The 144,179-nt window shown below is 43.3% G+C and overlaps 1 protein-coding gene across 1 annotated transcript; it reads left to right on the top strand.

The window, feature by feature from the left end:
* Positions 1-37,221: 37,221 nt before the first annotated feature.
* On the top strand, positions 37,222-112,493 carry C1QL4 (complement C1q like 4). The gene is made up of 2 exons (XM_040341156.1): positions 37,222-38,477; positions 111,013-112,493. The coding sequence occupies exons 1-2, from the start codon at positions 37,917-37,919 to the stop codon at positions 111,190-111,192; spliced, it is 741 nt and encodes a 246-aa protein (XP_040197090.1). The 5' UTR covers positions 37,222-37,916; the 3' UTR covers positions 111,193-112,493.
* Positions 112,494-144,179: the final 31,686 nt, after the last annotated feature.

Below are 144,179 nucleotides of genomic sequence, written 5' to 3' on the forward strand. Positions count from 1 at the left end.
CAAAAAGAAAGAGAAAGAAATTGTAATAATGTAAATTATAAAGGTTAGCAACCCTAAAAAATGATCTAGCAATTTCCCAGAACAGTCTAGAACCACTGAGACAGCACGAGTTCTAAATAATAGACACTAAAGCCCTGATTTTTTTATTTATATATATTTATATATAATACCAATTGGGCATAGGAAAAATTAAACACATAAGCAGGCGCTTCCAGTATGTTCCCTGTGGCAAATGTTTTTTTCACATTTTATTTGTATAGGTATTGGTTAATTAGCATGCATGTCTGTAAGAATATTGTGTATTATAATGTGAGTTCATTATCCTGTTTATTAGTGTTGTCCTGCTGAGATGGTAAACCCTGAGAAGCAAGGGTTAACACTGCTGGTGAGGGTTTTCCTATGCTTTTCCGGAGAGTACTGCCCCCTGCAGATCAAAACATATAAAAATGGGTCACTAAGCTCCTAGGTGGACAGCTCCTTGCTGTCAAGGATATAGCTGTCTCTCTGCTGCTTTACCACCCTTGTGGGAACCCAGTCGGGGTTTCAAGAGGTGTGGACTTATGCTGCCAATCATGGACGTTTGCCTTGTCAAAGGATCCTGATGGACTTTAAGGGCATTCAGACCTAACAAGGTAAGATAGGCGTAAATATAAGCGGGCGTAGCGTATCGTAGTTACCAATCGGGTCACTATAGCCCCGCGAGCCCAGATCCCTTACTTTTCCAACTAACAAAGGGAGTAGCAGTAAAGAAGATAGCAAAAGTTAGAGAGCGGTTAAGCCCTAGCAGATATAAGGAGAGGTGTAGATAGAAACGATAGGCAAAGCGAAAAGGAGAGGAAAAAATAAGAAAAAGAAAGAGGGGGGCGGGAGAGGGGTTTGGCTGGGGGGCGAGTCCACGAACACAGACTTTCGTGGATAAGGAGGTCACCAGTTGTAATGACCTATCACCATTGCCCAGTGTGGGTGTTTCCTGTAGACAAAATCTAGAAGTTCAGGTCGAAGTGTTTCCACCTCTAAGAACCTGACCTTCATCGGAGTAGGAAAAAATATTCCACAGTTGCCAGGTTTCGGCAAACGTCTCTTGCCTATCATGGCTTGTTAGAATGAGGTCTTCCATTTTATTGATTTCATCTATTTTCTGTAACCACATGGCAATGGTCGGCGGGTGTGGAGACTTCCAGCGAAGTGGGATGCAGGCTTTCGCTGCATCTAATAGATGGCGAATGACCGATTTCCTGTAAATGCGTATAGGAGTGTCAGTTGCGTGGAGGAGGAAGTATGCTGGTTCATCAGGGACCTCTCGTTCTGTAAATTTCTGCGTTATCCGCCTGGCCTCGCTCCAGAAATTCCGGAGGCGAGGGCAGGACCAGAAAATGTGCAGCAGTGTGCCTCTTTCCATCTGGCAACGCCAACACCAGTCTGACGTTGCTGGGAAGAGTTTGTTAAGCAGAATTGGGGTCCTGTACCACCCAGTGAGGATCTTGTAGTTGGTTTCTTGTATTTTGGTGCATATGGATGATTTGTGTGTGAATGTTAGAATCAGTTTTTTTTCTTGGTGGTAAATGTGCAATTCAATACCCGTTCCCAACTAGAAAAACTTGGGAGTCGATAGTCTTCCCTTGGAGCAATCAACAGATCGTGCACGAGGGACAGTGCATGTGGCAACACACCCGTTCCAGAGCACGACTTCTCCAAAGCCATGAGAGATTGGTTTGTAACCGGGGGGGGGGGGGGGTACCAAGGAAATGACAGAGCTGCTCAGCCCTTAGAAAGTTCAGGCAGTAACTGCCCCCCGGGGCCATGAGTTCCGCTCGCGTCCTCCACCGTCCTGCCGAAATGGGATGCCTGATAGAGGCCCGATTCTCTCATAGCACGGAACCTCCCATCCCGCATACCCGGTTCAAAGAGTGGGTTGCCCAGCATGGGGCGTAGTGGCGAGGTGCGAGAGCACAAAGCCGCCTGTGTCAGTAGTCTTGCGCATATTTTGATGGTGTTTTCTATTAGCGGGTGTCATTTGATATCCTGTTTTAAAGCAGCGTGACACCAGGGAGCTCGCTGTAGTGGGGTATCACTCTGAGCCTGCTCCAATCTCGGCCAAAGTTTGGTGTCCCTATGGCGGCACCAGTCGATCAGCCGGCCTAAGTGTCGCATGGTAGTAGGTACGGAAATCCGGCAACGCAATGCCACCGTATCATTTAGGTAAAGAGATAACTGTCTTGTGTATCCTAGGATGTTTCCCTGCTCAGAGGAATGATTTGAATGTTGAGTAGACCTGCTTAAAATATTCCACTGGGATGTGTATCGGGAGGGCCTGCAAGAGGTACAAAAATTTGGTCAAAATCGTCATTTTGAGTATGTTGCACCGCCCGAACCACAAGTGTAGACCTTTAGACAATTGAGTCAACAGTGTTTGGACGGATTTGAGAAGGGATGGAAAATTAAGTTTGTAGAGTTGCTAGAATTTTGGTGGGATACGCATTACCAGATACATCAGTGCTGCGTCAGTCCAGTTCAGGTGGAAACTGGTGGGAGAGTTGCTGGGTATTCCTATGCCCATCGCCACCGATTTACTAAAGTTGATTTTTAGGTTTGCCTGGTACAATCTGACGTCGGTGTACCGATAGTAGATTGCCCGCAAGTACTTGGCTATGACACACCTAATTCTACACCTTCAGTCCTATCAGTGCAGGCATCAGAGAGGACTGAGGGTATAGTGGGGTTGGTGATCCCAGCTGATGAGGAGCAAGGAGAGGTCCGCTTTGTTCTTTGGTGTGGATCTTTGAGGTACGCTTGCCAACTAACTGCATGGCAGGTCGACATATGTCTGGTCAAGCATGTGGTGCCCAAGCGGGTGATGTTTTGGCCACGCGAGATACGCTTGAGACATATGTTGCAAATAGCAGCGGTGCGATCTGATGCACTCATCTCAAAAAAGGCCCACACCAAAGAACTTTTGGAATAACGCTGAGAGACAGCAGCGCCCTGCACATGCAGAGCTCTGCGTTGTGATGCAGTCGGTGTGTTGCCCTTATGCTGGCCCCTGGAGGGCATCCTGCCTCGTTGGAGATGTGCCTCCTCCTCTTCCTCCTCCTCCTCTCTCCTATCAGGTACCCTGGTCGCTGTAGAAAACCTGGCAGTATGATGCAGCTGGGGGAACATGACTGCCAGATTGCTGTCCTTCTTGGGCACCCCCTCTCTCTGGGCTCACGTTACTGCCTTCCTCTAGCTGTGTACCATCATCGGAGCCTTCAAAACGCTGCACATCCTCCTGCAGCATGTACCCAACACTGTGGTCAAACAGTTCGGGGGACTCCTCAGGAGGACATGGTGGGGCTAGGGAAGGAGTGACTGATGCCATTCAGCAGAGGGAAGATGCCACGTTGGCAACTGCTTTGCAACTGCTTTGCCAGACAAAGTACCCTGAGACTGGGTGAGAGCGGATGAGGAGGAGGGGGACAGCTTGGTCATCCACTCTACCAAGTCTTTGGCATGTTGCGGCTCAACACGTCCAGCTGCAGAAAAACTGGACAAGCGTGTCCCACGGCCACGTGCTGATGAGGATGCACCGTGTCCACGACCAGCACTGTTGCCTCTTTTATTGGCTCGTGACTCTCTGCCTCTCCTTGTTGTCCTTCCAGACATACTAATGGCATGCAGGGAGATGTAGCTGCACAAATACTGACAACACCTGCTGATACCTGCCTGTGGTATTAATATGAGCAGATCCCTGCCTCTAGGAATAAATATGAAAAACACCAGCTTTACGTAGCTTTAGGTGCACACTGTGCAGAGGACACAGACAGTACACACACCACGTAGATTTAGATGCACACTGCAGAGGACACAGACAGTACACCACGTAAAAGTACTTGCCTGTGGTATTAATATGAGCAGATCCCTGCCTCTAGGAATAAATATGAGAAACACCAGCTTTATGTATCTTTAGGTGCACAATGTGCAGAGGACACAGACAGTACACTCACACCACATAGCTTTAGGTGCACACTGCAGAGGACACAGACAGTACACCATGTGAGAATACTGCAGCTAGCACAATCACCTGCCTGCCTAGCTAAACTCAATACAGTGTACAAATATATATATACAACACCTGGGGTGAATATATCCTCTACACACTGTAACTCTAACTGACTAGCCTGCCTGCCTGCTCTGTCTAACTGCAAAAAATTACACTCTCTCTCTCTCTCTGTCTCTCTCTGTCCACTCTTAACCACTGCAACACACTACACAAGGCCGTGACACACCACTCGAATTTGGCGCGAACGGACAGTAACGTTCGTATTTCGACGAACGGTCGAACGTGAGTTTGACTCGAACACGAAGCTCATCCCTATTCTTCACATGGTGGGCATTTTCCATAAGGGCAGATTAATTCATGTTCGTCATTTTCCATAAGGGCAGATGAAACTGGGTCTTTCCATAAGGGCAGAGCTCTGGGTCTTTCTCCTGTGACAGGAACTTCCCAGGATGCATCTTTGAGGCTTTGTTAACATCATCAAATAGGAAATGGAAAAAAGTTGTAAGTAAAATAAACAAATGTTTTTTAACTAAAGCATGTAAGATAATTTCATATCAGCATGCAGGGGGGCAGGGGGGCAAAAGGTCAATTTTAGGGACAGGCAGAACCATTGATTAACTTTTAAAGGTCAGCAATCATTCTCCTCTTGTTGAGTATGTTTCTTCACCAGTGTTTTCCTTAAGTAGTTGGACAGTTCAAGGTTTAAACTATCTATTTAACTATAGATAGACAGACACTTTAAGGAAGAGCTCCGGTCTTTTTTTTTTTTTTTAACAAAATTTAAGTCAGCAGCTACAACTACTGTAGCTGCTGAAATGTAATCATTTAATACACAGAGAATTACCATCTTAGTTATACAGCCCTGCCATAACCTAGACAGGTTCTTCACCATTCTTCGGGTCCCCGGTGCCACCATTCTGCTTGTGGGAAGCCAGCTGTAATTTGCTGGTGTTTCACAGCTGACTTCCCACTACGCATCTATTAGATGTGCTGTGCTTTTTCAATTGTCCTGAAGTCTCCTGGGACATGTAACGTGTCCCAGAAGGTGTTCGCCAGGAGGATGTGATCGAAATAGGCACCTGCTCCCAGAAAAAAGAAGTTCACAAAGATGAGAGTGGTGGGGGGAAATATGAGTATGTGCATAAGTTCTATTATCAGGTGAAGGTCCACTTTAAATATTCCTAACATGCTTGTCACAGCTTGCTTAGTGTGCTTGAATAGTGCCCTTCTGCTCTGGCACCTACATCCTGTTGCCAGCCAACTAAGCACCTGCCAGTCTGCTATCAGCAAGCTCTGGTCTTGCAGCCTCTGTATGCTATCAGCTGCCTCTGTCTTCTGGCTTATTCCCAGTGGAGCTTTGGCTACCTACCTATGCAAAACCACTGAACGTACTCAGGCACTAATACCTCACCGTGCTCTCACTACCACTGTCTCATTTACAGTGGTTCCTAAGCCGGAGCAAGAGAGGCCTTTCTATTCAAGTCAGGCTCTATAACCAGGTATGTGACAGTCACATTCACTGACCGCAGCTTCTTAACTGATTTTCGCCTGTTGAAAAGATTCTTTCTGTTTGACAGGATTTTCTACTTCTGGCTGCACCTGTCAAATTTTTGTCAAATCTAAGGGCTATGAATTTGGGTGCCTCTTGTACTAAAATCCTTATGTCTCTATGGAGGTCTAAACAGGATATTCCCTAAAAGTGGCATTTCAAGGGAGCCCATATTATATATCAGTAACATAGACACACTTTCCTTATTTTATATAATCTGGAGCTGTTTTTCACTCTGTTGCAGGCTTAGTGTTCCAATTATTTTAGTAACTATAAACTGCCAAATACCTTTTCTCATCAGCAGTATATAGCAGTCTTGTGATTTCTATCAGTGTCTGACTGAGCACTGATTAAAGTGGTTGTAAACCCTAAAAAAAAAAAACTGCAAGACAAAGGCATAATGAGCTAGTATACATAGCATACTAGCTCATTATGGGTATTACATACCTCAGATTGAAGACCACGCAGCGGTCCTCGACCCCCCCTCTGGCCGCGGATATCTCTCCCGGAGCTTACTTCCGGGTATTGCGGTTCCAGGGTATCCAGGGATGCTACAGTTAAAGTGGTTGTAAACCCTTACCTACAAGTAAGCCTAGATTAAGGCTTACCTGTAGGTGCTTGAAATATCTCCCAGACCTGCACGGTCTTGGAGATATTTGCAAATCGCTGTACGGAGATTTGTTCTGCGCATTCACCAGAGTAAGAAATGGCACGCTGTGCCGCTTCTAACTCGGGTCATGCCGTGAGTGGAGGCTCCCGCGCGCATGCGATGTCACGCGACTCCGGCCACTCACAGAGCCAGAGTTCGCGGCCCCGGAAGGAAGAGAAATGGCCGCTTGCTACTCGCGAGGAAGACGGGGACATCGCGGGCTTCTCCTGCAGGTAAGTGTCACATAATGGGACTCCCACGCGCATGCGCAGGAGTTGCGTCACGCGACTCCGGCCACTCACAGAGCTGGAGTTCGCGGCCCCGAAAGGAAGAGGGGTGAAGAATGGCCGCTCACTACTGGCAAGGAAGACGGGGACATGGTGGGCTTCTCCTGCAGGTGTGTCACATAATGGGCTACTATGCGATGCATAGTAGCCCATTATGCTTTACCTTTGCAGGGAAACAAAGAGGAAGTTACACCCATCTCTTTAAGCCTTAATAAAGGCTTAACTGTAGAATAAAGTGTGTTGTAAGGGCTTACAACCACTTTAAAGCTTGTAGGAGGAGTTTTCATTCTCCTCTGACTGTGCTATGAGGCTGCATGAACCCTGACCCTCTTTCTGGACAGCACTGATTGGCCCTGTGTCGATCACATGCACACTCCCCCAAAAAAATGTAAAAAATCTCTCTAGCAATACACACCAAACTGAGCATGTTCAGAGTGCCCCCAAGTCTCTGTACTATCAGTAGATGGATTGGGAACAGTAAAAGAAGGGGGGGTCAGAGAAGACAGGATCAAACAGCCTTTTTACACAATGCAGAGGATAAACCCCATAGGTTCCACAGTGAGTATAACAGGCATGGTTTACTGCATATACAGGCTGATCCTATTATTGTGGGTTTAGAAAAACCTTAGGGCTTGTGTATATTCTAATTTGTTAATGAAAATATCTATAGGCATACAAAACATGATGTAACGTGAAAGGTCTGTTGCGGGACAGAGGAAGGTCATTAGCACCACCGAAAAAACTCTGTATATAAAAAACATCAACAGATCTCAAATGTAATCCTACATTTGTCCTTCTACGCATGCCCTTGATACCTCGAAACCATCCAGTTATTGATAAACTACCTTGACGATTTCTGGATGACAGGACATGCAAGAACTTGTAGTTTGTAGCAAGTGGAGAGTGGTAGGTTACCCATGACCTCCTTTTAGGTAGATACATTTGGCCAGTAAGATGTGACTATATGAAAATAAGACAGTTTTATCAATGAAATTATCCCTGCAGTCCTGAGCTTTGCACTACACTGCACTCGTTCTTCTCATTGTAAAAGACAATCCTGCTATCATTCAGCTAAAATTAGGGCTGATTTCCCACTGAGACTTCAAATTTCTGCTGAGAATTATTGCCAGCACCTTGCACACTCTCCCCATATTTCCAGTCTTATTACAAGGCCAGCTTCTTCTAGCTTTACCTAAGATGGAAAATGTCCTGTCATGTCAATAAACCTTGATTTGATCTGACTTGATTTTAATAGAGAGACATACATGTAAAGAGAACAAGAACAAGTGATATAGATGCAGAAGGAGAGACAAGAGCAAACAGAGGGGGTGATTAATCAAGTTGTGTTAGGGATAACGAGGCCGTTCTGGCTGTAACTCCAATTCAAGTTAATGGTATATACAGTACTGCCAAACGGCTTGTGTTATTCTTAACTGAGCTTGATAAATGTGTCCTACTGTGAGAGAACACTAGGCTGGAGAACAGGAGCGTCCGTACAGATGGGACACTATTGAAGACATATTAGGGTTATTTATTAAATGTACAGTGAGCACATTAATTCCTCCAGGTGGTAAGGTTGTAACAACTGACAGCCATATTTTCCTAGCGCCTAGATTTTTTATTATCACCAAATTGCATCTTTAAGATCGGACAAATTGTTTAACTTAAAATATAAATGTTTTTATTTTAATGTTGCTTAAATACCCATTTAATATATATATACATATATATATATATATATATATATATATATATATATATATATATATATTTTTTTTTTTTCCACACATACTGGATAGAAAAATATGCAGATATAGCCATGCATGCATACACTAGTACAGACATAATAGGAATGTGAACACTGGTTGGTTTCCACGAGTTTGCTTGTCATGAAGAAAATTGTTGTTACAGTAATTAAAATATATTATTCCTATTCAGAAACCTATTATCCACAAAGTGGTAAATACAGAAATGCAGAAAAATAAGTTCATTGCAATGAAAGCAGAAATAAACCCAAAACCACAAACATAGCTTACCAGTAATTAATTTCAGCCTACCAATAATTAGATGTGGTGGCCAGTGTTCATTTTGGCATAAAATTTTGATTACATTTTAAACATAGTCTTTTCACTAAAATTCAATTTTAGTCCTAGTCATATGAATTGTTATTGTTTTAGTCGTATTTAGTTGAAATAAAATCTACAGTACATTTCCGTCGACTAAAATCTCCAGTACATTTTAGCCGACTAAAATCTAATGCATTTAGTTAAAGCGGAGGTCCACTAAATTTATTTTTTTAAAAGTCAGGAGCTACAAGTACTGCAGCTGCTGACTTTTAAAAAATAGACACTTAGCTGTCCAGTGCGCCCGTCTCTCAGGTGCCCCCGCAGCCATCCTCAGTGAGGGAATCAGGAAGTGAAGCCTTGCGACTTTACTGCCCAGTTCCGACTGAGCATGCGCAACCGGCGCGGCCCGTCCTCACTGGTCCCGCTGTCTCCTGGGTCCAGTGTGTTTCCCAGAAGACAGCGGGGGACGGGGACGGGAGTGGGCATGACTCCAGCAGGAGTCTATTCCCGGAAGTGGGTGCAAATACCTGTATTATACAGGTATCTGCACCCCCTCCCCCCTGAAAGGTGCCAAAATTTGACACCGGAGGGGGGAGGGTTCTGAAAAGCGGAGGTTCACTTTTTGTGTCGACCTCCACTTTAAATTGTAATGCATTATTTAAACATTTCGATACAATTTCCAAACTCATTATATACTGCTGAAGTGAAAAAAAACAAACAAATAATATGTTATTATTTATGGTTTTAAAGTTTTTGTAAATCTAGTTACACCACTTGTACCTACAGGTAAGCCTATAATAAAAAGGGAAGAGGTCACTTTGATCTGCGCCCTCATAATCCATTGAAAACTACAAGTCTGTCTGCCACAGTACACACAGGACTTGTAGTTTATTCGTTCACAGACCACTCCAATTATAAAAGTGACAATGAGGGAGGGGAACCCTCACCCGCTGTCACAGAGGAGTATCAGCTAGTGAGGGTTGGGGTGCTTAGCAACATGTTACAGGTTACATCATAAATACGACTGTAACATGTAACATGTTGCTAAAAGATGGAGATAGCCTTTAATTAAAAAACACATAATCACAGGTTAGCTTCTCAAATATATCATTCCTGCCCCCTAGTCTCCCTATTGGTCAGTGAGGCCACTCGTAGTATTAAAGGACCAACAGCGTGGACTGGTACGTGGAAACGTAGCTGTCTATATCTATGCATCTTTTGCTAATTTTCACATTTTGGGTTCCACTGAACGGGGGCAGCCTCAGCTGACGTATGTTTTCACCATATGCTATGCTAAGTGTTGCTCAGGTTTGTGAAATATCTACATTTCACAATGGTGGAAGTATACTTCTGCCCATGAACTTTCAGTCAAATATTGTAATTAGGAGTATTTACAAAGTAAAATCATTTTAGTGTCTACACACAAGTTTATAACTCTAGCAGACTTGGCAATTTGTAAGACAATCTGCTTGTACAGCGTAAAAAAAACAATTTTCAAGACTGATATCAATCTGATCAACAATGGTCTCACAGCAAACAGAACAGTAGATAGAGTCATGCAGTGAACACATCTGTTACACATTGTATGAGATCGCCTAGCTACTACTTTTATTGTCCACTACATCATCCAGGCATTTTGTTCCTGGATTTATCTTCTGAATCTTTCAATCTGACTATAAGGGTGAGGGGTAAAATCTGTTATAGGTCATGCCTCCATGTGGGCAAATTAAGCAGCCAGATCTGCAAGTTTTCCTTACAGCAATCTCTGGTAGCAATCTCTGGTAAGCCCTTAGCATTGCATTGTACATAGTTGCATAGGTAGCTAGGTTAAAAAGACACAGGTCAATTGAGCTCAACCAATAGAAAAATCAATTAATAAATAAATCAAAACTTGTCTACACAGAACATTACACCCACCCATATTATTGAGATGGCCAGAACTCGCTCCCGAGGAAGTCTAGTCAACATTTTTCACAGCTTTTCCTTATGCACAGGTTGAGCCTCTTTTCTTCTAGGCACAAATAGTACTCCCTTATCATTTGCTGGGACTTCAGTACCAACCTATAATACCCCTTCCTTACCAGGTCTTTTTTTTTTCTTCAGTGCTGTGATACTTTGACTGACAATTACTCCGTCATGCAACACTGTACCCAAATCAAGCCTTGTACACACGCTCGGTTTTCTCAGCACGAACCAGCAAGAAAACTGCTGCCAGAGCTTTCTTGCCGAGTAAACCGTTCGTGTGTATGAGGCTTTCAGGTTTCTCGTCTGGAAATCTGGCCAGAATCTCGACGAGAAAAATAGAGATCCTGCTCTCTATTTTCTTGTCGAGATTCTTGTCGGCCTGTTTCCCGACGAGAAACCCGAGAGTGTGCATACTTACCTGTCACCGTGGAAACCCGCGCATGCTCGAAATGACTTTGACACATGCGCGGTAGCTTCCCCGGCATAGGTAGGGTGAAGCAAGATGGCGGCGACGGCATCGATGACGTCACCGCATTCTTGCCTTTCAAGAGAACCGTGGTTCTTTTGCAAGGTCTGTGTGTACACTCGGGCGGCAAGAGATTCTTGCCCGTGTGTACGAGGCCTGAATATTATATTTTTTTGTGACAACGCTTTCTTTTAGGTTTTTAATTTTTAGTCATTTTATTTTATGTTTTACGTGTATATAAAGGAGGAAAAAAGGCCAACAATTTTGGAAAAATACAGCCGGGACACTATGAACATCTCCCTAGACTTACCCATTTTTGGAAACCAGACATCCTAAAATGAACTCATTTTTTTGCCACACATTTTTTGTAAATTAAGAAAAATGCTGCTGTTGAGGGGGGTAAAATATGGATCTAGGTAATGAAGCACTAGATATAGCGCATACAGGTCATACACAGAGGGAGGAGATGCACAGGTTACATACAGTGAGAGTATGGAGATGAAGGGGTTAAGATGTACAGAATAAGACAGGTGAAGGGTTAATATACAGATCACACCAAGACAGGCTAAGCGATCAGTAGTGTAGAATAGAAGGGGAGGTGAAAGGGTTAAACTTTGTTTGTAGTTGCTTCTGTGATGTGTACAGCTCTTGGGTAGTGTTTCTTCCCATTCCTCTGTTGTAAGAGGAAGGGGCAGGCTCACACATTTAAACAAAACACTACATTGTTTACATATGTAATCAATGTTATTGGTTTCTCTATGACCAATTACAGCAATCCCATGGTACAGAGCTGCTTGGATTGACTCTGTACACAATAGAGGTTATTTACTAAAGGCAAATCCACTTTTCACTACAAGTGCAAAGTGCACTTGAAATTGCACTGAAAGTGCACTTGGAAGTGCTGTAGATCTGAGGGGGACATGCAAGGAAAATAAAAAAACAGTATTTTAGCTTGCACATGATTGGATAAAAAAAATCCCCTCATTTCAGATCTGCCCAGTGCACTTTCAGTGCAATTTCAATTGCACTGTGCACTTGAAGTTTGCACTTGTAGTGCAAAGTGGATTTGCCTTTCTTAAATAACCCCCAATGTCTGTGAACCAAGTTGTCTTTGGACAGCTTTGTTTCCAAGCATTAACAGATGGAAGGCTGCCTGATAGGGCTTTATTCACTGCCATTTCTAAATAGCACTGGATAAATAACCATCGTTCAGTGTGCTGCTTTTTTAACTTAGGGCATAATAAAGTAGTAAACGTAAATAACTTTGAACCAAGTTTACTATTATTAATATTATTATACAGGATTTATATAGCGCCAACAGTTTGTGGTGTGCTTTCAAATATAAAGAGAGACAATACAATTCAATACAAGAGGGTTAGGCAAACTTACAATCTAATGGGGGGGGGGGGGGGGGGTTGGTGGAACAAAAGGTAATAACTGCGAGGGATGAATTAAAGGGAGACATAGAAGATTCAGTTATTATCTGAAGGCAGGATAGGCCTCCCTGAAGAGATGTGTTTTTAAGGATTGCCTAATAGGAGATAGCCAGACAGATTGGGGTAGGGAGTTCCAGATGATGGGAGAGGTTTTGGAGGAGTCCTCAAGGGAGAATAGATTCAGTTTGGTTAATATATCCTCAAAGCTGATTTCCTCCATGCTTCCTATTAGTTTAGTTGCCCTTCTCTGCACTCTCTCCAGTTTTCCAATATCTGTTTTGTGAACTGGTGCCTAAGATTGAACTGCATAGTTTAGATGAGGTATTTCTAATGATTTGTACAGGGGTAAAATTATGTCTCTCTTTCTGGAGTCTACAGCGTGTTATGCCTCCAGGTGCATAATGTTACATTTATCAAGATTACATCCAATTTGCCACATAGTTGCCAAATCAAACAGTGCATTCAGTTCTGTTTGTAGCTCCTATAGGGACCTCTTATAAGGACTTTATTCCACTACATTCATTTCAGGTGTCTTCTCAAGCACACGCTTTAGAACTTTGTTATGGGGGTTTGCTTTTAATTTTCTAAATAGGTTCCGTTAAGCTTTTCCTTCGATTTCCCTTCTAAATGTTTTTTTTTCTTTGTTTTCTTTGCCTGAATTTCTCACTTCCTGTTCCTCCTCAGTAAGTTGTTCTGGCTGACTAACCCCCGTGGATGATGGTGGCAAGCTTACTGAGGAGAAACAGGAAGTGAGAAATTCAGACAAAGAAAAAAAACATTTAGAAGGGGAATCGAAGGAAAAGGTAAGTGAACCAACAATGTACTAGCTTAACAACTTAAGGACTGCCTCCTGCACATTTACGGCAGAATGGCACGGCTGGGCACATGCACGTACAGGTACGTCCTGTGCTAGCACCCAGCCGTGGGTCGTGGGCACGCGCCCGCGACCCGGTCCGAAGCTCTGTGACCGGGACCGCCGGACCCGCGGACCCGATCGCCGCTGGAGTCCCGCGATCGGTCCCCGGAGCTGAAGAACGGGGAGAGCTGTGTGTAAACACAGCTTCCCCGTTCTTCACTGTGGTGGCTGCGTCGATCATGTGATCCCTTTTATAGGGATACACAATCGATGATGTCACACCTACAGCCACACCCCCCTACAGTTGTAAACACACATAGGTCACACATAACCCCATCAGCGCCCCCTGTGGTTAACTCCCAAACTGCAACTGTCATTTTCACAATAAACAATGCATTTTAAATGCATTTTTTGCTGTGAAAATGACAATGGTCCCAAAAATGTGTCAAAATTGTCCGAAGTGTCCGCCATAATGTCGCAGTCACGAAAAAAATCGCTGATCGCCCCCAATAGTAGTTAAAAAAATAAAAAAAATAAAAATGCAATAAAACTATCCCCTATTTTGTAAACAATATAAATTTTGCGCAAACCAACCGATAAATGCTTATTGCGATTTTTTTTAACCAAAAAATAGGTAGAAGAATACGTATCGGCCTAAACTGAGGAAAAAAAAAGTTTTTTTATATATTTTTGGGGGATATTTATTTTAGCAAAAAGTAAAAAATATTGAATTTTTTTCAAAATTGTCGCTCTATTTTTGTTTATAGCGCAAAAAATAAAAACCGCAGAGGTGATCAAATACCACCAAAAGAAAGCTCTATTTGTGGGAAAAAAAGGACGCCAATTTTGTTTGGGAGCCATGTCGCACGACCACGCAATTGTCTGTTAAAGCGACGCAGTGCCGAATCGCAAAACCTGGCCTGGTCCTTTAGCTGCACTTTGGTGCGGGTCTTAAGTGGTTAAAGGAACCTAGTTAGAAAATAAAAAAAAAACCTTTACAACCCCTCTAAGTTGAATTGTAGCTATCATATAGGTTTAAATACTTTGGTAATAGTGAAAAATCATAGAAGTTACTTTGTTAAAACTAGAAAAAAAGGCACAGAGCAGTAAAAATGTGTTTTGCGTTTCTCACACACAATTAAAGTACCATGGCCGCGTCTAGAAGGTAATAGTTCTAAAACAGAATGTCTGATAAATTGTGCTATTTTTTACGGCTTTTGTTTGGATTGCGTATTCGAATTACAGTATGCATATCAATGTCTCATTTGTTTCATAACAATACACCACTACAAGGCAAGGTTCTAATTTCCAAACCAATCACGTTTCCCAGTCACTTTGTATAATTGCTTTGACAAAAGTGCATAATCCTAGTCATTACTTAAAATAATACCTCAGCTTCTGCGAAATTAATTTAGCGGCCACGGCTGTCACACGCTGTATTAATAACTACTTGACTCTATACATTGGTATAAATATTTGCTCTTTATATGGAGATTTTTATTCCTGGAAATTAGATAGTAAGCTCTTGTATTCTAAGGTTAATTTGCGCAGGATTTCGCCTGCTTTCTTGGACAATGGTGACTACTTGTCTGCAGCAACGTGCAGACTGTCAGCTCAGGGATTCCTATCGCCCCGCAGGCAGCTGTCCAAATGCTGAAGTGTTAAGAGAGCATATCATAGTAGTGAGAAGATAATAAAAAAAAAATCGGAGGTACTTGGACTTGTGCATGGGAAATGCATGTCCACTGATTAAAAAATATCATTCTCTTTAGAATCAATAAAACCTATAACATTTTGGTGTAGCTTGAAAAGTGCAACTTGAGTTTTTTTTCCCATAAGGGAAAGGTATCACATTATCACACACATTTTTATGACTTGTCAGATGTTTTTAAGTGTGGCATATGCAGCATACAACACATGGAATGTGTGGGAACTTTTAATTACAAAACAATTCTCCCTGGAATATGCAATACAGTACTATCAGATAAAGTATATGCTATGCTATGAGATAAGGTGTTATCTTAATTGCCAAAATGTTTACTTGTTGATGCTCTAGAATTTTTTCACATACATTATATCACAAAAGTGAGTACACCCCTCACATTTTTGTAAATATTTTATTATATATTTTCATGTGACAACACTGAAGAAATGACACTTTGCTACAATGTAGTGAGTGTATGGCTTGTATAACAGTGTAAATGTGCTGTCCCCTCCAAAAAACTCAACACACAGTCATTAATGTCTAAACCGCTGGCAACAAAAGTAAGTACACCACTAAGTCAAAATGTCCGAATTGGGCCAGTAATTAATGTCCTTAGTATGCTTGTCTTCAGCAAACTGGCTTTCTTGTGCATCATCTTTTGAAGAGGCTTCCTTTTGGAACGACAGCCATGCAGACTAATTTGATGCAGTGTGCGACGCATGGTCTGAGCACGGACAGGCTGACCCCCACAGTCCTTTAACCTGTGCAGAAATGCTGGCAGCACTCATATGTCTATTTCCAAAGAGAACCTCTGGATATGACACTGAGCATTTGCACTCAACTTCTTTGGTCGACCATGGCGAGGCCTGTTCTGAGTGGAACCTGTCCTGTTAAACCGCTGTATGGTCTTGGCCCTCGTGCTGCAGCTCAATTTCAGGGTCTTAGCAATCTTCTTATAGCCTAGGCCAGGGATATGCAATTAGCGGACCTCCAGCTGTTGCAGAACTACAATTCCCATGAGGCATTGCAAGACTCTGACAGCCACAAGCATGACACCCAAAGGGAGAGGCATGATGGGAATTGTAGTTTTGCAACATCTGGAGGTCCGCTAATTGCATATCCCTGGCCTAGACCATCTTTATGTAGAGCAACAATTCTTTTTTTTTTCAGATTCTCAGAGAGTTCTTTGCCATGGGGTGCCATGTTGAACTTCCAGTGACCAGTATGAGAGAGTCAGAGCGATAACACCAAATTTAACACACCTGCGCACCCATTCACACCTGAGACCTTGTAACACTAACAAGTCACATGACACCGGGGAGGGAAAATGGCTAATTTGGCCGAATTTGGACATTTTCACTTAGGGGTGTACTCACTTTTGATGCCAGCAGTTTAGACATTAATGGCTGTGTGTTGACTTATTTTGAGGGGACAGCAAATTTACAAGCTCACTACTTTACATGTGTCGTTTCTTCAGTGTTGTCACATAAAAAGATATAATAAAATATTTTCAAAAATGTGAGGGGTGTACTCACTGTTGTGAGATACAGTACTGTATGTGCAGCCGCACTTTCCAGCCTGGGGTCCGGTGCATTTCTGTTTACTGGTTAAGGTGCGATTCAGGTTCAGATTTTTGCCTGAAATTTGACCTGAACAGCACACAAAAATGCACAGGGCCCTTTTGGCTGGGTTCACATATGAGCGGCCGCAGTTTACAGCCTGGGGTCCGTTGCATTTCTGTTTAATGGTTAAGGTGCAATTCAGGTCCAGATTTTTGCCTGAATTCGCACCTGAACTGAACCCAAAAACGCAGAGGACCCTTTTGGAATTTGCACCACTGGTGCCCCGGACATATGTGAACTGGTGCCATTGAGAGACGATCACACTTGCATTTCATATATTAACCCAGCATTTGGAATTTGCACCTCGGCCGCCCAGGACATGTGTGAACTGGCTCCATTGAGAGATGGTCACACTCGCATGTCATGCAAATTGGATGTGGAGAAAACCGCATTCCAATTTACACATATGTGATCCCTGTCTTAGATACGGGTTTAAAACCCAACTGAAGTCACAGTCATAGGTAGGCAGTCAGATACACATTGCACAGGCAACCTCCATTCTCTAAATCTTACCTCCATTTTACTATTACAGTAGTTATTGTGGGTGTCTAAATATGACCCTGCAGTCTAATGCCGCGTACACACCATCACTTTATGTGATGAAAAAAAATGACGTTTTTAAAAACGTCACTTTAATTGACTGTGTGTGGGGGAAAACGTTGTTTTATGTCTTGTAAAAAACGACCAAAAAAAATTGAAGCATGCTTCAATTTTATGTGTCGTTTTTCAAAAGTGCACTTTTTACTTCACAGAAATTGACCGTGTGTAGCAAAAAACGTTGTTTTCTAAGACGTTTTTTCACCCGCGCATGCCCAGAAGCTACATATGAAGCAAGCTTCAATGGTAAAACGTGGTGGAACGTAACCTCACTTTGCAAGATCATTGTGAGAAAACGATGGTGTGTAGGCAACTTCGTCTTTGAAAATTGAAGTTTCAAAAACGTCATTTTTTACTTCACAGAAAGTGTCATTTTTTTTCATCACATAAAGTGATGGTGTGTACGCGGCATTAGAGGCATCACTGTTCTCAATAATTCTCAAAGAGTGTGTTTCCTTTCCTTCACCCATTCTCTGCAATACATGTCTATATGAGGACATTTGTGATGATGGGTGTGACTGTTACTCAGCTACTCAATACTGATTATTGCAATGTGGGGAATTGAATTTGAATTTTCAATGGGAAATAAAGGTGTTTAAAAAATATATATATATAACATGTGGGGGTATAGGGCTATAAAGATTTACATTTAAATACCCACTTTGGAGCACTCGATATCCTATTCTGCACAACAATGAAGTCAAACAATTACAGAGGATTCATTAAAATAGATATAATGCATTACGCCTATGAAATCTGCCAGTTTTGGAATTGATAGAAATTCAGAATAAGAGAAATTCAGTGAACCTTTAGACTTTAGCTCAATTTCTGTTTCCTGACTAGCAGTTCATATACAGTATTCTCTCATAAAATTACAACTCCAGCACTTAAGAAGGCCATACACGGTCGAATTTCGAACAAATTTTCTTTTCAAAATTCAGAAGAAAAAATAAATTTGTGATCCGATGATGCCACCATTGATTTTCGAAATTCGGCCAACTAAACCTTCATGTTGCCGGGAATATTCTTTTCTCTCCGGGAATATTCTATTCTCTCCGGGAATATTATTTTCTTGTGCTCATGCGCATTTTTTTTTTCAATTACATTTCTCACGCGATTCTCCCATCATTGATCAGAAAATCTTTAGTTTTTCCAAAAATTTCCAACATGTCGGATTCCTCAAATTTGATTGCCACATGAAAATCGTCTGTTGCTGCAGCCCACTAACGGTGCGAAATTCGTACGAAAATTCTTTGATACGATTTTCAAAAGAAAATTATGTTCTAAATTTGAACCGTGTATGGCCGCCTTTAGTTGCTGATTTAGGGCTACTTCACACCAACCATTGTGCTGGAACTGCACTGGAATAGCTGTCCAATGCAGTCCCACCTCACCTGGTGTGAAGAGACCAATAGTCTTCCCTTTTCTCAGAAACTATGTGGCATAGTAATCCAACCTGCAATATTCATCCTTGCCTGCCATTCATGATCCCTTTTCCTAGTATAAACACTGCATTGTTTCTAAATATTCATAGCAGGGGCAGCAGGGGCCTCACAATTCCCTACTATCAACTGTTGATTAGTGTCAGGTTTAGCATATATAGAAACAAGTTATGGAAAGAATCGTGTTGTCTCTAATCAGCAACACCTTTGAATAGGTTTAATCCCATCCTTTCGGCCTCTTAACTAATAGTATATGTCTGTAAAACATCATTACCATTCCTACATTCAACTTGTATAGGCAGTGTAAAATCAAAATAAGTACCCACCCCATGCTGCAGGATTTATTGTATGCAGGGGTGACCCTTTCCCCCCCAATTTTCATTATGACATTAGACCTCTTTGTAAGCATAGTTTAAGCACATGTTGACATCAAGGTAATCCAGATAGGAAACACCCATCAAAAAAGTAATTGTCTATGAAGATGACCTACACTTTTTTATTGGTAAGACACCTCCTTCCCAAACTCAACTTTATAACTCACAATCTTTGAGAACTGTCTTAACTTTCTCAATAACTGTTAGAAATCAGAAGTTATGAATCAAATTTTTCCACAGTTTATGGTTGGCAGGCTCAAATCTATGTAGGAATGGAGATAAAGGTTTACCCTATTAAAGTAAAACTTTATGGCATCAATTAAAAATGGGCAAACAAGCAGGACAGGACATGCTCTTCTGCATGAAAGTTACTTACCTGCCTGTCCGCACTGTACAGTGAGCGGCGCACACGCCGCTATCTGTACAAACTCAGCAATGCTGAGCTGACTGAACTCCTGCACGTGTGCGGGAGTGATATTATCTCCAGGACACCACATTGCTGGACTGAAGGTGAGTATATTTTCGCTTTAAATCATTTTACAGCCCATATTAGCTCATGGCACTTCTCATTCTTTGCTGAATGTTTGTTTCCACATCATTATCCACAAGCCCCTTCTATCTAAGTTACTCACGGTTCACAAATTTCACATGTTATGTGTAAAATGATAGTTCTGTGATGCTCTCTTATGTTGCTTTCTAAAAAAAGAAAGCATCATCAAAAAGGAACACTAGCCACATGGTTAGACCTGCTAATATATGTGTGTGTGTATGTGTGTGTACATATATATATATATATATATATATATATATATATATATATATATATATATATAGTGCCTATGTATCTTACAGTACTGGTGCTAGTGAAATTTAAGGGCAGATCAGAGTATAGTTAAACTCTGATCCAGATTGTTAGTAGAAAATTGTGGTCTCTGTCTCAGCTTGGCTGTGCTGTGAGCCCATTCTGCTGTGCTGGGGTGTTCTTCCAACCCCGGTGCTGCAGGTGGCAGCAGTGGAGTCGAGGTTTGGGTGCTTCCCAGCAGCCAATCACAAGGGTTTGTCCTCTCTGTGCATGCTGGAGAGGGGTATTTATGGGACGCCATTGGTTCTGGGTCTTCTTCGTCCAGTGTGGCACCCACCTTTAGGGTGGCCACATCACGCCCCCCCCGGCGTTATGGCCTACCTGGCCAGGGCGTGCGTGCCACGCGGTGTTCCTGGTTCCGGAGCCATGCTGACCCGGAGCATCTGAACAGTGGCGGGGAGCCAGTGAGTGACTGGGTTCCCAATCTGAAGATCCCAAGCTGTACTGCTGTTCGGTGGGGAATCAGTCTGAGGAGTGCCATTGAGAGGCTGGCGGTCCAAAAGGGCCTGGACAAACCACCGGGGATTGAGGTAGCTAGACACTGAGGGATTGATCACCTGTCGGTCGGTACCTGGGCGGCAAGTTGAAAGAGATCCAGACGTAACTCAAGTAAGGAGGCATATCTCCATTAATCCAACCCAGAGGGGCCCTGTGGCAGAGGTATCTTCTGAGGCTCATTGAGAGGGGTCTGTGGCAGAGACTTTCTCCCAAGTTCAAGTTCACCAAGGGTCTGTGGCAGAGACTTATTCCTAAAATTGTTCGAGTGATACTCCGGCTGCCAGGTCAGTGAGAGAGGCCTGTCCGGGTACACTAAACCCACTCCCCAGCGGGAGTGGTGAAGAGAAGTGTTACGTTTGGGAGCAAGACTGTTTCCTATCATTATGCCTGAATCTGCTATTCTCCTATCTTCTTCAGCTTTACTTCCCTCACCACAAGTGTACTGTTTTTACCTGGCTGGGTAATAAAGAGCACAGCAAAGAGCACCTGTCTGGACATTCCTTTACTTCTACTACATGCAATACGCATCATTCACCCCTAGGAATTTCGGAGGAGCCACGAGGTAACACGCCGCCCAAAAAATCCAGCAGCTCTCTTAGGACTCCGGGCCAATTGGGTCTCAGGACCCACTTCCTATTCGGTCGGAAGGAGAAGCAAAGCTTGTAATGGAAGGGGCTGTGAGTACCTACCGAGGCCGGCCTGTGCACCTGGGGTGGGGTGGGTGGTGGCCATATGTGCAAGTGAGGGGGGCAGGTTTGTTTGCCGACCCCCCAAATAAAATTGAGCACCAGCTGCCACTGTACTCCAGTATCCTTGCACACTTTAAAGACATGGATGGTAGATTGGCCCTAGTATGTATGAAAGTGAGTTAGAGACCTTAGATTCAGGGCCGCTGTTAGAAATCACAGGGCCCTGTACAGCATACCGGTCAGCTCCCCCTGCAAAAAGTTCAAACCAAAAATGCCCCCTCCTAGCACAAAGCTCCCTCACCCCAAAAAGCATCGCCTAGCACATATCATCTTTCTTCTCAAGCTTTCTATCCTAGCACAAATCTTCTCTCCCAAATCCCCCCTACCAGCACAAGTCCCCCCTAATCCTTCCTATTAGCCCAAATTCCCCCTCCTGACAAAAAAATCCCATATCTCCCCTCCCAGAAGAAATCTTATTTCATCAATCTCCATACTAGGACAAAGTTCCACAAATCCCTCCTCCTAGCACAAGCGCCTCGAAATTACCATTCCCAGCGCAAATTCTTCCTCCCTACCCAAATCGCCCCCAGCACTTATCCCCCCCCCTCCTAGCACAGAAATCCCCTCTCCTGGCACAGATACCCCTCTCCTGGTTCAACCACCCTGTAACTCCCCCCCCCCACCCTCCTCATAGCACATACCCCACTCCCCAAATTCCCATTACAGATAGCTGCCCATCCCCCTCTCCCAATGTACATGGGAAAGCCACTAACCACCAAGAGGAGGTGCTCTATGTTCTGCTCTCCCCTTCTGTCAGAGGAGCGCTGGTCTTTTCAGTACATGAGACCGGATCACTCTTACTGTAGATTGCATGGCACTGTACACACACAGCGCCCCCATCTTCTCCATGGTCTACTTACCTCTCGGCAGCAGCAAATGTGGGTGTACTGTGCCATGCGATCTACAGTAAGAGCGATCTGGTCTCATGTACTGAAAAGACCAGTGCTCTTCTGACAGGAGGGGAGAGCAGAACACAGCGCGCCTCCTACTGGCTCTTCGTCTCTCATTACCCAGCCTCCAGGCTGCCGTCTCCTCATCCTTGCTGTAAGTGCGGGTGGGGGAAGGAGCTCAGCGGCGGACAGCCATGAGGGCAGAACAGAAATCAACCCACCTCAGCACCCCCTAAATCTGGCCCCCTTTGTCTCCCACCCAGCCTGAAAGCCGACAGGAGAGAGAGGGGGAGAAACTGGCTTTAAGTTGCTGGGTGAGAGGCGCTGTAATCGTTTGTTCTCTGGTCCACTGATCCTCCTGCTGTCTGGGCTCCCTTGTGTGCCCGGGGCCCCTACAGGAGGACCAGTGATCCCCCACTATCAGTGGCCCTGCTTAGATTGGAAGCTCATTGAGGGAAGGGACTGATGTGAATGTACAATACTAATGTAAAACATTGTATAAATTGTCAGTTCTATAAAAATACCTGCAATATATAAATAAAATAGCTATTTAAAAAAAAAGTAAAGAGCTTTTTCATGTTTGGTCTGTATCTTTAGGTATTCCTTATTTTTAACACTGAAGCTTACTAATTTTATCATTTATTGAAAAATAATAAGAATTATCCCATAAAAATGCAATGAATGGCTTGTTAAATTGACAATGCTGACTTCCAATCCGTGTCATTTGCCAACAAACTAATAAAAAGGCTGATGGAGCTGCTGCTCAGGAAACAGCCTTAATAAACTTTTACAGAGGTGTTTATTGATGTTTTATAGTTGTATATCCCTGTTATTACATTTATCTTATTGAACAGCAGTGTGCCTCTGGGAGAGATAGGCTTAAAAACACGGAAACTTAAGAGAAAGTATAGCTAGAAAAATGTGATTCGGATTGGCTGTAAGATCAGGTCTATGGCTTGTTGGTTCCCTTCTGGTCAGGGCTATTAACGACAACGGCTTGTTCTACATTTGCTGCCACTGAAACAGACGTCTAGAAAAGCATCCCTTTGTAAAGAACTCTCTGACTTACATTAACCTTTTTAAAGAGAATGCATAATGGTTTGGTACATTTTCAGTCTTTATTATGTCCCACAAGGCAAAAACAAGTCTATACGGTATCACATCCATGATATTGCCAAAGTACAAAAATAAATAAACTTTACTGTACCAATCAATCCATCAGGTTAAAAAACTAACAAAAAATGAAAACAGTGCCTCATTATTGTTACGTGCATAGTTCCATTCCATATGGTATGCCTAACACCCGTTGAAAATTAAAAAGCTGTCATATAATTTCAATATAAGTGTAATATCACAGTATATGTTTTCCAATGTCAAAACCAATAGTGTTATGGTTTGCAGTGTCAACGCACACGCACACCATTTCACCATTGGTTGTGACAATGGTAAACATAATATATACTATGATATTACGCTTAGTAAGAGGTTTTAACCAAAACGAGGGAGCTGGTAAGTAAGCTCTGTTTGCAGTATTGTGTCCTTAGTAAACCCACAGTGCTTTGGTAATCCTTTGTCATTTATTGACTGTCTATGTGTATAACAAACATATTTCAAACACCAGTTTTGAAACTTATAAACAAAAAAATTACATTGACTTGCAACCATTAGGCTGCATTCACAACTGAGCGTAGTGTCTTTTTCATTCATCCAGTATTTTTTCACACATTTTATGCTTGATTTTGTGCATTTTATGCACTAACTTGCACACATTTTTTATCTTTGACAGGGTTTTTTTTATCCATTAGTGAAAACTAGTATCTGTTGCATCATTTGTTGCTAGATATTTTTAGCTTTTTTTATATTATTACTATTGTTTTGTGTTTATTTTACATTTATTTATTAATTATTATTATTATTATTATTATTATTATTATTATTATTAGTAGTAGTAGTAGTAGTAGTAGTAGTAGTAGCAGTAGTAGCATTAACACCTTATCCCTAAAAAAATAAAATAAAAAAATAATAGATAAGTAGCCCTATGTCAGGAAACTAGTTCAGCTAATACTAATTCCCTTACAGCTAATGTTAATTATTCTGCAGCTAATGCTGATTCTTCTGCAGTAGCTGCATGAGAATTAATTTTAGCGAATAAGCTTTAGGGAATGAGCAGCAGTAGCTGCAGAAGAATTTGTATTAGCTATATGAGAATTAGTATTAGTTGAACTAGCTTCCTAACATAGGGTTATTTATTATTTTTTTGTTAGGGTTAAGGTGTTAATACTACTAATAATAATAATAATAATAATAATAATAATAATAATAATAAATGAATAAAAAAAGTAACATAAATACACAAATAAATACAAATAATAATAAATAAATAAATAAATAATAAATACATTTAATAAATAAATACTAAGTATTAGTAAATAGATTATTATCCCCTAAACCTTAAAAGAAAAAAAAAAGAACCGAACCCTAAGACAAAATAAATAAATAAGTTACTATTATTATTATTATTATTATTATTATTATTATTGTTATTATTAATAAAAAAAAATATTTTTTTGTTCCGGTTTGGGTGTTTATTTATTATTATTATTATTATTATTATTATGATTTCTAATAATTGATTTATTATTTTTTAAGGTTAGGGGGTATATTATTAATATTATTTATTTATGATGTTTTTTTGTTATTTGTGAATTTAGTTTACATTTATTTATTCATATATTTTTGCTATTTTACGTTCTACAAAAAGTGTGACTGTGAACAAATATGCACGAATGGCGCATTTCTATTAATTTCTATGGGAATAGAAACACGCCAAAAATGCTCAAACCTGCCCGGTTCGAGCTATAAAAAAAGCTCCAGAACTTTTTTGAGCTTCAGGCGTTTGGCTTCAGGCGACTTGAAGTGGAGATGTAAACCAACTCCATAGAAAATAATTAATGTTTTCTCCTCCAGCGTTCTGGGGCTTCAAGCTTCAGGCTACAAAACGCTAAGGTGTGAGCCTTATACAGAGTACATGTCACTGCAAAATCCAGGACATATTAGGTTGTACAAGTACAACTTTATTCTGCAGGAATGAAGAACAATTCAACAGTCACTGTTGCTTTATGAATCAGAGGATGACGAGAGGGAGAGGATAAGAAACAGGTAGTATGTTTTAGTGGCTTTCATGAATTTCTAAAAACAACAGAAAGAGTTTAGACATACACCCTATCTGAATGACATTTTGTTTGCTAAGGCTCTGTGTATCATAAATAGTTGCCAATTTTTAATAAAATACGTCTATTCACCTTGTTTTCATACTTTGTTGGATCTCGGGACTGCTGGTCTCTTGCAGCCGACTACATGCTCTCCATTGAAGGTTACATTGAAAAATTCAGGGTGGGTCTCCTGAAGATGACAACAGTGGCCCCGTATAATTATCCTGCCAGACCCCTTTGTTTTATTCTCCCCATTCCTTCATTGCTATGGACAGTCGACATTCAGTCTGTCTAAAACTAGCCTAGTCACCAATTGTGCACTTTATTATGCACTTTGGCTGTATAGGTTCTGTGTTTGGTAAATCAAGTTGTATTACTGCTTACTGCTGCACTTTAGGTGACCTTGCTACTGTTTATGCCGACCTTGATGCCAAAGGGGAGATTTACTAGAACTGGTGCACACAGTACCTGGTGCAGATGTGCATAGCACCCAATCAGCCTCTAACTTCAGCTTGTTCAAATAAGCTTTGACAGAAAATCCTAGAAGCTGATTGGTTACTATGCACAGCTACATCAGATTTTGAGTGAACCAGATTTAGTAAATCCCCCTCCCCAATCATGACAGGTGCTAGACTATTTTGCACCCTAGGGAAGACCAGCTACTTGCACCCCCTGTCAGCAATGTTATGTCTGTGAAGAAATATAGGCAATGAAAAAAAGTCCCCTGAATGAACACAAGGCTGTATCAGGCTTACCAGGCCAACTGCACCATCCATGGAAAGAAAGGGGTAGTATCAGCAGTGCCTCCACAAGGCCAAATGACCTACCAAACCACCCTATATACTTCCCACGGGAGAAAACGCACCGCACACACCAGTATCCCATCCGCCTGATCCAAGATCCAACAACAGAACCAATGACCGCCATTTCCATCTTGAAATAAGGCAGGGCAGTGGCATACCAAGCTCCAGACTTTGGAGCCAACAGGGAGTGTGGGACAACCTGTCTGCAAGGCATCAAAAAAAAATACTATGACAGTATGATCCAGTGGCCGTGGCTACACCCTAGACAGCAGTGTACCCTAGGCGGCTGCCTAGTTTGCCTAGTGGTAGCACCGGCCCTGACACCAATGTTAAAACACCCACTTGAAAACTGCATTAGACATCTGTGGGACAGGGTATTAATGCAGGAACACAATTGGGAGGCATAGGGTTGTCACCATAAAGTAGAAGAAAATTAGAATTGCGCTAAATCTATATTCCATCAATCAATTTTTTAGATCTATGGAGAAAGGAGTTCATATAAAAAGTCCAACAGTATTTGAAACTACGGGCTTTTCCAAGTTGGTAATGGAATGGTCCATCGACTGTCACCATATGTGAAAAATCCACCACCGGTTTGCTTCTTACCAGCTCCACATGATCCCCCGTTACATAGGGTGTCGTTTAAACACAACCTGGATCTTTCTCCCAATGTGAGCATACACCTGTCCACAGGGCACCTCTCGTTCGTTCATTCAGATGAATGGATGGATTAATATATAAGATAAAAGAGCTCCATATAGTGTAAAACCTTTTACATGTTTATTAAAAGAACAAAATATTGAACTTACAGCATCAGCGTATGTTAAAAGCCTTAAGCCTGGTGTTCCGGCCGGCGCACAACCAGACAAATCCGTTATTCCGGGACACGAAGGAAAACACAAAGTGATACCAGCGTGTCGCTCCGCCCTACGCGTTTCATCGGAGATGACGCTGTCAAAGGGCACGGGCAGCATGCTGCATCACCTCCTTAAATACCAAACAGAACAAACCAAGCCTCGATCTGAGCCACGACTCGCCAGGCGGACCTGCGCATTAGCATGAATCAAGCCTCTTTTACGAACCAGCGTCATGCCAGTGCGCCTTTTTAAATTACTATGTTTAAATAAATAAGAAATCCAATACATACAATGAATGTAGGTACTGCACTCCAAGAGGTAAGTGAATCTTTGGTAAATTGTATGTCATTCTATCCAACACTGAATATTCTGAGGTGAATGTTTTACATATTTCCTGCATTTGTGTTGAAGAACAGGTAGTAGACACCAGACTGTGGAAGTCTTCAATGCATGATATGAAGTCACTGAGCCGCAATGTGTATATTGCAAGTTTGGTGGGAACTCCTAAGGTTGTTCTGTACAACATACATATTGAATTTCTCCTGATCCTATTGTACATGTACCCAGTCCTGCGCCACTCTACCTTGCCCTCTGACATACCTCAAGTAAGCTAATAAGCCCCCCAATTTATTGGGAGTATTAAATTACACACTGCAACATCTGTGAAGAAGTCACTATCCTACAGGGCAGTGTCTTGGATGGCACCTTCAAAAGGATAGTGTTTTCTTATGGTGCATTCACTGTCTCACATGGTTGTCACTTTCTAAGAGAGTAGGGGGCAGATCCACATACCTACGCTGCGCCCGTCGCAGATGTCAGATACGCTACGCCGCTGTAACTTACTTTGACTTGGTTTGAATCCTCAATGAATTTGCGCCGTAAGTTACGGTGGCGTAGTGTATCTCTCGCGGCGTAAGGGCGCAGAATTCAAATTGGGCGGGTAGGGGGCGTGTTTCATTTAAATGAAGCGCGTCCCCGCGCTGAACAAACTGCGCATGCCCCGTCCGTCAAAACTCCCAGGGTGCATTGCTCCAAATGACGTTGTAAGGATGTGATTGTTTTCGACGTGTACGTAAATGGCGTCCAGCCCCATTCACGGACGACTTACGCAAACGACGTAAAATTTTCAAAATTATACGCGGGAACGACGGCCATACTTAACATTGAGTACGCCACCAGATAGCAGCTTTAACTATATGCCGGAAAAAGCCGAACGGAAACGACGTAAAAAAATGCGACGGCCGCTCGTACGTTCGTGGATCGTCGGAAATAGCTAATTTGCATACTCGACGGGAACGCCACCTAGCGGATGTCAAAAAATTGCATCTAAGATCCGAAGGCGTACGAAGACGTACGCCTGTCGGATCTAACCCAGATGCCGTCGTATCTTGTTTTGAGGATTCAAAACAAAGATACGACGCGGGAATTTTGAATCTACGCCGGCGTATCAATAGATACGCTGGCGTACTTTCTTTGTGGATCTACCCCTAGGTATTTATCTAGCGGGCTCTTTGAAAGAGTGTTTTCTTTTTCCCTCTGTCTCATACATGCCGGTCTCTTACATAACAGTCACTTTCTAACTTAGTAATATAACAGCTCTCTCTACCCATTTCCAAAAATGCCCCACCAATTGGTTGAGCACTATTAAACCACCTTCAACTGGTGAGCAACTGCAGCACCCCCTTAGTGGTTACAGTATTTCCCTCTTACACCGTTTATTATGCAATCAGGGACAAATGTTATTTAGCTCATTATATTTACAATTCACATTTTCTCTGCAGAAATCACACGGCAATAATCATTTATAAGGTGTTTTATTTTTAATAGATACATTAAATACACTAAAACAAAACCTTTTAGTGGTAACACTTCCACACAAATTTCTTCTTTCAAATTTTCATATGTGCATTTTTTTTTTTTTTTTTTTTGCTTTCTATGATTTGTGTGATAGCAATGCAAACCTGATTTCAAAAATATTAATTCCTGATGTGCAAAATGTAGAATTCTTTTTTTTTTTTTTTAAAGGATACAGATACAGATATGATTGTAAATTTCTGTAAAGCCACGATTGTAAATGTCACTTAGCTACGTGACTTTTTTTTCCTATGTGCATACATTTGCAAATCAATAGGGAGTGCACGCTAGGTAAGGGGTGATGGCTGTGTCAGTTGGTTGAAGGTTATGAAATGTGGCAGAATTTGCAGGAAATATCAAAACAAGGCTAAAATTATTTTGTATGGCATATGGACAAATCACCAGTAACAAATTAATATAAAAAAAAATGGAGAATAGCTTTACATGGTAATATATATATATATCTGACAAACATGAGTACACCCCTCACATTTTTGTGTAAAACTTGTATAACAGTGTAAATTTGCTGTCCCCTCAAAAAGAAACACAGGCAATAATGTCTAAACCGCTAGCAACAAAAGTGAGTACACCCCTAAGTCAAAATGTCCAAATTGGACCCAGTGTCAATATTTTGTGTGGTCACCATTATTTTTCATCCCTGCCTTAACCCTCTTGGGCATGGAGTTCACCAGAGCTTCACAGGTTGCCACTGGAGTCCTCTTCCACTCCTCCATGATGACATCACAAAGCTGGTGGATGTTAGAGACCTTGCGCTCTTCCACCTTCTGTTTGAGGATGCCCCACAGATGCTCAATAGGGTTAAGGTCTGGAGACATGCTTGGCCAGTCCATCACCTTTACCCTCAGCTTCTTTAGCAAAGCAGTGATTGTCTTGGAGGTAAGTTTAGGGTCATTATCATGTTGGAATACTGCCCTGCGGCCCAGTCTCTGAAGGGAGGGGATCATGATCTGCATCAGTATGTCACAGTACATGTTGACATTCATGGTTCCCTCAATGAACTGTAGCTCCCCAGTCCTGGCAACAATCATGCAGCCCCAGGCCATGACACTCCCACCTCCATGCTTGACTGTAGGCAAGACACACTTGTCTTTGTACTCCTCATCTGGTTGTCGCCACACACGCTTGACACCATTTGAACCCAATGGGGGTTATCCTCAAAAGAGATACTCCGACTTAACTGCTGTTCAGTCTGTGTGTAACTTTGGAAACGATCCTCAAAAGGCTTTTTCCAAAGTTAGACAGAAGATCCGGCATGTGTAATTGAATTACACTGCCGAATCTTAGGATGCAGTACCGCATCCGCCGCTGGGGGCATTTCGAGTCGAAATGCCGTTGCTAGTATGCAAATTAGCACTTAAGGCGATCCACAAAGCTTTCTAGCTTCCTTTTTGCGCCGTAAGTGTTATTTTGCAAGTGTAAAATTAGGGCTCGTTTTACAAAGTGTAAAGTTAGTAACACCTTGTAAAGGCCCATTCCAGCAACGGCATTTGGTATGCTTTCCCGAGGGAGAACTCCACGGCAATTTGTAAAAAACAAAACCGGCATGGGTTCCCCCCCAGGAGCATACCAGGCCCTTAGGTCTGGTATGGGTTGTAAGGGGACCCCCCCTACGCCGAAAAATCGACGTAGGGGGTCCCCTACAATCCATACCAGACCCGTATCCAAAGCACGCTACCCGGCCGGCCAGGAATGGGAGTGGGGACGAGCGAGCGCCCCCCCCCTCCTGAGCCGTGCCAGGCCGCATGCCCTCAACATGGGGGGGTTGGGTGCTCTGGGGCAGGGGGGCGCACTGCGGGCCCCCCCACCCCAGAGCACCCTGTCCCCATGTTGATGAGGACAGGACCTCTTCCCGACAACCCTTGCCATTGGTTGTCGGGGTCTGCGGGCGGAGGCTTATCGGAATCTGGGAGTCCCCTTTAATAAGGGGGCCCCCAGATACCGGCCCCCCACCCTAAGTGAATGGATATGGGGTACATCGTACCCCTATCCATTCACCTGGAGGCAAAAAGTAAAATGTAGTAAACACACAACACAAGGCTTTTTAAAATATTTTATTATTCTGCTCCGGACGCCCCCCCTGTCTTCGTTATTAGCTCTTTTACCAGGGGGGGCTTCTTCTTCCACTCTCCGGGGGTCTTCTCCGCTCTCCGGGGGTCTTCTCCGCTCTCTGGGGGGGCTTCTCCGGACTCCGGGGGGCTTCTTCCATCTTCTCCCCTCTTCCGCTCTTGACTCGGCGAACCCCGGTTCTTCTGCAGCTCTCCGGTGCCTTCTTCTTCAGCGCTGGCTGCCTGCTATGTTTGTGTGTTAGCTCGATTTCAAACAGGCAGCCAGCGCGGTCTTCTGTGGCGTCAGGGTCTTCTGGTCTTCTGTTCTTCCGATGTTGCCTCGTCGCCTGTTGTCGCTGTAATGATGGAAGCGCGCCTTGCATCCCATTTATATAGGCATCACCGTCCCATCATGCTCCGGTAGGTACCCACGTGGTGGGTGCACGTGGGTAGGCACCCACCACGTGGGTACCTACCGGAGCATGATGGGACGGTGATGCCTATATAAATGGGATGCAAGGCGCGCTTCCATCATTACAGCGACAACAGGCGACGAGGCAACATCGGAAGAACAGAAGACCAGAAGACCCTGACGCCACAGAAGACCGCGCTGGCTGCCTGTTTGAAATCGAGCTAACACACAAACATAGCAGGCAGCCAGCGCTGAAGAAGAAGGCACCGGAGAGCTGCAGAAGAACCGGGGTTCGCCGAGTCAAGAGCGGAAGAGGGGAGAAGATGGAAGAAGCCCCCCGAAGTCCGGAGAAGCCCCCCCGGAGAGCGGAGAAGACCCCCGGAGAGCGGAGAAGACCCCCGGAGAGCGGAGAAGACCCCCGGAGAGTGGAAGAAGAAGCCCCCCCTGGTAAAAGAGCTAATAACGAAGACAGGGGGGGGCGTCCGGAGCAGAATAATAAAATATTTTAAAAAGCCTTGTGTTGTGTGTTTACTACATTTTACTTTTTGCCTCCAGGTGAATGGATAGGGGTACGATGTACCCCATATCCATTCACTTAGGGTGGGGGGCCGGTATCTGGGGGCCCCCTTATTAAAGGGGACTCCCAGATTCCGATAAGCCTCCGCCCGCAGACCCCGACAACCAATGGCAAGGGTTGTCGGGAAGAGGTCCTGTCCTCATCAACATGGGGACAGGGTGCTCTGGGGTGGGGGGGCCCGTAGTGCGCCCCCCTGCCCCAGAGCACCCAACCCCCCCATGTTGAGGGCACGCGGCCTGGCACGGCTCAGGAGGGGGGGGGGGCGCTTGCTCGTCCCCACTCCCTTCCTGGCCGGCCGGGTAGCGTGCTTTGGATACGGGTCTGGTATGGATTGTAGGGGGACCCCCTACGTCAATTTTTCGGCGTGGGGGGTCTCCTTACAACCCATGCCAGACCTAAGGGCCTGGTATGCTCCTGGGGGGGGAACCCATGCCGTTTTTTTCTTTGAAAATTGGCATGGAGTTCTCCCTCAGGAATGCATGCCGCTGTCATTTTTTTTTTCCCCGACGCAACTTTAAGCCGTCGCGATCCTCAAAACTCGGCGTAACGTAACTTCGCGCATGCGCAGTACGGCCGGCGCGGGAGCGCGCCTCATTTAAATGGGACTCGCCCCATTTGAATAGGAACGCCTTGCGCCGGCGGAATTTTAGTTACACAGCCTGAAATTTCTAGATAAGTGCTTTGTGGATCAGGCACTTAGGTAGAAACTTTAAGGCAGTGTAACTTAAATTGGATTTTTTAAGTTACGTCAGGTTTTTGTGGATCTGGCCCAATAAGTTTATCTTGGTCTCATCAGACCAAAGGACATGGTTCCAGTAATCCATGTCCTTACTGTACTTGTCTTCAGCAAACTGTTTGCAGGGCTTTCTTGTGCATCATCTTTAGAAGAGGCTTCCTTCTGGGAGGATAGCCATGAGGAAAAATTTGATACAGTGTGCGGTGTATGGTCTGAGCACTTACAGGCTGAGACTCATACATCTATTTCCCAAAGACAACCTCTGGATATGACGCCTAGCATGTTCACTCAAGTTTTTTGATCGACCATGGCGAGGCCTGTCCTGAGTGGAACCTGTCCTGTTAAACCGCTGTATGGTCTTGTCCACCGTGCTGCAGCTCAGTTTCAGGGCCTTGGCAATCTTCTTACAGCCTAGGCCATCTTTATGTAGATCAACAATTCTTTTTTCAGATCCTCGGAGAGTTCTTTGCCATGAGGTGCCGTGTTGAACTTCCAGTGAACAGTGTGAAAGAGTGAGAGCAATAACACCAAATGTAACACACCTGCTCCCAATTCACACCTGAGACCTTGTAACACTAACGAGTCACATAACGCTGGGGAGGAAAAATGGCCAATTGGGCCCAATTTGGACATTTTGGCCCAGATTCTCACAAGAGATACGACGGCGCATCTCCAGATACGCCGTCGTATCTCTGCCTAGCGCCCTCGTATCTATGCGACTGATTCTTAGAATCAGTTATGCATAGATATTTATTAGATCCGACAGGCGTAAGTCTCTTACGCCGTCGGATCTTAACTGCAATTTTTTTTTGCCCGCTAGGTGGCGCTTCCGTCGATTTCCCCGTCGAGTATGCAAATTAGCTAGATACGCGAATTCCCGAATGTACGCGCGGACGACGCAGTCAAATTACGACGTTTACGTTAGGCTTTTCCCGGCGTAAAGTTGCCCCTGGGTCTATGAGGCGCAGCAATGTTAAGTATGGCCGTCGTTCCCGCGTCGAAAATTTAAAACATTACGTTGTTTGCGTAAGTCGTCCGTGAATGGGGCTGGACGTCATTTACGTCCACGTCAAAACCAATACGTCCTTGCGGCGTATTAGGAGCAATGCACACTGGGAGATTTCCACGGACGGCACATGCGCCGTTCGTGAAAAACGTCAATCATGTCGGGTCACAGTTGATTAACATAAAACACGCCCCCCCTTCCACATTTGAATTAGGCGGGCTTACGCCGGCCGATTTACGCTACCCCGCCGCAACTTACGGAGCAAGTGCTTTGAGAATACAGCACTTGCCCATGTAAGTTGCGGCGGCGTAACGAAAATCAGATACGTTATGCCGCCGCGAAGATACGCCAGTCTACGGGAATCTGGCCCTTTGTTGCCAGCGGTTTAGACATCAATGGCTGTGTGTCAAGTTATTTTGAGGAGACAGCAAATTTACACTGTTATACAAGCTGTACACTCACTACTTTACATTGTAGTCAAGTGCCATTTCTTCAGTGTTGTCATGTGAAAAGATAGAATAAAATATTTAAAAAAGTGTGTATATATATATATAAGAAGGCCAATATGATGGCCTGAGTTTGTGGGAGGAGCCCAGAGGGTATTTAAGCAGCCCACTTACACATGCTCTTTGACGGTTTAGTGTGCGGTACTACACGTCACTGGGCCGACTCTTCCCAGCTCACCTCATGTTCGTGAGTCTGCCCATTCAATCGCATTCGACACCCTCCTGCCCTACCCTTTTTCAGGGCACTTCTCAGCATATCCTTCTTCAATTAACTACCCATTACTTACCTTGGGTATGCCCTCTTTTCTTGGAATACTGACCAGACCACCAAGGCACACTTCAGGTCTATTTATGTTGTAAGTTTTGTCGCGTGTTTATGTGATCCACATCTCTCTCGGTCTAAGGGCCACGACCATAAATATATATATATATATATATATATATATATATACAGGGAGTGCAGAATTATTAGGCAAATTAGTATTTTGACCACATCATCCTCTTTATGCATGTTGTCTTACTCCAAGCTGTATAGGCTCGAAAGCCTACTACCAATTAAGCATATTAGGTGATGTGCATCGATGTAATGAGAAGGGGTGTGGTCTAATGACATCAACACCCTATATCAGGTGTGCATAGTTATTAGTCAACTTCCTTTCCTTTGGCAAAATGGGTCAAAAGAAGGACTTGACAGGCTCAGAAAAGTCAAAAATAGTGAGTTATCTTGCAGAGGGATGCATCACTCTTAAAATTGCAAAGCTTCTGAAGCGTGATCATCGAACAATCAAGCGTTTCATTCAAAATAGTCAACAGGGTCGCAAGAAGCGTGTGGAAAAACCAAGGCGCAAAATTACTGCGCATGAACTGAGAAAAGTCAAGCGTGCAGCTGCCAAGATGCCACTTGCCACCAGTTTGGCCATATTTCAGAGCTGCAACATCACTGGAGTGCCCAAAAGCACAAGGTGTGCAATACTCAGAGACATGGCCAAGGTAAGAAAGGCTGAAAGACGACCACCACTGAACAAGACACACAAGCTGAAACGTCAAGACTGGGCCAAGAAATATCTCAAGACTGATTTTTCTAAGGTTTTATGGACTGCTGAAATGAGAGTGAGTCATGATGGGCCAGATGGATGGGCCCGTGGCTGGATTGGTAAAGGGCAGAGAGCTCCAGTCCGACTCAGACGCCAGCAAGGTGGAGGTGGAGTACTGGTTTGGGCTGGTATCATCAAAAATGAGCTTGTGGGGCCTTTTCGGGTTGAGGATGGAGTCAAGCTCAACTCCCAGTCCTACTGCCAGTTTCTGGAAGACACCTTCTTCAAGCAGTGGTACAGGAAGAAGTCTGCATCCTTCAAGAAAAACATGATTTTCATGCAGGACAATGCTCCATCACACGCGTCCAAGTACTCCACAGCGTGGCTGGCAAGAAAGGGTATAAAAGAAGAAAAACTAATGACATGGCCTCCTTGTTCACCTGATCTCAACCCCATTGAGAACCTGTGGTCCATCATCAAATGTGAGATTTACAAGGAGGGAAAACAGTACACCTCTCTGAACAGTGTCTGGGAGGCTGTGGTTGCTGCTGCACGCAATGTTGATGGTGAACAGATCAAAACACTGACAGAATCCATGGATGGCAGGCTTTTGAGTGTCCTTGCAAAGAAAGGTGGCTATATTGGTCACTGATTTGTTTTTGTTTTGTTTTTGAATGTCAGAAATGTATATTTGTGAATGTTGAGATGTTATATTGGTTTCACTGGTAAAAATAAATAATTGAAATGGGTATATATATTTTTTTTGTTAAGTTGCCTAATAATTATGCACAGTAATAGTCACCTGCACACACAGATATCCCCCTAAAATAGCTAAAACTAAAAACAAACTAAAAACTACTTCCAAAAATATTCAGCTTTGATATTAATGAGTTTTTTGGGTTCATTGAGAACATGGTTGTTGTTCAATAATAAAATTAATCCTCAAAAATACAACTTGCCTAATAATTCTGCACTCCCTGTATATATATATATATATATATATATATATATATATATATATATATATATATATATATATACATACATACATATGTATTTCAAACTGTTGATAAGTCCTTATAATTGATTTATAGTAACACCTGACAAAGTGACAAAGTCCACTTTTAACAGCATCCTTTCTTGGTCAAGTGTTATCTAATAAAAGGGGGACCCAGCACACATTGAATTTATTTAATTCTTGTAAATCCCTGCATCTGAATATGCTACACGCCAGTGAGTACATGTGTATGATTTGTGGAATATGGTATGTGTAGGAAGTTCAGTCATGGCTCAAGAGCTGGCTAAATTAACTGGTTCTGTCTTTTGTACAGAAGTTATGTGAATATCAAGTCTCAGGCCGCGTACACACGGCCGAGAAACTTGACGGGCAAAACACATCGTTTTGCTCGTCGAGTTCCTTGTGAAGCCGCCGAGGATCTCGGCAAGCCAAATTTTCCCATTGCCGTCAAGGAAATAGAGAACATGTTCTTTTTTTGGCCCGATGAGATCCTCGTCGGTTTCCTCGTCGAAAAGTGTACACGCGACCGGTTTCCTCGGCAAAAAAAAAAAAAACCCAGCAAGCTTCTTGCTGGTTTTTGCCGAGAAACTCGGCCGTGTGTACGAGGCCTCAGAATGTGCAAACAAAGCAGACAGAAGACTAACAATACAAGTGTGATATTTAGTGTGGATAAGAGTGAATGTGATGGTGTATATATTATGAATATACAGGACATTGTTGAGATCCATTTTACAACAGTGCCCATTATATGCATAAAGCAGACAGAAATAAAATATGCACATATGCAAAAATACAGTAGATAACTGTTCCCATGGGGGGGAAAAAACCTGTGACCTGTATGCAGCCCTGGAAGACACATCTGTCCTTTTTAATTGATTAATTGCAGATTGGGCTGGAATGAGATGGGGTTTATGATCTTTTGCTGCACCCCTAGGTGATTCTTGCTGGATTTGTCAGTGCTTAATCAATCTCTACATTGTAAGAAGAAGACAGGGAGAAACAGGGAAAGTACTTAATTGCAGTGGAATGATAGCAGCCCAGCAAATGAAAACACAATCTTAAACATTGTGCAGGCTGCTACCTGCAAGGAAGGGTGGGTGTGAGAGTACTAGCCATAAGATGAAATGCAGGCTGTGGGAAACAAGTGGAGATAAATGCTAGAAGTTAAGCTTTGCTTGTAATATGGCATTAGATGAGATGGTCCCTCCTCCTCCTTGCCCTGAAAGGTACCCTGTCTGTGCCAATGTGCTTTTTTCTCATGTAAATGAGGAGAGAGATGGTTTGCAGAGGATGGGATGGGATCAGACACTGTGCCTGCAGGCAGCTCAGCTTCTCCTCCTCCTCATGGCACCAGAGGTCGCTCTGATTTTCTTAAAGACAGTTCACACATCTTTACCTCCCCAGACCTCCCTTATCGCTTGCATCTCAGCAGAGTTTCACAGATGCTAGGAGGTGATGCACACATCATGCCCATATGAACTGGCATGAAAAAAGACGCCCTGGGCACACAACATCTGCATTCTAATCTGGGGAAGGAAAAGATTCTATTAGGCAGCAGCAAGTTTACACTCTCACAACTCCTGGATCAGAGGGGAAGGATCCGACCAAGGACTTACCTATTATAGTCGGACAGTAGGTCTACAGGAATCTGACCTTTCTCTTCTGGGATTGCCTATAACAAGTTTCCACCATTACTTCCAAAAGTGAAGAAGATTTCCTAGCCCTGGCAGCGTCCAGGCTGAGCCGACGTAAGAGGGTGATTGGAGCGGCAATAGGGGTGGCCATGGTCCTCATCTTGCTAATAGCCATTCCTTTACTGGTCAGCAGCTCCAAGACAAGTACCCACTATGAGATGCTGGGCAGCTGCAAGATGGTGTGTGACCCCTACACCCCCCAGACTGGAGCTTCTTCTGCAGAGTCCAGCCAAGAGTATGCCCTTATCTCACCACCACCCCATCTGCAGGGGGCCAAGGCTGACCAGGGCAGAAAGGGAAAATCGGGACTTAGAGGATTACCTGGACCTTCAGGGCCACCGGGTCCAAAAGGTCCTCCGGGGGAACCAGGCCGACCTGGACCTCCTGGACCACCAGGTCCTGGTCCTGGGGGTTATGTCTCGTCCTACTACAGCCCGAAGATCGCCTTCTATTCTGGGCTGAGGAAACCACACGAGGGCTACGAAGTTCTGCGTTTTGATGATGTGGTGACTAATGTTGGCAACTACTATGAGCCCTCCACCGGCAAGTTCACCTGTCCCCTACCTGGCATCTACTTTTTCGCTTACCACGTGCTGATGAGAGGTGGGGATGGGACCAGTATGTGGGCAGACTTGATGAAGAACACACAGGTAACCTAAGATGGGTCACTTTATTATGGTTAACCCTTCAGCACCTCTATCTAGGTTGCCAAGCCACCTCCTGTTCATGCCATGCCTCCTTCTCAATGCCTTGTCTCTTTCTTAAGCCATTCCTCCTTCTTCATGCCATGCCTCTTTATTCATTAAGCCTTGTCTCTTTCTTCATGCCTTTTTTCCTTCTTCGTGCCATGCCTACTTCTTCATGCCTTGTCTCCTTCTTCATGCCATGCCTCTTTATTCATTCTATGCCTACTTCTTCAAGTCGTGTCTCTTTCTTAATGACCTTTTTCCTCCTTCATGCTATGCCTACTTCTTCATGCCTTGTCTCCTTCTTCATGCCATGTCTCTTTATTCATTCTATGCCTACTTCTTCAAGTCGTGTCTCTTTCTTAATGACCTTTTTCCTTCTTCATGCCATGCCTACTTCTTCATGCCTTGTCTCCTTCTTCATGCCATGCCTCTTTATTCATTCTATGCCTACTTCTTCAAGTCGTGTCTCTTTCTTCATGCCATTTTTCCTTCTTCGTGTCATGCCTACTTATTCATGCATTTTCTCCTTCTTCATGCCATGCCTCTTTATTCATTAAGCCTTGTCTCTTTCTTCATGGCTTTTTTGCTTGTTCGTGCCATGCCTACTTCTTCATGCCTTGTATCCTTCTTCATGCCATGCCTCTTTATTCATTCTATGCCTACTTCTTCAAGTCGTGTCTCTTTCTTTATGCCCCTTTTCTTTCTTCATGCCATGCCTACTTCTTCATGCCTTGTCTCCTTCTTCATGCCATGCCTCCTTCTCCCTCATATACCTGTGGCACCCGGTGCCATTCGTCAACCTCCTTCTTATACTGAATATAAAGTGTGACTTTCTCACCTTGTATTATTATCATGACCATGGCATCAGCTCTCCTTTTCCTGCCTGTAACTATTATATATTCAGACAGCGCTACAGGTACCGGGGCTACACGGTGCCAGTCTGATGAATGCAGCAGGTACAGAACTAGTTTGGCAGGCAGGGTCACCCCAGGTCTTCTTCTTTCTCCCGGAATGCAGTAATAGCCCAGCCAAGTCAGTACACACATAAAAGATGAATGGGTCCAAGTTAAAGTATAATCACATTCTGTCTGCTTTACAGCAGGTGTAGGTGCCCTGTGCCGGCATTCACTTCCAGCAAAAGGGACTTTGCCAGGTTACGTTTGGGCAATTAAACTGATTTGTTACTAATATGTAGGGAATTAATTATTTCAACCGGTACTGCTCACTTTTAAGGCTGATGATGGTAAATGAGAGAGGACGTAACAGTTTACTGAGAGTAAATGGAATACACACACATACATATATATTTATATATATATATATATATATATATATATATATATATATATATATATATATATATATATATATATATATATATATATATATATATATATATATATAGCATTAGTTCTATTTTGTAAGTTTGCAGTATTAGAGTCGGTATTGGAATGATTCGTTTCGGCTTTGTGGTCTTCCTCTGAGCTGTAAAGGTCACAACAAAAGATTAAACTGTTTTGCAGTAATTTATGTATTTATGTCTAGTGGAGAGTTCCCTGGAAATTGTCCACCTCCAATTATATCTCAGCGGGAGAGCTAGGAAATGTCTATTCACATTGCTTAAAGTCTCCTTCAAATACCACGAGCCAGGTAATGACAAATGTATATTTGGGGTGTTGACGTCTTATAGACACCATGCTGGAACTCCCATTCGTTTATATTCGTTCAATAAAAATATAATTTACTGCTTTCTGATACAATTTAACAAATACAACTGACACCGCCGTCTATTATTTAGCAACTATAGAAGACATAACCTACTCGTGCACTATGCCATTATAAAGGCAGCAGAGAGGGTACAACAGGTTAAAGACACCTTTAATGAGTCCCTGTGTATCCGAACAAACGAATAAAGAAGTAGAATGTACTAATAAATGTGATGGACAGCGAGTGCAGGGAAATGGAGCCTCATCCACAAGTACCAAGGACAGCGACCTAATGGGCTGCTCAGTGTCACCACCCACAGGTCCCACACCCTGTACCCTGTCCTTACTACTGGGACCTGCTCTGTTCTGGTACACAGGATAGACTGTATAATAATTAATGTACAACCTATGATTTCTAGATATCGGTACAAATGCATTGGAACAAAAGTGGACTCAGGCTAATTTACTCAAGTAGTTAAGAAGAAATCAAGAAGAAGAAATCATCCTAGGTTGTAATGAACATTTTTAACTACTTTAGTAAATTAGAATCCACTTGTGTTCGTATTTGTTCTGATATCTAAAAATCATTTTAATTGTATGTCTTGTGTGCCAGAACACCAAAAAAATAACTAAAGGTTCACTCCAATGATCAAGTTACAGTAAAACCTTGGTTTGAGAGTAACTTGGATTGAGAGCGTTTTGCATTGCGTTTTTTTAATAAATGTTGCCTTGATATACAAGCGATGTCTTGATATACAAGTAGCGTCATGTCACAACTGAGTATAAAAAAGAAGAGAGGAGCCTCTAAGTGTAGCAATATGGTTACATTTAATGAAGGTACAAGATTTTGCAACTTATTGCTACACTTAGAGGCGCCTCTCTTCTCTTTGATACCCTGTAAAACAAATGCTTTGATATACAAGTGCTTTGGATTACAAGCATGTTTCTGGAACGAATTATGCTCGCAAACCAAGGTTTAACTGTATATGAAAAGCAACCCCCTGTTTCTTAATTTCATCCACATGTTTGATAATTAAAGTAGATCTTCATTCTTTTTTTATTTAAGTGTACATTCTCAATTCCTTTAGTAAATGGCCATTTACATTTTTACTTTCTCTCCAAAATGTGAACATTCTCAATTTCTTTAGTAAATGGCTATTTACATTTTTTACTTTCTCTGCTGTTTTTTTTTATAAATCATCATTGCCTTAGACATTATTCCTAGTCTTCGAATTTTTATAATAATCATCATTATTAGTAGTAGTATTAAATTGCAGCACACCGAAAAGTTCAATTACCGGAGCTCTTTTTATTTAACTGTTGATCCCTGGGGGATATCTAATGTGTGTTTGCATATAGTAATATAACCCATACATGCAGATAATATGAATGGTGTATTTTGCACCTTATTAGACTCCTGTGTATGACAGATCCTGGCCAAATTATGGTATGACATCCCCAGGATGGAGGGGTTCCGTGTCAGTGTTGCTCATTTGATGGCTGGAATTAGATGTATGACATTAGGGAGGGTGGAACAGCTGCTGCCTGTCCCTTGATGCTCATTAAGTGGCATATTTTGCTTTTGGTTATTTGTTCAGATTTTGGTTGGTGTCTTGTGAACAATGAGCCGATTTGGTGCTGGCTGCCAGGAAAAAGTGTCCCTGCAGTGTTTTTTTTTTTTTCTTTTGTGAAAGCCTCACCTTTTACTATTGCTGTCCCCATGGTGGCAGGGACAGGAAAGGAGCCTTTATTTAAGTGACAGGGCTGCGCAGTGTGTGTAAAATGAATGACATGTTGTGGAGCACAGGAGCATCAACACAGATTAAAGAGAGATGTTTGTCGTGCAGTTTGAGCTAGTGAATATTTTATAGGGAGCGGAGGCAGTGATCTATATCCTCCTCACTCATCCTCCACCCTCCTAGGATAACAAAGTAGGGGCTTTTTTTTTTTTTTTTTAAATGTCTGCAGTACTAAGCTAATATCAACAGTGCTTAGAAGGTGTGTGCCCTATACCTGACACCAGAGGTGTAGCTGATTTGATCTGTCACTTAAAAAAAAAATTGTAACAAAAAAGAGAAGCTGTTACCCATGGCAACGCCAGTGCGTGCTTCATTTTTCAAACCGCACAAGGAAAAATGTAAGCCAGTTGGTTGCTATGGGCAACAGTATTACTTTTCTTTTGCTATTTTTTCCCCTTGTAAATCATTGCCATAAATGTTTTATTGTCTACATACATTTTAAAAGCTTAAGGCAACCTAAAGCAAACATGTAACACTATAAATATAAAACATGTCACTGTTTAAAGTGGAGGTTCACCCAAAAAGTACATTTTTAACATTAGATTGAGGCTCGTTTTGTCAAGGGGAATCGGGTGGTTTTTTTTTAAATCGAAGCTGTACTTACCGTTTTAGAGATAGATCTTCTCCGCCGCTTCCGGGTATGGTCTGCGGGACTGGGCGTTCCTATTTGATTGACAGGCTTCCGACAGGCTTCCGACGGTCGCATACATCGCGTCACGATTTTCCGAAAGTAGCCGAACGTCGGTGCGCAGGCGGCGTATAGAGCCGCACCGACGTTCGGCTTCTTTCGGCTACTTGTGACGCGATGTATGCGACTGTCGGAAGCCTGTCGGAAGCCTGTCAATCAAATAGGAACGCCCAGTCCCGAAGACCATACCCGGAAGCGGCGGAGAAGATCGCTCTCTAAAACGGTAAGTACAGCTTCGATTTAAAAAAAAAACACCCAATTCCCCTTGACAAAATGAGCATCAATCTAATGTTAAAAAAAAAAAATTCGGGTGAACTCCCGCTTTAAGGCAACCTAAAGCAAACCTGTAACACTATAAATATAAAACATGTCACTGTTTAACTCTTTCTGAAAATGCTACTTCATTGGCTATTGTGCTAATCCTCTGCATTTAATACTAGACTTACTGTCTAGAAACATATCCAAAACCAGAAAAGCGGGAGAAAATTCCTGATCGGTAAAGTTGTTCCAGGTCAGCGAGAAGGTCAACATGACAGCCAGATCATTAGCATGTTCTGAAGGAATGGTTCACAGTGGCAGCCTTCATGCACTGTTATAAAAAAAAAAAAGCAAAAATAACTAAATATCTATCTATCTATCTATCTATCTATCTATCTATCTATCTATCTATCCATCATCTATCTATCTATCTATCCATCATCTATCTATCTATCTATCTATCTATCTATCTATCTATCTATCTATCTATCTATCTATCCATCATCTATCTATCTATCTATCTATCTATCTATCTATCTATCTATCTATCTATCTATCTATCTATCTATCTCTATCTATCTATCTATCTATCTATCTATCTATCTATCTATCTATCTATCTATATATATATATATTTACATATAGATATATAGATATCTATATATGTAGCATATACAGTACAATTGCGACACAAGTCATATTGTAATTAAATGTTATTAAAAATGACCTTTCCTTTTCAATCTACAGCTCAGTCTTTTTCTGTAAAGGCAATACAATATGGCTACCAGGAGGTGTTCTGTACACAGAATGTATACAGAACGCCCCCCAGATATGTAATGTCCTGCTTGTGTGATTGGCTCACTGATTTTCCTAGAAGTCTGCCCTAAGATACAACTCAGATTTTAGGCATCTCCTGCAGCAAAAAATGTCATTTTTGATAAGATACTCCCAACAGGAAATCACATCTAAAGGGATGCAGACCCTGCAATTGAACTCATTAGAGCTTTTCAGGTGCAGCAGCTGGTAAATAATTATGAAACCTCTCCCATTAGAACAGGAGTCTCAAACTGTTGCAAAACTACAAGTCTGATGAGGCATTGCAAGTATGACACTTACAAGCATGACTCCCCTTAGACAGAGGCATGATAGGACTTGTAGTTCCACAACAGCTGGAGGGCCACCAGTTTGAGACCCCTGCATTAGAGTCGGTTCACACTGCAGCGGCACGACTTCGGGGGCGACTCTGCAAGTCGTCCTGAGGACGACTTCAGAGGCGATTTGCAAAACGACTTCTGTATAGAAGTCAATGCAGGTCACCCCGAGCCGCCCCCCGAAGTCATACAGGAACCCTTATCTAGGTCGGAGCGACTTGCGTCGCTTCTATTAGAACGGTTCCATTGCATTCAATGGGACGCGACTCGTCAGGCGGCTGAGCCGCCTGCCGTGTGGCCCCAGTGTGAACCGGGTCTTAGATTCACTTTTGCACATGTGCACGGACAAACACACAGGGATTTCTTCAGAAAGACAAAAGTAGGAATCTGCAACAACGTTTGTTAAAATCCTTGTAATGTACATAGATCTCCAAGAGGGGAATGTTTTTTTCTCAACAAATGTGGAGTTATTCTTTAAAGTGTATCTAAACCCAATAATATAAATTGATGAAATTGAAGCTTTCCTGTCTTTAGATGTGGTGGCTGCATTACTTTTATCATGGTTAGCCAGCCAATAACACAATTACTTTCTTATGGTGACAATGGGCCAGATTCACGTAGAATCGTGGCGGCGTAACGTATCCTAGATATCCTAGATACGTTACACCGCCGCAATTTTTCATCGCAAGTGCCTGATTCACCAAGCACTTGCGATGAAAACTACGCCGGCGGCCAATTTAAATGGGTGTGTGCCATTTAAATTAGGCGCGCCGTACCTACTGCGCATGCTCCGTTTCTTAACTCCCGCCGTGCTTTGCGCGCCGTGAAGTAGCGTAGCGTACTTCCGTATTCCCGGACGGCTTACGCAAACAACGTTAAATTTTGAATTTCGACGCGGGAATGGTGGCCATACTTTAGACAGCAATACACTTGCTGACTAAAGTTAGGGCACCAAAAAAAACGACTAACTTTGCGACGGGAAACTAGACTAGTGGCGACGTAGCGAACGCGAAAAACCGTCGTGGATCCGCCGTAACTCCTAATTTGCATACCCGACGCTGGTTTACGACTCGAACTCCCCCCAGCGGCGGCCGCGGTACTGCATCCTAAGATCCGACAGTGTAAAACAATTACACCTGTCGGATCTTAGGGATATCTATGCGTAACTGATTCTATGAATCAGTCGCATAGATAAAAACAGAGATACGATGGCGTATCAGGAGATACGCCGTCGTATCTCATTTCTGAATCTGGCCCAATGTTACTGATCAGTGTTTTTGTCACCCTATAGGACAGGGAGTGTGTTAAGACTACATAACACCTCCCTCTGTTCTCCATGACATGGGGAGATGCTCTTTAGCCCACATACAGTATTTAGCAGGAAAAATGTTAATTGATAACTGTCCAGGGACAGAAAGTACAGAAAGATTTCTGACTGGATGAACCACTGTTTTTTGCACTCGACCAACAGATATAATAAATCAATTTCCAAGGTATATTTAACAGACAAAAATTAAGCAAGCAAAATAAATGTATTGTTAGAGTTTACTTAGCTGTATTGAACCCAAAAGCAAACATTTATTATGCAGCTTACCATGTATTGGCTACATTAGTTTACTTTTGTTTGGCTTTCTTTCTTTTATTCTTACCTTGTTCTCTAGCCAGTAAGCCTGAACAAGCTGTACTGCAGATGTAGCAGTTTGATGGTTGAGACAAACCCTTTAATACTGGCAGGGGTGCTTACAATGATGAACTTATAATTTATTTATGTAAAAACTTGATTCCAAAAGAAAAAAAAAAACTGTTGCTGTAACTCAGTGGCGGTGCGTCCATAGGGACGCAGGAGCGCCGCCCCCTCTGGCTCGCTCACAGCCAGTAAAATTTTCGCCGCTGCCGCCCACTATTCAGCTGGCCGGATGTTGAGCGCTGGTCAGCTGAATAGCGGCGGCTGATTGGCTGTGTGGAAGTGCCTATCAGGGCCAGCGGCCCTGATAGGCTGTCCGAGTACAGCCCTGAGGCTGTAGTCGGCTTCCTGAAGCTCATCCTCGGGACGTACCGGCCGTACGTCCGAGGATAAGACTGACAGGCGTCTCAGCCAATCAGGTAACTTGATTGGCTGAAGCGTCATCGAGGGCGGGACGAGGGACATCGAGGGACGTAGAAGCCATAAAGGTAAGTGCCAGGGGGGGTACTGGGCACGGTGGCTACAAGTGGGGGCACAGTGGCTACAAGTGGGGGCATAGTGGCTACAAGTGGGGGCACAGTGGCAACAATTGGGGGCACAGTGGCTACAATTGGGGGCACAGTGGCAACAATTGGGGGCACAGTGGCAACAATTGGGGGCATAGAGGCAACAATTGGGGGCACAGTGGCTGTGTTTGATGGCATAGTGGTGACAATTGATGGCACAGTAGCTGCGTTTGATGGTATGGCACAGTGGCTGTGTTTTGATGGCATGGCACAGTGGCTGTGTTTTGATGGCATGGCACAGTGGCTGCGTTTTGATGGCACGGTGGCTGCGTTTTGATGGCATGGCACAGTGGCTGCGTTTTGATGGCACAGTGGTTGCGTTTTGATGGCACAGTGACTGCATTTGATGGCATGGCACAGTGGTGACAATTGATAGGTACAGTGAGGCTGCAATTGTTTTTTTTTTTTTTCATTTGCGCCCCCCCAAAAATTTTGAGCACCAGCCGCCACTGCTGTAACTGTTTATAAAGTGTTAGCTGGAGTTTGACTTCAGTTTGTTAGTGTATCTAAATGTCCCAGTGCATCTAACTCTACTCTCCTTCCAGATTAACAATGCTGATGCCTAATGTGTCTCTGTTGCTCCTTCATCCAGAGTATAGGCACTCTAATACAGAAGGTGTGTTACTGGCTGGCTCATCAAGTAGAAACAGAGGGGAAAAAGGCCTACAAAAAAAAGAAAATTAATGCAGCAACCAGCTAATAGTGGTTAAGCTGCAAAATAATACATTTTGCTTTTGAGTTTAATACCACATTAGCCACAAGTGTGCCTTCGATGTTAGATCATATAAAATATATCTAATTGTTTGCTACAAGGGTTACATGTATTGCCCTGTGTATGTAACAAGAATTACATGCATGCCTGTTCCTGTTGTTTGATTCATAAATACTTTAATCTAGAGAAAGTTAGGCAACTAGCATTTTTGAAAGTAGGTCAGCAATGGCAGCCCCCATATGTATAGATATCCCATAGCTGCCTTCCATATGGACTAATGGTAGCACATGGGTAATGCAATTAAATGGTTGGCAAGGGTAACAGCAGTGCATTGCTCTGTGTATTCTCTACTAGACACAATCTTTAACCTCTTCCTTCTCTAATTGGTAAATCAGTCAGACATCTCATTTATCCCATCTCTCACATGACTTGAGAAGTAGCACAGCTCTACTGCAGTGTTGTCAGTTTAGTGTCAGTCTGAATATAAAGTGCCAAAAGTAAAACAATAGAGCCAGTGGGGCAGCACAGTGGCTAAGTGGTTAGCAATTCTACCTTGCAGCACTGGGGTCTGAATCCCAACCATGGCACTACCTGCCTGGAGTTTGCATGTTTTCCCTGTGCCTGTGTGGGTTTCCTCCGGATTCTTCGATTTCCTCCCACCCTCCAAAGACATGCTGGTAGGTTAATTGGCTCCTATCTAAATTTGGGATAGTATGTGTATGTATGAATTAGGGACCTTAGAGGGCAGGGCCTGATGTAAATGTACAATACTTTAGGTACGTAAAGTGCTGCGTAAATTGACAGCAGTATACAGTTTAAGTACCTGTGATAAATAAAATAAAAATGTACCTCTTTTTTTATTATGTTGGGATCCTTAAACAATCAAGGAACCACTCACTATGATACTTACCCTTTTAAATAAAGCTTTCCTTCCCCCTCCCCTTAATTGAGCAATTACAAATTTAAAATGTATCAAAAAACAATCCTTAATTGAGCCTAAGTATATGTGTGGCCACTTCAAGGGACAGTCCCTCCCCTCCTTGCAGACGCAGCAGGTGAACTCAGATGATCAAGGGACGTGGTGTGCTGTGATAAAAGACCCTGGCTGGAAATGAGGCAGCGAGGAGAGGGTTAAAGAGCGCTGCTGTTGCCGGAGAGGTCAGCTCTGCAGGTGGAGGACCGGGAGGAGTCATCCTAGGGACCATTTATCAAGGCACAGGGGGCACCGGTGACAAAAGAAGGACAAGCTACTTGATATTCCTGGAAAAGTCATAGGAGCATCTCCGCAAAACAACTGCAGCACAGCGTTCTTCCCTAAAACCAAATATATCTGCAGCGTCTTTAATGGCTGTATAGACAACGGAGAGGGTTAGCGCCAAACACAGGGAATAATATTTATTCATTGGATGACACTTGGGATAGGTTTAATGTTTCCGATCAGCTGTTACACAGCAGAGAGCAAAAATACGTACTATAGATGACATCTATTAGAAAAGTAAATCTACAATTGTCTAAAGAGTAACATTTCGCTAACATAACAAGCATTTGAAATTAAGACTATTCAATAATTGTATCTATCTATCTATCTATCTATCTATCTATCTATCTATCTATCTATCTATCTATCTATCTATCTATCCAAAGAGAACATATCACATTAAAATGTAAGCAATTAGACAATTCTATCTATCCATTTACATAGCCATCAATTTATCAAGTAACCTTTCACTAAGAAGCATTTGAAACGAAGACAGACAATTATATCTGTAATTTTCAATCTATCAACTGTCTGTCTATCTATCTATCTATCTATCTCTCTATCTTTCGAAAGGTAAGTAACATTTCACTAAGACACATTTAAAATGAAGATAATTAGACAATTCTATCTGACCATTTACATATCTATCTATCTATCTATCTATCTATCTATCTATCTATCTATCTATCTATCTATCTATCTATCTATCTATCTATCTATCTGTCTATCTATTCAAAGAGAAGTAACACATCACAATAAAATGTAGACAATTAGACAATTCTATCTATCCATTTACATAGCCATCAATTTATCAAGTAACCTTTTACCAAGACAGACAATTCTATCTCTCATTTTCATATCTATCTATCTATCTATCTATCTATCTATCTATCTATCTATCTATCTATCTATCTATCTATCTATCTATCTATCTATCTATCTATCTATCTATCTATCTATTGATCAATCAATCAAAAGGGAAGTATCATTTCACTAAGAAACATTTACAATGAAGACAATTACCATATTTGTGGGCGTATAAGAAATGTTGGTTTTGGGATATACTCGCCGTATAAGACTACCCCCTTCCTTCTAGTCTTTCTGGAAGCTGAGGGGTAAGCGGAACAACCACTGACAGGAACAACCGCTGACAGAAACAGGCTGTTTTCAAATCTCACTGTGCCATTACATTACATTACATGCCTCCACTGTGCAATCACTTGCCCCCACTGTGCCATCACTTGCCCCCACTGTGCCATCACTTGCCCCCACTGTGCCATCACTTGCCCCCACTGTGCCATCACTCGCCCCCACTGTGCCATCACTCGCCCCCACTGTGCCATCACTCGCCCCCACTGTACCTGGCCAAGACAATCTCCCTACCTTATTTTTTTGTAGATTCTGTCTTCCAGGCTGCGGGCATCCATGATTCAAAAGCCGCGCCTTCTCCTCAGACTGTTCCGTGATAGGCGGAACACAAATTTTCCCAGTGGGGCCTCTGTTCAGTGTTCCGCCTATCACGGATGTCCTCTCGTCTGAGGATGAGAAGGCATCCGTGATAGGTGGAACACTAAACAGAGGCCCCACTGGGAAAATTTGTGTTCCGCCTATCACGACACAGTCTGAGGAGGAGGCGCAGCTTTCAAAGCATGGATGCCCGCAGCCTGACGGAGTCACGGAGATTTTCCTCGGCGTATAAGACAATCCCGGACTTTGGATGCATTTTTTTGCATCCAAAAAGTCGTCTTATACGCCAGAAAATACGGTAGAAAATTCTATCTCTCAATTTACACATCTATCTATCTATCTATCTATCTATCTATCTATCTATCTATCTATCTATCTATCTATCTATCCACTTAAAGATAAGTAACATATCACATTAAAATGTTTCATTTTTACTATCCATTTAAGTTGGCCATACACCATACAATTTTCTTATTCGATTTTCTTTAGCTTTAGAGTGTTTAGGTTTGACCTCCTATTATATGGTTTTGGTAAATCTAAAGGAAAACTGTACAAGAAAATTGTATAATGTATGGTCAGCCTAACATACCCATCAATTTATCTATCTACCTATCTTTTATCTATCGAGAAAAATAAATAAAGGTCTGGTGTCTCCAGAGACACACCTCCATCCCTGCATATAGCGTCAAGAAAAAAAAATTCGCCCTTGGGACTTTAAGTGAGGTGAGCACTATGGAGCCAATAAAATAACAGGAGTAATTGCAGTATATGTTTAATTCAAGTAAAAAACAGTACATACATTAATGTCATGAACATGAGCCAATTCATACAGAATACAAAACATAGGTAAAATGATATTACAAGTAACTGTCCATATTAAAAAACACACACAAGCATCAAGTGTATACCCGACACGTTTCGCGAGGCTTAGCTCGCTCTTCAGAGGTAGATGCTCGTGGTATACCTAAAATGAAAGGATAAAGTATGTAGTATGATATAAAGGGCACAGGGTAATGGGGGGCCTTGATATGTTAAACCCCATACTCACCGATGGACATAGCCAAAGACCAGCGCATGTGAGGCTCCCAATACGGCGGCAGCGAGTGTCCTGCCAGGGAGCAGAGGAGGCGGGGCCAAACGAAGTCCCAACCAGGGCCAAATGGAAGGAGGGCACTGCATGGATGGAATTTGTGCATCCCCAAGAGTCTCAATAGGTACATAAGGAATATTGTCTCTAAACATAAATATGTATATTGGATAGTTAGTAAAAGGTAGGTTAGCGTACAAAAACACATGTATATCTATATGTAGATGAAGGACCTGAGCCAAAAGTGGTGAGAGTATAGAGACTGACGGGGAATGTGGTGAAAGATGCCAGGAACTGGTTGGTGCAATGAAAACAAGAGAGAAAAAAATAAATAAAAAAATTCAGATGAGAAAGCAGAAGGAGGAGGAGAGTGAGAGTGGAATAGAGTGCAGGTGTGTGGTGAAGGTGATAATGAAGGGACAGGCTACAGGTAAATTCTCCAAATAAGTCATATGTAATGTGTACATAGATAATTGAAATAGTAAGTTAGGTAAGCATATAAAGACGCATGTATGTCTATATATGGATGAAAGACCTGAGCCAAGGGTAGTAGGAACATAGGGCCAGATCCACAGCCAGCGGGCTTAACTTAAATCTTCCTATTTAAGTTACACCGCCGCAAAATCTCTACCTAAGTGCCCGATCCACAAAGCACTTAACTAGAAATTTTTGGCTGTGTAACTTAAATGTGTCCGGCGCAAGGCGTGCCCAATCTAATGGGGCGAGTCCCATTTAAATTAGGCGTGCTCCCGTGCCGGACGTACTGCGCATGCTCCCTCCACGATTTTCCCGACGTGCTTTGCGCGAAGATACGTTACGCCGAGTTTTGTGAATCGCGCCGGGTAAAAAAAGTTGCGTCGGGAAAAAAAAGAGATGCGGCGGGAAAAAAAAAAATTTGACAGCGTCGCGGGAAAGAAGGGTCTACTTTTACATGGTGTACTAACTTTACACTTTGTAAAAGTAGCCCTAATTTTGTGTTTGCAAACTAACAACTTACGGAGACTTCACGAAGGGAAACCGCTTCGTGGATCTCCGTAAGTGCTAATTTGCATACCCGAAGTGGCATTTCGACGAGAAATGCCCCCAGCGGCGGCCGAGGTACTGCACCCTAAGATCCGACAGTGTAAAACTATTACACATGCCGGATCTTAGGAATATCTATGCGTAACTGATTCTGTGAATCAGTCGCATAGATAGAAACAGGGATACGACGGCGTATCAGTAGATACAACGGCGTATCCCTTTTGTGGATCTGGCCCATAGAATCTGAAGAAGAAAGTGGTGAGAAAAATGCCAAAAAATGGCTGGTATAATGAAGGAAACATCGAGTGAGAAAGCAGAAATGAAAAGAGTGAGAGAAAAATGGAGTGCTAATGTATGGTGAAGACTGTAGTAAAAAACAAGCTGCAGGTTAATGCTCCAAATGAGTCATATGCAAACATATAGGGCTAGATTCAGAAAGATTTCGGCGGGCGTAGCATATCTCAGATACACTACGCCGCCGTAAGTTAGAGCAGCAGGTCCTGTATTCACAAAGAAGTTGCGCTCTAACTTACGGCGACGTAGTGTAACTGGGCCGGCGTAAGCCCGCCTAATTCAAAATAGGCTGGTTGGGGGGGTGTTCTATGCTAAATACTGTTGACCCCACGTATTTGACGTTTCTAACGAACGGCACATGCGCCGTCCGTGGACGTATCCCAGTGCGCATGCTCCAAATTACGCCACAAAGACTCATTGGTTTCGACGTGAACGTAACCTACGCCCAGCCTCATTCTGAATCGGCTTACGCAAACGACGTAAACGACGTGAAATTTGACGGATATCCGACGTCCATACTTAACATTGGCTGCGCCATCTTTTTGGTGGTTTATCTTTACGTCTGAACACGCCTTACGTAAACGGCGTATCTTACATGCAACGGCCGTGCGTACGTTCGTGAATAGGCGTATCTTGATCATTTGCATATTCTCTGCGTAAATTGACGTACACGCCCCCCAGCGGCCAGCGTAAATATGCAGTTAAGATACGACGGCGTAGGAGACTTACGCCGGTCGTATCTTAGCAATATTTAAGCGTATCTCAGTTTGAGAATACGCTTAAATATACGACGGCGGGGATTCGGACTTACGACGGCGTAATCTACTGATACGCCCGTCGTAAGTCTACATGAATCTGGCCCTTAATGTGTACCTAAGTGAAGAAAGTCTGGAGGGAATGAGTTCCAGTAGGAGACCTGCATTGGTGTGTCTGACCTCAGTGAAAGAAAGCAGAAAGTGAGATCCATGCTGTGCCACACCTCCAATAAATACCCCTGGAAGAGCTTGAGAGGCCCCGCCCCCAACGCCATGTATGGATGACTGAGAAGCGAGTGCAGGGGACCGCCCACTGTCAAGAGGTGGTGCACAAGCCCAAACACTCCCCCGGGTCATCTCGATGGTATAATGCTTCCAGCCACAGCGATGCTGCAAAATCGCAGACGTCACGCAGCTGACGCATGAGCATGGCGCCGATGTGTAGGTGGCCCCGCACGCCCAAATGGGCAGGCAGGGACAGCGGGGGACATGAAGCCCCCATTGATACACATCGCAACTCTCGAAGCAAAACAAAAACACTACCACCAGCAGAGAGCAGCACATCAGCTGGGTTGGAATATATGCCCATTGTGAGATGTAGTTGGAATATCAGGCGGATAGTGCATAATAAAAATGTAGAATGCATACATATATGTATGTTTTAATGGCAAGGGTGACCACAGACCAGTTTTGGGCTAGTGGGTGTCTTCCACGCGGATACAATTGAGAAAAATAAATAAAGGTCTGGTGTCACCAGAGACACACCTCCATCCCTGCATATAGTGTCAAAAAAGAAAAATTCGCCCTTGGGACTTTGAGTGAGGTGAGCACTATGGAGCCAAAAAAAATACAGGAGTAATTGCAGTATATGTTTAATTCAAGTAAAAAACAATACATACATTAATGTCATGAACATGAGCCAATTCATACAGAATACAAAAAATAGGTAAAATGATATTACAAGTAACTGTCCACATAACACTCCTGTTATTTTATTGGCTCCATAGTGCTCACCTCACTCAAAGTCCCAAGCGCAAATTTTTCTTTTTTGACGTTTGTATCTTCTATCTATCATCTATCTATCTATCTATCTATCTATCTATCTATCTATCTATCTATCTATCTATCTATCTATCTATTTTCAAAGAGAACTAACAGTTCAACAAAGAGCATTTAAAATTAAGGTACATTATATAAAAAAAAAAAATATATATATATATATATATATATATATATATATATATATATAAATAAACAATTTTATATATATATATATATATATATATATATATATATATATATATATATATATATATATATATATATATATATATATATATATATATATATATATATAATTTATTTAATTTCTGGACTATTTTGTTCTAGACTTTTGATATAGGCATAGTGTCAGTCTTCCACCAGTATCACCTGACTGACGGAGCTTGTTAGATGTATTTTTCAGATAACTTCATACCTATGGGCTGTCTCTGTGGTATTCTTGCACAGTGTGTCAGATAAACAATGATACACTCAGGGATGAATAGATCTCCTACAATTGAATCCAGCCTAAAGGCAGCTACTGTACATCAAGAACGGTGCTGCTCCCTACAAACTGCTGTATAGATGTCAAAGCTGTGCTGGAGGCAGAAGGTGCTACAACCAGGTGACCAATTACTGCTAGTCTGGAGAAACATTTTTTTTTTCACACAAATATTATTGAGAATATATATGCTGTGTGAGATACATTTTAAATGGCCTTAGTGCACAGCCAGGAAGTAAGCTAAAATTAAGAAATTAAAACAACTGCAGGCAAATATAATGAAGTGATTTATTTATTAACAATACAAGTATTTATACTACTAGTATAGTTAGCATAAAAGGGGCTTTAGAATAACTTGCCATAATTCCTTGTACAGGAAAAACCAGGCTGAGATTGGGAGGACTTGGGAGATAGTCACCAGGAACTGTAGGATGTACAGTTGCAATAAAAAGTATGTGAACCCTTTTGGAATGATATGGATTTCTGCACAAATTGGTCATAAAATGTGATCTGATCTTCATCTAAGTCACAACAATAGACAATCACAGTCTGCTTAAACTAATAACACACAAAGAATTAAATGTTACCATGTTTTTATTGAACACACCATGTAAACATTCACAGTGCCTGTAGAAAAAGTATGTGAAACCTTGGATTTAATAACTGGTTGAACCTCCTTTGGCAGCAATAACTTCAATTAAATGTTTCCTGTAGTTGCAGATCAGACGTGCACAGCGGTCAGGAGTAATTCTTGACCATTCCTCTTTACAGAACTGTTTCAGTTCAGCAATATTATTGGGATGTCTGGTGTGAATCGCTTTCTTGAGGTCATGCCACAGCATCTCAATCGGGTTGAGGTCAGGACTCTGACTGGGCTACTCCAGAAGGAGTATTTTCTTCTGTTTAAGCCATTCTGTTGTTGATTTACTTCTATGCTTTGGGTCGTTGTCCTGTTGCAACACCCATATTCTGTTGAGCTTCAGCTGGTGGACAGATGGCTTTAAGTTCTCCTGCAAAATGTCTTGATAAACTTGGGAATTCATTTTTCCTTCGATAATAGTAATCCGTCCAGGCCCTGGCGCAGCAAAGCAGCCCCAAACCATGATGTTCCACCACCATACTTCACAGTTGGGATGAGGATTTGATGTTTGTGTGCTGTGCCTCTTTTTCTCCACACATAGTGTTGTGTGTTTATTTCAAACAACTCAACTTTGGTTTCATCTGTCCACATAATATTTTGCCAGTACTGCTGTGGAACATCCAGGTGCTCTTGTGCAAACTGTAAACGTGCAGCAATGTTTTTTTTGGACAGCAGTGGCTTCCTCTGTGGTATCCTCCCATGAAATCCATTCTTGTTTAGTGTTTTACGTATAGTAGATTCGGTAACAGGGATGTTAGCATATGCCAGAGACTTTTGTAAGTCTTTAGCTGACACTCTAGGATTCTTCTTCACCTCATTGAGAAATCTGCACTGTGCTCTTGCAGTCATCTTTACAGGACGGCCACTCCTAGGGAGAGTAGCAGCAGTGCTGACCTTTCTCCATTTATAGACAATTTGTCTTGCCGTGGACTGATGAACAGCAAGGCTTTTGGAGATACTTTTATAACCCTTTCCAGCTTTATGCAAGTCAACAATTCTTAATCGTAGGTCTTCTGAAAGCTCTTTTGTGCGAGGCATCATTCACATCAGGCAATGCTTCTTGTGAAAAACAAACCCAGAACTGGTGTGTGTTTTTTATAGGGCCGGGCAGCTGTAAACAACACCTCCAATCTCATCTCATTGATTGGACTCCAGTTGGCTGACACCTCACTCCAATTAGCTCTTGGATATGTCATTAGTCTAGGGGTTCACATACTTTTTCCACCTGCACTGTGAATGTTTACATGGTGTGTTCAATAAAAACATGGTAACATTTATTTCTTTGTGTGTTATTAGTTTAAGCAGACTGTGATTGTCTATTGTTGTGACTTCAGATCACATTTTATGACCAATTTGTGCAGAAATCCATATCATTCCAAAAGGGTTCACATAGTTTTTATTGCAACTGTATGTAGCTATGGTAGGACTAAGGTACATTTTTAATGCACTATAGTTCCAGTGCAGTGAGTTTTCACACATGTTTCAACTTTCATGTTCTACCTGTCAATCCCGTGGAAGATGTGCTTAGCTGGAAATTAGACTAAAGATGCAGCAGACAGTATTTTTAATGCACTGCACTAAAATGAACCTATCTGAATGTAGCTTAAGGTCCCAAACAGTAGCAGGACAAGGTCTTTTAGCACCACAGACAAGAAAGTCAAAAGCGTGCACCCCCAAAAGTAGTGAACATCAGCATAGATAGCCTTGCCCTTATGTACCCCCTTTCTCTCCTGTCTACCCTTTGGCCTGTCCCAAGTACTGATTGGCTAAAGGCAAGTTCCGCTTCTATTGAGGTAAAGTGTTTACTGTCCCTGCCAGAAAATTGAAGCTCACTTGTATCTGAAACCTTCTTTATGCCTCTGTACATTACATTGTATAGACATAGGCCTGCTCCATGGACAGACAATAGCCTAATTTCAAAAAAAAAAGGGTCAGGGGGGAAGAAAACAGTAAGGCACTCACATTGGCCCACATCCGAAGTATAGGTTCAAAAAGAAAAGAATTGTACTACAAAAAAAGTAGCGACATGGCGGACTTTAGAGGGCAATCACAGGGACGTATATTGTTATAAAAATAAAGTTTAATTACAGAATAGTACATATACAGAAAAATTCATATAAAAAATGTTGTCAAGAAAGAGAACATAGATACATATTCGAGCAATAAAACGTCTCGCCGACGCGTTTCGCCTTTCGGCTTCTTCTGGACGAGTTGTATGGTTTTATAACACGAAAGTATTGCTACTTGTATGTGTCTGAAAAAGAGTTGTACATTTTTAACATCTAGATAACATAAAACATAATCCAATAACAAATGAAGGGCAGCATGCAATAGAGCCAAACATAGTACCAATGAAGTTGGTGGTCATCTGCATACATCAAGGATCGTTAGGTTAGTACCAAAATATAGGTACATGAGCTGTTAAAACAGAGAAAAAAATATAATAACCATAAACTGACAAGCAAAATATCTCAGTGTGTATGTAGCTTTATATATGTGTAAACAATGTACGCATATATATATGCATAGTATTGCGCTTGAGCAAACAAAGAAGGCCAAATAGGAGACCTACCCGGTTAGCAGTAAAGACACGATTTCCTGATGGTATGGGGAGCCACAATAATAATAGGTTCTAGGAGAGAAAAGGGGGAGCAGGTAAATGTATCTGTGCATATGGTGAAACCTAATGAGAATATAGACAGCAGCCAAAATGGTAAATAAATAAGATGTCAGAAATGACAAATGTCAAAAGTAGTTGAATTACCTCGAAGATAGTATAAAAAAGGCAATAACCGGGACCAGCAAGGCAGAAGACAGGTGAAAAGAACCTGGAGGGAAGATAGATTCCGTCGCTGGGTAACTACACTGCACTGTCCGCAGTAGAGGGCAGAAAAGGCTTTGAAACCTATATAAAAAAATGGCCAGAATAACCCATATGCACAGCGAGTGAAGATAACAAATAAATAGGAATAGCAATAGGGTATTACCTTGCCGCTTGTAAAGTGATGTGTGTCCCGGGGAGGTAGCAGCCTGTGCTCCACGCCGAGGCAACGGCTGGAGCTGGCTTTAAATAGGCCTGATCAGGGAGGGTGTGTCACGTCGGAGAGACGCGATGACGTCATCGTCATCGCGCCTGGGCCTACGGCGCATAAACAAAGGAGCATCAGCTGGGGCTAAGTGAGCTCCAACCAATGGGCGACTTGTGTCCCTGCTGACATGCATATCCATGCCTGCCTATCCCAACGAAACCCAACAAGTGGGCGTGACTATAGGCGGGGCGGCATCGATCGTAATCATAGATCATGCCAGCCCCCAGGTTAGGATAGAAATCACTGAAAGGGGCCGCTACAGCAGACCAGTAAGAGTAAAAAGATAAAAAATATATATAATAAATGAAAAAATATATCGGGGCGAGGAAAGAGAGAAACTAATAGTAGTTTGATGACCCGTTAATAAGAATGGACCACAACACGGAAAAAGAACCTAGGTAAAAAAACCCCATTTGTAATAGCTCGAGCAGACAATATAAATGTAATGAGGTTAATTGACCACAAGATGGCAGATAAAGAACAGGACGGAAAGGCCTGTAGCAACCAGCAATGGTAACAAGTAAGGGATCAGTTGCATGCTGACAGTCAATAGGATTAAAAACTATTCAAATATTACAGCAAATGGATATTTTCACATTGTATCCAATTCCCTGATCAAGAATATTTGAAGTTAAATTTTCTCACATCCATATTATATATATATATATACATACATATTGGTTTTCAAAAGAAGAAACAGATTTAAACATTAGATAATTAGATAATTTTTCTCTATTATTTTAGTTCCCTAGTGAATAGACATCCATATATTTCAAGGGGTCAAGTGTGGATACAGGACCTTATTCCTTGTTTTCCTAAATACATAGGTACATTTGTAGGATGGAAAAAAGGATGGTATATTTAGGCAATGGATATATCAACAGGGCATTCTTGGGAAGAACATGTTAGGGGGGTCAAAGAGTTTTGCCGCCTATCACCGATTGGCAAGGTGGTTATTGGTGATAGAGGGTGTAATTAGATGTTTAAGAAGGGTTTAAAGCTTAGGGCATCGTTAAGGCCTGGAAATTGGTTGGCGTGTAGCTTATGGATCCAACGGGTTTCGCATTGTAAGACGCGTTGATCAAAGTTACCCCCTCGTGGATCCTCGTATATACTCTCCAAGGCTGTAAATTTAAACACATTTGGTACATATTTATGCCCAAATGCTATGTGATGGCCCATAGTGGTGTTCAAAAGGCCATTAGTCGCATAATAGGTGTGGTCTTTGATCCGTTTCCAAAAGGGTCTTATCGTTTTACCAACGTAAAAACAGCCACAGTTACATAGGATTAAATAAACCACTCCTTTTGTTTGGCACGTGATGTGTTGCCTGATTTTGTGTTTATGTCCATTTGGGAGTTGGGCATCAGTGCCCACTATCAGGTACATACAAAAGTTGCATTCCCCACACCTATACAGGCCGGGCGTCTCACGCTTTTTATCGCTGGATCTGGTGTAGTTACTCGTGACAAGTTGGTCACGAATCGATCTGGCCCGTCTATAGGTGATTTCGGGCTTTGGCCCAATGTATCTTGTTAGCACTTGGTCAGATGTTAGTAGATGCCAGTGCTTTTGTATTATTTCCCGTGTTTCTACATGTTGGTTAGAGTATGTTGTAATAACTCTAGTATTGTTTTGATCGATTGGTTTCACTCTGCGTAGTAGAAGGTCACCTCTGGATTTACCATTGGCTTTGGCAAACGCTCTTTTCAAGCATTTTTTACTGTATCCCCTAGCTCTAAGTCTGGTGTATAGGAGGTCTGCCTCAAGTTTAAATTTTTGATTATCTGAGCAATTCCGTCTAAGACGCAGATATTGTCCAAACGGAATGCTCTGGACCAGAGACTTAGGATGGGCACTGCTGGCGTGGAGGATGGTATTGCCAGCCGTGGGCTTACGGTATAGGGATGTACTTACATTGCCATTTTCAGAGATGTAAATGGTTAGATCTAAGAAGGCCAATTCGGTTATACTTGAGTTCATCGTGAACTTCAAGTTGTAATCATTTTGGCCGAGTTTGGTCATAAAACTGTTGAGGCCTTTTGATGATCCTGTCCAAAAGAGCAGAATGTCATCGATATACCTGTACCAACTCAAAATAAAAGGTAGAAAATCGGAAAAACTGTCACTGGAAAAAAGTTCTCGTTCCCACCCCCCCAGGTACAGGTTCGCGTAGGACGGCGCACAGCATGTGCCCATGGCGACTCCCTGTACCTGGAGGAAGTGGGACCCATCGAACGAAAAAATATTTTTGGTTAAAATATGTGCCAAGAGTTTGATGATGAAATCATTCAGTTTACAAGACTTAGGGCCTCTTTCGGTCAGGAATTTCTTAATGGTTTCCAAACCCTTAGAGTGTGGAATAGAGGAATACAAGGCTTCCACGTCAATTGAGACGAGGAGGCAACCAAAGGGTACAGTTAGATCATCTAGTGCCCGTAAAAGGTCGGGGGTATCCTGAATAAAAGAAGGCATAGTGTTTACGTGTGGTCTAAGATATTGATCTACAAATCTGCTTGCACGTTCGGTTTTGGAGCCTATGCCAGAGACGATCGGACGGCCCGGTGGATGATGTAGATTTTTATGTGTCTTTGGGAGTGAATAGAAGGTAGGAATTTTGGGGTAAGGAACCTGAATGCCATCAAACATGGGCTTGGTGATCAAGCCCTCGGAGAGGGCCGCTTGAATGGTATCATTGTACTGCTGGTTGAATCTATCGATAAGATCGATCGGAACCGGTCTGTACCAATCCCTATTCTTGAGTATATCCCAGCACATGTTGCGGTAGTTCAACTCGTTCATCACCACGACATTGCCGCCCTTGTCCGAGGGCTTGATCACCAATTGGGGGCTATTGCTTAAATTTGCAAGGGCCTGGGTCTGGGCCGAAGTAAGATTTTTGTCTGGGTATAGGCAGGGAGGCAGAGATTCAATGTCCTTGATAGCCTGCATTAGGAAGGCCCAAATATTGGGATTTGTCTGTAATGGTGGGAACTTTAGGGATTTTTTCTTTACTGCCTTCTCTAGGGCATCTAGATCGTTTTGGTAACGGTTAAGTTGTACTCGTTGTCCTATTGTTTCCTCAGATTCAGGTGAGTCCTCCAGTGTTGAATTACCCTCATTCTCCTCCAATAGAAGAACCAGAGTTTTTAGGGCGCGGAAATCCGCTACCGTAAAGTCTTTCCATGTGTCCTGTTGTATGATGTCCGTTTGTTTTTTACATCTTTCACTGTCGTACATAAAGTTGAAAGTCAACTTGCGCGCGAACAGGTAAAGATCTTTTATAAGTTCGAATTTATTCAATCTTGGGTTAGGGCAAAAACTGAGACCTAAACTAAGGAGATCAGTTTCTATTGTACTTAAATTATAAGATGATAGATTGATTACCTCCAAACGAGGACTATTATTGGCATCTGGTATATTGGAAGGTAGAGGCAATGCAACACTGGAGGTATCAGATTGAGCAATGGTCGGATCAGTATAGGGGATACGTGGAAAAAAGTGATCCATACGTCACTTAGGACCATCCCTTACCTTCCCTTCCTTATTGCCACTGGTATGGGATTTAGCCATGTTTTGAGCTGTCTCTATAATATTCTGTCGCAAATGGTCATCTGATGTCAATAGTTTGGGAAAGGTAGAAAGATTCTCAGAGGAGACACCCGGTGCAGTGTGAGGAAACATATTCTGTAATTAAACTTTATTTTTATAACAATATACGTCCCTGTGATTGCCCTCTAAAGTCCGCCATGTCGCTACTTTTTTTGTAGTACAATTCTTTTCAGACAATAGCCTAATATATGTCATTAATTACCAGTGAGTTCATTTTGAAAAGTTTCCAGTACAGGGATTAATATTTATGGTCGGAGCCCTCCAACTGAAATAGACGTGAAACCACATAAACATGCCACAAGATTCACAACATAACATAGACCTGAGGTGTGTCCTGGTCAGCTGGTCGGTACACCAAAAAGGGGGCATACCCAAGATAAGTAATGGTTGATTGTAGGAGAGGGATGTGAAGGAAGTGCCCTGTGAAGGGGATGGGAGGGAGGGTATCGAATACTGGAACCGACAAGGATCACAGGTGAGTGGGCTGCTTAAATACCCCCTCTCCCGGGCTCCTCCCATAAATTCAGGTCACCATACTGGCCTTCTAATTTTTGGTCAGAGCCCGCCAACCGAGATAAGACGTGAAACCACATAAAGACGTAACAAGACGCACAACACAACATAGACCTTAGGTGTGCCCTGGTCGGTACACCAAAAAGGGGGCAAAAATACCAAGATAGGGAAAGCTGTTTTATTGGTATACATGACATTTATTGGGCAAGTTTGGTGAAGGCTTGCGACATCTCAACCTAGGGATTCGGAATGTAATGGGTAAAGCAGGTAGATTTCCACCTGCCTATGCTTCCGATGACATGACCTGGCACCTCGGCTGGAAGGAAAAGGCAACAATGGGCTGGAGCTAGACTGGCTCTGCAGGTGTGATAACAACTGGTCCAGAACCACTGCTGGACACCATTTGTTGTGGGTCTGGAAAAATTTGATGTGGACCCCAGTACTGGACTGATGAGTTTTGGACACTGCTAGATGTACTGTAGGACAAAATTGTCTTAAAGGTGGGCCAGATGGCACCTACGTAGCCCCTGGCAACTGTGGCCACTGTAAGTGAACTCACCGGGTCGTAGGAAGCCATAGAAGGCCAGGTACATGGCTGCTTGGATGACTAGGCTGGGGAGCAACCCAAAAGGGGACCGTGACAGGATGGCTGACATGTTCCAGGACGCAGAACATGATATAGGCAAGCATTTGCTGATGTTTCTGGATGCCACGCAGCAAAGCAAGCAAGGCTTTGACCGCATGGGTCGCAAACAACAAGGGTTTCCCAGGAGCTTGTAGGGAGAGAAAATACTGGATGCAAGCTAGGTACAGTCTGACAGTGTTGTTGGACAGGCTCAGATGAGTGTGGCAGTTAGACAAGAAGGCCAGGACGTGCTTGATGTGACCTGTGCCTGTCCTGGAGCATGTGGCTAGGTTTTAGCCGTAGGTGTTCCAGGCAGTGCGGTAGGCCTTCAGCGTGTTGGGCAACAGTGAGCAGTTTATGAGCAGCGTATCATTGTGAACATGGCCTCTTAGTCCATCGTTAGCTGTGACTATGGTGGGATAGGAAATTAGGTCAGGTCGGTTTCCAGGTCTCTGTACGAAATACAAAGGAAAATTGAGGCAGGACAGTGTGTCTGTTGCGAGATTGTGCTTGCCAGGTATGTAATTACAGTGCACATTGAAATTGTAGTGATATCTGCACCAGCCTGCGTAGGAAGGACATGATGACCAGGGACTTGGACCTGCCTTTGTTGACAATCTCAGCCATTGTCAGTGAAGAAGACCACGGTCTGTCCCGCCCAGGTGTGTCCCCAAATCTGAGCTGCCACGACAGTGGGGTAAAGCTCGAACAATGAGGACGTCTGGCTGAACCCAGAAACCAGGAGTTTTTCCTGCGGCCACGGACCTGCTAAGCAATGGGTGCCAAAAATGGCAGCATAGCCTGTGGAGGCTGCTGCATCTGTTACTATATGAGGTGAGGAGGCTGAAGCTTCTGGGATGAACGTGGATACGCCGTTCCAGTTTTCAAGGAAGTTGTCCCACATTGCTACATCTGCAGCAGCTGCCTGGTCTAGCTTGATGGTTTGATCGGGGTCCTGCATGTGGGAAAGGAGGCGAGAAAATAAGGAACGCCCCTGGGGGACAATCCTTATAGCAAAGTTCAGCATGGCTAACAGGGACTGCAGCTGTCTACTGGTGCAACTTTGTTAGGTGGTGAAGGCGTGAATGAACACCCTAATCTGGGACAGCTTTTCAGGGGGTAGGTTAGCCTGCATGGAGTGAGTGTCAAGAGTGATGCCTAGGAAGGTGATAGACTGTGCCAGGCCTTCCACTTTATGCTCTGCTATGGGCACATTGAGATTGCCACATACTGGAACCAACTCGTGTCATGCCGAGGATACGAAACACTCGCCGACGCGACTGGAATTCAAATCGGGCCATTGTAGAGTGTTAGGGTATCACCCCCTCCTCCAAAACCAAAAACACATACCAACCACCCAGCCCCCAAGGCTAATCAAAGTGCAGACGAGGCACCAGGTGGGTCTAATTTCCACCATAATCAGCCACAGAACCCGTGCAATCAATACATGTTAATCTCCAATGGATAGGGCGGCAACCCCTTAGGCCTCGTACACACGACCGAGAATCTCGTCGTAAATAATACGTAGTTTTCCTCGACGAGGTTCTTGTCAGGCTTGTTGAGAATCTTGTCAAGCTTTCTTTGCATACACACTGTCAAGACAAAATTTTGTCGTTCTCAAACGCGGTGACGTACATCAAGTACGACGGCACTATAAAGGGGAAGTTCGATTCCACTGGCGCCACCCTTGGGGATGCTTTTGATAATCTCATGTTACTGCGTGTTAAGTAAAAGTTTGGTGAGAGACGATTTGCGCTTTTCAGTCTGTTACAGTTTGACGAATGTGCTATCTCCATTACAAACGCTATTTTTACCGAAGGTGCGCTCCCGTCTCATACTTTATTCTGAGCATGCACGTGTTTCTAAGGATACACACAAACGTGTTTCTCGTCGTAAACCAGCCCGACGAGAAACACGACAAGGAAATTGAGACTCCCGACGAGAAAAAAGAGAACATGTTCTCTTTTTTTCTCGTTGAGATCCAAGACAGTTTTCTCGATGAAAAACTTACACACAACTGTTTTCCTCGGAAAAAAAGCTCTGCCAGCATTTTTCTTGATGGATTTTGTCTGACTAAAAAAAATTCTATCGGAAATTCCGTTCGTCTGTATGGAACTCCGACGGATAAAAAAAAACATGCATACTCAGAAACAATACGCCGTATGCTCGGAAGCATTGAACTTAATTTTTCTAGGCTCGTCGTAGTGTTGTACGTCACCGTGTTTTTTACGGTTGGAATTTGGTGGATTCGTGTGTATGCAAGACAGCTTGGAATTCCGTCGGAAAAACCTGTGTTAAATAGTTTGTCTAAACCCTAACTGCCAATTCTGCTTGACAGCTTAATCTGTTAAAATAAATAAAAAAATACTAGACTTACAGGCAGATAAAAATAAAGGGAAAAAAAAGCCTAAAAAAGAAACCTAATGAGGCCACCACATTTAAGAATTGGTGAGCTACAATATATTACATTTGAGGCTTAGGCTGCCTACCCCCCAAATTCTGGGTCTCTGTGACCTCAGGTTGCCGAGCTACGACCCTTGATTTTCTTCTTTTTTTTTTTCTTCTCTTTTTTTTAATGTTCATGGCAGGTGAGGCTCTGTCTCACCTGCCTCCCCCGACTGCATGTCCCTGGTGTAAATGAGACATGTACACTTTTAATCAGGGCAGTCCCAACAGTGCTGCCAATCAGTGCCCGCCAGTGCTGTAAATAAGTGCCCATCAGTGCTGCCTATAAGTGCCCATCAGTGCTGCCTATCAATGCCGCCTCATCAGTGCCCACCAGTGCTGCCTCATCAGTGCCAATCAGTGCAACCTATCAGTGCCCATAAAAATGAATGAATAAAACCAAAATAAACAATTTACTGTACTTATAATAAATGCATTGTTTTAATAAAAAAAACATGTAAATTGGGTATTTAGACTCCGCAAAAGAATTATTATTATAATAATACAATACTTTTATTTCTGTACATTAAAAACCCTATTTATATATGACTCAGTTCATTTGGTTAGTTGCATGTCTGTGCCTGTAAACTACCAATTAATGAACCTTTCTAGAGACACATTCAAGAAAGGTCATACAATAAAGAGCCAGGCTGGGCGCACACAATGGTGCACTGGTAGTGTTGTAAAGCTTTAATATGAAGTACGCTCTGTGCAAGCTACTGTGGGTGTACTATGGGCACTTACATGGCAGAACAGAGTATCATCATGAATGTTTGGTCGGTAAAAATTTTTTTTTATTGTGTCATAATATAAATTAAACATTGATTACATTATAAATTAGGTATCTGTTATATTGACAGTCAAGTATATTTTTTTAATGACACAACTAAGTTAACTAAATATAAGATTAAATGTTTATTTCTTTATTAACGCCATGAAATGGCACATTTCTAAGATTACCGTACATTTAAAAAAAAAAACATAATCATCAATTTAACTGTAGAAAAACATAACTAATACATTTTTTTCAAACCTAAAATCTATTCCAGCCTGCTCATGTGAGATACAGGCATGTACAATTGTAGGGATGTGTGCCTAAATTTGTTGAGTTTTCATGTGCATAATGCAGATCCGAGTCAGATGTTCATTTTGTACATTGTATTTTATTTTAGTAAATCATACTAAGATACCTCTACTGTTACACCCAAGACTGACAGCTCATTAATGCCCTTGGAGTCTAGAAAGGCTAAAAGAAAAACAGGAGGACTTCACCAATGAGACATTACTTATACATACAGTAGTACTGGAAGAAGGCTAGAAATGGGTGCTGATATAAGAAATACAGTCTGTGAATCACCCTCTGGATATATAATGTAGGAAGGTTGTGGATGAATCCCAGGCAGATATAAAAGAACAGTATTTAATTCAGTGTAATGCCTATTAAAAATCTGAAAAACAGTGGCCTGGACATGGATGCGTGAAGCAGCGTTTCTTTAGAGCTCCTGGCCTGATCCCCCAATTCTTGGCAAAAACTGAGCTTTACACCGGCATGTACTCAGCCAAAAAGTACAAAACCAGGGCGACTACGCGGGGGACCCCAGCTGGCAAGTTTGCGGGCGAAATTCAAAAGTATTTCAAGCTCGTTCAGGAGCTTTCCCCCGCAGGAGACCTGCCGACGCCACGAGGCCCTGCACGTGGGCCTGGAGAGGAGACCCAAGCACCGGACACAGAGCAGCCTGCAGCCCCTCTAGGCAAGACTCAGTCCCCGGACACCTCGCGGGTGTTGATGCCTTCCCCACAAGTCCCGGAGATGGGTGACCTAGATCAAGACATCAGGTCGATTTTACAAGCCCTACCCACCAGGAATGACATTGAGGCCTTAATCCTACGCCTCGAAGAGACCCACAGGCGAGACATCCAAGAGGTGAGAGGGGAAGTATCCGGTCTCGCAGACCGAGTGTCAGCAGGGGAGGAATCGGTGTCCTCGCTGGAGGCACGGGTCGCGGCTCTCGAGCACTCCCGGGACCAGCATCGGGAGACGGCTGTCTCCCTACAGCTTCATTTGGAAGATGTCGAGGACCGGAGCCGCCGCAACAATTTGCGGCTCCGGGGGGTGCCAGAAACTGCGGACCGGGAGGATGTCGGGGCACGCACTACGGAGATATTCAGAGCGGTGCTGGGGGACCCAGAGGCGACCATAGAATTGGACAGAGCACATAGAGCGCTCGGCCCCAAGTCAACGGACCCTGACAGACCACGGGATATAATATGCCGAGTGCACCGCTACGTGACAAGGGAGGCTATCCTGCGGAGCGCGTGGGACCAGGAGGAGCTGGAGGTAGAGGGATCGCGAGTCAGAATCATGCCGGACATTTCTAGGGCCACACTACGGCGTAGAGCGCTGCTCCGGCCTCTTCTGGAGCTCGCCCGCCAGACAGGGCACACCTACAGATGGGGCTATCCCCTGTCCGTCACATTCCGGAAGGAATCCAGAGCCTTCGCTCTCCAAATGACGGCGGACCTCCCAGCCCTGTTCCAATTCATGGCCGCGGAACCCATTCGAATTCCAGACTGGCTTCAACTCCTACCCCGCCAAACCGGACGCTCCGGTGCAGCAGCCTTTAGAGAACCCCTGCAGCCCCGCCAGCAAAGAGGCAGAAGAAGGCGCCAATCGGCCAGAGGTGAAGCGCCACGTGAGTAGGCCCTGGGCCGTACGTTCCTGACTCCCCGCCTTGCCGGCCCCAGTCCTCTTTCATGCCCGTTCTCCCGTATTGGGGGACCCCTCACCTCCATACCCACGTTACCCTATAGACCTCGGAACTGACCCACAGATGTTCCCCACCGCCGTTGCGGATACCTCCCCCCCTCATAACAATGTTTGGTACCATGCTTGCTCCCCGTCCCCCACCATAGAGCTGATCATGGGGAGGATTTCCCTCAGAACTGCAGGCCCAGACCCCGTCCCCCGGAGACACTTAGCCAGGATGCTACCGGCACATTGGACAGGCCGCTGCGGCCTAAATGCGCATCCCCGGAGCCCCGGCGCTACTAATGGCACCATCTGAATATACGGTAGGTCCACGGCAGTGGATCCGCTCTCTGGGGTTGAGCACGGCTTCTTCGCCGAATAGGGGAATACCCTGGGGGATGGATATGAGGGTTCCGGATGAGGAAGGGGGGGGGTTCCCCAAGACATGGTTGGGGGGCTACCTGTTTATGATTGGGAGAACCATTACAACTGGGGAACAGTCCCCGGACGGACACTGAATCCCGAGAACTAATCACTGCTGAGGTGGGGGGTATCGGATGTGGGGGACTACTGTTGTTGTTATTTGTGGGGGACCCCTGGCGGGCGGGAGGAGGGGGATTGTGGCTTAGATCCGGTTTTTCCGGGAGGCTACCCTTGTTGAAGTGACCCCTGTCACACAGTGTTGCTGTTGCCTCATCAGAATGCACTCGTCTGAATGCACTTACTGTATGACACCTTACTATGTAATCGCTTGCATATGTTATTTCACCATTTTGCCTGACTTCCAAATGTTTGAATTGTTCCCAGATGTATATTGAGTACTGCTGTGTTAATTGCACTTTGATGTTACACTAGTGATGTTTTCCGGGATTGGGTGGAGAGGGTCGGGAGCTCGCTTCCTGACCCTGTCTAGTCCCTACCCCAAATAGGACTGCGCTCGATTTCCGGGTGAGCGTTCTAGCCGTTTTTTATTTGGCTACCTTTTAGGTCCCCTCTGGCTGCACACTCTAGTGCACGCCCTTTGATACTACCCCTATCTCCACTACCCTCCTACACCTATCTACCCTCCCCACCCCCTCCTCCCACCCACCTTTCTCTACCTCCTAGTCTTTTCCTGTCTACACCTTTTCCCCTCCCCGCCCCTTACTGCGCAGGCATGGAGGCACTCAGGGTAATATCCCTGAACTCCAAGGGCCTCAACACGCCCGAAAAGAGACGCATGCTACAACAAGATATGCGTCGCATGAAAGCAGACATAGTGCTGCTGCAGGAGACTCATTTCAGGGCCAGCAATCTGCCCCTCCTGAAAAATAGATATTTCCCCACTACCTACCATTCACAGTACACAGAAGCGAAAGCCAGGGGAGTTTCCATCCTCATCTCTGCCAGAGTCCCGTGGAAGCTACTTGACATCCGGATGGATGATAATGGCCGCTTTCTATTTATAAAGGGTTTGATAGGAGACAGGAAAGTGTCCCTCGCTAACTTATACACTCCCAACGTTCACCAGGATGTCTTCCTTAAGAAACAGCTGGAGAAATTCCACAGATTTGCAGAAGGACACCTAATAATAGGCGGTGACCTCAATGTTCCCTTGATCCCGCATGAGGATACATCCTCCGGGAAATCATCCACGACCCGCGACATGCGCAAACGAATAGGCGAGACCCTCCACTCTCTGCAATTGGTAGACGCTTGGCGTTTGATGCACACAGGGGAAAGGGACTACACATTCTTTTCCAAACCGCACCAATCCTACTCACGGATTGATTACTTCTTACTACCCCACAGACAGCTCCATGCGATCCAAAACATCTCAATCGGGTCAATCACTTGGTCCGATCATGCCCCGATTACATTGACCTATACCATGTCTGACTCAGTAGGAGATCGGAGATCGGTATGGAGGCTTAACAAAGGCCTCCTGCAGGACTCCGAGGTCATGGGTGAAGTTGTTAGGGAACTGGGCCACTACTTCACGGCTAACTCCACTCCAGAGAGCTCTGTTGGAGTTGTCTGGGAAGCTCACAAAGCGGTGGTTCGAGGGATACTTATCAGACATGGAGCACGTCTGAAGCGTGAAAGATTGGCACAACTGACCACACTTCTTAATAAACTACATGACTTGGAGACCGCCCATAAACAGACTCCTACCAGACAACTGAGTGCCGACCTAGAAACCGTGCGCTCACAAGTGACAGACAACCTACGCTTCAAAGCCAAATCGGCGCTACAAATCTGTAGACAGAAGGCATACATGTCAGGCGACAAGTGTGGCAGGATGCTAGCCAACTCACTGAAATCACAAAGACTCGCGTCCTATATACCCTGTATAACATCACAGGACGGAAAGAAAAGATCCATGCCCCACTTGATTACACAGGAATTCAGGAGCTTTTATAGCTCCTTGTATAACCTAGACAAAACCCAGATTGACCCCGACGCAGCCGCAGAATACATCTCGGCGTCCCTGATGCCTTCCCTGACAGAGGAGGCAAGGGAGAACCTGGAGGTCCCTATTACCTTGCCAGAACTTCAGCAGGCCTTGAAGAACGCCAAGCCAGGCAAAGCTCCTGGCCCAGATGGCCTAACCATCGCTTACTACCGGACCCTGTTGCCATCTCTAGGCCATCACATGGTGAAATTGTTTAATGAAATAGGATCCGGAGGGTCGTTCCATGCCACCACACTTCAGGCCCAAATCTCGGTGATTCCCAAGGAGGGCAGGGACCCGACCCATTGTGGAAGCTACCGCCCGATCTCTCTCCTGAACATAGACCTTAAACTGTTCACTAAGATCCTGGCGAGTAGGTTGCAGCAACACCTCCCACACCTGATCCATTTAGATCAAGTCGGGTTCGTGCCGTCCAGGGAAGCCCGGGACAACACCACGAAAGTTCTCAATTTACTGCATGTGGCGAACGAGAGTGGAGTGCCCTCTCTCTTTTTAGGGACTGATGCCGAGAAGGCATTCGACCGTGTCGACTGGCAGTTCATGCGATCGACGCTGTCCCATATAGGGGTAGGGGATAAGATACAGAACTGGGTCTCGGCCATTTACAGGAACCCAATGGCGAAGGTGAGAGCCAATGGGGTGACCTCCGAATCTTTCCACATAACCAATGGGACAAGACAGGGATGCCCCCTATCCCCCCTGCTATTTGCACTCACCTTAGAACCCTTTCTATGCCACGTGCGTTTGAACCCGGACATTACCGGCATACAAATCAAAGACGCCCAGTACAAAGTCTCCGCCTACGCGGACGATTTATTGTTCACCCTCACCAATCCTGACATCTCCCTGACAAACCTAATGAGAGAATTCGAAATCTTTGGTCAGCTATCCAACTTAAAGATTAATTTCACCAAGTCTGAAGCCATGGGGGTGGGAATCCCACAGGGACTACTGTCTCACCTCAAAGACAACTTTCACTTTAGCTGGACAGAAGTTGCGCTGAAATATCTGGGGACGTTTATACCCCCCTCCCTCTCCCAGGTGTATAGGCTAAACTTCCCCCCCCTTCTGAGAGAAGTCCAAACACTACTTCAACAATGGTCGGGGGGCCTCCACTCCTGGGTGGGGCGCTGCAATGTTCTCAAAATGACAGTACTGCCCAAATTCCTATACCTGATACAGGCCCTCCCGATTTTAATCCCGGGGAGCTACTTTAAACAATTACACTCGGCATTCACTCGCTACCTGTGGGCGGGAAAAAGGCCACGTATACAGAGGAAAATACTCTCCCTACCGAAAATACATGGTGGGCTGGCGCTCCCAGACGTCCGGACGTATTACCAAGCAGCACGGTTGGTACGGCTCCTTGACTGGTGTCGCCACGGTAGCTCCAAACTATGGGTTCAGGTGGAGCAGGAACAGTGTGGGGTTCCACTCCGCAGGGCCCCCTGGTGCATGGCAGACCTGCCCCCGCAAATCACCAAACACCCGTTGATAGGACACATGGCTGGTACATGCGCACGACTGTTCACGCAATTTTCCCTATCCAGTCAAAACTCCCCCCTCCGCCCGGTGGTCGGACACCCCAAATTTGACCCGGGACTCCGAGACCGGGTATTTTTGGACCTTGACAGGGCTGGGCTCTTCCAGGCATCACACTTTAGCGCTCAGGGGAAATGGAAATCGGTGGTGGAGCTCGCAGACCCCGTCGGGATGTATAGACTTGACTTCCTAAGAGCGAACCAACTGAGACACTTTTTAAGTGGCCTCCCACCCCCCGGTGCGGAAACACAGGCCACTCAAACGACCTTAGAGGACCTTTGCACTGAATCTGGCCCGCTCCCACATGCACTATCCTTGCTGTATTCCTTGCTAAACACCCCCCCTGACGGACACCAGATCCCAGCCCTCGCTAGGTGGGAGAGGGATTTAAACGTTCAATTCTCTCCCTCCAAAACGCAAAACATACTTAGATTTACCCACAAATCCTCCATTTGCTCCAAAACGCAGGAGACGAATTATAAGATCCTGACGCGATGGTATAAGACCCCGGATCTCCTTAACAAAATCTTCCCCAACTCCGACCCCAGTTGTTGGAGATGCAAACAAGATAGAGGTACAATTCTACATGTTTTCTGGTCCTGCCCCCGGATCAGGGGGTTCTGGGAAGGGGTGCGCCGCATTGTCCAGAAATTTACAGAGAGTACGGTACCGGATGACCCAGCGTACTTCTTGCTCCATGCGACAGAAATGCCAGCCGGAGCATATAAAAAATCGATAATCCGCCATCTCTTGGACGCGGCAAAGGCGTGCGTACCCCTTCACTGGAAATCCCCCCATCCACCAACAACAGCGCTCTGGCTTAGGAAGGTGGACGAGATCAGCTTCATGGAGGATCTAGTCCTCTCCGGCCAACAAAGGCAGGAAGCATATACCAAAATCTGGCAGATCTGGAATGTGTTTAAATATTCGGAAGAGGGACAGTCCCTGAGAGAGCAGGACTGACCTCAGCCTTGAGACATGAGAAACATTAATAATTTACCGACCCTCAGAAACCCACTATGTAACTAACGCCCGTGGAGGGCGCTTTGGGACACCCCTGCCTGCGCAGCACCCCCCCCTCCCTCTCTTCTCCCTTCTCTTCCCTCTACTTCTCCCTATCTCTCCCCCTTCACCCCCACTAAGCTTATACCCCATTCCCTTACAGAAAACTCGGAAAATGGAGGAGGAGGCTGGTTCTCCCGGGCCCTTAATCTTGATCCACGTCCACATATAGACGGGTACGCCCACTAAAAAGGGGAAAAAAAAAAACAGAGATCACCTGTCGGGACTACCCAGAGTAGACTACGGGGGAATAGATATGGTTCCCAGGCTTTTAGGCTCCTGTTGCCATCCTCGGAAGGCAGGGACCCTACAGAGACCAGTTACTGATAAGAGCCGAATGAGACGCCTTACCGTTATGTTGTCTTACTGTCTCCCTATGTTCATGTATTGATACTGATGACTCTGTTGGACTGTATTTATATGCTGTGGTCCGGTTCGGACCGGCCCCTCCACTTCTTTACAAATAAATTTTTTTGAAAAAAAAAAAAAATATCTGAAAAACTGCTACTATAGATTAGGCATTTTAGGATGATTCGCATACTGACAATTTAGTTGTTTTTCAGGAATTCAGTTTTAAAAACATTCTGGCACATAAACAGTTTATTGTCATATTAATTTCAATTATTTTATTTCAGCTCAGTATTTAGCTGTTTAGCTGGTCTAATACATTATCTTCATTGTGATTCAGCAGCACATTTTAAGCGGTCTTTTTCTTTAATTGTTTTTCTGCTTTGACAGTTAGGCCGTGTACAGACGACCAAACATGTACGATGAAACAGGTCCGCCGGACCGTTTTCACCGTACATGTCTGCCCGGGGATTTCTGTATGGTGGCTGTACTCACCATCATACAGAAATCCGCACGTAAACAATACGCGGGGCGTGGCCGCGCCATAGCCGCGACGATGACGCGGCGATGTGGGTGGCCCTGCCAGTTCAATGCTTCCACGCATGTACGGTAGGTCTGTACAGACGACCGAACATGTCCGAGCGGGCAGGATTTCAGCGGGCTGTTTTAAAACAAGTCCAGAAATATTTGCCCGGCGGAAAAAGGCCCGGCGGGCAAATGTATGCTGGAATCCTGTCCGCTCGGGCCTACACACGACCGAACATGTCTGCTGAAACTGGTCCGCGGACCAGTTTCAGCAGACATGTTCGGTCGTGGGTACGGGGCCTAAGGAGTGCAGTGCAAGAAATGTTATGGCATTTAAAATGGGAGTGCTCTGCACCACAAAATTATCACTTGGACCAATCCAGTTTAAAGCAAACCCAAGTGGAATTTAATCCTAATAGAACAACCTGTCGTAGGCAACCATAAGGATCCCAAGGCTGTTATCTTCTTAAGTGGCCCTGGAGTTACACAAACTTGCATGGCCTAATATGCAAATAACAACTTTATCTGTGCAGTGGGCACTTGGCTTTATTATCTGTGCCTCAAAACTGGCCACCAAATGTAAATTGCAGTAACAATAACAAATTAACAAAGTGCAAGAATCCATGCTTAGTCCTCATTCAGACGAGGCAGAGTCGCTACGGAGTACACCAGCTCCTGCCAGCTCAGCGGGAGATCTCTACGCTGATTTCTGCTGAGCTGGCGGATGACAGGTCCCTCTCTGCTCACTGAGCGGGGAGGGGATTGTCGAGCGCCGCTGTCTCCTATGGAGAGATCTGATGAAAACGGACAGCATGTCTGTTTTTATCAGATCCCACCAGATCCGATCCGCCATGGACGGATAGCAACGTATCGCCATACGTCTGATTTTAGCGGATCGAATGTCAGCGGACATGTCACCGCTGATATCCGAAGGCGCCATAGGCTTGCATGGAGCGGCCGTTCAGGTCCGCCAAAAAACTGACAGGTGGACCTGAACGGTCCGACTGTGTGAAAGGGGCTTAAGTGTGGATATAATATTGCTACAGAGAGAGGCAGAGGATAGTCACATATGACTCCAAGATTGACACTATTTTGTACTTGGTTCATATGAGGTTGCCCTATAGTGATATAGAACCAGATCCTCCTCTCTTTTGGTACGAGAAGCAGTAACTGTGTGGGACAGAGATAGAGAGCTGAGCTTAGCTGTGCTATAGTGCTGGTGCCCATTCCCGATGCCGTGACTCCTCTCCCGATGCCATGACTCCTCTCTCACTGTTTTGCTTCGGTTTGTTGACAACCGATCGCTCCGTCATTGGACGCCCTGGGGGTGCGTGGGAGTTCAATCCTGGGAGGACATTATATGATGCCCTCCTAGAGTTATCTGACCGCGCTGTAGCCGTCATTCGGCTATGGCCCAGTCGGTAAGTACTTCCCGTACTTCGTGACCAGGCCATAGATCTCTGTGACACGGGTTCTGATCCAGTTGCTATTGGATACCGACTGCTAGGGAGGGAGCCAGATCACAAACCCCTTGCTACCAGAGAACCTGTTGTCTTTACCAGGTACTAAAGACTGGTTGCTTCGTGTCTTGAACTTGCACTTGGTTTCTCTTAGCACTACCCCCTTTTTTTTGTCTTGTCCAATTAACCCTTTGTAGCAGTGTTGCTTCATACCCGGTAGTGCTTTACAGACCCTGGTTCTTTAGCTACGCCAGAACCAACATGCACCCCTTTCAATAATTTTAAACCAGGCTTGGAACGTTTAATATAAATAAACTGAACAAGTGTGGCATAGCAGTTCAATATCAACAAAGTCCTTTCCTTAACCCTAACCACAGTAGTGTGAGTGCCCAGGCATACCTCCATAAGGTGAGAGTCCATTAAGGCATTATCCATGACTTGGATGTCTCCAAAAGTCCCGGTGTCCTCAGCAGCTGTCCCAGTACCACAAACAGAACCAACCAATTGAGCATAGCAGAAGCCCCTGGACCTCAGCCATCCCCCTTTTTATAGCACAAATGAGCTGGCTAGGACCAAAAGACCAAAGAACTGAGCTTGTAACAGTTACCCTTTCCCCAGCCTGGGCCAGCCACTAACTTGCTAGAACCTAACATATTTCAACCTGCCTACAAACTGACGTTTGGCAAAATCAGCAGGGATCAGTGTGTGGCTTTCCCTGTTCAACTAAACTCAACTTCTCTCAAAGGGAAAAGTTGTAAAACTTTTGGAGAGTCCATTTTTTAGAATGCAATATCCTGACAGAAGGGATTCCTCCATCCAACTTGTTTGTGTGGATGATGGAATTTGTTAGTTCTTTTTCACTCAGCTCGCTGGCAGAATGAAAATAATGACAACTCTATGTCCAGCTTAAAGTGGAACTAAACCCCCTATCCTTTACAATCAAGGAAGCTGCCATCGTAGCCTCTGTTTGATCTGCAGTTGTCATAGTGCTGCACATGTGATTAGTTATGACACTGGCCATTTGATGGCTTGACAGTTTGGTTGAGAGCAGAAGAAGCTGTGATAGTTATCAATCACATCATGTCTTGATTATAACAGTTTTGGGAAACTGTTTAATCAATGGGTTTAGTTCTGCTTTAAGGGCTCATGCATACGGGTGCTTGGAGTAGTACAGTGTATAAACTGGGCGTGTTTTGGCATCTGCTAATTACAATTAGCTTAGATACAAATACATTTATCAATTTTGCAGCGAGAATATTGGCTAAACAAGGTTTTTCAATGTCTTACTGAAAAAGCAATTGACCGGCAATCCTGCATTATACATGAGGAGGTCAAAAGCCTATATCCCAGGACTCAGGAATGCAGAGAGAAGCTCCAGCTGCCAGCGGAGTAAGAATTATTGAAAGTATTACTGCTAATTTGAATCCCTTTAAACAAAATATGCTTTTACTCTTGCAGTGCCAGGAGGCTGACAACAGCTGGGTTAATTTTTCTGCTGCCTGTAATTGTGCTTTAGGCTTGATCAGATTGCCACAGTACAATTAGCTCAGTGTTTTTTCCCCTTATTCACATTCTCACCTGCCTCTGAAAGAAGTTTCCAGAGTATAGGGCAAGGAGATTCAAATGATCAGCGTAAATATTTACCATGCCCCAGCGAATTCCTTGGATTGAGGCATCCAGAAGGTGGCAGGGGAGCTTATAAATGTTTATGAAGCTTTGCCAAAGTTTTTTTCCCTCCAGGGAGTGTTTGAAGTTTCATGGGGCTGATGCCCATGGAGGTTGCTTTACTGAGATAAGACATTGCAGTTTGAGTCTCAGCATCCACTGGGCTCAGGACCTGGAGAAGTTTACTAAAGGATTACATTTGCTGGAAGGCACTGTATTAAAGTTCTGGCCTGCAGAAAGATCTTTTTTTCTCCCTCACTAAGGATCTACCTGTGGGTGCTGGCTGGCAGACAGCTCCTAGGACATTGTGAAGAAAGACCTTGTTGGAGAATATTAGTTGTGCAAGTGCCAGAAGGGAACTAAGTGCATGTGGTGAGTATATGGACTGCTGCTTTAGGGTCCTAGAATTACTGGCCATTCCATGTTACCTCCAGGAAAAGCTGCTGTTAGAATATTAGTAAGAAGTTTGTCTCCCCACTATTTTCTATTTCCAGCGGTCTCTCAAGGAGTGAGTGAAACACTGACAATTTCATTCATTTTTTATTTATTTTTTAAACACAATAAATTTGTATACTAAGGATGAGCTTCGTATTTGAGTCGAACTCATGTTCGACTCGAACATCGTATGTTCGATTGTTCGTCGAATTACGAAGGTTTTGTGCCGTTCGCGCCAAATTCGAGTTACGTTTCACAGCCCATAATTCACTGCGGCATTGCAGTGCATTGCTGGCTGATGATTGGCCAAGCATGCACTATGACCCGCATGCTTGGCCAATCACAGCTTGCAATAAACCGAGAGCCATAATTGGCCAAAGCCAGAGTGACTTTGGCTAATTATGGCTCAGGGGGTTTAGTACACGCCCCACACTATAAAAAGCCGCCTGCAGGTCGGCCTTGTGTAGTGTGTTGTGGTGGTTAAAAGAGAGAAGACAGTGAGAGAGAGAGAGAGAGAGAGAGAGAGAGAGAGAGAGAGAGTGTCATTTTTAGTAGGTAGATAGAGCAGGCAGGCAGGCTAGTCAGTTAAAGTTACAGTGTGTAGAGGATATATATGCATCCCAGGTGTTGTATATATATTTATACACTGTATAGTTTTGCTAAATCAGCTCTTCCTAACTTACTGGCAGGCAGGTGATTGTGCTAGCTGCAGTATTCTCACATGGTGTATTACCTATGTCCTCTGCAGTGTGCACCATAAAGCTACGTGGTGTGTACTGCCCGTGTCCTCTGTAGTTTGCACCTAAAGCTAAGTGGTGTGTACTGCCCGTGTCCTCTGCACTTTGCACCTAAAGCTACGTAGTGTGTGTACTGCCTTTGTCCTCTGTAGTTTGCACCTAAAGCTACTTGGTGTGTACTGCCCGTGTCCTCTTCAGTTTGCACCTAAAGCTACGTAGTGTGTGTACTGCCTTTGTCCTCTGCAGTTTGCACCTAAAGCTACGTAGTGTGTGTACTACCTTTGTCCTCTGCAGTTTGCACCTAAAGCTACGTAGTGTGTGTACTACCTTTGTCCTCTGCAGTTTGCACCTAAAGCTACGTAGTGTGTGTACTGCCTTTGTCCTCTGCAGTTTGCATCTAAAGCTACTTGGTGTGTACTGCCCGTGTCCTCTGCAGATTGCACCTAAAGCTACATAGTGTGTACTGCCCGTGTCCTCTGCAGTGTGCACCTAAAGCTATGTGGTGTGTGTACTGTCTGTGTCTGTGCTATTTTTCTCAATGATTTTCATCCATATTGCAGGGACCAGACATTACATTAAAGCCACAAGCAGTTTTAAATTACTTTTTTCTTATAGTAATCTCATTTTGTGCAGGGACAGTGCTAAACACGTGTCACTTCACAGGCATACTATAGACACCCAGCAGGTACAATATTTAAAGGAATTTTTCATAATTTTTTTTTATTATTTAAGCATCATTAAAATCACTGCTCCAGAAAAAAAGACAGTTTTTAAAACGTTTTTTCCATTGATACATGTTCCCTGGGGCAAGACCCGGGTTCTCAAAGACGTTTTACGACAATAAGGCCCTGTACACACGATCAGTCCAAACTGATGAAAACGGACTAAAGTTCAGTTTCATCGGTTCACCGATGAAGCTGACTGATGGTCTAATGTGCCTACACACCATCAGTTCAAAAACCGATCGAGTCCAACGTGGTGACGTAAAACACAACGACTTGCTGAAAAAAACTAAGTTCAATGCTTCCAAGCATGCGTCGACTTGATTCTGAGCATGCCCGGGTTTGGAACCGATGCTTTTGCGTACTAACCATCGGTTTTGACCTATCGGTTACCAGTCCATCAGTTCAATTTTAAAGCAAGTTCTAAATTTCTGGACCGAAGGATAACAGACTGATGGTGCCCACACACGGTCGGTTTGGACTGATGAAACTGAACTTCAGTCCATTTTTATCAGTTTGGACAGATCGTGTGTACAGGGCCTAACTTGCATATAAGGCTTTAAAATTAGCACTTTTGAATTCGAACGTTCGAGTCCCATAGACGTCAATGGGGTTCTAAATGTTCGCGCGAACGGTCGGTCCGTTTGAAGGTTCTGGTGCGAACCGAACGGGGGGGTGTTCGGCTCATCCCTATTGTACACAATAAAAAGGGTACCCAATAAACTCCTACAGAAAAACACAGGGCACAGACACAGTAAGCGTAGAATGGTGATGTCATTGCAATGCCAAGTCACCAAGACTATACAGGTGATATGTGGGGAGGGGGGTCAGGCCCTACTTTGCTATTTTTTTTTTTTTCTATGGAAAAAACCTCAGCGATAGAAACATATGAGGCCACCCTTTGCAGCAACTAATTCCTTTCATAAAATAGCAGAGACATGCAGTAGAAAGCACACAAAGTAGAAGTGTTAAGCACAGGGTGGATTTGATTAAAATCAAGTTGATTTAAATCACAATTTAAATCACTAGTAAAAAGACTTGATTTAAATAAACTTGATTTTATGAGTGGATGCCCGCTAACAGACGCTGCCATGATGGGTCTGAAATGACAGCTTTTTAAATGTAAGGACTTATTCTTGCTGGTAGTTAGAATCTTTAATATTTGCAAACAAAATTAAGGTTTCCTATTTAGAATAATAAGCTGTCAGGTTAGTAAAACAGTGATATAAGAAGTGATTAAATCATACAGTTTACAATGAGATATTTCTGAACTTTGTCTTATCTCATGGTTACTGTGAAATTGTGTGAATGCTTTAATACAGTGCATGTTGCCTCAGCTTGCAGAGCTTGGATTTATTGAATGAGTTTATCAAAAATGTAAATATTGCAGAATATACAGCCTCATGCTACACAACTAAGCTCAATTTCATGCTGAATAAACTAAAATATGAATCTATCTTAAATAGAAAACTATCTTTAGATAGATTATTACCTCAAAAGCATTTTAAAATAAAATTGATAAAAATCAAACAAATCGATTTAAATAAAAAAAAATCAGATTTAATTTTTTTAATTAAAAATGAATCTATATCCACCCTGGTTAAGCAAGTGGTACCTCTGTGCTGCATGCACAGTTTTCAGAGTGCACCATGCTATGCCATATCAGTTAGAAGTGCAAAGAGATGTTCAGTAGTAGAATAAACGACACTTTGAGGGGTGGCTCATAGTGAAAGCAAATGAACATATGCAAAAGAAATCAAAAAAATTAATTTTTGTTTGCATATAATTGGATAATTTAAGAGAATACAGGTTGATCGTATGCCTCATTTGCACTGGCACTCCTACAATTAGGTTTTATAAATGCATAAATTATTTGAGAAGTATAGGCAACTTTTTGGATACCTGCACACGTCTAGACCCTGTGTGTTCATTCCTGGCATTTTAACTCAAGAAGCACAGGTACAGCGCCCAGCCCGCTGCTGCCTGCAGCCTGTCAAAGTCTATGACAGGGAAAAAGTATGCTGTGATTGGGTGGCCTGAAAGCTGTACCCTGCATCCCTATGCATTCAGGGACATATGCGCAGACACAGAATACTAGGCAACTGTTTGGATACCTGCACACAGGACATCTAGAACCTGTGTGTCGATTCCTGGCATTTTAGTGCACTCAGGAAGCACAGGTACAGTGTCCATCTCTTCTGCCTGCAGCCTGTCAAAGTCTAGGTTAAGAAAAAGTATGCTGCCATTGGGTGGGCTGAAAGCTGTACCAAGCTGGTACTTGCATTTGGGTCCCTATGCATTCAGGGACATATGTGCAGACACAGAATACTAGATGTCCTGTGTGCAAGTAGCTTTATGCTTCCCAGATCACTGTTTCCTGTGTTTAGATTAGAGGTAGACCGATATGGGTTTTTCTCTGGCCGATGCCGATATTTGGAAATTGGGGCGGCCGATGGCCGATATGTGTTGCCGATTTTTGCGGCCGATATTTTAGGTCGATATTTTTTTTTATTATTATTATTTTTCCCCTCATCTCCAAAAACCTAGGGTGGAGAGGAGATAATTGTTTAGGGTGGAGTGCAGCCTGTCAGTGCCACATCAGTGCAGCCCATCAGTGCCCACCAGTGCAGCCTATCAGTGTCCATCAGGGCCACCTCATTGGTGTCTATCAGTGCCCACCAGTGCCACCTCATCAGTGCCCACCAATGCACCAGTGCATCCCATCAGTGCCCACCAGTGCATCACCTCATCAGTGCCCACCAGTGCATCACCTCATCAGTGCCCACCAGTGCATCACCTCATCAGTGCCCACCAGTGCATCACCTCATCAGTGCCCACCAGTGCATCTCACCAGTGCATCTCACCAGCGCATCTCACCAGTGCATCACCTCATCAGTGCCCACCAGTGCATCACCTCATCAGTGCCCACCAGTGCATCACCTCATCAGTGCCCACCAGTGCATCTCACCAGTGCATCTCACCAGCGCATCTCACCAGTGCATCACCTCATCAGTGCCCACCAGTGCATCACCTCATCAGTGCCCACCAGCGCTTCACCTCATCAGTGCCCACCAGTGCATCACCTCATCAGTGCCCACCAGTGCATCTCCTCATCAGTGCCCACCAGTGCATCTCCTCATCAGTGCCCACCAATGCATCTCCTCATCAGTGCCCACCAGTGCATCTCCTCATCAGTGCCCACCAGTGCATCTCCTCATCAGTGCTCACCAGTGCATCTCCTCATCAGTGACCACCAGCGCTCATCAGTGCATTACCATGTCATCAGTGCATTACCATGTCATCAGTGCATTACCAAGTCATCAGTGCATTACCAAGTCATCAGTGCCCACCAGTACAGCCCAATGTCATTCACTGCCACCAGCGGAGCGCTCCAGGCTCCATTCCATCTCCCAGTCCCAGCACAACAAAGTTTTTTAATGTCCCTGGCCCCGACGTGCTGCCCCGCCTCTGCCTACAATCCCCAGAAGGCAGAGCGGGCCTGTAACATCCTATCGGCGGCGGCCGCTGCCGACATCCTCCACGCTGGGGAAAAAAACGTCCCCTGACATGCTGCGCGCCCTGCCTCTGCCTACAAATCCCAGAATGCAGCGCGGGCCGGTAACCGCCGCGGTCACAGCATCAGGAAAGGCCGCGGCCTCAGCCTAGCTCCGGAGCCGAAAAAAAAAAATCGGCCTAATTTGGAAAAAAATCGGCCGATGCCGATTTCTCCAAAACGCCCAGATATCGGCCGATATATCGGCCTGCCGATATATCGGTCGACCTCTAGTTTAGATGCGCCTGCTTTAAATCAGGTTTAGTTGTGTTTAGATGTGTTTAGACATGTTTTCATGCATTTTGAAATATTTAGAGTCTCTAATCAAATCCTGGACACATAGGGGCAGATCCTCATACAGCGGCGGGCGTAGCGTATCTAAGATACACTACGCCGCCGTAACTTAATTTTTTTTTTTAAATCCTGAAAGAATCCGCGCCGTAAGTTACGGTGGCGTAGTGTATCTTTGCCGGCGTAATGGTGCCTAATTCAAATGGATGTAATGGGGGCGTGTTTTATGTAAATACGTCGTGACCCGACGTAAACAACGTTTTTTTTAACTGCGCATGCGCCGTCCGTGGGGGTATCCCAGTGCGCATGCTCGAAATTAAACCGGAACCAGCCAATGCTTACGACGGTGACGTCATTCTACGCAAATTCCTATTTGCGAACGACTTACGCAAACAATGTAAAAAATTCTAAATTGTACGTGGGAACGACGGCTATACTTAACATTGAGTACGCCTCATAACAGCAGCTTTAACTATACGCTGGAAAAAGCTGAACGAAAACGACGTAAAAAATGCGCCGGCCGGACGTACAATCGTGGATCGCCGTAAATAGCTAATTTGCATACTCGACGCGGATTTCGACGGAAACGCCACCTAGCGGCCGCCTAAAAATTGCATCTAAGATCCGATGGCGTACTAAGACGTACGCCTGTCGGATTGATCCCAGATGCCGTCGTATCTTGTTTTTAAGGATACAAAACAAAGATACGACACGGGAAATTTAAAATTACGCTGGCGTATCAAGAGATACGCCGGCGTAATGCTTTTGTGGATCTGCCCCATAGAATTCACTTTCCTCCAAACACTAAACTGACTACACCTAGATGTAGGCAAACACTCAGTTTGGATGGTACCATTGAAAAATCATCACCTGCATTTATACTCATAGAAATGTGTAGCACTACCCCCGAAGGAGCTACTGGTTTGTTTTGGGCGGCACGTTACCTCTGTATCTCTGCTGTCTAGGGTACTTGATGAGAGTTGCAGTAAAGGGAATGTCCACACAACAAGTGTCTTTTCTGTGCTTTTATTACCCAACAGGGTAAAATTATAGAAGTAATGGAAGGTGAAGAGATAGCAGAATGGAAGATAGCAAATTCAGGTGTAACTGGATAGGGAAACAGTCCTGCTTCCAACGACAATTCCACATCGCCACTCCAGCCAGAGTGGGTATGGTGCATCTGGACAGGCCTCTCTCACCAGCCTGGCAGCCAGAGTGTCACTTGAACTTAGGATTAAGTCTCTGCCACAGACCCTCCTAAAGGTTGGAGACAATTATGGTCCAGAATCCTTTTTTGTAGATTCAGCACACGGATCTCCTTCAGGTAGTTTTGGTCAAGTTATAAACTGACAGGCGACCAACATCCAGCCTCTCAGAACCAAGGTTGTCCTCCGATGAATGGACAGGCCCCTCCTGGAACACCAGCCTTGTGCTAGGTATCCTTCGGACAGACTCCCCATCGGTCAGCTTCCTCCAATTAGACGGACAGCTCAGGACCACCTTCGGATTGGGGACCCAGTCACCCACTGGGTCCACACAGCAGATCAATTGCTCTGGGCCAATGTGGTCCCGGAACCAGGAACACTGCGACACACGCACACCCTGGCCAGGAGGGCCATTTGCGGTGGTGTCGTGGAATGGCTACCCCAATGGTGGGTGCCACACGAGGAGAAGACCCCGAGAAAAATGGCGTCTGCCCCTTAATACCCCTCCAGCAAGGCAAACACCTCCTGATTGGCTGCTGGGGAGAAATATCCAACCGCACTTGACTCCACTACTGCCACCTGAAGTCATGGGGCGGAACTCACTCCCCGGCAACAACAGCATGTACAATCAGCACAGCCAAAGCTAGAGCAGAGGCCCCAAATTTAAACAATTAGACTGGTTCAGAGCCAACTATTTCTCTGAACTTTCCCCTAAATTTCCAATAGCACCGGCTCTAAACATAGCCAGGCGCTACACATATAAATGTGAATGAGGTCTTATTCAATAAGCTAAGTGAACATTCCTTTGCTAAGTGAACATACAATTACCAAATGAACATTGGGCCAGATTCTCGTAGATCGGCGTTAAACTATGCGGCCGTAACGCATCTCGTTTACGTTACGCGGCCACAAGTTTTACGGGCAAGTGCTTGATTCACAAAGCACTTGCCTGTAAAGTTGCGGCGGCGTAGCGTAAATTCTCCGGCGCAAGCCCGCCTAATTCAAATGATCCAGGTAGGGGGCGTGGATCATTTAAATTAAGCGCGTTCCCGCACCGATGGTACTGCGCATGCGCCGTCCCTAAAATTTCACGACGTGCGTTGCGCTGACGTCATTGGTTTCGACGTTAACGTAAATGGCGTCCAGCACCATTCACGGACGACTTATGCAAACGACATACTTTTTAAAATTTCGACGCGGGAACGACGGCCATACTTAACATTGGTTGCCCCTCATATAGCAGGGGCAACTTTACGCGTCGCAAAAGCTACGGAAACGTCGTAAATTCACTGCGTCGACCGCGCGTACGTTCGGGAATCTCGCGTAAATAGCTCATTTGCATAGACGACGGGGAAAACGACGTCGGCGACACCTAGCGGCGGGAAAAAAATGCATCTAAGATCTGACAGTGTAAGAGCCTTACGCCTGTCAGATCTAATGGATATCTATGCGTAACTGATTCTAAGAATCAGTCGCATAGATACGCCGGGCCAGATTAGGACTTACGACGGCGCAAATGGCGTTGCGCCGTCGTAAGCCCTTTGACAATCTGGCCCCTTCTCTATAAACCAACTCCAATGTTGTCCATATTCACTATGATAAGTAAACATTTACTTTCCAAAGTGAACATGCACTAATCATTTAGGCTGCTTTCACACTGAGGCGCTTTACAGATGCTATAACGCTAAAAATAGCGCCTGCAAAACGCCTTGAAAGTGCCTCTCCTCTCACTCCAATGTGAAGGCCCGAGTGCTTTCACACTGGAGCGGCAGGACGGTAAAAAAAAATCTTTCTAGCCGCATTTTTGCAGTGCTGTAGCACCCCTGCCCATTGAAACCAATGGGCAGCGGCAATTTGCGGGCGGTATTAACCCTTTTTCGGCCACTAGTGGGGGTTAAAAGCGCCCGGCTAGCGGCCGAAAAACCTCTGCAAAAATTACAGTAAAGTGCCGCTAAAAATAGCCGTGCTTTACCGCCGACACCTCAGGGTGAAAGCAGCCTTAGTATTAGTTATATTCAACTAACTGGAATGTAGCTGTGTAAAGACAATTACTAAAAAGGTGTGGAATTTGGATAAACAGTCAGTGAGCAAGCGAGCACCCCCCCTCCTGAGCCATACCAGTTAAAGCTCGACGTTCGGCTTCTTTTGGCAACTCGTGACGCTCCTTATGCGACAGGGGGGTAGTTTTTGTCATCACGTCAATCACTAACTGCTGCATAGGAACGCCCACTCCCGCGGGATTCACTACCCGGAAGCCGGCTAAGAAAATAGCTATAGGAGGTATGTACAGCAAAAAAAAAATAATAATAATCTGCATACTGTCAATGTTGAGACTGAGCTCAATGTAATGTTAGAAAATTGTTTTTAGGGTGAACCCCCGCTTTGATAAGATTCTGCGCTTAGGATTATGTTGGGCTGTTGCCTCCTCTGGAAAACTCCAAAAAATGGAGCAACTAAAATACAGAGGTATGGGAAAGAGAAAGGTGGCGCTGCCTCTCAATTGAAGAGTGACCTTCAGAAGTGTATCACACTTCGCATCAGTGAGTGCAAGTGTTAAATTAATCCACAATAGTTTAGTATACTAAACCTCTAAAAATGCATACAGTAGCAAATAACCTAAAAAGTGCAATAAAAACTGTGAATATATGAAAATATATATATATATACTCCTCTAAAAAATTATTTCATATGTATAAATTAATCCTCAAAAAAATTAACTAAAACAGTGTCCTCATGTGAAAAAAAAATACATATATAATAAATGATTCAGTCTTTAGTATACAATACAATACAATATTCCCAAGTGACTTGTGCAGATGTCCAAAGTGCTCTGTGCATACACTTATTCGTGACTCCAGTGTAGCAAAAATGATAGAGTGACAGTCGTGCTCCCCTTCGGTCCCACCAGATATTTGTACCCTTGCAGGGGTAGAGCAGTATTCAGGTTTGCTTTTATAGTTGAGTTGAGAGGTATCTTAATATAGCGCGGTCTTACCCCAAAGGGTCCCGATGCGCATAGCAGAGTTCCTGGGAAAAGAGGACCCAGGAACCAAAAGCAGCACAGAGCGGCAGAAAGGGTGGAAGGGAGAGGCTATGCAGCAAAGGCTTGCGTGAAAAGCCAAGTCTTCAGTAACCCGCAAAATACCGGGATAGTAGGGGCCTCCTGGAGCTCGACAGAGAGGCTATTCCATAATATGGCACCCTGGTGGGAGAAGGCACGATCACCACGCCGGATCTTCTTGGGCACCGAGAATAATATCCGGACCGATCACCCCATCCGTAAGAAACCAGGCGCAGGATATCCTCATATAAGTGGACATAGCGGAGCTTATTACGCACCCACGTCACTTCCGGTCCGTGTTCCACTTCCGGTCCGTCTGTGGAACGCACGCCGGGTCGGACGGGCATATGGTTTGCCCCGCTTTTTATACTGTGTGACTAATAAATATTTTATCAAATGCAGTCAAGCCATGAGTACCCATCTTTTATGTCCACTTATATGAGGATATCCTGTACCTGTGCCATCCACAGTGTTATTGCAAAACTTCAAACCAAGCATCCCAATGCCCTTGCATATAGCTCTTCTCTTCTTCCACTATTGAGCAGATCAGATCATAATTTGGTCAGTCAGCAAGCACTGCGAGGGTCATGTTTTTTTACTTCTCTAGTGCTTTTGATACTATCAGGTCGTTTTTGTGGGGGGCAAGAAGCTAGCAGCAATACAGGTTGATGTTTCCCTTGTGTCATGGATTGTAGACTACCTGGCATGAAGATGTGTGTTTGCAAGACTGTGTGTCAGATAAGGTGATCAGAAATATTGGGGTTCCACAGGGGACAGTTCTATCTCCCTTTTTTTTTTACTGTTTACACCATTGATTTCAGCTACCAGACAGAGTCTTGCCATCTTCAGAAGTTTTTGGATGACTTTGGGGTAGTGGGATGTATCAGGGGTGGGGAAGAGACTGAGTATAGGACTGTGGTGGAGAACTTTTTCACATAGTGTGAGGTTTTTCTTCTGTATCTAAATGTGACTAAGGCAAAGGAGTTGGTTGGGGATTTCAGGAAGAGGAAGCCATCAGTGACCCCAATCTCCATCCGAGGAGTGGATGTGGAGTTAGTAGAGAGTTACTCGGATGGAGATCTGGGGATGCACATAGATAATTAGCATGGTTGAAGCAAGAACACTGAGGTGCTCTATAGGGAGAGCCAGAGCCACTTCTACTTTTTGAGGAGACTGAGGTTCTTTAACATCTGCTGGACAATGCTGAAGGTGTTTTATGAGTCTGTGGTGGCCAACACTCTCCTGTATGCAGTGACATGCTAGGGAAGCAGGCTTAGGATGTCCAACACCAACGGACTCAATAAACTGATTTGCAAGGCCAGTGATTATGTTGGATTGGAATCTGATATTTTTACAACACTTTTGGAGAGGAGAATGTTGTTCAAGTTACTGATACCATCCACTGCCCTACTGACATGTCCACTGCTTTACTGACACTGTCCGCTGCCCTACTGGCACATCTACACACCATCCACTGCCCTAATGACACTGTCCACACAATTCCCACTGCTCTGCTGACTAACACTGCCCACTTTTAATCAGTTGACCTCCGAAAGATTTACCCCCCTCATGACCAGGTAATTTTTTGCAATATGGCACTGCATTTCTTTAACTGACAATTGAGTGGTTATCCAAATAAAATGTCCTTTGATCACCTCTGCGTTTTTAGTTTTTGTGCTATAAACAAAAAAAAAATTATATATATGTCCACTTACCACCCGGCCTTTAGCAGAATGACAGCCGTGCGGTGGTTGCGTTATGCTGACTGGACGTCATATGACAGCCCCCACGTGCCCGTTGTGGCGCGCATCACGGCGATCAGTGGTGTGGTGTGTCAGTCTGACACACCGCTACACCGATCTCGGTAAAGAGGCTCTTTACCACGTAATCAGCCGTGTCCAATCATGGCTAATCACGATGTAAACAGGAAGAGCCGTTGATCGGCAATTGTCATTTAAACAGCACTGAAAGCTGAACATTTGCTTGGGCAGGAAGGGGGGTAAGTGTCTGGTATTGAAGTGGATATAAAAGATTAAAAATTCTTCATAAATTTAGGCCAATATGTACTCCACTATATTTGTTTGGTAAATAAAAACCCAATGGGCCAGATTCACAAAGAGATACGACGGTGTATCTACAGATACACCATCGTATCTCTGACGTAAACTGGTCCTATCTATGCGCCTGATTCATAGAATCAGATACGCATAGATAGGGCTAGATCCGACAGTGTTACACTGTGTTACACTGTCGGATCTTTTTTTAAATTTAAAAATGGCGCCGGGGGCGTTCCCGCTGATTTACGATAAATAATATGTAAATCAGCGAGATACGCAAATTCACGAACGTACGCATTGTTTTTACGTTGTTTCCGTAGCGGTTTTCCGTCGTATACTTACCCTTTCTTTTATCAGGCGCAGCCAATGTTAAGTATAGCCGGCGGCGTTCCCGCGTCGAATTTGAAATTTCCTACGTCGTTTGCGTACGCCGATTCACGAACACGCGCGTCGCAAGTCCCGCTCACGTCGCAACCACTGACGTCCTATTGACGTCAGTGGGAGCAATGCACGCCGGGAAATTCCCCGGACGACGCATGCGTATTTAAATCGGCGCGGGAACGCGCCTGATTTAAATATGACACTCCCCTAGCCGCGGAATTTGAATTCCGCTGGGGGATTTAGGATCCACCGTCGCAAGTTTGGAGGTAAGTGGTTTGTGAATTAGCCACTTGCCTCCAAAACTTGCGGGAGCGGATCTTAATTCACGTAGATCGAGCTGATCTATAGATCCGCTGAGCTACGTGAATCTGGCCCAATAAGTGTATATTGATTGGTTTGTTCAAAAGAAATAGCGTCTACAAACTATGTGATTTTTTTTTACTAGTAATGGCCACGATCAGCGACTTACAGTGGGACTGCGATATTGCGAAAGTCGGAGACACTGACACCATTGACACTTTTTGGTGACCAGTGACACTAATAAAGTGATCAGTACTAAAAAAATTGCACTGTCACTGTACTAATGACACTGGCTGGGAAGAATTTAAGCATCAGGGGCAATCAAAAGGTTGCCTGTGTGCCTATCTAGTATATTTGTGTACTGTGGAAGGTGCTTTAAATAAGAGAAGGCATGGATCCATGTCCCTGCTTTGCAGGGACACAGGATCCATGCCTTCCTTACTGACAGAACGGTGATCTGCATTGTTCACATGGGCAGATTGCCATTCTGCCTTTGTGCTAAATGATCAGCGGGTGCTGGCAGACATTGGGTCCACGGTACCTGCAGATCATCTCCCGCAGTGTATAATCACAGCAGGAGTAGGTCTCCAGTGGCATGCATGCACACCCCAGACTCAGAAGTGTTGGATCACATACTACGTACGTGATCTAGTGCAGCAGTGCCACCTTGCTGGTAGGTAAGTTATACAGGCGGCAAGTTGTTAAGGTAGGCTACGTTTATATTTTTACAGTGAAATTTGTTTTATTATATTTTTTGAAGTTTTCCGTACAATTTAGTTAGGCCTTGCTAGTTAATTGCTTTAATAAAAATGGTGCATAACCCTGGTGATCTTTGATCTCTTTTGGGTAGATCTCCAACTCTCAAAAGTTGCCTACCCCTGCCCTAGTAATAACTAAAGATCTATATAGAGGAATCTGGTGGTAATCCCTCTATCAGTAAGAACAATTGGAATAGACTAACCCCTTCATATTACCATAGTTGTCCTATGCAAATGAAGCTAAATTGAACTACAGTATGCATGCCAGACCAAGGGGTAGGACTAACATCTATATAATAAAATAAAATAAAATGGCAGAATTTTATAGGGTAAAACATTATTTTTACGTACTTCTAATTACATTTTAAAACTTTCTTTCTATAGAGATAGGTAAAGTGTAATCTTCCCTTCCAAATAATGACCTTCAGTAATCTTGAACTTTAATCGGAAAAAAAGACAGAAAATTACTCTAAGGCTAGGTTTATACATTCAGCGGTGTTTGCTGCTCCTTCTTAAAGCAATCTGCACCACCTCACTGACTATTTTAACCCTTTGCATGCAGCAGTGTAGCGTTTCATCCACTTGTTTTTACTATTTTACCACTCCAAGAGTGTAACATGGCCTTTCCCATCACATTACGAGCAAATCAGTTCCAAGTAACATGCGTATTAAAATGTTGTTTGTTTGTGTTGGTGGCCTTTGTCCACATTATTAGAGGTGATGCTATCACTTTAGAGCAGTGGTCTCCAAACTGCGACCCGGGGGCCAGATTAGGCCCTTTGCTTGCCTTTATCTGGCCCTTGGGGTCCTGTTCCTCCAAATAATACAAAGCACTTTTCCTCCCACTGACACCAACAATAGGCCTCAATTCCTGTCACTGATACCAAGAATAGGGCACTATTCCTTCCAAAGTACCAATGATGAGGCACTATTCCTCCCACTGACAGCCATGATGGGGCTCTATTCCTCCCACTGCCACCAATGATGGGGTACTATTCCTCCCACTGCCACCAATGATGGGGTACTACTGTATTCCTCCCACTGACACCAATGATGGGGCATTATTATTTGCACTGACACCAAGGATGGGGCACTATTCGTTCCACTGACACTAATGATAAGGCCATAGGCATGCACACAGGGTGTGCCAGGTGTGCCCAGGCACACCCTAATCACCCTGTGCGGCATAGATTCCCCCTACTGCCCTAGCTCCTTCCTCCGTCCCCCTGCACCGCTTCTGGCTTCCCTTCTCTCCTTTCCCAGCAACTGATGCTGTGGGGATGTTTTAGGATGAATGGGGGAAGGGGCTGGTAAATATGTTGTTTGCTGACCCCTTCCCTTTCTTAATGAACACAGTGAGCAATCAGTAGTGTGTGTTTGAGCTTTGGGGTGCACACCCCCTAATGCAATAGGCTAGTGGATAAGGCACTATTCCTCCAACTGATGACAATGATGGGGTACTATTCCTCCCACTGACACCAACAATAGGGCACTATTCTTTCCACTGACAGCAGTGATGGGGCACTATTCTTTCCACTGATACTAATGATGGGTCACTATTCCTCCCACTGATGCCAATGTTGAGGCTTATTCTTATCACTAACACCAATTATGGGGCACTATTCCTTTCCATTAAACCAACAATGGGGCAATATCCCCCCTCCGAATGATAGGGCATTGTTTACTCCCATAGAGGCCAGGGCATTTTCTAATCACATTGGTCACAGTTCGGCCCCCTTAAAGTCTGAAGGACAGTATACTGGCCCTTTGTTTAGAAATTGTGGAGACCCCTGCTTTAGAGATTATGTCTAGAAATAATTAATAAGACCCAGTTCCCATTCACACCATATTCCTTGGGCTGTGCTAGGCAATAACTTTTGGGGCCACAGAAATTTTAATTTTCAATTAGCAATTTTATTCTAAATGTCACAGCTACCATTACTGTATTTAAACCATATTATGCTGGGAAATGGCTTTGTTTCATAATGAATGGAGGGAACAAAGGAAGTAGTGAGGAAGCTGCGGAGAGAAGGCTTAGTGGTGGGTAAACTGGAGGTGCTGCTGTCATACAGACACGGTGCAGCCGAACACACTCTCACCTGACCATCTGGCAGGGCACACACCGTAAAAGTCCCAGTTGTCTGGTTTCCATAGCAACACGCCCTTGCTGTCCAGGGAAAGGAGAGGAGGGTCAGTAGCAGGAGACCCCCTCGTTTTCATGAATCAAGTCTGCGTGTAGACCAGGTTAGGGGTTCAGTTCTGGGCTCATCCCTGAGGACATGCTCTGAAAGGTAGACTCTTGGAAAATCAGTATGTGCATATTAAAAACTGTAAGGAAATCTTGTAACAAAGGAAAAGCTCTGTAATGATTTAAGCTTATTTAATGAAGAAATTATTCAATACAATTCAAACTCATCCAACATAACCAAGTATCCTTATTGCTTTCCCTCTTTTGCTATGAAATTGGTGCTGATAAACTAAAATAGAGAATCAATATAATAGTCCGTAATATTTAGTAAGTAGTGCCAACACTTTTCTATCTTTAAGGTATATGTAATCTCAAAATCTCATATAAGCTTTGAAGCTGAACTGTGGGCACAAAAATGGTCATTTAAAGCGGAGGTTCACCCTCAAAATGAACTTTCCAGCATCCTTAAGCGAAGTAAACCCATCAATTTAACAGTTTGAAAAAGCAGTTACATTCCTGGCATGCCGGGAATGCTAACTGTCACATTGGTTGTGCTCTCAACCAAACTGTCAAACCATCCAATGGCTGGTGTCATAACTGATAACATGTGCAGCAACATGGCAGTTGAAGATTAAACAGAGGCCAAGACGCACCTTAGCAGCCGTCAATCAACTCCTCTTCGCTTAGAAACGCCCATTCCCCGCAGGATTCCCCGCTCGGAGCTGGAAAACAAGGGCTCATATAACGATAAGTACAAGTAAAAAAAAAAACAAACAGCATACTGCAGATGTTAGCAGTATGCTACAGCTAATGTCAAAAAGTGGATTTTTGGGTGAACCTCCGCTTTAAATATTTGTTAAAAAGGGGGGAGAAGGAGTAGTGGAACTTTAAATGAAGCATACGACAGTAAAATATAAATCCATTTTGGATACAAAATATATAGCAATCCACAGTCAAATAAATACAAATTGTTACAACAAATATACACTTAACAGCTGGTATCATCATACACATAGAGCAAGAGCCTTATTGATTAAAAACATTGGTTGGGTCATAAAAATGAATCCATGGTAATACAGTATATGATGGTGGGAGTTTGGTGGCTTAACGCGTTTCGCGGCCTGATAACTGCTCATCAGGAGCAAAAACCATGGAGTTCATCTAGAGAGACCTTCTCTCCCCTTTTCTTCCTATTCGATTCCCTCTCCCTTACCTTCTCCCTACTCCTACCCTCACTCTTCCTTCTCTATTCCCTTTTTAAACATCCTACACACAACACACAATCACAACCATTATTTACATCCCATCCCCATTATTTTTACACAGGTCCCCTCCTTGGGGTTATCAATTTCTCCCTTGATCAGGGTATTCATTTACACCCACCGGCCTTGGGTCTGTATTGGATGTTGCTGCCCTACCAAGCCACCCAACGCCCGGAGATGGGGCTCCACTGTGTACTGGTGACTTTGATTGCGTGCTGCAGCTGCGCAGCTGAGGATGTAAGTTGGCCACAAAGCCTCCCCCCTAAATTTTTCTTTATTTATTTTTAATTACAATTATCCCGTTCCCCCCTTTTTCCTCCTGATGAGCGGTTATGAGGCCACGAAAACGTGTCGAGCCACCAAACTCCCACCATCATATATTACCATGGATTCATTTTTATGACCCAACCAATGTTTTTTAATCAATAAGGCTCTTGCTCTATGTGTATGATGATAAATATGTATAGAGAATAAACTGCGCTGTGTATAATACAAATATAAGCCGCCACACAACTTTGGAATAGAGCAAAATTAGATCAATTGGAACAATGTAGCGCTAATACCTGTGTAAGGATATGGAAAGAACCCACATCTAAAGATAACAAACCAAATCTGCATATATTAATACATAACTAAATCTTAAAGTGTCACTACGTGACCTTAACCACTTAAGGACCGGACCAATATGCTGCTACATGACCCAAGGGGTTTTTACAATTCGGCACTGCATCGCTTTAACAGACAATTGCGCGGTCGTGCGGCGTGGCTCCCAAACAAAATTGGCGTCCTTTTTTCCCCCACAAATAGAGCTTTCTTTTGGTGGTATTTGATCACCTCTGCGGTTTTTATTTTTTACGCTATAAACAAAAATAGAGCGACAATTTTGAAATAAATGCAATATTTTTTACTTTTTGCTATAATAAATATCCCCAAAAACATATATAAAACATTTTTTTTCTCAGTTTAGGCCGATACGTATTCTTCTACCTATTTTTGGTAAAAAAAAATCGCAATAAGTGTTTATCGATTGGTTTGCGCAAAATTTATAGCGTTTACAAAATAGGGGATAGTTTTATTGCATTTTTATAAAAAATTTTTTTTTACTACTAATGACGGCAATCAGCGTTTTTTTTTCGTGACTGCGACATTATGGTGGACACTTCGGACAATTTTGACACATTTTTGGGACCATTGTCATTTTCACAGCAAAAAATGCATTTAAATTGCATTGTTTATTGTGAAAATGACAGTTGCAGTTTGGGAGTTAACCACAGGGGGCGCTGTAGGATTTAGTGTTCACCTAGTGTGTGTTTACAACTGTAGGGGGGTGTGGCTGTAGGACTGACGTCATCGATCGAGTCTCCCTATAAAAGGGATGACTCGATCGATACGCCGCCACAGTGAAGCACGGGGAAGCCATGTTTACATACGGCTCTCCCCATTCTTCAGCTCCGGGGAGCGATTGCGACGAAGCGGCTATAAACAAATAGCCGCGCCGTTGTCCCAGATCGCTCCCCGAGGGAATCCGACTGCCGCATGTAGCGGGGGGGGGTCCCGATCGGACCCCCGACCCACGTCTAGGCAGGCACGTACAGGTACGTTGATGTGCCTGTCCCTGCCATTCTGCCGACGTATATCTACATGCGGCGGTCGGGAAGTGGTTAATAAACATATTAGTGTGTCAACATATAATAAAAGCTTACAAATAATGACAATGAATTGAAAAGGTGCATAAAGTGACTGGGATCCAAACGAATGGAAATAAGGGTGACTTCACCACAGGAAAGTGCATAAAGTGACTAGAGGATGTGGATAAATGTGGATAAAGAAGATCTTGAAGATAGAACAACAGCTTGACAGAAGTGCCACCACCAATGGTAAAAAAGGGGGCTTACCAAATATAAATGACTAGGGAAGGTATATACCGCCAAAGTCACCAAAGGCTTGTATCGATCAAACTGATCTAAACAGCTGGTCCTGGATCCAAATGGCTAATCGACTTGATGATCCCAAATCACAGTGTAAATCATAAATTCATAGAGGCTCGGTAAGCACATGCCATGCAAGAAAAATGAAAAGAACTCACATAGCGTGATACCGTATAAACAGTGTTGTTTATTTAAAGTAGGATAAAACTCACATGTTAAACGCTCATCATAGGCTTGTCAAATGTTAAGGTACCAAGAGTGATGTTGTGGATGGGTCCAGCCAGTTATTATCCTGTAGAAGTAGCAGTGACTTCATCAATGTGTTGTACATCACCTGGGCAGAGAGCAGAGCTGTGGAAGGAACTCAGAATCTCCACCCACTATAAGCTGCCTACAGAAAAGACCAATCATACTGGATTACTACACAGAGCTGGAAGCAGAGCTTTTTTTCTCAGAAAATAGGTGCAGGAACTAAACCACCACCCTGTTCAGATTTCACAAACAGTAGAAGGGTCTTAAAGGGGCATTAAATACCAGGATTGCATTACATACAGAGTGTAGAGTTCAGGTGGTTACACACAGAGTGCAGAGCTGTCACTTGTAAACACAGAGACCAGACTTCTGTGGTTACAAGTGATTGTGGTGAGCAGGCACCAAAGGGTCTGAGCCAGAGGTGGGGGGTCTGAGTTCCCCCAAGTTCCCCCTGAAAAAAAGCCCTGGCTGAAGGAATATACAAAGCACACCAAGATGCAAGTAAGAATGTACATTCGCTTGTATTTAGGCTTATCCCGGAGTTCTGCTTTAATATGCTCATTTTATTTCAAAGGTGTCTTCCGTCCAGCCATTTGAAATCACAGGTCTTCACCCTCTTTTTACTCTGGCACTGGGCATATCCTAAATGCTGCTTAGAGTGGTGCCACATAATAAATGTTTTGCTGCTCTCTTTAGCATTCTCCTGTTAGTCCACGGAGGCGGTGTTGGGGGTGCAGAGCTTTTGATGCCCGGAGCTCATAGTAAGTATGTTAAAATCGCTGGTTGGCATTCAACCCATAGTGGAATCAGTGAGATCTGTGAGTCTGCAGGGTTATAGTTCTAGAGTTTAGGTAATTATAGCAACCTATTGGGTGTTTGAGGCAGCTTGCTGCAAGTGCAGGTTCTGGTAAGGCATAGAAAACGTATGTAAAATTAAATTCAGGTATGTATTCTTTACTCATAAAAGTACCTTCTGTTATTCTCAGTCTCCTCTAAATCTCCAAATTGCTGTGTCATATTTTCCTATATTTTCACAGGGACAGACCCTCTCATTGTCACAACAGTGGTGTCACTAGGGGGGTGCGGTGGGTGTGGACTACACCTGGGTGACACTGAGCCGGGCTGCTCTGATGCCACTTGATAGGCTGCACCGATTAAACCGCAGGCATGCAGAGCTGATGGAAAACCCGTAGCTCCATCCATCTGCTTCTCTCCTCTCCCTCCTCCGATGACTGCTCTGTCCTTTGCGGGTGCTGGTGACAGCTGGCTCGGGAGCTGCAACTGTACTAGAGGGATCCCTACCTTGCTCTGTCCACCCCCAGCATGCCTGAGCAAGACACATCCCTTCTCCAGCCACTCTCCTCCTGCCTGTGTGCTCTGTCTGTGAAGCCGACATCTGCATTGAAAGAGAAGCCACTGACTGAGCCAGTGAGCCCCCGGGACCACCCAAGTGAGTGAGCACTGACTGGACCCTCCCCAAATTCTCTCTTTCCCTACCCCCTCTCTCTCCCTCTCCCTGCCCCTCCTCTCTCTCTCTCCTCCTGCCCCTCCTCTCTCTCTCCCTGTCCCCTCATCTCTCTCTTACCCTGCCCCCTCCTCACTCTCCCTGCCCCCCTCTTTCTCTCTCCCTGCCCCCATCTATCCCCCTCCTCTTTCTCTCTCCCTGCCCCTCCTCTCTCTCTCCCTGCCCCTCCTCTCTCTCTCCCTGCCTCTCCTCTCTCTCCCCCTGCCCCTCCTCTCTCTCCCCATGCCCCTCATCTCTCTCTGCCCCCTCATCTCTCTCTTACCCTGCCCCCTCCTCACTCTCCCTGCCCCCTTTTTCTCTCTCCATGCCAATCCTCTCTCTGCCCCCTCTTTCTCTCTCCCTGCCCCCTTACTCTCTCCCTGCCCCCCTCTCTCTCACTCCTTGCCCCTCTTCCTCTCTCCCTACCCCATCCTCTCTTTCCCCCTGGCCCTCCTCTCTCTCTCCCTGCCCCCTCGTCTCTCTCTTACCCTTCCCCCTCCTCTCTCTCTCCCTGCCCCCCATTCATTCTCTCTCCCTGCCCAGCCCCCCCCTGCAGGTTGCAACAATTATTTGGGGGTGGCACCATGTTTTACTGCACCGGGTGACACCAACCCTAGTAACGCCACTGTGTCACAACACATATGACTATATGCAGTTTGATTGAATTCAATCATTTTCAGTAATACTTTAGCTCATGGAGGGCCCTGTAAGAGCTCATCATCCACATTATGATGCTAAAGTTTTTTTTTGTGAAATCTGCACATTTAAATGGATACTGCCGGATACTAACACTAGCCGTCAGCCACTCAGACTTAGAATTCCAGTTGTAGTAAAGTGATGATAGTGGGTTGCTCATTGATTCACATAACGCCTTTTATTTCACTGAATACAGGGCATTCTGAGAATGGATGAGAGGGGAGGAGGAGTAAGTAAAACACAGATCTCCTATCATATATTCACATAACACCTTGTATTCACTGATAGGGATACAAGACATTTTGTGAATTAATAAGGTAGACGGCAAGCGACCCACTATTATCACTGTACTAGAGCCGCAAATTGTAAGTCTGAGTAGCTAAATTTCACAGTTGATGTTACTATTCGAATGTCATTATAAAACTAACATTTTTATCATCCCTAGCTGCCACCCGAAAAGCATCACGCATAACTTCTCTTGACCAATCACATTTGAAAGATGACTTTTCCTGTCTTTCCTATTATAGACTTTTTTGGAACGTATTCAAAGTATAAAATGGCCTATTATTCAGAAATTGATTCTCATTTATATATATATATTTAAATCTGCCCTTTTCAGCGATAATCTGTATACATCCAGTTGCATAAAAAAAGGGCCAATTTGTCAGACTCACAAATTCATTCACTTATCGCTAATCGCCAGTGTATGATATACTGGGTTCCATAGCGGCTGCTACTTTCATTCTTTCATCCGCCCCCCCAAAAAAGAAAAGTTTTGAAAAAGAAGAAAAGTGTCAGCTGTCGTCCGTGTATAAGAGGAAATCATATCGTATTACAATAAATGTGAATGTTTTGTAATAAAATGTTTATCACTTCAGCAAAAATAGAGTTAATTTCTGTCTTTAATTATTATTTAACACATGTATTTGTCTTCCATGTAAAATTAATACACACTTTAATTAATTGTGTCAGTGATTACCATCAGACACTCATTAGGCCACAGTTGGCATACTCTAATGCACTGATAATTAATATATTATATGACAGCTCTGCTCCATTTATATCTGCTGTTTTCCCTAGTTGTATAGGCTCGTTTGTTTGCAATTAGGAGTTATAGTTTAGCACAGTGACAGGTCGGTTTACATTTCCCAGTGACTGCTATGACATTACATTTGCATACATCCCGGGTTTTCTGCTTTGAGAAAGAGGGACACCTTCTAGCACAATGTATTTAAGGTCAAGGTTCGTTTTTTAATTTCTAAATAGAGCATTGTTGGTTCGCTTACCTTTTCTTTTGATTTCCCTTCTAAATGTTTTTTTTTCTTTGTCTGAATTTCTCACTTCCTGTTTCTCCTCAGTAAGCTTGCCCCCATCATCCCAGCTGTTCTGGCTTGGGGTTAGTCAGCGTGCTCGCCCCCTCTTTTGGGACTACATTCCTGCGGGGAGATGCTGTGAACGTTCACAGCGTCTCCGCGCAGGAATGTAGTCCCAGGGGAGGGGGGCGAGCACGCTGACTAACCCCCAGCCAGAACGGCTGGGATGATGGAGCAAGCTTATCGAGGAGGAACAGGAAGTGAGAAATTCACACAAAGAAAAAAAAACATTTAGAAGGGAAATCGAAAGATAAAGTTAAGTGAACCAACACTCTGTTTGTCTTTAATAAATCCACCCCATTTTGTGGTCTGATAGACTGAGCACAGGAGGAGGTTTTTCTACTATCTCAGGGCCAGAAGGAACCTTAGCCCACTCCCTCAATCTCTGTGAGACAGAGGCAGCCAAAGGTTGAGGAGGAATATGGTGTTTGTGGCAAGGAGGAGGAGGAAATGGGCAAAGTTTGAACAGGAAATGTCAAAACCTCCCCGGGTGTTATATGTAGGGTGACCACATGTCCTGGATTGCCCGGGACAGTCCCACATTTTGCAGGTCTGTCCCGGGCACCTTCATTTCGGGACAATACAGTGTCCCGGAATGAAACTGACACAGCCACCCTGCACCCTGATTGGGTAAAGCTTTGCCCAATTAGGGTGCAGTAAAATCTGGTTGTTAAGGAGTGGGGCTGGCCACGGCATCCTTAACAACCAATGAGTCATCAATCCTTGCTGGAATAAGGGTCTGGTATGGATTTTAGGGGGGACCCCACGCCGTTTTTTTCCCCCTTTTTTAGCTGGGTACAAGCAATTGCAACCACAAATCAATTTAAATGTGGATATCCAATACAAGGGTAAAATGGCTAATCTACTACCACCAGCCCCGAAGGAGACCAAAATGAGGCACTTTGGCAGAGTTTTGCGTAAGAACCTCATTGCAGCATTTCTTGATGCTGGCAGAATGTACTTGATACAAGCTTCCAATCCTCTTATCTCTGAAAGGATAAGCAGGGGTGGTGGTGGCTGTTTTTTTTTAAACCATGGTGTTCAGGTTCAGCTGCAGGCAGTATTCACAGGCATCATCTGAACAACATCACTGCTGCTGACTATATTTGGTCCAGGGCTAATGTGAACACTCACAGAAGTGAAGACCCCCATGGACTATTTTGTGTCCAGGCTGGACCACTGGTCAGAACTTGCACAAAAATGTGCTGGAGCTTTCTTGCTTGCCCTGTGTGTTGACTTAGAATGCCTTTGTTCACCAGGAGGTTTTCTTAGAGGCAAACCCCCCTGTTTGTGTGGACTGGTTCACTTTCATTAGAATGAAACTGTCTTGGAATAGCATTGGCTAGGAAAACCTTGCTGATACCACAAACTAAACTTTTCATTGTGAACACCTCCCCCCCCCAAAAAAAAGGGTATATTGATGCTGCCACTGGGGCATATAAGGGTCTACTTTTGGGGGGTCCATTTTTGCTGGGGAGATGTATTGTTGCTGGTGGGATATCTATGGTTGCTTGGAGGAAGATCTACTGTTGAGGGAGGGGTCTAGTGTTGCTGGCTACTAGAGAGTCTATTGATGCTGGCTTCTAGGAGATCTATTGTTTCTGGGAGGTCTATTTGTGCTGTTGGGGGGTCTATTGTTGCTAAGGAGCCAGTTGTTGCTGGGAGTGATCTACTGTTGAGAAAGGGGAGAAATTTGTTGCTGGCAACTGGACAGTCTAATGATGCTTGCTGCTGAGAGATCTATTGTTGCTGGCGGGGGGTCAATTGTTATTGGGGGTATTTTGTTGCAGGGGATCTATTGTTACTGGGGGGGGGGGTCTATTGTTTCTGGCAGAAAGTACTCTGTTTTACTGCATTCCTTGTTATCATTAACGATTTTCATACAAATGACTTAGCTTATTTGGTAATGTAATCCCAAAACCAAGGGACAGTGTTTGGAGGTGGGCATGGGGCAAAGGAAAAGGGGTGACGCAGAAGGGAGAAGTACCTGCACCTATTCTCTGAGAAAAAAAAGCCCTGCTGCTATTTATCTATTCATGAATCTATAATTTTGTAATTACTTATAAAAAAGAATTGATACATATATAGGGCCAGATCCTCAAAAGGGATACGCCCGCGTATCTACTGATACGCCGTTGTATCCCTGTTTCTATCTTTGGAACTGATCCACAGAATCAGTTTCCAAGAGATAGACAGAAGATCCGACATGTGTAAGGGACTTACACTGCCGGATCTTAGGATGCAGTACCGCATCCGCTGCTGGGGGCATTTCGCGTCGAAATGCCGCCTCGGGTATGCAAATTAGCACTTACGGAGATCCACGAAGCTTTTCAGCTTAGTTTTTTCTCTGTAAGTTTTAGTTTGCAATCGTAAAATTAGGGCTGCTTTTACAAAGTGTAAACTGTTTACACCTTGTAAAAGCAGACCCTTCTGTCCAGCGACGCGTTTTTTTTTTTGTTTTAAATTTTATTTTTCCCGCCGTATCTTTTTTTTTTCCCGACGCAACTTTATTGACCTGTCGCGATCCACAAAGCTCGACGTAACGTAATTTCGCGCTATGCACGTCGGGAAAATGACGTCACGAGCATGCGCAGTACGGCCGGCGCGGGAGCGTGCCTAATTTAAATGGCAATCGCTCCCATTTGAAGAGGAACGCCTTGCGCCGGCGGAATTTAAGTTACACAGCCGAAAATTTCTAGGTAAGTGCTTTGTGGATCGGGCACTTAGGTAGAAATTTTAAGGCAGTGTAACTTAAATGGGAATTTCTATGTTACGCCGGCTCTTTGTGGATCTGGCCCATAGTTTTTTGGGGGGGACAAACGGCATTTTAAGTGTAAAAAAAAGAGTAAAAAAATTAGAGCCGGCTCACACAGGGGCAACCCGACTTACAGTACGACTTTGCAAGGCAACTTCAGCGCGACTTCTGCACGACTTGGAACAACTTACAATGCGACTTAAAGTTGTCTCCAGGACAGGCGACTTTGGCTGTGGCCAATCACAGAATAATCAGCTCTGTGGAAGGGAGGGGTTTGCCTGAGTAAACTATTTTCTCTTCCTGTAAAGTTGCTTCAGTTAAAATGGTGATCCGACTTTGGAGGCAACTTCCATTGAAATCTATGGGTACAAGTTGCCTAGAAGTCGCCTTGAAGTGGTACAGGAACCTTTTCTGAAGTCGGAGCAACTTCGGTATTGTACATTAAGATGGCTCTCATTCACTTCAATGGAATTTCTCATGTCGCGTGACTTGGGGCGACACAAGTTGGATCCCAAGTCGCGGTAGTATGAACCAGCACTTACTGTGGGGAAAACATTTAAATTTAATTCTGCTGCTTATTCTATTTACTGCAATATTAAAATTACATTTTTGGTACAAAGCGTGTTAACGTTATTTACAAAGAAAATAAACTTTTTTTTATATATATATATATATATATATATATATATATATATATATATATATATATATATATATATATATATATATATATATATATATATATATATATATTAGATTTTTTTCATAATGCAGCAGTAATTTAAAATAAAACAGATATACCCTAAACCACACATGTTTTAACAGTAAATACTTTCCACTTCAATACCAGGCACTTTTCCCCCTTTTTGCCCAGGAAAATTCCAGCTTTCAGCGCTGTTGCATTTCGAATGACAATTGTGCTGTCCCCAAACAAAATTGTTATCACTTTCTTCCCACAAATAGAGCTTTCTTTTGGTGGTATTTTATCACCTCTGCAGTTTTTATTTTTTGCGCTGTAAACAAAAAAATGCCGACAATTTTTTTTTTTAAATTGTGAGCACTGATAGGCAGTACTGATTGGCAGCTCTGACGGCACTGATAGGCACTGATAGGTGGCACTGGATAGGCAGCACCGATGAGGAGCTACTGACAGGCATTACTGAGTGGCATCTGAAGGACAATGACAGGCATTACTGATGGGGAACTGATTGGCATGTTTATGAGCACTGATTGGCACTGTTGTGGGCACTGATTGGCCCTTTTATGGGTACTGACAGGCGTTCTTTGTGGGGCACAGGCTGGCAGGTGATGGTCACTGATTGGCAGCTGATGGGCACCTCTGATGGGGGCTGCACTGATAATCAATGAGCAGATTATCAGCGCAGACCCCCCCTCCTCTGACAGGGAGAACCGTTCTCCTTGTCAACTTGAACTCAGGAAAGCCGTTTACGGGCACTTCCTGGTTCACACGATGATCAGCTGTGATTGGTAAGAGGCTCCATGCCACGATCGGATTTGCTGGCACACAGCACCTCCACTGCTGTGGCCCTTGCACTACATAGTTGAAGGTAAATCTAAAGGAAATTGAACAACAAAAGTTGTATAGTGTGTATCCAGCTTTATACTTTTGTCTTGGTTAACAAATGTTACACTGAATGATTGCTGTGATTGGCTGTCAGATTGGTCATTCAATGAGGAATGCTTCTGACGCTCCCAATCATAATATTGGAAGCTTGTGTTTCTACAGACAGCAGGTCTCCCAGAGCTGTGCATGGAGCGAGCAGGGGAGATAAAAAAAACTGCAGGACGTACAGGAGATGCCTTGTGGAGGTTATATGGACATTTGTAACATGCCAAAAGTGGGCAACTAGTTAAATCCCCTCAAATATTTGGAGAATATCTCTGCGCCTTCTTTCTCAATTTTTGGCCCTGTTTTTACTGCATTGTGTGTCTATATTTAGGCCTGTGATTGTTGCCCTAAAAATAAGGCCCCTTTCCTTTTTTAAGCGGATGCGATCAGACTATTCATTGTCCTCTATGGAGCGGTGGGTATCAATGGACACCCGTCAACATCTGATCAGATCCTATCTGCTAAAAACAACGGATTGGATCGGATGGCCTTCAGGTGTAAACAGTGTTTACATCTAACTGCCCATAGAGGACTGCGGGCTGTATCTGTGTCAATTCTGTATTAGCGGAGTGGACATGGACAAGCCTTCTGCCTAATCAGTGGGGATTAGGGGAAAGATTCCACAATGAGCAGGCAGAATCCAACCCATCTGAAAAGGGCCAAAGATTGCAAGCAGTCAATTTGTTCAAGACCCGAGGTGCAAAGTCTTAGGAGCCTCCTGATAATCACAAGCCTGCCCAATAAAGGGCGATGGGCTTTGCTTCTGAACAGCTCCCAGGTTGTGACCTTCAGGTATGCTCCGATTAGCATAATTTCTTGGCATTTAAAAATAATTTAAACTATCCTGTTTTTACATATTTTGGCTTATTCAAGCAGATTATGTACTGCCCTGCCTCTGCTAATTTTTTTTAATGTGTATTTAATATACTACGCTAAATCTTTTATTGTAGAAACTAGGGTTGTCCCGATACCAATACCAGTATCGGTATCGGGAAAGCGGGGAAAACAGCTGTTCAAACTAACGCTGTCTGTAATGTTCCCCACCGCGGTGATAACAGTAGGTACGGGGGACAATGGCTGCTGTACAGGGGGACATGGCTGCTGTACGGGGGACAATGGCTGCTCTACGGGGGACAATGGCTGCTGTACGGGGGACAATGGCTGCTGTACGGGGGACATGGCTGCTGTACAGGGGACATGGCTGATGTACTGGGGACATGGCTGATATACTGGGGACATGGCTGCTGTACTGGGGACATGGCTGCTGTACGGGGGACATGGCTGCTGTACTGGGGACATGGCTGCTGTACTGGGGACATGGCTGCTATACTGGGGACATGGCTGCTATACGGGGGACATGGCTGCTGTACAGGGGACATGGCTGCTATACTGGGGACATGGCTGCTATACTGGGGACATGGCTGCTGTACGGGGGACATGGCTGCTATACTGGGGACATGGCTGCTATACTGGGGACATGGCTGCTATACTGGGGACATGGCTGCTATACTGGGGACATGGCTGCTATACGGGGGACATGGCTGCTATACAGGGGACATGGCTGCTATACGGGGGACATGGCTGCTATACGGGGGACATGGCTGTTATACAGGGGACATGGCTGCATTTGGGGACACATTTAAAAAAAAGTATCGGTATTCGGTATCGGCGAGTACATAAAAAAAAGTATCGGTACTTGTACTCAGTCCTAAAAAAGTGGTATCGGGACAACCCTAGTAGAAACCCCACTTACGCTGGTTAAGTCTGCAGTTTGGACTGTTCTACTTTAATGCATTAAACTTGTTGCTAGACAGTTTTTTCCTGAAGTGTTTTGGACAGTACACTTTTATTTTCACAAAACACCTGCCTTATGTCTAATACCGCGTACACACGATAATTTTTCGGGTCGTAAAAAACAACGTTTTTCAGGATTTAGAAAAAACAACCTTTTTTTTTTTAACTTGATCATTAAAACGGCCTTACCTACACATGATTGTGAAGAAAAAAAATGCTCTAGCAAAGCGCGGTGACGTACAACACTATAAAGGGGAAGTTCCATTCGGATGGCGCCACCCTTTGGGCTGCTTTAGCTGATTTTGTGTTAGTAAAAGACGATTTGCGCTTTTCTGTCTGTTACAGCGTGATGAATGTGCTTACTCCATTACGAACGGATGTTTTACCAGAACGAGCGCTTCCGTCTCATAAATTGCTTCTGAGCATGCGCGGATTTTTCACGTCGTTAAAGCCCACACACGACCATTTTTTACAACCCGAAAAATGACAACGTAAAAAACATTGTGAAAAAATAGAGCATGTTCGAATTTTTTTTTTGCCCGTTTTTTAGAACCCGAAAAATGCTCTGAAGCCCACACACGGTCGTTTTTAATGACATTAAAAAAAAATTTACAACCCGATAAATGATCGTGTGTATGCGGCATAAGCCCTTTCCTTCTTGATTCTGCTCACAAAACTGCTCTGCTGTTTAGACTTTTCTTATCATTTAAGCGCTAAATTTCTAGTGTAGCAAACGTATGCTTTTTATAGTTTTCCACATTTTAACCTATTAGACCTAGCCATGTTCACGTATGGTCCTTGTGCTGACTATTATTTTACCAAACCATGGCTACAGTTTATAGTTCTGATATTTTTGAAAACTTGGGTATAAAGATATATGGCAGAGGTTGTGATGAATCCGGGTGAAATCGGGCGATGTTTTGGGCGTACAGTATTTTTTATTTTTTTATTTTAAAGGTTGCAAAAAAAGGCAGCTCTTCAACAGACTGTTAGCAACAACTGCCTGACATACTTTGTTCACACAAAATTATCAACTTAAAAAAAGCAAACAACTCCTATTAATAGAAAAATTTTGCTAAGGCAGCCTTTCTCAGCCAGGGTTCTTTGAAACCCTACCCTGCACTTGTCTCTGAACCTATTACAACCTATTACATGCTATTCCAAACAAAACAAAGCTGTCTGTGCCGATTCATATTGCTCAGACACATTACACTGCTATCACCATTAAAAAAAAGGCCAGTGAAAAAATAATTACAGCCAGCAACAATAGTTGCCCTGTGTAAAAACACATACAGCCTGTTATCACCTGTTACAGTATGAAGTACTGGGCAGGCTGTAAAGAGGTTGCAGGATCAAGTTGCGGCACTAAGATATAACAAGGTCTGTAGTAATCTTTTCCTATGCAATTTCATTTATTTCAGCAACACTCCCACTGCTTTCCGTATCACATATAAAGCACATTCTAATGCCGCGTACACACGGTCGTTTTTTGTGATGGAAAAAAAACGTCATTTTTTAGCATGAAAAAAAACGAAGTTTTTCAAACTTCATTTTAAAAAACGACGTTGCCTACACACCATCGTTTTTTCAAAATGCTCTAGCAAAGCGCGGTTACGTTCAGCACGTACGGCGGCACTCTGTTCCATTCAAGCTTGCGTCATAACTTGCTTCTGAGCATGCGCAGGTTTAAAAACGTTGTTTTAAACGACATAAAAAATTGAAGCATGCTAAAAAAATACATTTTTTGCAGTTTTTCAGAAGACATAAAACAAAGTTTTCCCCACACACGGTCATTTTAAATGACGTTTTTAAAAATGTTGTTTTTTTTCATCACAAAAAACGACCGTGTGTACGCGGCATAAGACGCCAAATTTTGTTGTCTGATTTTCTTTAGATTTACCAAAACTATGTAGTGCAGGGGCCTGTCTGATTGCATACAAATTGAAACTCTTTAGGATTGACCTCATATTATATCTGGTTTTGGTAAATCCAAAGGAAAAAGCTAAAGAAAATTGTATAGTGTGTATCCAGCTTAAATATGGCTTCTGTGATCTTACCTTTTTATAGTGAAGATATTGGCTTATCCAAAAGCCCCTTATTGACCCTTTTAAGCTAGCCTACCTACCTAGGGTTGTAAGGAATTAGATCTGCAATCCTCAACACTAAAGCTTTGCCCCAAACCTATGGTGGCGGCGATACCCAAACCATATCCCTACTATGGGAGTAGTAAATCCACCTGAACTAAGATTTATAACCAATCAGGAATATTCACTAGAAGCTAAATTTTGCAAAGATTTGTACTAGGAACCATATGGTTCATGATATTTTCCACCTATTTGTAACATTTCTTTTTAGCTAACTTGTCACTTGTTAGCTAACCTCCTAATGCTTTCCCAGGTTTTTCCTTCATTTACAGTATCTAATCAGTTGGATTGAGGTCGTTTGGTACCTGGCATTTATTTGAATTGTGCAACATTGCCCAAATTGTAATAAGCTAGCTTTTCTATGTCTAAAAATGTCTATGTCTATGCGGCAATTAACAGAGAACAGAGAGAGACAGAGAGAGTGTCATTTTTTGCAGGTAGATAGAGCAGGCAGGCAGGTAGGTTAGTCAGTTAATGTTACAGTGTGTAGAGGATATATATACATCCCAGGTGTTGTACATATATTTATACACTGTATAGTTTAGCTAGATCAGTTCTTCCTAATTTACTGGCAGGCAGGTGATTGTTCTATTTAAAGACGTTATCACAGGCATACTATAGACACCCAGCAGGTACAATATTTAAAGGAACCGATGCAGGAGAAGTGATTTTAATGATGCTTAAATTAAAAAAAAAATTGCAATAAATGATTTAAAAAATAAAATGTAAATAATAATAATAATAATAAAAAAAAAACACACTGACAATCCACTACTCCCCCCCCCCCTCTAAAAAAAAAATCACTGTAAAAAAGCGATTTGCATTTTTGTGTCCTTTGACAATTATAAAAATGCAGCTGATGTTGCTTACAGTTGGAGCATGTAATGTTGGTCATAAGAACACCACGGTTAAAAATTGGTTGTTGCCACACAACATTTATTTATTTATTTTTGGATAAAGTGGAGAGGGAGTAGAACACCTATCTTTCTATTCCTGTCTGTTTCCCTGTTAGGGAGATTCCCCCTCTTTATCTGTCCTTTTTACCATTATTATTGAAAGTGGGAGAAAAAGAAAATCCCAAGTTTTGGGTTTTCCCCAGAAAAGTAACAGAGGGGAAATCTTCCAATGGGGACACACGTTCTGGTGACCTGGGGGGTCCCCAAGGAATTCCCTTAATTTGCAGAGATTTTCTCTCACTTACTGCTTTGGCTATAGGACAGGAAGTGAAGGGAAATCTCCACAATGGGACACAGGTGGCAAAAGACAAACTGACTGGGGTTATAACTAGAGATGTTCCAATACCGATACTAGTATCGGTACCGATACCGAGCATTTTCCGAGTACTTGTACTCGGGGGAAATGCTCCGATGCTTCACCCGATACCTGGGCAGTAGGGATGAGCTTCGTCTCGAACATCGTATGTGCGATTGTTTGTCGAAATACGAACAAAACGGGTCGTTCGCGCCAAATTCGAGTTACGTTTCACAGACCATAATTCACTGCGGCATCGCTGGCTGATGATTGGCCAAGCATGCTTGGCCAATCACAGCGCGCAAAAAACGGAGAGCTAAAATTGTCCAAAGCCAGGGTGGCTTTGGCCAATTATGGCTCAGGTGGTTTAGTACACGCCCCACACTATAAAAGGCCGCCTGCAGGGCGGCCTTGCGTAGTGTGTTGCGGCAATTAACAGAGAACAGAGAGAGACAGAGAGAGTGTCATTTTTTGCAGGTAGATAGAGCAGGCAGGCAGGTAGGCTAGTCAGTTAATGTTACAGTGTGTAGAGGATATATATACATCCCAGGTGTTGTACATATATTTATACACTGTATAGTTTAGCTAGATCAGTTCTTCCTAATTTACTGGCAGGCAGGTGATTGTTCTATTTAAAGACGTTATCACAGGCATACTATAGACACCCAGCAGGTACAATATTTAAAGGAACTGATGCAGGAGAAGTGATTTTAATGATGCTTAAATTAAAAAAAAAATTGCAATAAATGATTTAAAAAATAAAATGTAAATAATAATAATAATAATAATAATAAAAAAACACACTGACAATCCACTACTCCCCCCCCTCTAAAAAAAAATCACTGTAAAAAAGAAATAGTAAAAAATAAAAATTGTGTAAAAAAACAAAAAAATACCCCACATGATATTAAAAAAAAAGTATCGGTATTCGGTATTGGCGAGTACTTGAAAAAAAGTATCGGTACTTGTACTCTGTCTCAAAAAAGTGGTATCGGGACAACACTAGTTATAACCCTCCCTTACGCTATAGTTCTACTTTAATTCAGCTAAAGGGAAGAGACACTATTCAATTCAGGAAAAAAAAGAGGACATAGCAGAAACAACAAATGACCTTCCAGTCACCTACCATCTGTAGAGCCCCCACCCTAAAAAGAGATAAAAAGGGCAAGAAGTAAAGTAATACCAGCAGAAAATCCTAATTATGTTGTCATGTACATTCATGTTGCTAACCATGTATCAATCTGATTGGAGTTCTTGCTGCACAACACCAGTTATGGTCAAGGACAAGATAGTTGATATCCGCTCTATGCTATTAGAAGAAATCACCTTAAAATCGAAGGTTTGCACGGTCTGCCTTTAGTGTTCCCAGACTGGTTTACTTCTACAGTGATAATAACAAGATCATTTATTTTCAGCACATTTTGTATTAGTGAATATCTGCAGATTAATGTCTTATTTTTCCAAATGTTGACAGTTTTTGTTCTTTTCACCCTTGCAGGTTCGAGCTAGCGCCATTGCTCAGGATGCAGATCAGAACTACGACTATGCCAGTAACAGCGTCATACTGCATCTGGATGTGGGGGATGAGGTATATGTAAAGCTGGATGGAGGCAAAGTGCATGGTGGGAACACTAATAAATACAGCACTTTCTCTGGTTTCATCATCTACCCTGATTGAGGAATTAGACCCGCAAAGAAAATTTTCATGAACCCTCTCCTTGCCAGAACCTCCTGCAAGACTCCACGCACCTGTTTCTAACCGTTAACCTCCTGGGCACCTTAACCACTTTTCTGTTAGAGATTGCTAGTACATGCAATGTTGCTAGTTACTCATTTAGCAAAGGAGAGGTTAACAATTATTCCTTCCTTTCAATTTGAGCAAACCACTAAAGCTTCCATTGTAGGGAGCTAGAAAAGAGGACTTCTTTTTTTGATCTGCAGAACATTCTCATACTTGCTGGTTATCAGACATTTCATCTTGGAAATCATGGATAACTCAATGTTCCTTTAATTTTGTATCTTTGAAAATGACGGGGCTTAGAGACTACACCTGGGGCAAATACTACACAGGAGTAAGGTGAACCATCTGTGTGCATGTATGTAATTAATTATGTGTCACCACTTGTCAGTAGGTGGACACAGAAGACAATTTAAACAAAGTTGACTTATCTATGGACACATCATCCTTAACGCTCGACTTGCAACACAGAATTTCACTAGGGAGACAGGTCTGTTTTATGCTTTCAAATGTAATGTTCCAGAAGTTTTTGTCCAGGAACAAGAATGACTATATTCTGAAAAGATTTTGGTGTTCTAAAGGGAACCCTCATTGAATATATTTAATGTTAAATGTTTAAAAAGCTAATACTTCCACAGTTATGTAAATGGATTGCTATAGATTCACGAAGACAGCTGCAACCTGTTTTTCATTTCACAAGTCCCATCAGTGCAACATCTGCTAAATCGCTGCAAGCCTGTCTTTTCTTCTATACAAGTTATATAAACCAAAGTCAGTGACCTCCAGTCATCATTTTACCAAGCAGTGAACAATGGTTGGAGAAACCAAGCATATTGGACAATAATATGAAGCGTAGCAAGGGGAGGAGGAAATTACTCATCCAAAATTTATGGACAGTTTGTCAAACATTGATGTCCAGACTTGACTGGATAACATATAAGAAGCATAGGTTTACTTTCTCAAATTCTTATCCAATGTATGTTTGTATGTGAATGAGTGATTAAGATGACAGATGAGTGTCTCATTCAGCACTGCTCCCTCTACAGGCGGAGGAGAGCAATGGTATGCATTGAGTGCTCCTGTAAAGGACTCTTGCCCCGACAATAGTGCTGTGGCTCTGCATGCTGCTGGGTTTTATGTCTCCACCTCTCTGTCCCTTGTCTCTCTGTTGTGCAGCGTGAACTATTGGAGTGTTTTGTACAACTACTAATAAAACACACGTGATTCCAAATAAGAACTAAGAGCCAGTGTGTCCGAATTCCAGCAACAGCTGTTTTATTTCTTTGTCAAATATTCTGTAAATAGTAACAAAAATGAACTGTTGGCTTAAAGCCCAAATAGTCACTCAGTTTAAATCATCCAAATACATTCTAGGTCAGGAGTCTCAAGCTGGAGACCGAAACTATAAGTCCCATTAAGCATTGCAACTCTGAGGCCTCGTAAACACGACAAAGGAACTCGTCGGAAAAAACACATCGTTTTCCTCGACGAGTTCCTTGTTAGGCTTGTCGAGGAATTCGACAAGCTTGCTTTGCGTACACACGGTCAAGACAAAATCTTCTTTGTTCTCAAACGCGGTGACGTACAACACGTACAATGGCAGGGGAAGTTCGATTCCACTGGCACAACCCTTGGGGCTGCTTTTGCTAATCTCATGTTACTGCGTTTGATAAGAGCCGATTTGCACTTTTCAGACTGTTACAGCGTGACAAATGTGCTATCTCCATTACAAACGCTACTTTTACGGAAGGTGCGCTCCCGCTCCCGTCTCATACTTTATTCTGAGCATGCGCGGGTTTTTTAAGCATACACACGCTCGCGTTTCTCGTCGAAAACCAGCCCGACGAGGAACACGACGACGAAATTGAGACTCCCGTCGAGGAAAAAGAGAACTTGTTCTCTTTTTTCCTCATCGAGTTCCTCGACAGTTTCCTTGATGAAAAACGTACACATGACCGTTTTCCTCTGCAAAAAAGCTCTCCCACCAAGTGCACGAGGCCTTACAGTTACAAGCCTGACTTCCTCAGGCAGAGGCATGATGGGACTTGGAGATCCGCAACAGCTGGAGGGACCACCAGTTTGAGTCCCCTGTTCTAGGTGTATCAAAACAAAAGGTGTTCAATGTCTTACCTTTTGTTTTCTTTCTAAAGCAGCTATAGCCCCTGAGTAGAGAAGCCTGTCCCCTGGCAGCAGCTGCATACTGGGACCTTGGTTCTTTACAGCAGTGGTCATCAACCCTGTCCTCAGGGCCAACTAACAGGTCAGGTTTGCAAGATAACTGAAATACATCACAGGTGATATACCATAATTTGCTGCTCAGTGATTGCAGTATTCTAGTCTGCATCTCCCTAAGATAATACATACAATCTGGCCTGTTAGTGGGCCCTGAGGACAGGGATGATGACCACTGCTTTACAGGGAAGAATTAATATCACACAGATACACCGCCTGCCGAGTCAGAATCAGAGCTCTCCAATCAACAGAGAGTATGGGCTTTAACAATTGCAGAATTATAGGATTGACTCAGTAGGAGGTGTGTCAGACCTTTGGGGAGAGACCACTGCTTCTCCAAAGACAGCAAGGGTCCTACTCTGCTGCTGCTAGTAGGAGACAGACAGTTCTACTTGTTTGTTTTCTGCTTTAGAAAGAAAATTAACTGTAAGACACTAAACACCTTTTGTTTTGATGCAAGTTTAATTGGGTTTTAAAGTGTCACTAAACCTATATTATACAAAAACAATTAATAAATGGTGTATTGCGTGCTGGTTATACTCACTCAGTCACTTTGAGATTTGTTTTCTGTATTCTGGAAAAAAAAAACTAATTGCTCATGCTGCTCTCTGTCTCCACCTTCTGTTCACGTCCCCAATTAAGCTAGGGATATTGCAGCTGTGGTGGCAACTCTGCACACGCTCAGTTTATTGTGAGTTTACTCCCTATCACATCTGAGCAGCCCTTGTGACTATAGAGTCACACATGTGGGTGTAACAGCCCACTCCCTCCCTCCTTCTCCATGCCCACTAACCAGCTAAACACAATGGGGGCTGGATATTTCTTGTAGATTAATGGAGGCTTTACCTCCCTCCAATTCTAAGACACAGGCTGGAGGGACATGACACACCGTGTTATTTCCACAAAATAATAAAGATTTAATTTCAAATATATATTTGTTTGCCAATTTAAAACCGTTTATTGATATTATTTATTTTTACTCTGTTCAAAAAAATTTGACCAGCAGCAGAAGACTAGAAGCTCCTCCTGCTTATGTTTCCCTGCAGACAGGCTGGGAAAGATCTGGGTCATGTGACGGCTATAAATTGATTAGGAAAAAGGTACTTGGATGTTTTTTTAATTAAAATAATTACAGTACCATCATCCATTCACGGAAATAGAAGGGACAATGTAAAATAAACTCTGTGGGTCAGATCCACAAAGAAATTTCAAAGTTTCAAAGTATCCACAAAACAAGATACGACGGAATGAGGGATTGATCCGACAGGCGTACGTCTTAGTACGCCGTCGGATCATAGGTGTATATTTACGCTGGCCGCTAGGTGGCGTTTCCATCGAATTCCACATCGAGTATGCAAATTAGCTAGATACGGCGATCCACGAACGTACGTCCGGGCGGCGCATTTTTTTACGTCGTTTGCGTTCGGCTTTTTCCGGCGTATAGTTAAAGCTGCTATATGGTGGCGTACTCAATGTTAAGTATGGCCATCGTTCCCGCGTCAAAATTTGCATTGGCTTGTTCCGGTTTAATTTCGAGCATGCGCACTGGGATACCCCCACGGATGGCGCATGCGCCGTTAAAAAAAAACGTTGTTTACGTCGGGTCACAACGTATTTACATAAAACACACCCCCATGACATCGATTTGAATTGCGCGCCCTTACGCCGCCAAAGATACACTACGCTGCCGTAACTTACGGCGCGCATTCTTTGAGTATTCGGAAAAAAAAAGTAAGTTACGGCGGCGTAGTGTATCTTAGATATGCTACGCCCGCGGAAATATGCGCGATGTACGTGGATCTGCCCCTGTGTGTTTAGTATCACTTTAAGGGTCATCCGTTTTTTTGTTTGTTACCAAATTTGGACTAGACTACAGTATTTCCAGTTCACCTTTTTTTCATACATTCTAATGCTATTTTTCCACAGCAAGTACAATGGATCGCCTGAGCTGCCAGTGAATCCTTAGTATAAACCTATATGATTCGGGAGAAGAACTACAGTAATACACCTACTGCTCTTTCTTGGTTCTCACAGTCATAATCCTGAGGTTGGATCATGTTAACTCTCTGCTTTTAGCACAATTACAATATTTGCTGGATAAAATTGGTAACTAATGCCCCGTACACACGATCAGAAAATCCGACAAGAAAAGTCCGATGTGAGCTTTTGAACGAAAAATTCCAACCGTGTGTATGCTCCATCGGACTTTTGCTGTCGGAATTTTCACCAGCAAAAGATTGAGAGCTGGTTCTCAGATTTTTGGAAAATCCGATCGTCTGTAGCAATTCCAACGCGCAAAATTCTGACGCATGCTCGGAAACAATTCAACGCATGCTCGGAAGCATTGAACGTCATTTTCTTGGCTTGTCGTAGTGTTTTACGTCACCGCGTTCTTGACGGTCGAAAATTCAGAAAACGTTTGTGTGACCGTGTCACGTGTGTATGCAAGCCAAGCTTGAGCGGAATTCCGTCGGAAAAACCATCCAAGGTTTTTCAGTCGGAAAATTTGATCGTGTGTACGGGGCATAACAGATAGCCTTCACATACTGCATTTAGTTCATGTTTAACTTTAAACAAACATGGAAAATTGTGCTTTCAGTAAGTTACTACTATGTATTACTACTGTGTTAAAATGCTAGAATATTCCTAATATATTGACATTTTAATTGTTCATGTAGCACTATCCCCATAGGAGCTGCCGTAGTTAGGGTTCCCCACTGCTGCACAGCCAGTCACTTAACATTTCCTTCATTCATTTAAGACACATAAATCAGTCCTTGGCTTGTTTTTGTTGTTTTATTATGGAATGATAACTTGGCTGGGTAGGAAATTAAGGGATGCCCATCTTGAAAAATATCCAGAACACAGACGAAGGGACAGCTTCCTCCCTATTTACACAGATCTTCTGCCTCTCTCCTCCTGCACAAACTTGATTCCTTTTTACAGCACCTGCTGCTCAATCCTGGTGGAACTAGCAGTTTTAGCTAATTCAGCAAAAGCCCATTACAGACAAGGACTCGCAACCCTTTTAAAACAGTACAAAGTTGTAGTGAACAGCAAACACACTTCATTCTGCTTTCCTGTGGCCATTGATCCCAGCTCCACTTTCTTGTAGAAATGCTAGCCCACCTGGCTGCCACCAGCCATGCCTGACTGATCTTCCTCCCAGTCCTCCCAACTGGCACACACACATAGAGACCTCCCAGGGCAAAGATAAAGGGTCACTAAAGGAAAAAAAATATTTTTCTTTAAAATAACAAACATGTTATACTTACTGCCACTGTGCAGTTCGTTTTGCACAGAGTGATCCACGTCTTCTGGGGTCCCTCGGCGGCTGTCTCTGGTCCTCCCCGCAAGAACTCACCACATTCATGAAAGAGAGCTTGCATAGTGATGAGTCCTTGCGGGCACGCTCCTGTGATACAGCGAGCGGCCATAGCCGCTCACTGTATCACTTGGCCCCGCCCCTCGGCGCGCCGCGTCACTGGATGTGATTGACAGCAGCGCCAGCCAATGGCTGCGCTGCTCTCAATCCATCCGCTCTAGCCAATCAGCTGCCAGGCTGAGCAGCAAAGAGGATCTCGGGACCGAGCGCAGGACTTTCGAGGGGTCAGGTAAGTAAAACGGGGGCTCGGAGGGGGCCAGCATCATCAGATATTTTTTCACCTTAATGCATAGATTGCATTAAGGTGAACATCTTTTTTCCTTTACAACTCCTTTAATGGAAGACTTGACACAAAGTGGTCTTCAAGAAAGCACTGTTACAGCTAACAGTATTTCCCCTTGCCATGTCTCTGCACTGTGCTGATCTACTCACTATCTCTACTTGCTGTTTCCCGCATGAATCTTTCCAACTGCCTCCTATGGTGGGAACCTTCCAGGCCTGTTATCCTAAGTTCCAGCCCGAGGCAACCCACCCCTGGTAAGGGGTCCCTCAAGGGCCACCGACAGCTGCTCCTCAGCACTGCTTCTTCATCTTCCACCCAACTCTCCTTCTAGCTTGGCCTATGTCTACTTAAAGGCTTCTTTAGCTCCCTGCCAGGTCCCCAACCTGGGGATTGGCTAAAGACCCCTAAATATTCATGGCAGCTCCTCCTCACCCCCACCCACTAGTTCTAGAATATTCTCCATTGTCCCAAAAAACAGGGGGAGGCACCCGAGAGCTGCCAGGATGAGTCATCCAGCCCTGGCCTCTAGTGACCCTGACCCAGATTTACTGACTCAGGGTTTATTCCTGGCCAGAGAATTATTTTACATACTCTCACTTCTAGTAGCACACACTAGAGGGTGCTACACCCAGTTAGGTAATAGGTTTGTAATCAGCAAGAGATATCCTAATAAGAATTAAACCTAACCTTTCAGTAAAATGCAGTATCAGCTTATCAGATCTGCCCACCCCCCCGGGGCATCCCACCCTTAAAAATTGCATAAAAGTGGTGAAAAAATTGAATATGTACTCACCTTACCCTGTCTTCTGTCTGCAGTGCCTAGGCTAGGCTGGTGTAACCATCCTTCCTTGAGATCCTGCTAACAGTGAAGATCAAATCCACGAAAAGATGCTCTTGCACTTGGCTGGATTATCTTGCTTGCTGGATTTGGTGCACTCCTCCTTCCTCAGGAGTCTCTTCAAAAGGATAGTCACATCATGTCCTACAATGTGGAAGACAGTAGTTATATAAGTATTTATTCAAACGTTTTCCTTACAGGTACATTTTTCCACTACTAGTATGCAGTGATTTTTACAGTGAGGGGGTCTCTGATCTAATAAGCAGAAATTGCAAGGAATGAAAAAAGAATTGGTAAATATCACACTACCTACTGGGATTATTTAATAAGGCAAAGAGAAACGTACAAAGGTTGGTAACCAATACCAACCAATTCAGCTTTATTTTTTTCCACTAATCTCATGTAAGTAAACACATATTTGACTGATTGTTGAATAGGTCCATATTAATATATATTTCGTTTAGGGGTAAGGAATAAACTAACATATTCCTCCAGTCTCACAAAGCTGCTTCTTTTTGTTGATCGTGAGGTCCTGCATTGTATGTAAGGAAGCAGAGGACATTAAGGAATAAGGTACTTCTGCTTATTCCTCACTAGGGATGAGCCGAACACCCCCCCTGTTCGGTTCACACCAGAACCTTCGAACGGACCGAACGTTCGCGCGAACATTTAGAACCCCATTGAAGTCTACGGGACTCAAACGTTCGAATTAAAAAGTGCTCATTTTAAAGCCTAATATGCATGTTATTGACGTAAAACGGGTTTGAGAACCCGGGTCTTGCCCCAGGGAACATGTATCAATGTAAAAATAAGTTTTAAAAACTGTCGTTTTTTCTGGAGCAGTGATTTTAATGATGCTTAAAGTGAAAAAAAAATGAAAAATTACTTTAAATATCGTACCTGCTGGGTGTTACTATAAGAAAAAAATCATTTAAAACTGCTTGCGGCTTTAATGTAATGTCTGCAACATGGATGAAAATCATTGAGAAAAATAGCATGGGTTTTTCCCGACCCCCTCCCCCTAGGTCATTACCAGCCCCTTTGGCCCTATATACTTTTAACAGCAGTATACAGGCGGTGCAAACAAGACAGGGACTGTAGGTTTGTTGTTAAGTATAATCTGTTTGTAATTTTGAACTGGTACTTTTTTAAAGTGTAGCTCCAGCCAAAAAAATCAATTTTTATCACCCCTGTAACATTTGTTTTGCTGTCTGTGCGCATCTGTTCAGAAGATTGCACCTCACGTTCTGTCCCAATGACATATGATTTTTTGAAAATTTGTTTTTTTTGGTGCCCCTCGACTTCCTGACTGTGTTTTAAAGGTTCAACTTCACATCCATGCGATGCATCAGAGTATGTGCCTTGCTGCAGAACAGCCTATTAATTTGAGAATGAACTGTCTGCCACCCCTCAATAGCACCAAAGTGCATGGGCCTTTTTTTAATTTTATTTTTTAATGCCGCTGCATCAAAATGCATGGTGTTTTTGTTAGCATGGATTTTTTTTGTGATTTTTTTTTTATTTACACACATTATATAAATATATATATATATATATCTTAAAGATAGATGTAAAAAATGTAGCGCCTAACAAAGACCCTATAAAATTAGTCTTTATAAGAACAGGAAAGTATTTTAAAAGGTAAGTATACACCCCACCATATAATACTGAAGTGATCAGAATCAAATAAATCAACCGTGCAAGGTGTGATCAAACAACTCAAAAATGACAAAGTTGTAATGATTGCGCGTATCGTCAAATAACAGGCGCACCAAACAACCAATATAAACAATATTGTGTCAAAAGGCCACGAAGTGTTACTCCATCCAAGGGAAATGCCACCTCGTGTGCCCTAAAGTGAAAAATACAGTCAGCCCCTGCCAACAATCAGAGTAGGTACCTGACTGTCTGAAAAAATGTAAACCAAACAAATAAAAACACAAACACTAAATTCATATAAGCTGTTGCATTAATAAATAAAAATTGGTGCAAAAATGCAAAAATTTAAATAAATTAGCTCCAACTATGCGGGAAGCATATAGTGCAATAGTGCAATACCCGTGTAAAAAAGCATTAGAAACTTCAATATACACATGAATGTGTTAAAAGTGCAGTAGGACTACAATCCTCTTAGATGGGTGGGTGCCAAATCAATGATACATCCCGGCTAAGTCTCTGGAGTGATAATATACATTCAAGGGTAAAAATTATATGTTTTTTCTTTTTTCCTCTACTGCGATTGGGGGTGTTTGAGCAACCACCATCAGTTGGGTTCCTTATCCAGCTATCCCTCCGGACAATAGGACAGAGTCGGGACCATCTCCACCCAGGACCACCATCCTGAGGATATCCGGACCAGACAGACGGTCTGATTAAGCCCTGACGACCCTCCCACTGTATGGTGAGATAGAGGGTCCATCTGTTCCGGTAAGGGTACCCACTCATTTGTTCTTATGCCCGTTATTGAGGATTGTCTTTGAGGATACTTGCTTCACCCTAATCAGCTTGAGGGAACACAGTTTGCTTCACTGCAAAACATCACAAGGACTACATTGTGTATACATATAATTTTTACCCTTGAATGTATATTATCACTCCAGAGACTTAGCCGGGATGTATCATTGATTTGGCACCCACCCATCTAAGAGGATTGTAGTCCTACTGCACTTTTAACACATTCATGTGTATATTGAAGTTTCTAATGCTTTTTTACACGGGTATTGCACTATTGCACTATATGCTTCCCGCATAGTTGGAGCTAATTTATTTTAATTTTTGCATTTTTGCACCAATTTTTATTTATTAATGCAACAGCTTATATGAATTTAATGTTTGTGTTTTTATTTGTTTGGTTTACATTTTTTCAGACAGTCAGGTACCTACTCTGATTGTTGGCAGGGGCTGACTGTATTTTTCACTTTAGGGCACACGAGGTGGCATTTCCCTTGGATGGAGTAACACTTCGTGGCCTTTTGACACAATATTGTTTATATTGGTTGTTTGGTGCACCTGTTATTTGACGATACGCGCAATCATTACAACTTTGTCATTTTTGATTTGTTTGATCACACCTTGCACGGTTGGTTGATTTATTTGATTCTGATCACTTCAGTATTATATGGTGGGGTGTATACTGACCTTTTAAAATACTTTTCTGTTCTTATAAAGACTCATTTTATAGGGTCTTTGTTAGGCGCTACATTTTTTACATCCATTTTTCACGAAGCATCCACTTTGTTATGTTGGCAGCCTATTTCACGTTCACATTGTAGTTTGCGCAGTTTTAGACACACAATTTTATATCTTAAAGATACGCTGGGTTTCCTCGGCGTAAGCCAGCATAGGTGGAAGTGGGCGTGAGCCATGTTAATGAGGCGTGATCCCATGCAAATGATGGGCCAAGCGTCATAGAAGTACTTAAAATGAACGGCGCATGTGCCGTCCCGTGGACGTATCCCTGTGCGCATGCTCAGAATCACGTCGGAATTACTCCCTAAGATACGACGGATCACTGCCTACGACGTGAACGTAACCTACGCCCAGCCCTAATTACGTACTACCTAAACTACGTAAAATACGACGGCTGTGTTCCCTGGTCCATACCTTAACATGACTTGCGCCTCCTATATGGAGAATAACTTTACGCCGGACGCACGACTTACGCAAACCGCGTATATTATGCGCCGGGCGCCACTACGTTCGTGAATCGGTGTATCTCCCTCATTTACATATGTGAATAGAAAATCAATGGGAGCGGAAAATGCACCCAGCGTAAATATGCGCCCAAGATACGACAGCGTAGGATAGTTACGTCGGTCGTAGGAAGCCTATTTTCAGGCGTATCTAGTTTTGTGGGCACGGCGCACAGATACGACGGCGCACATTTACACTTACGCGGCATATCTCGAGATACGTTGCTTTGTGAATCCGGGCCAGTGTGTGTAAATAAAAAAAAAGCACCATGCATTTTGATGCAGTGGCATTAAAATTTTTTATTAAAAAAGGCCCATGCACTTTGGTGCTATTGAGGGGTGGCAGGCAGTTCATTCTCAAATTAATAGGCTGTTCTGCAGCAAGGCACATACTCTATGCGTGTAAATAAAATAAAATAAAAATCACAAAAATGCATGCTTACAAAAGCACCATGCATTTTTTTGAGAATCGTGAGAGAATCGTGATCTTCATTCTAAGCAAAAGAATTGTGATTCTCATTTTTTCCAGAATCGTGCAGCTTTACTGCCTTTAGGAATTAATATGAGAAACACCAGCAAATCTATTGACGTAGCTTTAGGTGCACACTGTACAGAGGACATATCCGCGGATATATTTCGGGCCGACCGATTTCCAGCGGATAAAAATTTCTTAGCATGCTAAGAAATCTATCCGCTGGAATCGGCTCCAGCGGATCGATCCAGTGGTCTGTACAGACTCACCGGATCGATCCGTCCGAAACCATCCCTCGCATGCGTCGTAATGATTTGACGCATGCGTGGAATTCCTTATATCACAGCGTCGCGTACGTCGCCGCGTCATCATCACGGCGACGGCGCGACACGTCACCACGGACGGAATTCCGCGGGGATTTCGATCTGATGGTGTGTACACTCCATCGGATCAAAATCCTCAGAGGATTTATCCGCGGAAACGGTCCGGAGGACCGTATCCGCGGATAAATCCTATCATGTGTACTAGGCATTACTGACTAGCCTGCCTGCTCTATCTAACTCCAAAAAATGACATTCTCTCTCTCTCTGTCTCTCTCTGTAAATCTCCAAGACAGTACACAAGGCCGACTTCCAGGCAGCATTATATAGTGTGGGGCGTGTACTAAAGCCCCTGAGCCATAATTGGCCAAAGCCACCCTGGCTTTGGCCATTATGGCTCTCTGTTTTTTCCGCGCTGTGATTGGCCAAGCATGCGGGTCATATTGCATGCTTGGCCAATCATCAGCCAGCAATGCAATGCGATGCCGCAGTGAATTATGGGCTGTGACATGCCACTCGAATTTGGCGCGAACGGCCCAAACCTTCGTAATTCGATGAACGATCGAACATACGATGTTCGAGTTGAGCATGAGTTTGACTCGAATACGAAGCTCATCCCTATTCCTCACCACATGGTGTAAACAAGCATTTAACCCTTGCTGTGCTAGGGTTGGGGCTATTGCATACTATTTATTATGATTACTGTCATTGAATTTTTTACTATTTAATTTTGGAGATTTTAAAATATGCTCAGTCTAAAATCCATTTCCTGTGCCCAGTGAGCTGCAGGCGGTGCATCAAGTTAGCCATAGAAGTGAATGGCTTTATGTTTTTCTCTCACACAGCAGCGTAAATACGCACATGTTCGTACGCTAAATTCCTGTAAATGTTTCCTATTCAGGAAAAATGTTATCTGTTCGTACTGTATGTGTGTTTACCCCAATGCAAAGGTCAGTCGTCACAGAGCTAGTACCTAAAGTGGGATTTTGGGTTTAACCCTAACTGTTTATAAAACTGTCACCTACCCCCTTCTAACATGCATGCTTACTAACTTGTGTAGCAAAGATCTGTATACTGATCTATTTTCAGCCCACTTCATTCCAGTCACATGATCCCTCTCTCCTGTGTTTGTACATGTGGCTGCAAGGGAGAGGAAGAAACGCTGACAATGGATGGAAAATTAAAGCTTATGGGTCACCACTTCCTTTACTAGCCGTTGTTGGAGTGTTCTCTCCTCTCTGCTGCAGTCCCACTGGCAGAGACAGGTGAGATCACATGATCAGACTTGATTGGGCTGAAAATAGGCAAGTCTACAGATCTTTCTTACACAGATTGGTAAGCAGAGGTGTTAGGAGAGGGTAGGGTACACTAATAAGAGTAGTTAGGGTAAATCCAGAATTCCACTTTAATCTGAAAACCGGTTTAGCATTCCTTGTATTCTATTCTTCAAGGTGATAAACAATGCTGAAGGAAGTTCATACCCACGTCATGTGCACCATTCAATAATTTAGAGCTGGTAGAGCAAAGCCAGGGCCAGATTTCCATTTCCGGAGCCTGTAGACACACAGTCCTCGACACCTAAAGACTAGAAAACCCTCTACTACACAGAACATGTCCGTGTTTTTCTGGTATTCACCTGTTTTAGTCGTTTATGTAAATGAATAAAGGAAATGATTGTATTCCTAGTGATGATGAAGTCGATGACTACAGTATAGAGGGAAAAGTGGATTTGTAGTCCATAGGCCTACTGTGTCTAATGTTAAATTACCCCAGCCATAGTAGTTTGCACTAGTCAACAGAATTAGGATGAAAAAAAAAAGTAATTTAAGACATCAAAGACACAGGTAGAGAATATCTTGATCGTAACAAATGTAAAATATCAAGTTGAGTTAAAAAAATCTAGATCATCAAGATAGAAATTGTAAATGTGAATACGGAAATAAACAAAATGAATAATACAGAGCAACTTCTATAGGAGTGTTAGTGGAGTAAAAACGACAAGGAAACATTATAGTAAGTAGAAGCCATGAATTTGCATTCAATGCCAAGCGCTAATCTTGTGTACCAAGAGCAATGTAAGCTATCTGCTATGCAGACTTGTCCAAGAGAACATGTGCAACTTATTGAAATCTTTGAGAGGAAGACAGCAAGGCACACGTGTGCCTAAGGATATGCTGAGTAGGTTAACAAGGTACATTCAAGTGACTGTCACAGCAACTGTTTTTTTTCTAAGTGATAAAGGCATACATTTTATTTTTTATACTAGCTCCACTCAACGATAAATTATAGGTTTATGATGTATGACACAATGAGACCATGTTATCTACTGTATTTTCCTTATTAACATTGTAAATATATTTTCTTTTCTCCAAAGCGAAATGGCAAAATGCCAGGCTTGTCTAAGGGGGTTAAGGCCTCCTGGCAACTGGCAAAGTAGCAAAGCATCAGACTCCATTAACCATACATAGGAACTCCCTGAGGCAGGCTTGTTTGATGAGGAAGCTGTGGTTTTCTATGACAGGTAATAGCCCTTAGAAGACTGAGACGATAGAAAAGCGCAATAGCCCAATCAGCTGCTGACGCAAAAGCCACCAGTGAGTTGCGAGCACTACCCTTCTGGGTAGTGATGTAATAGACTCTAATAGACAGTTTACTTAAAAGTGATGTTTTGTTTAAATGCTGCAAAATCAGAATGACTTTAGAAAAAATACTTTGAGGGGTGACAGTGTATATCTCAGCAGAAGCAGTTCATCTTCCCAGCTGGAAGTGTCAGAGCCCAGCGTTCTTTTACCATCATTTGAAGAAAGTGGCATATGTTATCATGTCTTATTTGTCTTCGGCTTGGTGACAAAGATCAGTTGCATTATTTTCATTATTGCTTCCCCTGCAGCACCCTATCCCCCAGCCCCCCCCCCACCCCAAGTTTGGATATAAGAAAGGTTTATATCTATCTTCAAAGCAACAACATATTTCAATCTTTATTATAACAACGTATTTACCATTATTTACACGGGTTCAGATTGGAATTCTTGGCATACAAAACTGTTACCGTGTGTTAAGTCACATAGCCAGTATTATGTTACTGTGTTTTAACAAAAAAAAACAATGATGCATATACAAACTATGCATAATTACAGGAAAATTTCGCCCACTCATGGAATGGCGACAAACTTTTACCCTTAAAATATTCCATTGGCAACCTTTCTACAGGTTATATGTTTAGAGTTAAAGAGGAGGTCTAGTGCTAGAATTATTGCGTTCGCTCTAATTATCGTGGCGATACCTCACGTGTGTGGTTTGAACACCGTTTTCATATGCAGGCGCGACTTACGTATGTGTTTGCGAGTTTGGCGGGACAGGGCGCCTTAAAATCATTTTTTTTTTTTTACACTGTACATTTAAAGAAATGTTTGGGTCACTTTTATTCCTATTGCAAACATGTCATGTAATGTAAACATCCCTGGTAATAAAACAAAAAAAGAATGACAGGACCACTTAAATGTGAGATCTGTGGTCAAAAATACCTCAGAACCCATATTTACATTAAAATGCAATAAAAAAAAAAAAGTTTCCCCTTTAAGAGCATTGGACAGAAGTGATGTTTGACGTCGCTTCCGCCCTCCAATGCTATAGAGCTGAGCTGGCAACATCTTTCCCTCACTCAGCATCCAGGCAGTGAGATGAAAGGATGCGATTGTCTTCGCCGCTACCGATTGCTCCGGCTACTGATGCCCTCTTCCGCCCCCGATAAAAGTGATTTTGCTGTAAATCTGCCAGTGAGACCACTTTTACCACAAAGAGGACCGTCAGGCGTTTTTAAAAAGTAGCGATGCATAACAAGAGCGGGGGGTCCTTAATGCTAAGGTACACTGCTGCTGGTAAACAGACATTTAGGCTGCATCCACACCTAGGCATACAAAATCGCGGCGTTTTGTCCCGCGAATTGCGGCGACAAATTGCGGCGTTTTGTACCGCGATTTGCGAATGCAGCCTCACCCCCTCTATGGAGATGGTTCACATCTCCTATGCCGAACGCCGAAAACCGCCTGAAAAAAAGGTCCGGGACTTTTTTTCAGGCGGCAGGCGTACGGCGTTCGGCGTGGAGATGTGAACCATCTCCATAGAGGGCAATGTGTTTTCACCCCTCCAGCGTCTCGGGGCTGCTGCGGCGTCACACTACAGGCGACAAAACACCTAGGTGTGAATGGGGGCTAAGGAGCATTTGGGTGTTTTTCTGTTGCCCTTGAACTCTCCTCTGTTATTTTATCAGTACATGTACACAGGGTCGTTTATAGTCGTTTCTAGGCAGTTGAGTTTAGAAGTCATTTTTGAAACGCCAAAAAATTGATTCAGGCAGATTTTTAGAGGCATTTGAAACGCCAAATGCCTATAACAACTTGTAAACGCTGCTAAATGTGGTAACTCGTGTTTAGCAGCGTTTCGTTTACAGTCGTTTTTTTGTAAACGTGGCTAAATGGATGTTTTTAGATGCCGGTTTATAGCTGTCAAGTTAAATCGTTCAGGAGAGGTTAAACAACATCCCATTTACATGAAGCCTAACTGCCTCAGGCTTTAGGATATGGTACAATTTAGCTCCAATAACTCCAGGTGAAATGGTACTCTTGCTTGCATGAGTCCCAGTCTCTGGTGCTGAAGAATGGCTTGTTTAGCAGTAAGGAATGCCACCTGCTGTTTGGAACCCCATAAGATCTCAGTGTCTTTCCTTGATACCTTGTATATGGGCCCTAGAATCAGTCCAAGATGTGAACGAATTCCTCCAGAATTCCACAACTCCAATTCATTTCTGTGCCTCTTTTTTGGCAGTAGGAGGCGACAGTCCATAGAAAGTTTGCACATTTGTCTCTGGAATATTCTTCTATGGCTTGGTCCACATCATTCCCAGGGATTTTACCTCTCTGGCAGATTCCTTTTTTTACAGCCTATCCCCCCTTTCTCAATGTGCTGCATCAGAAAATGCAGTGCTTCAGCGACATCCTCTTTTACTCAAGAGATCATGATGTCATCAAGGTAATAAAACACAGCAACTTTCAAATTTGGGCAATTAGTTCATCACAGATCTTTGGCGAATGGAGGTACTCCTGGTAAAGTACTCCTGTCCTAAACCCTTTTATTGCCAAAACCATTTAGTATGTTTTTCCCAGAAATTATATATTTTCTGAAAACAGAGACACTGTAGAATAAAATGTTGCCAGTTGAAAATGTTCATGTCACACAATCTTTGCGCTACTGTTCAAATCTAAATTTTCAGTAATAAATACACTCAATCTCATTTTAGTGCATACAAACACAATAAAATATTGAGTGTTTTGATAAAATATAAAAGATGAGGTTGTGTTGATTAAAACTAAGACGAGCTGAGAAAAATGAAGTTCAATGCTTCCGAGCATGCGTCGACTTGATTCTGAGCATGCATAGTTTTTTCTCTGTTCCACACAGACGATCGGAATTTCCGCTAGGATTTTTTTCCACCATCACAAGGATCAATAGGAGCAAACTATAGCATTCAGACACTGTAATGTTTATTAAGTCATTAATAAAATGCTTGCTGCGGTTTGGAGCCTGTGGTTTCCCAAAGATTGTTCTCTAAATAACATTGAGGTAAAATAACCAGCCTCTCTTGCTCCCGATGCTAATCACATTTGTAAAGTATGGTGCTGTGCTTTATAAATGTACTTTTTTTTAAAGAAGTGGTATAGCAGGTGTGTGACTTGTCTCTAAATTTACAGAGACTTTTAATATATTAAGACTGAAAAACTGATAATTTCTGTATTTTCCTATCAATGGAGGACAAGAGCACTTGTCATTAATGAAAGCTATGGAACAGCTTCCATGAATGGAGAAATGGGGCAGAAAGGGCAGGCATATTCGGTACTGTAACAAGTCTAGCTCTAATATTAACCCCCACAGGATCAAAAGATTACAGCTGCGGATTTATAGGTGGAGCAGAGGACTTTGGATTTCAACTAATGCCGCGTACAAACGATTGGAAATTTCGACAACAAAACCGTTTTTTTTTTACAAAATGTTGGCTCAAACTTGTGTTGCATACACATGGTCACACAAATGTTGTCATAAATTCCGAACGTCAAGAACGACAAGAGCTTTTGCTGTCTGAAAATTTGAGAACCAGCTCTCAAATTTTTGCTGTTGGAAATTCCAACAGAAAATGTCCGATGGGGCCTACCCACGGTTGGAATATCTGACCAAAAGCTCACATCGAACATTTCTTGTCAGAAATTCCGATCGTGTGTACGCGGCATAAGGCAGCCGGCACCAACAAAGGGGGCACTTTGCATTAATTGTAAGTACCATCCCTAAACTTGGGTTTTAATACATTGCTTAGCATGCATACTAAAATGTATTATATGGTAGGTCTATTTATAAAATAAAAAAAAAAGATACAGTACAGGGGTATATTTTTAGTCATTTCAAAATTGCCCCGTTTTTTTAAATTTTTGTTTTTTTAAATGTCTATTCTATATAATAATAATAATAATAATAGTATTAATAAAAATACACATAGAGGATTTTCAGATTTTACAAACATTGCTGCAGGCACCTAGATGCTGGAGGCTCTAATGATATACTTTACATATAAATAATATTTCTCCCAAAGGTGGCAATTAAAGAGCAGTGCTCTTTAGGTAAAATTAAAAAAATTATGAGTGTGATATTCAGCAAACATTTAATGAATGTGAATCAATCATAGTCATTTAAAATGCATGTTTCTGGTAGAGTCGCCTTCAGTGGATGTTAAGTGAATGTTTTATAGAGAGAAATATATTGTGAAACCTTTAGTGAAAGAAAAATAGAGGCTGCCAGTGATGACCACCTTCTGAAAATGCTAGTTTTCTAGCTGTTTCTGGCTTCAAAACTTTCAGTGACCCATAACAAGCATGCAGCAAGTGCTTTCTCTGTAAAGTCTAAACTCCTGATTTGCATAGTTTTCTGGGTCAGGTGCTCAAAGTATAGATCAACAGAACAATAGCATTTGAAGGAAAGATCAAATAGCCACATATTTCTCTCAGTATAGGTTTCTTTTAAATAGCTCCTGATAAGTTCCTTAAAAAAAAAAAAAAGCATTGTGTTTTATCAGTGATGCTGTATTTATTTGCACGTTTATTGTGAAGTAGACATGTGCACTCCCAAAATCTTAGCTAAGGTGCTAGCATCGAGGTTAAATTCAGTGATTTTGTCTCTGATACATGGAGACCAAACAGGATTCATGCCGGGGAAGAACACTGCCATGAATATCAGGAGGTTATTTATGAACATACAGGCGCAACATGATAACGTGGGCACGCGGGTGGTAGTAGCTTTGGACACGGCCAAAGCCTTTGACTCAGTCGAGTGGCTATATCTGTGGGAGTGCCTGAGTTGCTACGGCTTTGGCCCACACTTTATCAAATGGGTACAGCTGTTATATCAGACACCCAAGGCTAGAGTGTTTGTGAACGGGTGGCTTTCAGAACAGATTTCCTTGGAGAGAGGCACAAGGCAGGGATGCCCATTGTCCCCGCTGCTATATGCGTTAGCGGCGGAGCCATTGGCGATCGCCATCAGAATGAGCTCAGAGGTGGTAGGTCTTAGGAGGGGTGATACCTGGGAAAAAATTGGATTATACGCAGATGACACGATCTTATATCTGGAGGACCAAGGCCCATCACTGAAAGCAGCTTTACATATTATAGAAGAGGTGGGGAAGTTCTCCGGCCTGCGGATCAATTGGGACAAATCTAAGATTCTCCCACTGGATCAGTTCCCCCCCCCAGTAGTGTCTCACGACCTTCCATTACAGAGAGTGGCAGAGGTTAAATATTTAGGGGTAAGGGTCACAAGGAACCTTAAAGAATATGTCCCTCTCAACGTGGAACCACTTTTTGCGGTAGTCAAGTCTAGAACGCAGGCATGGGCAAAGTTACCCCTAGGGGTGATGGGTAGAATTAATTTGATAAAAATGATCCTATTGCCGAAAATTCTTTACATGGTTTGGCATGCTCCCCTGTACATACCTCTTAAGGTTTTCAAACAGTTTGAAGCAATCCTAAATTCGTTTGTCTGGGGCTCCGGTAGGCATAAGCTGGCATGGCATATACTCCAGAACCCGACCATGGAGGGGGGATGCTCCCTCCCTGACTTACAGGATTACTACATAGCGTCACAATTGTCTCACCTGTACTATTTCAACACATCTGAGTCGCAGAAATATAGAGCGTTAGTGTGTAACAAACCAGACAGTCCCTTTCACACCCCTGCGCAGGCAATCTTTAGGAGAGGGCATGGAGGATGCAAGACTGCCCGATTCGGGGCAGACATGCTGACACATCATCAAAAGGTGTGGGATGTGGCTCTTAAAAAACAAGGCAGGAATCACATGCATTCACATACTCCGCTATGGAACAACAGTTGCATGTCGGAGCTAAGCACAGTGCCAGATCCAGGGGTATGGGCATCGTACGGGATTCTGTTTTTGTCTCAGGTCATGTCCAGTACGGGGCCTAAGCCATACAACAGACTCAGGGAGGAGTTCTCGCTTCCACCGCAGCTTCACTTCAGATATCTACAGCTCAGGCATGCTCTCAGAGCCCACATGGGATCGGATAGTATAGAGGTGAGCTCACCGCAGGTGCTGGATGTGGTCTTTGGGAAGGACTCGGCTGGGCTCACGTCCAATTGCTACTATGTCATCAGGAGGCGTAGGACCAGCAAAATAGCACAGGTAGCCAAACTAAAATGGGAGAGGGATTTGGGCCCAGTAGAGGACACGGAGTGGGATGAGATATTGGAAGGGGTGAAGACGGCATCCCCTAAATTATCGGACAGGCTAACCCAGTTATATATTGTGCACCAAGCGTATATCACGCCGCAGAAGTTGGCAAAGTTTCAGTCCACAAGGAGCCCTGTATGTCCCAGGTGTGCGGCGGAGGAGGGATCGTTCTATCACTTGCTATGGCACTGCCCAGACATACAGGCGTACTGGCTACAGGTCACACAGTTTCTTCATGATAATATGGGAACCCCGGTGGGCATGGACCCGAAGCTGTGTCTTTTGGGACTATTGCCGGACGTGGATACCGAAAAATATCAGGCAATCTTTATATATGAAACTTTATTTTTGGCTAGAAAGGTGGTGGCAAAAGTGTGGATGCAACCTGAGGCACCGACACTAAGGGACTGGAAGAGGGAGGTGAATGCTACTCTCCCATACAGGAAAATGATCTATACACATAGAGGAAGACCACAAAAATTCTCCAATGTATGGGATAGATGGCTGGAGGATGGTGAAACATGTACAGTCTAGGTGTCAGTGTGTTAGGACTCGGAGAGGGTCGAGGGAGGAATGGACGGACGGGAGTAGTTGGAGTCCAAGTGGTGGAGCTAGTGCATAGAAGGGCCAATACGTCATACATGGTTGAGGCCGTGACTGAGTTAATTCATAGGTGCTTAGGGAAACACATACGAAAAGCACTGGAGATGTTATGGATCGGAGTAAATGTTACCATACCCTTTGACAATGCGGGGAATGTTGACCCACTGTGTGTTTTTATTCTTTTATGTTTTATAATTTTGTTTTTCTTCAAAAAAAAATTGTGTATATACCTTTGTCTACAACTTAATAAACTTGGTTTATTTGGAAAAAAAAAAGACATGTGCACTCCCGTTCGTAACGAATGGATTTTCGTACAAATTTGTTAGTATTCGTACATTCAAATCAATTCGAACTTCCGAAAAGCTGAAAGAACCAAAATACGAAAATTACGGAATTACGAATAAGCAAAATAACGATCAAGCGAAAATACAAACCTATGATTGGACAATCTTACTAAAATACGAAACACCGAAAAAGCAAAAGAACGAAAATGACATCTATAACGAACGATTTGCATTCCGTATTTTAAATCCTTTGTCTGTTCGTATTTTCATTCATATGTTCGTATTTTCATTTGTGTGTTTTGTAAATCCGTTTCCTTGTCTGTTTGTAAATTTGTGTACTTGTATCGTTCTTTCGAATGGGCATTGGGCAGTGTAGTTAGTGAGTGATGTATCTTACTTAATATCTTAGCCAATCAGCTTATCTCTTTTGTGCTGAGTCACATTGTACAGTGTAAAGCCTCATACACACAATCGGACTTCAAAAAAAAAAAATTCTGTGGATTTTTGACTGAAGGGAGTTGGCCAGACTTTTGAAACCGAAAAAGTTTGTCCGATAGAGCGTACACACGGTCGAATTTTTTGGAAAACGCTCATTTTGAAGTTTGTTGGCAAAAAGTCAGACTGTGTGTACGGGGCTTAAGAGAAAGTATATCTTAATATGGATTAGCCGCGTGTTGCTATGTATTTACGAAAGTACAAAATTACGAATCCATTAAACGAAAATTATTATCTAACAAAATTATGAATTTCGAATCAACGAAAATAAATTAGACAGAATTACAAATCATTCAGTATAAACGAAAATAAAACAGTTACGAAAATACGAACGGGTCCGAATAGGAAAACTTATGTCTTACGAAATACGAACGGGTCCGAATAGGAAAACTTACGAAATTACGAATCTTTACGAATCTACGGAACGAGCCAAAACGAAACAAAAAAATACGAAATTTTTTGTTGTGCACATGTCTATTGTGAAGAAAGAAAAATTCATAGGGCAGAACAAGAATACAAAAATGTTCTGTGATGCTGGACTTTTTTTGAGTTAGCATATTCTGCAGTATTCATCGAGATAACAGAATACAGACTTTAATACAGTGTGTTTAGCGATGTTAATATAGAAATACAGCAGTCTGCACACAAGCCACAGTGAATCCTCAGAGGAAACCTCAGACAAAGGATAGAGTTGTGGTCTGAATTGATCCTGAAAATACACATGTCCCAGAAAAGCTCTATGTCTCAAGGGGAAGCATAAGCTAAGTGACCTTAAGATGGCACACTAAATTGGTATTCCATCTATTTTAATTTGTTTTGCTTCACTTATCAATCACTTCACTTTTTCATTTTTTTTTAAGTGTTTATCAAAGAAACCAAACAAAAACAAAACAATGAAATCTACAGGACTATTGATTTACAAAAAAGACCCCTATAAATTAGCCAGGTAAGCAACTCTTAAAACATGTAAGCAAACTATAACAGTAATGCCCTGTAAACACGATCGGTTCGTCTGATGAAAACAGACCGATGGACCATTTTCATCGGATGGACCGATCATGTGTGGGCCCCATCGTTTTTTTTCCCATCGGTGAAAAAAAATAGAACCTGTCTTAAATTTTTCTTATGGTTAAAAAAACGATAGAAAAAAACGATCGTCTGTGGAGAAATCCATTGGTCAAATATCCACGCATGCTCAGAATCAAGTTGATACATGCTCGGAAGCATTGAACTTCACTTCTCAGCACTTCATTGTGTTTTACGTCACCACGTTGGACACGATCGGATTTTAAACCGATGATGTGTAGGCATGACTAATGAAACTCAGCTTTATCGGATATCTGATGAAAAAATCCATCGGTTCGTTTTCATCAGACGAACCGATTGTGTGTACAGGGCATAAGAATAGATTCTTTTTGGCAAAACTGGAAAATGGGAATAGACCAGGCTTGGATAGCAGCGCCATTTTATTCTACAAAAAACATCAGAATTTTTAACTACCAAAAAGACGGAAACAAACCAGGATCACAATCACAGTGCTACAGGCCAACGTTGTCAGTATTTCAAAGACTGATAAAGACATCCAAGACTGGGCGAATTTTAGACCATTTATTTTCCTCAACATAGATCTAAAGCTAGTAACTAAAGCACTAGCCAGGTGGACACAATCCACAAATTCTTTGGTTATATCATTAGTGTCTGATAAACTATAAAGGTCAGATAGACTTCACCCCAAAAAGACAATGCACCAAAAACATCCGCAGAATACTACAAACTAGACACACAGCCCTTTGATGTTCATAATAGCCTTTGACTCCCTGGCAATACCTGATGCAATCTTTACAACCCTGGGGATTCCGTGTTCCTTTTTTGAACTTGGTCTTATCTCTATATTACAATTTATCTGCCACAATTAAATACTTTGGCTGTAAATATTCTAAATGCTCTAATTGTACAGGCAATAGGCAACACTGTCCCCTTTCCCCATGTCAGGAACCATGAATCAGATGGAGACAGAAAATATAGTAAAAATCACACCTTTTAATATAGTGGTAAAAATAGTGCAAATAATAAACGTAGTCAAAACACAGGGTTTGGTAATCAAAGTGGGTAGTCAGTGCAAGTCAGTAAATCAGGAAGCCAGAGATCAGCATAGTCGGAGACAACAAATAGGATCAGAAACCAGGCAAGTTTTTAACAGGAACAGAGCAGAGAATCTTCAGATATGTTGACCAAGGCAAAGGCATGGGAGAAATGAACCAGGCAGTTTAGAGAGCCAGAAAGGGCTGGCTGACGAGCAGAAAATGATCACCAGGTGAGGCACTGTGGAATGATGAGTGCTGGCAATTAACTGACAGCTTGCACTTAGAACGGAGGGCTGAGCCCAGCCCTGACACCCCAATACTGTTTATCTTGGTCCTTGACCCTTTAGCCCAATGCATTAGACAACATGTAGACATAAAATTAGTCAAAGGTGCAGATATTATACACAAACATTTTTTTTGTGGACAATACTGTGCCTAACTGAACCCCACATATTACCTAACCTTCTAACAACTATCTGCAACTTCACCACCTTCTCTGACCTTAACATTAACAAATCTAAGTCATTGCATAAATGTCTCTTTTTCTCCAAATTATATTTTCTTAGGCAATCAAATTGCCACTTTAATTGGAGCTTGAAACTGCCATACCTTGGTATCCATCTTACCCAACTCTATGACAAACTTTTTGATGCAATTTCCCAACTCCTTTTTTGCAAACTTGACAAACTACTCAACATTTAAAAAAAATGAAAGATCTCATGGTTCGGTAGGATCAGTGCAATAAAGATTGCCTACCTGTCAAAACTTCTATATTACTTCAGAGGACCACAAGTCCCAATCCCTACATACAGACTTCACATCATAATATCTAACATTCTAAAAAACATACTGTATAAACCAAAAAGGTGGCCTTTTCCGTGCCAAAAATGTATAAGTATTACGTAGCAGTGCAAAATTAATTGCTAATCATGTTCTATGCCAGGAGTGTCTAACCTTTTGACCTTCCTGGGCCACATTGGAAGAAGAGGAATTGTCTTGGGCCTCACATAAAATACACAAACCATAAGGATCGCTGATGAGCAAAAAAAAGCATATCACAAGTAATGTTCACTGATATAGATATTGTACCTATCTGAGTAATAAAACTTAATTTTTTTAAAATATTTTTTATTCTAAAAGTAAAAGAGGGCAACATAAAACAAGTGCGATATTTGAAACTGAAAAACGAATGTATCAATATCTAATTCAATGGATGGAGCAGCAATTCCAAAGCCCTGTACACACGGAATTCCAATGGTCTAAAAACCAATAGATTTGTTCATCGGAAATCCGATGAAGCTGACTTTCATCAGTATTGCATACACACTATCAGATTAAATTCCGACCGTCCAACACGCGGTGACGTAAAACACTACGACGTGCTGAGAAAAATGAAGTTCAATGTTTCCGAGCATGCGTTGACTTGATTCTGAGCATGCATGGATTTTTCTCCGATGGAATTCCACACAGACGATCGGTTTTTACTATCGTTTTTTTTTCCATCGGAAAAATTTAAAACATGTTCTATTTTTTAACATCGATGAAAAAAAGACCGATGGGGCCCACACACGATCGGTTTGTCCGATGAAAAAAGTCCATCAGACTTTTTTCATCGGTAAAACCGATCGTGTGTACACGGCATATATGAATTCTCAAGGTGCTCATCAGATATTTTGGTTCTAATTTTGCCCTTTGTGTGCTTCATTCTTGAAAATAGTTGCTCACAAATATAGGTGCTGCCGAAAAACTGATAACATGAATAAGGCGTGATTGTGAAGTGTGGGAGATTTTTCCTTGAGAAGATAAAACTTTAAAAAAGTCCAGTAAATAAATGGAAAATAGACACTTCCAAGTTTTTCTTCAGCCGCATGTGTTCACTAAGTGTAAACATGTTTTTGCAAAAAAAATAAAAAATCAACATTTTTAGGTGGGTTTATGATTTTGTGTTGTCAAAAGACTTCCCCCTGCTTCTTCATGCAACTGATTGCCACCCACTCTCTGATTATAGAGTAGTCATTAACATTAAGGCCCCGTACACACGATAGAATCCATCCGCAGATAAATCCCAGCAAATGGGTTTCTGCGGATAGATCCTATGGTGTGTACACGCCAGCGGATCTGTTTCCGCGGAGAAATCTCCTCTGGGATGGATTCCAGCAGATCGGATATTTGCTGTGATGCACAACAAATCCATCTGCTGGAATCCATTCCAACGGATGGATCCGCTCGTCTGTACAGACTTACCGGATCCATTCGTCCAAAGGGATTCCCCGCACGCGTCGTAATGATTTGACGCATGCGTGGAATTCCTTATATGACAGCGTCGCGCCCGTCGCCGCGTCATAATCGCGGCGACGGCGCGACACGTCATCGCCAGAGGATTTCCGCGCGGATTTCAATGCGATGGTGTGTACACTCCATCGCATCGAAATCTGCGGAAATCTTTGAGAGGATTTATCCGTGGAAACGGTCCGCTCGACCGTATCCGCGGATAAATTCTCTCGTGTGTATGGGGCCTAACACTGTGACCTTGAATGCTACCAAACTGACTATAGCCAATTACTATAAATCTCCAAATCGTACTTTTCACAGGGTGGCACGCAGACTCAATAATACACTCATTAAATACTACTTCAGTATCACCTACATGGAACACTATTGGAGTTAGGAGATATTTACTGTACCTACAGGTAAGCCTTTAGGAGATATTTGCTGTAGCAGCAGCTGATGATGTCACTACACATGCACATTGTGCAGTCAATGAACAGCATGCCATCCATTGAGAGACCTGCCCCGCGGCAGTAACTCCTGTGAAAGCAGAAGCACATTTAGGAGATATTCACTGTAACTACAGGAAAGCCTTATTATAGGCTTACCTGTGGGTATACATTAAAAAAAAGGACTTTATTACTATTTTAAGGGATAAAAAACAGGCTGCTCATGTTTTTTTCTTCTGCCTTGATATGTGCTTTAACTAGGGAATAGAAATGAAAATATCTGTGAAAGATTTCATTCACCCAGGTCATGAAATAGCTTACAATAGTTAGTCACATTCAATTAGACATGTTCTGTAAGGTTTAAAGCAGGGGTCTCAAACTCAAATTACCTGAGGGCCACAAGACAAGTTTTCATATGCCATGGGGGGCCGCATGCAAACTTTCAAACTTTAAAAACAACAGTACTGGTGTCAGCGAACACATTATTAACCCCCAGCACTGGTGTCAGCGAGCGCATTATTACCACCAGCACTGGTGTAAGTCAGGGTTTGACAAATTTGCTTGGAATCTAGGAGCCAGCTAAAAAAGTTAGGAGCCAGAAAACGCACCCCGTCCCGACGAGCTTGCGCGCAGAAGCGAACACATACGTGAGCAGCGCCCGCATATGTAAACGGTGTTCAAACCACACATGTGAGGTATCGCCGCGATTGGTAGAGCGAGAGAAATAATTCTAGCACTAGACCTCCTCTGTAACTTAAAACATGCAACCTGTAGATTTTTTTAAATGTCGCCTATGAAGATTTTAAAGGGTAAAAAAGTTTGTCGGCATTCCACAAGCGGACGCAATTTTGAAGCGTGACATGTTGGGTATGAATTTACTCGGCGTAACATTATCTTTCATAATATTTAAAAAAATGGGGATAACTTTACTGTTGTCTTATTTTTTAATTAAAAAAAGTGTAATTTTTCCCAAAAAGGTGTGCTTGTAAGACCGCTGCGCAAATACGGCGTAACAGAAAGTATTGCAACGATCGCCATTTTATTCTCTAGGGTGTTAGGATAAAAAATATATATAATGTTTGGGGGTTCTAATTAGAGGGAAGAAGATGGCAGTGAAAATAGTGTAAAATGACATTAGAATTGCTGTTTAACTTGTAATGCTTAACTTGTAATACCAACGGCCACCACCAGATGGCGCCAGCTCACATCTGGTGGTAATAACTTGTAATACCAACGGCTCACCACCAGATGGCGCCAGCTCACAAAAAAAAAAAACAATTTTTCCTCTTTGCTCCCCCCACTTCCGCCCTGCCTGCGGGCCATTTATAACTGGTGTGCGGGCCGCAAATGGCCCGCGGGCCAGTACTTTGAGACCACTGGTTTAAAGGGTTAGTTCACTTTTATGAAAAACTGCCTATGCAGGTAAGGGGTGTCTGTAGAGAAAAACAGCTCTGACTGAAGTTGAATAATGTCCCTGCTAAAAGTATAGGTCATTTACTGTACATACATTCTGAAGCCAGACTGGAATACTCCAAGGACGTTGCTAAGATATTGCTAAGAATCGGTTCATCCAGATGAAATTTCTTCATAGGGTGTACTACATGCCGCAAAGACTTTCGGTCATCTATCGTCTGGCTGACGACCGATGCTCGCACTGTAGGGGGGCTGGTTGCAATTTCATACATATGGTGTGGAACTGCCCTCGAATACAGGGATTCTGGCAGGCGGTGGTTGCTGACATTGATTTGCTTAGTGGGACGCCTGTTGGGCTCAATCCCATGGTCCTTCTGTTAGGGGTGACTGATAATCTGCCGACTGCCACACATACCAAACTCTTTATTTTTTATTGTGCATACTACGCCAGGAAAATTATCTTGATTAACTGGAAGAGGCCCGATCAGCCTGGGGTCTCTGCCTGGAGGGAGCTGGTGAATGCGGCCCTCCCCTTATATAAATTAACGTATATGGGCCATAATTGTCCTAACAAGTTCCACAAAATATGGTCGAGATGGGTGGAGGCCAGACATCTCACGGTGTAAAATGTAGTTGTAGGCCCTGGCCCCTGATGCTGTGTCCTTTCCTCCCCCCCTTCTTCCCTTCCCGGCTGATCTTTTGGGCTGGGCACGTGACTGCCCACGATACTCTGACTCTAGCTTTAGCCCTCTTGCTTATTACACAAATGTGAAGTGGGATTCTGGGTGTTATGGTTTTATTGTATGTTGACCATGCAGGTAAAAACCCTGTATGTTTCCAGTTGGTGTAATTTGTTGCTATGCTACTGTACCATTTTGTGGATATTCACATGTCCACTGTATATTTTTATTCTCTAATAAAATTCCTTCTGTTAAAAAAAAAAAAAAAAAGATATTGCTAAGAGAGGCCTAGTCATTACTGCTCACCATCACAGGAGTTAGATATTTTTCTGATTCCAACCCCGTCACATGCGCTTTCTCTCCCTAATGCATTAGCTCAGACCTCACCCCTGTGATGGTGGAGGTGAGCAGTAACAATTAAGCCTCTCTTAGCAATGTCCTAGCAACTTCTCGGGAGTATCCCAGTCAGGCTTCAAGAGGCACATAAGTAGCCTGTACCTATAGAAAGGACAGTGTTTAACATTTGATCAAAGCTGCACAGTTTGTTTTTATCTATAGACCCCCCCCCCCTTATCTGCATAGGCAGTTTTTTTGGTATAGGTGAACTAACACTTTAAGAAGATTTGTAACTCACCCGAGCCAATTCTTCAATAAAGATGGCATGTAGTTGAGTTTTTTTAACCACTTCAGCCCTGGACCATTTGGCTGGCCAAAGACCAGGCCACTTTCTGCAATTCGGCACTTTGCGATTCGGCGCTTTAACTTACAATTGCACGGTTATGCGACGTGGCTCCCAAATAAAATTGACGTCCTTTTGTCCCCACAAATAGAGCTTTCTTTTGGTGGTATTTGATCACCTCCATGGTTTTATTTTTTTGCGCTATAAACAAAAATAGAAGGACAATTGTGAAAATATTTTTTACTTTTTTCTATATTAAATATCCCCAAAAAATATGTAAAAAAAATGTTTTTCCTCAGTTTAGGCCGATACGTATTCTTCTATATATTTGTGGTAAAAAAAATGGCAATAAGCGTTTATTGATTGGTTTGCGCAAAAGTTATACGTCTACGAAATAGGGGATAGTTTTATGGCATTTTTATTAATATTTTTTTTTTACTAGTAATGGCGGCGATCAGCGATTTTTATCGTGACTACGACATTATGGCGGACACATCGGACACTTTGACACCATTTTGGGACCGTTGTAATTTTTACAGCGATCAGTGCTATAAAAATGCACAGATTACTGTAAAAATGACACTGGCAGTGAAGGGGTTAACCTGTAGGGGGCGCTGAAGGGATGACCTAGTGAGTGCTGCTAACTGTTAGAGGGCATGGCTTGCCATGACACGTCACTGATCGCTGTTCTCCGATGACAGGGAACAGACGATCAGTGACATGTCACTAGGAAGAACGGGGAGATGTTGTGTTTACACTGATATCACCCCGTTCTTCAACACTGTGACCTGATCGCGGGACACCGGCAGACATTTCAATAGCCTCATTATTTTACTTTTTTGTAAAGAAAAAAAATAATTTAAGTAAAATAAAGAATAAAAATTAAAGTTATAGTAAATACCAATCAATGCACAAAAAAAATATACAAAAGGCACTAAATGAAATAAACCATCCTAAAAACATCCCCAACACATACCCTATAAGCAGATTTTTTTTTTCCCAAGTAAATTTGCCTGAGCTAAATGAGGTTAAACATTTTGGGGCAGATCCACAAAGCGAGTACGCCGGCGTATCTACTGATACGCCGGCGTACTTTCAAATTTCCCGCGTCGTATCTTTGTTTTGAATCCTCAAAACAAGATACAACGGCATCTGGGTTAGATCCGACAGGCGTACGTCTTCGTACGCTTCGGATCTAAGATGCAATTCTTCGGCGTCTGCTGGGTAGCGTTCCCGTCGTAATCCGCGTCGAGTATGCAAATTAGCTATTTCCGACAATCCACGAACGTACGAGCGGCCGTCGCATTCTTTTACGTAGTCTCTAGTCGGCTTTTTCCGGCGTATAGTTAAAGCTGCTGTTTCGTGGCGTATAGTTAAACCTGCTATGTTAAGTATGGCCGTCGTTCCCGCGTTTCATTTGAATTTTTTTTTTCGTTTGCGTAAGTCGTCCGTGAATCGGGATGGACGTAATTTACGTCCACGTCAAAACAATGACGTCCTTGCGACGTCATTTAGCGCAATGCACGGCGGGAAATTTAGGGACGGCGCATGTGCAGTTCGTTCAACGCGGGGACGCGCTTCATTTAGATGAAACACGCCCCCCTACTCGCCGATTTGAATTAGGCGCCGTTACCCCGCGAGAGATACACTACGCCACCGTAACTTACGGCGCAAATTCTTTGTGGATTCAAAGCTAAAAAAAGTAAGTTACAGCGGCGTAGCGTATCTCAAATACGCTGCTCCCGTGCAATTCTTTTTGAATCTGCCCCTTTATATTTTTATGGGAAATTCAATTTTACCAAAATGACTCTATCTATAATCATAATGGGCCAGATTCACAAAAGTGATACGCCGTCGTATCTCTGTTTCTATCTATGCGACTGATTCATAGAATCAGTTACGCATAGATATCCATAAGATCCGACAGGTGTAATTGTTTTACACTGTCGGATCTTAGGATGCAGTACCGCGGCCGCCGCTGGGGGGAGTTTGCGTCGTAAACCAGCGTCGGGTATGCAAATTAGGAGTTACGGCGATCCCCGATGGATTTTCGCGTTCGCTACGTCGCCGCTAGTCTGGTTTCCCGTCGCAAAGTTAGTCGTCCTTTTTGGGTGCCCTAACTTTAGTCAGCAATCGTATTGCTGTCTAAAGTATGGCCGTCGTTCCCGCGTCGAAATTTAATATTTAATGTCGTTTGCGTAACACGTCTGGGAATACGCCGTTCGAAAAAATGACGTCACGGCGCGCAAAGCACGACGGGAATTGCGAAATGGAGCATGCGCAGTAGGTCTGGTGCGGGAGCACGCCTAATTTAAATGGCACACGGCCATTTGAATTGGCCCGCCTTGCGCCGGAGGCTGCCAGCGTAGTTTTCATCGCAAGTGCTTTGTGAATCAGGCACTTGCGATGAAAACTTGCGGCGGTGTAACGTATCTAAGCCGCCACAGTTCTATGTGAATCTGGCCCAATATGCTTACAGAATCCTGTATGATAATAATAATAATAAGAAGAAGAATAATACTAGGAACAGTAAGCATACTGGAGTAGTGTGAAGATTTGAATGTTTGTCTGGAACTGTCAACTATGGGCTAGAGAGAAAGTGTGACCTTGATTCAGATGATAAATCATCATAACAAAGAGTCCTGACCAGACCAGGGGAAACCGCAGACTGTGAAGATAGGTTCAAGGAGTAATATTATCAGGCATAGTTTAGTTCCTTTAGTGTAGGTAGATGGCACATACACCTCATAAAGACCACTGAATGGAAACATCAGTAGGATTACAGTTGGTATGTGAATATGGCAGATGCTTTGATGGTGGGCAAGTATGGGAAACACGGAGCTAAACAAAACATCAAAATGTTCAAATGCAGCAACTGAAGAGAAACACCTATGTCCCCAAAGTGATACTTTTCCTTCTTATCACAAATGCATACTTATAGCTGACTGCAATCAACGAACTGTTGTGACAGTTGCTGGAAGCTTTTATGATAAATGTGAGTGTGAAATCAAACGCCTAAAAGCCACGTTTTGTCCAACCAAAGAGAAAGGGTTGAATTGTTTACAAGTCAGCACTCTTTAATCATCTCTAATATTTTCACCACATGCCGCATCGTCCATAAAACCCAACGGATCAATAAAGGACGGAGCGGCTAAGATCAGAGTGTTTGAGGATTAGTAAGGCTGCTTCTCAATGTTACTCTTTCTAGTATCCACCACTAAACAGAAACATTGTATGCTGTCTTCCCCCAAGAGAGGCATCATAATAGGCCTATGGGTCCAGTTTCAGTATTTAACCCTTCAATTTGTGGTTAAAATTAAAGGATAAAATAGCAAGATAGAATCACCTTTACAGAAGCTTTAATTAAGAAGGAAAAACAGCTCTTAAAGTGATTGTAAATGATCCTTGTAAAACAACCCGTTTAGTTTAAAATAGAAATGAAAGGCAAAAAATGTTGGTATAGATATAAAAAAAATATTATAAATACCTTTTTTTCTCTTTTTTAAGGATCCGTTCACACCTAGGTGATTCCATAATTGTGGAAAAACACGTGGGCGCGTCTGCGATGCCATTATTTCTCAATGGCACCCCAAACACAGAGCGATTTTGCCACGATTGTTGTGTAACAAATGGCAAAATCATGCAAACAAAATTGCGGGATGCGTGTCCCCCAAAAGATGTTTGGGTGACACGCATCCCACCATTTTGTTTCTGTGATTTTAAAACCTCAAATTGTCGCACAACAATCGCGGCAAAATCATTCTGCGTTTGGGGTGTTTTTGAGAAATAATGGCATCGTACACGCGTGTTTTGCCTCCATTGTGGAAACGCATAACAGATTTGGGGGGTTTCCACCCCCGATTTACATCGCCTACGTGTGAATGGAGCCTCGGTGATCACATTCACTTTGTCCTCAGCTGCATTAGAGCTGGCGGGAGGAGCAGCAACAGTACACTGAGCTT

Source organism: Rana temporaria, chromosome 2 (assembly GCF_905171775.1).
Source record: "Rana temporaria chromosome 2, aRanTem1.1, whole genome shotgun sequence".
NCBI lineage: Eukaryota > Metazoa > Chordata > Amphibia > Anura > Ranidae > Rana > Rana temporaria.

Excerpts from the sequence above, each read along its gene's own strand:
- C1QL4 (XM_040341156.1), top strand. The coding sequence starts at position 37,917 with ATGGTCCTCATCTTGCTAATAGCCATTCCTTTACTGGTCAGCAGCTCC. Across the intron at positions 38,478-111,012 it reads ACTTGATGAAGAACACACAG|GTTCGAGCTAGCGCCATTGC; the intron begins GTAACCTAAGAT and ends TCACCCTTGCAG.